At 37.4% G+C, this 144,179-nt stretch overlaps 3 protein-coding genes across 4 annotated transcripts; all 3 read left to right on the forward strand.

Moving 5' to 3' along the window:
- The first annotated feature begins 456 nt into the window (after positions 1–456).
- On the forward strand, positions 457–107,547 carry LOC121738385 (diacylglycerol kinase 1). 2 transcript variants are annotated; one of them, XM_042130398.1, is made up of 24 exons: positions 457–701; positions 57,621–57,705; positions 61,938–62,005; positions 93,084–93,157; positions 94,149–94,266; positions 95,281–95,395; positions 97,361–97,525; positions 97,819–97,941; positions 98,168–98,292; positions 98,916–98,992; positions 99,471–99,631; positions 100,344–100,457; positions 100,693–100,784; positions 101,028–101,168; positions 101,460–101,724; positions 101,949–102,035; positions 103,267–103,357; positions 103,846–103,948; positions 104,285–104,371; positions 104,794–104,949; positions 105,433–105,580; positions 105,931–105,999; positions 106,530–106,642; positions 107,332–107,547. In XM_042130398.1, exons 2-24 carry the CDS (start codon positions 57,624–57,626, stop codon positions 107,422–107,424), a joined length of 2,667 nt encoding a protein of 888 aa, XP_041986332.1. In that variant the 5' UTR covers positions 457–701; positions 57,621–57,623; the 3' UTR covers positions 107,425–107,547. The 2 variants fall into 2 exon arrangements, with proteins under 2 accessions (XP_041986332.1, XP_041986337.1); XM_042130403.1 differs by having other exon boundaries at positions 94,149–94,260.
- A 22,643-nt stretch (positions 107,548–130,190) lies between these two features.
- Positions 130,191–130,938, forward strand: LOC121739576. The gene is made up of 2 exons (XM_042132066.1): positions 130,191–130,404; positions 130,708–130,938. The coding sequence occupies exons 1-2, from the start codon at positions 130,245–130,247 to the stop codon at positions 130,884–130,886; spliced, it is 339 nt and encodes a 112-aa protein (XP_041988000.1). The 5' UTR covers positions 130,191–130,244; the 3' UTR covers positions 130,887–130,938.
- Positions 130,939–137,159: 6,221 nt separating this feature from the next.
- LOC121738998 (cuticle protein 1) lies at positions 137,160–143,593 on the forward strand. The gene is made up of 3 exons (XM_042131306.1): positions 137,160–137,200; positions 142,577–142,758; positions 143,250–143,593. Exons 1-3 carry the CDS (start codon positions 137,186–137,188, stop codon positions 143,320–143,322), a joined length of 270 nt encoding a protein of 89 aa, XP_041987240.1. The 5' UTR covers positions 137,160–137,185; the 3' UTR covers positions 143,323–143,593.
- The last annotated feature ends 586 nt before the right edge of the window (positions 143,594–144,179 follow it).

A 144,179-nucleotide genomic window follows, 5' to 3' on the forward strand; every position in this document is an offset into this window, starting at 1 on the left:
CGCCGGCCACAGAACATCGCAGAGAGGATCTGTTATTTCACGCTGAGGAAAAGCGGAAAATATATTTCGGTTTGTCGTGCGGTCAGCCTGCCTTATGCCTAGCATACGCCAACGAGATATCTCACTCTCGAGATATCATAATGTCAAAATCTCGACAAAACTCTATAAAATGTGTTATTTCGATTATAGATCTACGCGAGAAAAAATGTTTGTCATGCTAGGGTCAATAGAGATGAAGAGACAAACCATCAAACATCGAGAAAACATGTAGAGTGAGATATCTCGTTGGCGTATGCTAGGCAGGCCGGACAACAGGGTGAGGAGTCAAGAGATAATAATAATATTATCCTTGAGCCAGACAAGGACGGAGGGAGCGTGTACTTTCTCTTATGGATCTGCTGAAAGGCCGAGCGCTCACGGACGGTCCTTTATTTTTCAGTGTCGTTTGGACCGCGGCGCGCGCTACGCGTGTGTCCTGTGCCCGCGAATTTTCCGTGCGTTAAGAAAAATAAACGTCAACAATGATTTCCGGAAGAGGAAGGAATCGATAATTCGATTTGATCGGACCAAAATTAATTTCGTGATTTTTTTGTTTTCCTTTTGTGTTGTGACAGAGAGTAAAGTAGTGTATTATGTTGTGTTAAACTGTTTTTTTTATTATTATTTTGCCGCTGTTTATTATCAAGAAATTAAAAGACACGGTAAGTTTTTTATTTTAACGTTCTTATTTTAAACCAGTTGGGCCCAAATTTTGTGTTTTCTTTCCTCAACTGATTAAGTTTTTTATGGCCAGCAGCCTGCTGTCGTGCTGAAAAACATTAATTGAATTGAGCCTGGTACTTATATGTATAATAAATTAATAATATTCAAAAGTAAATATTTAATACTCGTAATATAAAACAATTTTGTGTAATTAAAATTGAAACAAAATATTTGGTTTTATGATGGGAGACGGCAATTCACATAGGTCAACAGAGATAAGAGAGTGCAAACATAAGCCCGTATCTGTTTTGTTTTCGTCTAGTAAACAAAATTACTATGTAATTAACACAGTTTTTTCTCGAATATCGCAACATTTTACGTGGTAGAGCCATGCTTCAACACGAACGGGCCGGCTCGACCGGAGAAATACCACGGGCTCACAGAAAACCGGCGTGAAACAGCGCTGGCGCTGTGTTTTGTGAGTCAGTGAGTTTACCGGAAGCCCGATCCCCTACGGCCTACCCTATTCCCTTACCTACCCTTCCCTATTCCCTTCCTTTCGCTCCCCTATTCCCTCTTAAAAGGCCGGTAACGCGCCTGCAGCTCTTCTGATGTTGCGAGTGTCCATGGGCGATGGAAGTTGCTTTTCATCCAGTGACCCGTTTGCTCGTTTGCCCCCTTATTTCATTTTAAAAAAAATATTATAAAGATAATTATTAGTTAGTTAGTTATGTAATCATCATATCAGCCTATAGTCGTCGACTGCTGGACATAGACCTCTCTCAATGAACGCCAAGATGACCGATCTCCTGCTACTCGCATCCAACATGGGCCTGCAACTAAGCGGAGATCGTCGTCCGTTGTACGTCGCCAGGTCCAGTTGGTGGTAGCGATCCGTAGCCCGAGATTCTTAGCACCCCTCGCAGTGCCGTTACCATGGCCGCTACCGTGGCCAGGAATAGTACCGCTACCGGGAACTAGGGGCCATCTTTTTCTGGTGCGTTTCATAAGAGGCAATTGCTCATAATTGCCACGCGGAGCACGCGGAAAGTTATGTAAATACCCCCTTTATTGAGATTTTGTGTACATCTGGGGGCACGGCCGCTTTTTAGCAAAGGCACGGCCGTACCATACTTTTCTCGAAGCGGTTCGCGGCCATTTCACACCCCCTTTATCTTCGATGTTAACAAAGCTAGAGATTTGGAATATCGGTCCCTAGGAGCAAGTATGAAAACTAGCTTAACCTCCAAATTACATGAAATTTCGATAAACAGTTTAATAGTTACGGATGGTCAAAGTTACTACATTTTGTCACTCACTGACTGACAGATCATCAAAATTCTAAGGTACTTCTAGCAGACTTAGAACCTTTAAAGGTACCCGGATAGGTCTTTATTCACAATGAAAGGAAAAATTATGAAACCCGCCAAGTGTGAGTCGGACTGGCGTACATAGGATTCTGTACCGTAAATTTGTATGGGAGCCCCCCTTAAATAATAAGTTTATTTAATTTTTATTAATATTTATTAAACTTAAAATATAATTAAGTATTTTCTCAAATTTTCATAAACCTTGCTGTTACCATTATGGATATAGAGCAAAAAAGGGAAAAAAATCGTGTTTGTTGTACGAGGCCAACCATTAATAATTTATTTTATTTTGATTGGACTATTAGCTTTTATAACGACACCAGAAATACATAATTTGTGAAAATTGCATCTATCTAGCTATTGCGGTTGTACGACGGACAGACAGCGAAGACTTATTAATAATAGGGTCCCGTTTTCATCCTTTGGGCAGGGAAACCTAAAAACTGAAATTGAAAAATAATATAATAATAATATAATACTTTATTATATTAAATAAAATAAAAGATTTTTATGTTTGTAACTTTGCAAGAACATTACTTATGAGTTTCGACTTTCGACCTGCATATTATTTGTTTCGCGTACAAAAGGCTTTAAGTTAGTTATGTACTTAAGTATTTAATGAAATGGTAATCTTAATTAAATAAAAAATAGTATTAACAACGTTAACAATGAAACAATAATTAAATTCGATTTAAATATAAATGTGATCCGTACTACGATATGCAACACTCCTTACTCGCTCGATATATTATATGGGAGTTTTAAGTTACCATAAGTATTGTGGTAAATGCTTGCAGTTATCTAAGCGATGCTGCAATTTAAAAACTTTTATCTTTAAAGGTTCAGGAGTTCTGTTCAGTGCCTTTGGACCAAGAGACACCTTCGTATGAACTTTCTCTTATTCGTAACATATGTTTAAGTTACTAGAAACAACATTTTAACCACTATGAGTCTTTTGACAAATTTCAAGGATTTCCCTCGATTGCTCATAGATCCCATCATCAGCTCACCACTTTCGTAATTATTATACAAAATCAAGATTATATCCTAAACAACACAAGAATTTTGAAAATCGGTCCACAAACAGCGAAATAATCACCAAAAACATCTGCTTCGATGCAAAATATCACGAAAAGCATCAATAATTGGGTCATAATGTGATGACCCATGGCATAATTATGATTTTGATGATGATGATCAAATAAATTGATGTGTTGGCTTATGCTTTCAGTACTTTAAACAACGCCGAAATCCCCGAACCCGTATCTATAAGGATTCAAAAGTTATGTTTGGTACCTTCGGATCCAGGATATAACCTGATGCGAAATCTTACTTTTTGGTAGCATTTACCTTGAATGCTTCAGAAAAAATTAAAATCACTATATGTTTCCATACAAATTTCAAGGAGTTCCCTCGATTCCTCCAGGATTCCATCATCAGTTCACCACTTTTGTGAACATGGTACCAAATTTGAGTGAAACCCTATACAACACTAAAATAATTTTGAAAATTAGATCACAAACGGCTGAGTTATCGTTGAACATACAAGTATAACCTCCTCCTTTTTGGAAGTCGGTAAAAAAAGCACGCTGACTTTTTTTATATTATTTTTTCCGTTGTGTTGTTTATTAGAAAACGAGATAAAAATGGGTTGGTTTTAAAGTTTCAAACTACCAAACTAGTTTAAAATTTAAACTTTGAGACGTAGATATCCGTAATGAGAGATCCGTAACGCTGAAGAAAAATTTCAGTCACTGAAAATATAAAATAGATCAAAATATATAGAGTAGTAATTTAATAGAGATGACAGTCGAAGTGTAGAGTTCGGAGATAGAAAGTTGAATATTAATTTATATAAATTTGCCTAGGTTCCGATATAAAACCCAGTATACAGTAGGCCGTGCTTCAATCAAGTTGTTATACAATATACGTCACTAACGTATATTCGGGAACGAATCAACAGTATTATAATATTAAATTATGTATTAATGATGACGATTCTTCATGAGCTTCTTTATGACGTCATGAGCCAGTATGCTGGGCTATTTTTCGGAACATATCCTTGCATTGCCATATAACTATTTTCGAAAGACTCGTTTATTTCGAGAACCGAAGATCAGAATACCTCCGTAATTAGTCCAATTATTCGAGTGCTGGTTAAAATTTAACTGCGCCTGTTAAATGTCAAATTATGAGTTAACTGGGGCACATCCTCAAAGCGCTCATTAGTGATGCCACAGTATAATTATCATACAGTATACTTAGCTGCGTCCTTAAAATTAAACTCGCTCGACTTAATCAAGAAATTAAAAACAAACGTGATACAACACTCTCACAAGTATAAGGAAACCACAATATTTTTCGCACTGAGCGCAGAACGGGCTCATGATTCATGAGCATCAACCAGAACGCCCTAGATTATGTCAGCTTTCGAACAAAGAAATTACTAGATCAAAATCGATCCATCCGTTTGGACTCGTCCTACACGTCCTGTGTAGGACGAGCTGCAGCTTGTTTGACAGTGAAAGTGGCAGGCAGCAGATGGGTGAGGGCTGCCCAATATTGGGATGGTTGACGCTCGTTGGGTGAAGCTTACGGTGATATCTGTATTAGACAGATCCGGCACACTCTCCGTTCAACGGCTGGTAGCAAACCGCAAGTGGTTTTAGTGGGTCGGCTAGCGCTTATCGTCGGCCAGTCCCACATACCCCCAAGGTGCTTCAGCTAACTGAGTCCTAACCAGGCAGGCCTAACCAGGGAAATCTTAATGGAATAACCAGGGAAACTAATATTATGTTTAGTTAGGTAAATGACATCCGTATTTCACTTAGCGGTTCAGTTGAAAACCGGTGTCATGTGTCCAACATAGGTACATGGCCTAAGCCGAACTGAACCCTTTTTTTGACACATCTAGGCACAATTAGTTAAATAATTATACTAGTTTGTTTGCACCTGTACTGCTTGTGTCTTGTGTGTACTAAAAATAAAATTTTTATTTCTTTCTTTTTTTCTTTAATGCGTTTCCCCTGTTAATGAAAAAAGGCTAACGTTCAACAGTTCATTCAATCCTTTTATTTGCTCTAAAAGTGGCAAATACAGTAGCCGGCTACAGGATGATGATGATTGCAGGTGCAAGTCTGAGGTTTAATTGGTCTTACTTTACGGGTTCACTGCTGACCCAACAAGATAATTTCCCCTCAAGTCTATTATCTGTTATCGATAATGAATAATGATAACATGCAATTATATTGCAATACTTGACTGCAAATCTGTGTAGAATAGATAAATGATTAATGCTTAGTTATTAAACACTAGTATGTCCCAATGAACTTCGTATCACTTATCTAACCTTTTTTTTTGTGCAGAGGAAACCCTTTATGGGTGCCCCGGGTTGGGGGTGTGCCTCAGTTAAGCTGAAGCACCCCGGGGATATGTGGGACTCCCGGCGAGAAGCGCCAGGCTTAGCCACTAAAACCACCTGCGGTTTGCCTTCAGCTGTATACGGAGGGATATCCTGGATCTGTCTAACACAGAACTTGCTCTACGACCGGCCGGTCTACCTCAAAAGGGACCGGATTTCCACCAAAATTAGGGAACGCTTCGGCAAACTGAAGCATTCCTCTTGGCGCCTGGACTAGGTAAGCCGGGCAGGTTCCCATCCTTGCCTGGAGCCCCGGATTAGACGGAAGTTTGGAGGTTCGCGTAACGACGCCTCCGCACACCCGTCCTACGCCGGCGGTGCGGGACGGAGGATGGGTCATCCTCTCTGTTCCGCTCTGCGGCCTCTTTCTGCGAAAGGACGGTTTCTTGCCCGCCAAGCCTCAACGTTCTCGAGCATGAAGCGAACCATGCTCGAGAGCCGAGGTCCCGCCTAAGCAGCGCTATGAGATGGCGCTGCACTGCCCAACGATCGCACACCTCGAGGGTGTGCTGGGCCGTGTCCTCCGCAGTGCCACAATCGTGGCAGGCTAGCGTAGGCTCCCTCTATCACTTATCTAACCTAACCTAAACATCTCTGGACTTCCAAGAACATTTCAAGACTAAATTTAGCCATATCAGTTTAGCCGCTCTCGAGTTTTAGCGAGAATTGAAAATTAGTAGCTGATTATTATTATTTATAAATTATAATAATATAAAGAATTCTTTGCGAAAATAAGCTCGCTCGATGTACTCTACTTAAGAGGGCTTATTACCGCTTATTCCCACTGTTTTCAGACGCTGTAATGACCATTTCTTTACAAACCTCCAACTTTCAGACAAACTTTGGAAGCGCAAGGATTGTGCGCTGTTTGGTGAGCTACAACTTATTTTGATAGTATGAAAAATAGATGTGTTGATTCTATTTTTCATACTGATGATGATGATGGCTAATTCACACAAAGAATTTCAACGAAATTGGTTTACCCATTTCCGAGTTTGGCGACAAACGACGCGACACGAGAATTTTATATATTACATCAGTCAAAGACCATAGTAGTGTAGAGAATACAAAGTAGAAATTAATTTCCATAATTAGTTCTGCGCCTAAGTCAAATATTATGGCTCATTCTGAGCTACAGTCCCGTACAAGTCAAGTGACATCTTTTCGACCCTATAATTACATGGCAATAAGGTTAAAAAACCGGCCAAGTGTGAGTTGGACTCGCCCATGAAGGGTTCCGCAGCAGCAATAAGGTTTATTTTTATGAAATTAAAAGGTTTTTGAATTATTTTTATATTTCAGTTGATTTAGTGAAAGTTAATTTAAGGTTTACCGTATTTTATGACGTATAGAAAAACTACTTGCTAGATCTCGTTCAAACCAATTTTCGTTGGTAGTTTTTATAGTTATGTACATCATATATTATTTTTCAGACTTATCATTATTATTATCATCCATCCTTAGAGGGGAGGGGACACACATTTTACCACTTTGGAAGAGTCTTAGAAAAAAAATGATATGAGAAACCTGAATATGATTTTTAAAGCGCTATCCATAGATACCCCACACGTATAGGTCAGATGAAAAACAATTTTTTCATCTGACCTATACGCGAATATGTCCCAGCCCATGCTGGATTCGGGATTTCTTAATGCGGTTTACAGAGCACATGTACTTACCAAGTATAGCTCTTATAGTTTCGGATAAAAGTGGCTGTGACATACGGACGGACAGACAGACAGACAGACAGACAGACAGACATGACGAATCTATAAGGGTTCCGTTTTTTGCTATTTAGCTACGGAACCCTAAAAAGCGCGTAGCTTGTTGCGTCAAGTTGATTAAAACGAAAGTCCTCATATTAAGGCTCCAGTGTTTCATAATTCGTTACAGCTCTCCGCCGCTGTAATGAATATCAATGTATTGACATCGGGGTGAATAAATTTGTGACACACGGGCGTCAGAAATGGGACACTGCCACAGTCACACTTTGGTACAATCAATAGGTAATTTGCTCTTCGAATAAAGACCTACCGTTATTTGACGTGATGAATCGTTAGGAAGGCATGTCAAGAGGTCACATAAAAATTACCTACTTTACTATTACTTTTTACCTTTTTTAAATGAAATATTATTCTTATTAACTTAATAATATTAGGCGACTAAAGTTATGTCAAATAACTTTGTACACCGGTGTGCGGTATTCGAATATTTCTAAAAACCTGGAAATCATAACTTCTCGCGTTCGGCACTTTTTTTTGGATTTGGATTTTGTCGTAGAGCATTATTTGTCTCTATATAGATACATATAATAAGAAAATACTCTAGAGTATTTTCTTATTATTCCTGAAGTTTTGGCTGCTTCTAGTGGTCACGGTCGGAAAAGAGCCGAAACGTTGGGATCACCAGGAATACGAAATCCCAGCTATATTTTCAAAGTTGTTGGTCAGAAAATATGATTAAAACTGCTGGCTCACTGTTGTGGTGCAGTGTAAAGTACTTACTGGGCTTAAAATTCCACACAAGTACAACCACACGAAAAATAAGTTAAATTCAATTTAGTGAGCACCGAGCTTCCGAAAAGGATCGTTTAAAAACAAATTAGTTTACTGTGTATATTTGCATCTCATTCGGATTCCGCGCGCGCTCTCAATAATAATGTTCCGCGGGTAGGGTTGCCAAGCGTCCGGGTAAGCTCGGACACATCTCGGACAGTATCAGGCTTCTTGAAGGCGTGTCCGGCCAAAATTGTATCCCTACAACTCCCGTCCGGCTTTTGTAAAGCTTTTCATTTACAATTTATATGAATATCCTAATGATATAATAATACCCCCCACCCCGGTTTCGGTGAAGGTGGCCGGTTTCATTAAAACCAGGCCAGGTACGCAGGAGTGATTTTATAGTGCCCAAGTGTGTGCGCAGTACACAAGAGCACTCTCTATTCCTTTACTCTCATAACCCAGTGGGACGGAAGACCGACACGACTAGCGAGAGATCAGGCGCAGGACCGACTTTTTACATGCCCATCCGACGCATGGATCCTCCGAGTCAAGAGCCGCGCTCTATACCACTAGACCACGGAGGCGTTAAACATCCTATAAAACAGAAAAAAAAATTACTTCCGTGAGAACCTATACAGCAGACCGGCTTATACAAGACGTGTCCGGCTAAGCTGGCTGGTTTCAGGTTTGTCCGGTTTTTCGGTTTGGTGACCTGCCAGCCCTATCCACGGGGAATTCAATTAGTACAGAGCAATGGATCGTTCGGAGATAATTTACCTCTAATGGGTCCTTTATGCGGACCACATAAGGTACACCGTACAGATAAGATCGCTGAAAAAAGTTTGACTTTTGGGTCTCTTTGGTGAAGCGAGGAGTGAGCGGGGCGGGTGCACGCAGCAATCACGCTATTGGTAGATCACGTATCAGTGATTAGAGCCTATAGCCGAGACACGCCGAGACGTTATCTTTATCGCTTCTTTATAGCATCGCCGATCAAAATGTACGGTATTGACATTAGACTAGTCGAACGTCAACGTCGCGTCATATTAATTTTGATTGGCGATTCTATAAAGAAGCAATAATGAAAAAGTGATATTTTCCCCTCCTGTTTCGCCGTACCATGTTAACGTTTTGCGACACATAATATTATGAACTCTCGTAAACAACAATCCCACCAAAAACATGAAATGTAAAAGGAGCCAAGCAAAATATTGCATAGCTATTCAATACTTCTGTCGTAAAAAAAGTACGACAGAAGTATTGAATAGCTATGCAATATTTTGCTTGACTCCTTTTACATTTCATGTTTTTGGTGGCATTTCATTTCTTTTTTGAAGATTTTTTTTCTTTGCTTTTCAGGTCACGTTATAACTTTTCTGTACTTAGCTTAGCACTCATTCTCTATCTCCTTTATATTTTTTCTTTGAGGCTTCGTTAATTCTAAAGGTGGACAACGTAACGTAAATACTTCTGAGTTCTGAGTCGATTATTATATTCATAATAAATAATTGACTCTTAAGCTTTAATTTTTTTTTTAAAGAAGGCAGGTCACTGTAGCCCTGACGTCACTGCGACCCATGAGGATCTATTGTGACTCCTTCGCACTAGAGTATTATCCCCTAAGCTTTAATACTTGAAGGTGGTCATTTTTAGCATTACCGTTGAACACATGGCAGCACTGATGTAAGCGTCTCGACGTTCCTCGCCGGAAAGGAGCACACCTTACTTCATGTGATAACTTAAAACTCCCATATTATTTCAAGCGAGTAAGGAATGTGTATCACAGTACTGATTACATTTATATTTTAATCGAATGTAATTATTGTTTCATTGTTAACGTTGTTATTAATACTATTTAATTAAGTACATAACTAACTTAAAGCCTTTTGTCAAACACGATTTTTTTCCCCTTTTTTGCTCTATATCCATAATGGTAACAGTAAGGTTTTTGAAAATTTCAGAAAATACTCAACTGTATTTTAACTTTAATAATTTATAATAAAAATTAAATAAAAATATTAGTTAAGGGGGGCTCCCATACAAATTTACGGTACGGAACCCTATGTACGCCAGTCCGACTCGCACTTGGCCGGTTTCATAATTTTTCTTTTCATTGTGAATAATATCCGGGTACCAAATTTCAAGGTCCTGAGTCTGCTAGAAGTACCTTAGAATTTTGATGATCTGTCAGTCAGTGAGTGACAAATTAATGTAGTAACTTTGACCATTCGTAACTATTAAACTATTTATCGAAATTTCATGTAATTTGAAGGTTAAGCTAGTATTAAAACTATTTAATACTCGCTCCTAGTGACCGAAATTCTAAATCCCTAGCTTTGTTAACATCGAAGATAAATGGGGTGTGAAATAGCCGCGAACCGCTTCGAGAAAAGTATGGTAGTGAATAAAGAGCTATCCGGGTACCAAATTTCAAGGTCCTGAGTCTGCTAGAAGTACCTTAGAATTTTGATGATCTGTCAGTCAGTGAGTGACAAAATGTAGTAACTTTGATCATTCGTAACTATTAAACTATTTATCGACATTTCATGTAATTTGAAGGTGAAGCTAGTTTTAATACTTGCTCCTAGTGACCGAAATTCTAAATCCCTAACTTTGTTAACATCGAAGATAAAGGGGGTGTGAACTGTGAAATAGCCGCTAACCGCTTCGAGAAAAGTATGGTATACGGCCGTGCCTTTTCTAAAAAGCTTGGCTGGGGTACTGCCGTGCCCCCAGATTAATGCCCAATCGATAACGTCATTGAAAACGTCAAAAAATCCAGAAACATGCCAGAAACCGACCAAGGTTGTCAGATGTTTTATTATTACAATCTTCGGACTTTAAGTGAGCACATAATAGTCAAAGTTTTCTCAACTCAGACCTCAGGGGACACGAACAAGAAAAGTTTATATTAAAATATGAAAGGCTGCATGTAATTTCCCTTATGCGTACAATTCTCGTATCTACGTTTGTACTTTGTAGAATGAAACCACAATTATTTAATCTAAGTTCCACGGTCACAGATTAAATCTGGAAGATTCTGCGATTGAGCATTAATATATTTTTGGTTCAGTCCTATCTATGAAACAGAAAATACTTTTCTCGTGTGACTGATTATAGGATCTGATCAAAACTCTTAAAGTTTTGACCAGATCCCGTATAACTTTGGTTTAACTTTTCATGGTTAACCAACCTGTTTGACCCTGCAACAAAAGACATGCTACAAACTCCAAGAAGCTGCAAATTATTATTATAGTTACTTATTTCAATTTTAAACAGACAACCAATTATTTTCATGTCTAGTCGTTAACAGCACCCTGTAGTTTGAGCTTCTGAAGACTTGCTTACCCGAGGGCAAAGCCAAAGTACAGAAGGGTATGTATGTAAATATAATCCTGGCAAAAATACCCCCTTAGAAAGATTCCATCATAGGGAATGCCAAAAATATTTAAAGAAAATTGAGAAACACGTGTACTCAAATTCCTTGCTTGAGGGGTTTTTAATCTTTTTATATACAGGGTGTAACAAAAATAAGTGATAATACTTTAGGGTGGGTACGTGTACCTTGTAGAGAGTTCACTGTGAAAGTAGCAGAGCTGAAAGACCAAAATTTTTTTCACTTTTGTATGGGGAAACTCGTGACGCTCGGGCCCTTGCCCATACAAAAGTGAAAAAAATGTTTTGTCTTTCAGCGCTGCTACTTTCACAATGAACTCTCTACAAGGAACACGTACCCACCCTAAAGTATTATAACTTATTTTTGTTACACCCTGTATAGAGTAAGAGCCAGCAGCAGCCTGACTTTCGTCATTTTATAAAAGCTGAGAGTTTACATGTTTATGATCCCTATAAAGGCAGGAACGGCCAGCGACTATGGACTTTCGATCGTGTTTTATTTTTTAAATTTTTTATTATGTAATTTAGGGCCGTCTATGGGCTATTCGCCCATATCCGCTTTTTGCTATATTTGCTTAACTAAAACTGAACTGCGGTCGCTTCGGTTACTTTCAGCTTTTATAAAATGTAATCTGGTTGTCGCTGGGAGGGTTATAAATGTACTCCAGCGTCATAATCACTCTGTATCATGGTTTCTGGTTACTGACGAGGAGCTGTAATAATCGTCATATCACTGTACAAATGTCGGCACCGATTTACCCGAGATGAGAGCGAAACAGGAGACCAAAGCGTTTTCCTTGTTGACGTTAAATTAAAGTACACGACATTTTCCTCCAACACAATTTATTCCATAAATAAGTAATGAGGAAATTCAACATGCGTACCGTATTAAACATTAATAAGTATTGTATAATGTATAGTCATGTTTTTGCTAAAAGGTGACTCCGGCTCTATGGAGTTTCTTACGTCGGTTCTTCTCTCGACTTTCGAACTCTGTTGATAGGAAAATACTCCCGAATCCTTCGGTGATAATATTAATGTGTATCCTCGGACGGCATATATAGAATAAGAATAAGAATAAGAAAAGTTTATTTTGCACATCACACAACACAATATTTACAAAGGACGAGAGAACCAGGACACAGTACAATACTTAATTTACATTATATTGTGTGATCTCACAAAATGGACCCCAGCTCAGCATAAGCAGCAAGTTGCTGCACTGATTTTCTGCTGGAATATACATTAAGGCCTAGGCCTAGGCCATCCCGGCCTATTCTTAAATACGGATTTTTTGACTACGTTGCGCCAAAATATTAGTATATCGCCCGGGAACCGGTTAACGGGACGGGATAAAAAGTATTCTAATATGTCCATTCCCTGAACTCAAATTATATCCATACCAAATTTGAGCAAAATCGGTTAAGCATTTTAGACGTGAAAAATGGTAACAGACAGACAGACTTTCGAATTTATAATATTAGTATGGATATGGATTACGTTACTATTTACTTAGTATTAATTGCAAAGGTCCAAACCACAATACCAGTCAATATTCATTACTAATCAATATGGAATTTTGTGAGTCTGGTTAGAGGTAAGTGAGGTTTTGATGATGTTTACCGGTGGATAAATCATACAGGGGCCTGGGGGTGACAGTAAACGTGCCTAACCTACTTCCCGCACTTGACATGTTCGTATCGATTGTGCATTACGAGTTATGAACGTGTATGATGCACCACATATAAGTAGATAGAGGTGACTTGGGAGCTGGGAGCTGCCGGCAGTTTTTTTTATTTGTTTTATTTATATAAAGGGAGCAGAGGGTCGAACAAAACTTTTTTTAACTGTATGTGCTGGTGGTGCCTCTAGCGTAAAACATTGCAGTTACTTATATAATAATTATCCTATTAGTTGAAATCAAAATACACTTAGCAATTATTGTTCATAATATTAGCATTCAGTTCGCTCACTGCGGGAAAATCAAAGCGCACGGAGTGCGCGGCCAAGTTCCAGCAGGCCGCGCGCATGCCGTGCACTATTTACACAAACCGTTTCGACGCACTTTTGAGCTCAGTGCCTATTGCGAGGGCAAAATAAAACTATACCTACGTAATTATGTGCTAATACTTAAGCAGTATACCAAATTTAATAGATATAGCTTCGGTAGAACCTGAAATATCTCCCTGTGAAAATAGCAAATTTTGGCACTCACTCACTCACTGACCGGTAATCAAAACCTCTCGGCCACTTCCAACTGTCCTAGCGTTATGAAATTTGGTACACAGGTCGCGTATTATATGTAGATTAAAAAAAATTGAGAAATTTAAGAAATTGGTCAAGCGTGAGTCGGTTCACCTACAAACCTTAGAGGCCACCTCCGATTGTCCTAGCGTTATGAAATTTGGCACGCAGGTCATGTGTTCTAAGTAGATTAAAGAAATTGAGATTTTTGAGAAATCGGTCAAGCGTGAGTCGGTTAATCTACGAACTTTAGATACCACTTCCAATTTTCCTAACGTAATGAAATTTGACACTCAGGTCGTGTGTTATAATATGTAGATTAATAAAAAAATTAAGAAGAAATCGGTCAAGCACGAGTCGGCTCCTCAAAAAATCCTCCTCAAATCCTTCGATCGCGGATTCTTGGAAATCTATTATTTACGCGGTCGAATTCGACTGCTTGGGAGTTGATATAGGTTAAATAAATACTGTTTACTTGAAAATTTCGCTTCTATTGATAGTTTAACAAATACAACTAGCACCATATATCGTAGGTATTGTTTAAGTCGGGTGTGGCACAAAAAGAAAAAAATAGGTATAATTTCTTGAAAAAAAGTATTTAAATCCCACCAAAAACATATCTGTTACAATGGAGCCAAGTTCCTATCGGCAAATTTTTCGTTTGGATTCCAACTCTTTTTTTAGACCAAAAATTTGCCGATAGGAACTTGGCCTTATTTTAACTGGTATGTTTTTGGTGGGATTTAGTTTAGTTCAGTACCATGGGAGTGATTACACCTACCGATTGGCGAGACCTCGGTGAGACATTGCAAGCAGACTCTCTGTAAGGTATTTGTATTATGGGGGTAAAAAAATTAAATTAAATTAAAAAAATATACGATTGTATATTATATTGTATGGTAGTTTGTGCGGCAACAAACAACAGCACTACGATTGTGACTACGATCGATCTACATTTATTATTCTATTCCGTTTGTACAGCGAACCGTCCCTGTGATTTGTCAAAACCTGTCATAACAGCATGCAGTGTTGTATTTATAGGGTTGCTAGATGTCCGGATGTAGCCGGATAGAGGCGTGCTGGTATAAAAGACGGACATAGAATTTTTGATTGCGTACATCTGGACTAAATTAGTGGCTGTCCGGCTTTTGTCGCACCGTTAATATAATATACTAGCTGTCCCGGTGAACTTCGTGTCACTTTAAAACCTTCCCTGGACTTCTACGAATATTTTGAGACTAAAAGCAGCCCAATCCGTTCAGCCGTTTTCGAGTTTTAGCGCGACTAACACATTTGAAAATCCATTTTTATATAATATAAGACTAGCTGTCCCGGTGAACTTCGTGTCACTTTAAAACCTTCCCTGGACTTCTACGAATATTTTAAGACTAAAATCAGCCCAATCCGTCCAGCCGTTTTCGAGTTTTAGCGCGACTAACACATTTGGAAATCCATTTTTATATATTATATAGATTATTATGTTCTCCAGGTACTAACCTGGAGAACCGAGCTTTGTTCGGTATAGCAAACACTCATTGACTTCGTGTTACTTAACAACGCCATCTGCTGGAATAGCTTTAGCTGTTGTTGTGTCGTTAAAGCACATAATAGATAATAGTGTTAAAGCAATTAGTTGCTCACAAAATAGTATTATTATTCGAAATTAGATGTCAGGAAGAGTCATATTTTTCAGTTTATCGATTATTATCGATAAAACACGAATTAAATGACATTTTCTAAAAATGATTCCTAGCTATATCGATTTATCGCCCCCGAAACCCCCTATATACCAAATTTCATGAAAATCGTTGGAGCCGATTCCGAGATTCCAATTATATATTATATAGTTATCTATATATTAATACGTGAGCCAAAAACTTTGGATCCCTTTTGACGAAAAATGGGGAAACGTAGGTGAATAAAATTTTGCACAGTTATAGTTTATATGCTGAAGGAGTGCATCGAGCTAATATTAGTTTGAAATTATGCTTTTATCATACATTTTTTTAACAAATAAAACATTACACACACTATAACACACACACTTGGAAAAATGACAGATTTTTGAGTGATAAGCCCATACACACGAATTATACTCTTTTATTTGTGGTTGAAGTCTATTGACAACAAGGTGACAAATTGGAAATGGATTATAGTTTTTTTTCTATTGAATCTTAGATACTATTAGACAATGCTTACACGGCCAGTCTGAGATCAGCTGAGTCCCAGAGACAAGAGTTGAAAAAAACTATGATAAAGTCAATATGTTTTTACAAAATATAGTGAGGTAGTTTATAATTCTGTCTACTCTGGTAGTAGTCCTAATGTCGTTGAAACTGAGGTCGAATTTCGACCATTGGGCGATCTCTAGTATACAAGAATTACTCGTTTAAAGATATAAGATATAGCTGATAGGAAAATCCGGCTAATGTTTAATGCATTTGACATTAATTAAGTATAATATATTATAATATCAGACAGAAAAACTACTCAATGACGGAAAAGTATTGTACAATACCGACACTATTGTGTAATTTAAACAGGTTACTGTTGTAAAATAATGTAAAGAGCTTACACTAAAATGGGCGTGTGCTAAATAATATTTGTCTTTGTCTAAAACTCACAGGCCGGACGTATACCACTGTGTCCGGCTCCAGCCTTTTTATACAAATGTCCGGCTAAATTGGCTGGTTTGGCAACCCTAGTTGTATTGTTGCTCTGGATTGTTCTATCTGCTGGAGATCATCATACATAAATAGAGCACCAGATGTCAATAATCCGAGTTTTATTTCAATTTTGTTTATTAAAATTTTTATCATTGTTTTTAACGGCAGTTTAAACATTTCCTCCTACAATTTTTTATGAAATGTTGTTTTTAATATTCGTCTTTCCACATTTTCCCTACCCTGAGCCTTTCTCTGTCCGGGCGGCGGAAACGTTTCATATTTCATTCTAATTTATTTCTTATCAGAAGCTCTATTATTTATAATATAGTAACTATTTAGAAATCTGTGCTTTAATCATGATTAAGCGAAAAGCTTACAATTGAAAACTTAGCTCTATACTCCACTCGGGCTAACTTGTCGCTAGCGGTCATTGACTCCCTGTCAAAAACTTGTCATTTTCCATATAAAACCACGATTGACAATATCTGACACTTCATTGTCAATAGCGGTTTATATGGAAAATGACAAGTTTTTGACAGGGAGTCAACGATCGCTAGCGACAAGTTAGCCCGAGTGGAGTATAGACAGAGATGATTCTTTAGCTTGTATCTAAATCTAAACCCAATCGTAACGTCATCAGATAAATTGATTCACGGGCAGATAGCGGATCTTCGTTATTTGGTCGGGTTGTTTAAATTAGCGTGAGTTGGATAACCCGACCAAATTACGCAGCAGCCTATGAATTGATATCTCTCGTATATACAATTCAGAAATGGTGTCACACGTATGAGGACTCTTATCAAATAAGGGACAAATCAAATTTCTCCATTACCACATTAATTGTCATTCACGCGCTCAAAGGGAAAGTCGGGAAGGTCACAATTCTCGGAATTCCTCGCCCTACAAGAGGGGGTGATTCAATAGAGATACATGACTGGCAATATTAGTTAATTTTTCATAAATGAGATAAAATTATGGGTTCGAAGGTTGATGAGGAAGTGTGGTGTCATGGTGTTTTAGTCGATAGGTGGATACAGTCCCTCTTAAAGTTATACGTTGCGTAAACATCTGCAGAAATCGTATCGTCATAAATGCTATTTTATAAATTTAATAAGTTGTTATTAAAACATCAACGCTTTGAATAGATAAACTCCTGATATAAAACTTCAAAATTCGGAGATAACATGGTTCAGCGGTTTAAGCATGGATACTGGATAGGTAACAGAAAGACCAGACACACCTTCGTACGTATTATCCTTTTTCTGGTCTCAAAGAATAACCACACTCATCTAAGGAGCATGAAGAGATAACCGACAGACACTTACATTTAAATAGGACGAAAACTGAAAAGGTGACTGACGGACAGACGTCTAGGACACTTTCAAATTCACAACATTATATTATGATCGAAATTATAGCCCGACCGAGTTGGCCCCCATTGCGACCCCATTGTGGCGATGAATAGATCGCTTATGATTTGGCGTCGATCAGACGTGATGTAACGTTAATGCGTTTAATACTCGTGATTCATAATACGAACCAGACTCCTTGATTCATCGCGTCATCAGCGCCATGTTGTCCAAGATGCATGTGGTAAAGATGATCCATTAGGCAGTGCCAGCCTCACCCATTGCGAGGCCCCGGGCGGAAGTTTTTTGTGAGGCCCTCGGCGGCAGGTCTATGCGAGGCCCTTTGTCTTACTAAAGAATACCTTGCGAAGCCCCTGCAAGAGCGAGGCCCCGGACGATTGCCCTGTTCGCCACCCTCTAGGGCCGCCACTGCCATTAGGTCTCTCATCTCTGACGCGACTGCCCCATTGGGATTTGGAAACGTCTATTGGGATAGTGTTGGCTTACATTCATAAAGATGTTTTAAGTTTAGTCCTTAGTCTTAGTGGATAAGAGCATGGCTCTTAACCTGGAGGGGGTTCGGGGCTTCAATTCTCGTGATAAAATGGTGTATTTTAGGCTGATTAACCGTGTATCTGATAAGGAAGGGGATTCATGATGCATCGGATAAGAATATTATAATAGTCGGTACTGCAATGGATCTCTCGCCAGTTGTGTCGTTCAGCCGTCCTAATAGCTGGCTAATAACGAAAAGGAAGAGTGATAGTTTTCATGTATTGCGCACACACTCGAGCTCTATTTTATAGTGCTCAAATACGCCTGGGTAGCTGGCCTGTTTTTTATAAAACCAGCCACCGTCACCAAAACAAGGATTATAAACAAGATCCATACCATATAGGACAATAATTCTGAATGCATTATCATGCTTATTTCTTCAAATATTTCCCTTCGAGTGAACCGTCAACACATTTTATGTCTATTTTAGTGTTTGAATAAGTATTTACGGAAGAAGCAAATGTGCTATCTAAAAACGATAATACAGTTCTATTCCTGGCAAGATCTGTTTTGCCGGCATCGTGATCCCGGATTTGCGTCCATCAATTGTTGCCGGGAACGCTCCACGGGACTATAATCCTTGCCCACAAAGGAATAAAGCCGGTTGTTGCTTCCCGCTGGCTGTTTTACGACCACTCCCAGCGAAATTTGTTGCACCGTTATGGCCAGAAAAATAATTATTTTATTTTTTGATTTATTTACGACATTATCCTTCCTGCTTCCGCTGGAGCTTTGATTACCTCAGATTGCTTATTAAATAAATTATGCTTATCATCCTTTGAAAACATGACGGCAGTTTATTTTTCCTAATTTGGTTGTTAGTATAGGATTATTATAATATACTAGATGATGACGGCCGCGACTCCGTTGTGGCACAATTTGTTTATCGCGCGGGAACCGTACAATTTTCGGGGATAAATGTAACCTATGGTCCTTTCCCACGACTTAAAGTATATCCATACTAAATTACATCAATATCGGTTCACCAGTATGGGCGTGAAGAGGTAACAGACAGACATACACATTTTACTTCGCATTCATAATAGTACAAGTTGATGTCCGCAACTCCATTGCGCTAAAATTAGTTTATCGCGTGGGAACCATACATTTTTACAGGTTAAAAAGTATCATATGTCCTTTCCCGGGACTCAAAGTATCTCCATGCCAAATTTCAGCAAAATCGGTCCACCGGTTTGGGCGTGAAGAGGTAACAGACAGACAGATACACTTTCGATTAGATAAAATTATACATTTCTGCCATATCGTAAAAGCCCTTGTAACCCTTACTCTTTGCTTTCTGAGCTTTTTATCAGGAGCTTATCTTTTAAATAACGTTGCTAATTGGTTATATCCGGTGCTAAATCCTCTCAAAGGCCTTCAGAAGCGTAGGTATACTTACTTACTACGATGGCTCAGCGACCCAAAGTGGATCTTGGCCTCCGACACGAGTTTGCGCCACTTGTCGCGGTCTTGCGCAGTTTCTTGCCACTCTGTGACTTGAAGATCGCGCAGGTCCGGCTCTGCGACATCTAGCCACCGGTACCGTGGACGGCCGACGGGTCGTCGCCCGATCGGACGCCCACGAAACGCCATTTTAGTGGCACGATCCTCTCCCATTCTTGCAACATGACCGAGCCATCGGAGTCGCTGGGCTTTTTTTACGCCAATAATATTGGGCTCAGCCATGAGGTCTTCAACTTCGGCGCTGGTTCGGTTTCTAGTTCCTCCGTCTTCTGTCTTCACCGGGCCCAATATCTTGCGGAGGATTTTTCTTTCGGCTACCAATAATTTATTCTCTTCATCGAGTGTGAGCGTCCAGGTCTCGCATCCGTACATAATTATTGGCCTACGAATAATAAAAACTAAGGAAAAGTAACTTCGTCAAAAAACATGCTCCACAATACTTGTCAAAAAAGTGTACCTTAGGTACACATTTCAATACATTTGCAATATTTAGGTGACCTTGAGCGGTACTAGGCTGACGTTACATGACAGATCAAAAGGAACCTTTAAAACGGTAATAGTATGGGAGTTACAATTCCTTAGTTTTTATTATTCGTAGGTATTGGCCTTATTACAGACTTGTAAATTGCGATCTTACTTTTTCTACTTCGGAGCGCCAGAAGCGTAGGTATACGATGTATAATATTTTTTTAAGAAGGCAGGTCGCTGTAGCCTTGACGTTACTGCGACCCATGAGGATCTATTGTGACTCCCGATATCTACACTACTATTATAAAGAGGAAAGATTTGATTTTTTGTTTGTTTGTTTGTTTGTTTGTTTGTTTGTTTGAGTCGAATAGGCTCTGAAACTACTGGACCGATTTGAAAAATTCTTTTACCATTGGAATCCTGCATTATTTCTGCTGAACATAGGCTAATTTTTATTTTGGAAAAATATAAGGTTCCGTAAGATATTTGGGATTTTCGGACGCAAGGTTTAAAAAATCAACCAGAAAAGTTACTTATTTTGCGTACGCTGCCTAAACTATAAAAGATAGAGGCATAAAATGTTCTAAGTAATTATAGATCTTTTAAATATCTACAAAAAAGTCCGCGACACACTATACCTATCTATGTTGAGTGAGGCACAATAACCATTTTTTTATTAAAAAATCTAGAATTTTTTTTGGACTATATTTAAATGCGTTTATTTTACTCATGGCATTAATTCTTATCAAAATAAATTATTTCATCACTAAGTACAGTTAATGTAGATAATATTTGGTCTTTGAATGATTAAAATTGGACGTTTGGTTTTAATGTTATGGCGAAATTAAAATATTACGATTTCTGCTGCACGTTGCGAATTGGGCGTCAAGGCGCGATGCGCGGGTGTGCGTGCGGTAGGGGAGAGATTTAATTATCAGTGCCACAGACTCGCCCGGAGAGTCCACGTAAATATTACCTCGATCGTGGGAATCGCAGACACAATAGATTTTCAATAGTTATGCGACAGCCGGGTGCTGCTTTATTGATTTGATATAGACTATCGTGCTTCATTATTATAATCCTAATTTCAAAAAAGCTTTAAAAGTTATGACTACGAAAGTGATATTTTTAGAACTTTTTAAAATAAGTTTTGAATGACTATTATTTTTGATTGCTATTATAATTAATTAATTTCTTTAACTATAAATCTCCAATAGCGGCAGCCGGCTGCCAGCATAACAATTGAAGATCTATTGTGTCTGCGATACCCACGATGCCGATGCACGATGGAAGTATTAATGCATATTTTTTAATCCACACTATTTCTGCTGAATATAGGCTATATTTAATGAGAGAAAAAAGGGAACCGTATTAAGTGTTAATAATTGTGTGAAAAATCTACCAAAATATTCCTTCTTGCTTATCCATACTAATATTATAAATGCGAAAGTATCTCTGTCTGTCTGTCTGTCTGTCTTGCTTTCACGCCAAAACTACTGAACCGATTGCAATGAAAATGAATTCGCATTGTGCGTGGCCAGCGCTCATCCCGGGGGTCCTGGGTTCGAGTCCCGCAGGCGGAACAAAAAGTTTTCAATGTTCCTGGTTCTTGGATGTGTATTAAAATAAAATTTCAAAAATCTTAAACATATTTTATGTATAATATTATAAAAAATCCAGAAATATATCGATGCAATGAACATTTTAGTTCTAATACGATTCAGCAGATGGCGTTTTAATTTTTACTTTATTGTAACATAGAACTAATCATACTTATTAGTTAGTATGTTTTTGTTTATCTATACTATAATATTATAAATGCGAAAGTATCTCTGTCTGTCTGTCTGTCTCGCTTTCACGCCAAAACTACTGAACCGATTGTAATGAAATTTTGTACACAGATAGTCTAAAGCCTGAGAAAGGACATAGGCTACTTTTTAACTGGAAAAAGGGGTTGTAAGGGGGTGAAAATTCGTAAATTTGGTCAAATTAAGTTAGTTCCAAAAACTCAAAATAGATGGCGCCAAGAGTCCCCTAGATCGCGCTATCGCTTGCTCATGCGTATTTCTATAAGAGGTGGTACCATGTTGAAATGCGTTTTTCGATTCTTTCGATTGTTATAAGTACACGTTATTAACTAATAACTCACCTACCAACTTAGATATCAAATTCAAAAACAACAGCGCCAAAACTACTGAACCGATTGTAATGAAATTTTGTACACAGATAGTCTAAAGCCTGAGAAAGGACATAGGCTACTTCTTACTGGAAAAAGGGGTTGTAAGGGGGTGTTTATGCGTAAATTTGTTCAAATTAAGTTAGTTCCAAAAACTGGAACAGATGGCGCCAAGAGTCGCCTAGATCGCGCTATCGCTTGCTCATATATATTTCTATAAGAGGTGGTACCATGTTGAGTTAATATTTGCGATTCTTTCGATTGTTGTACATGTTATTAAATAACTCACCTACCAACATAGATATCAGAAACAGTCTACCAATAATAAATAGTTTATGGGCATTGGGCAAAGCTAAGGTTGTGTAATGCATTATGCAGCTAAGTTGTGTAACGCTAAATAAGCTTTAAAATTTGGTATAAAAAAGTTTAATTAAGTAAAAAAAAATCATATTATGTGCACACTACACGGCTGTTTTGGGTATTTTGATTTAAGGGGTACCAGGGTTTTAAAAAGCTTTTGACACCAATTTTGTTGACACCGCGCGCTATAAACTGAAGTCCACGCGGACGAAGTCGCGGGCAACAGCTAGTATAATACTAAAACTGAAATGTTTTCCAGCTAGAATGCAGCACGAGCACAGACACGTCAGACAGTAAACTAAAAGTTTTGTCTGACGTTTGACAACGTTTCTGTCAATATCCTGATTATGACATATTCAACATGTTGGATTCTGGTCGGATTATTAACTGTATGTGCTATTAGTCAGGGCCCCCGCTACCATATGTGCAATGTGTGCAATGCACACGGGCGCATCCTCTAGGGGCGCCAAATCGCCATCTTTAGGGGCGCCCAAACTAAGGACCCAAAAAATTTGCCTAAAGGGGCGCCAAAATCTTTTTTCTGCACACAGGCGCCAGTAGCCCTTACGGGGGCCCTGCTATTAGTGCCCTCTGCTCAGGGCTCCCGCTACCATATGTGCAATGTGTGCAATGCACACGGGCGCCATCCTCTAGGGGCGCCAAATCGCCATCTTTAGGGGCGCCAAAACCAAGGACCCAAAAAATTTGCCTAAAGGGGTGCCAAAATCCTTTTTTTTGCACACAGGCGCCAATAGCCCTTACGCCCCTGCCTCTGCTTCGAACTTTGCGTAATATTCCCTATTGGGCTACTTAAATATTCCATTGCGGTTTTCTCCGGCTTAATTAATAAATGATTATTACATCACGACGAAAACTCCGATAAAGTTTTAGCAAGTTCCTCGTTAAAGTTGTAACTTGTAAGTAGTTTTAAATCTCAACTAGGCAAGTTGGGCTTAAGTTAACTGAGAATGCGCCTTTCTTTGCCGTTAGCGAGGAGTGTGGCTAAGAAACAACCTGCTAGCTACGATAAAGTCTATATTGTTTATTTCTTGATAGTGGATAATATGGAAAATGGGTATATTATGAGACTTATTATGTAAAAAGGTCACTGTTTTCTATGCTTTGGATGACCATTAGAATCCATACTTTCAATCATTATCAGTTATCACAAATCTTTTGACAATATTATGATTTAAGTACGAATAACACATTGTGTAACAAAAATAAGTGATAATACTTTAAGGTGTGGACGTATTCCTTGTAGAGAGTTCACTGTGAAAGTAGCAGCTCTGAAAGACGAGTTTTTTTTTATCACTTTTGCATGGGCAAGGGCCAGAGCGTCACGAGTTTCCCCATACAAAAGTTAAAAAATATTTTAGTCTTGCAGCGCTGCTCCTTTCACAGTGAACTCTCTACAAGGGACACGTACACACCCTTAAGTATTATCACTTATTTTTGTTACACCCTGTATAATTAAAGTTCGTCTGCATGTTTCGCCGAAACTAATAGAGGCACCGTAAATTTCTCATGATAAAAACTATTGTAGGTAACTATTGCGTCTCCTTCCCGGATCCAAAGTCATCCTCGGCCATCTAAATCAGTTTAACGGTTGAAGAATAAAGAGGCTACAAATCGGCATAGTTTAGAATTTTATAATGTAGATATGGATAAGATATTAGTCTCAAATCAAATGAAACTACAAAGTTCGTCGAATAATGTCTAAGCTGAGGCCAGAGAACATCAAAACAAGCCGAAAGTGACGAAAGGTTTATAACAAACATTGGGGCGATTGGGGCTTTGTTTTCGCTCGTTACCCGATGGCCTGGTTACATCCGTCTGAGGCCTGAAACAAAACACTGAAAGCCTGATTACAAAACAGATTAATAATTCAATGAGGTTCTATTATATTCCCATCCTGTATGTTGATGTGAAAACAACACGCGCACGTTGAAATTTAAGCTCTACGTAGAGATTGTAGAGTTTAAATTTCTTTGATGGTAGCACTAGACTAGTCGGTCGATTGGTCGAGCAATTAATCTTCGAATTAGACGCCAAGCTGACCGCGTAATTAAATACAAGTTGTAATCTATTGTCCGCAATAACGGAGCCCGGGGACTTCCCCGCGGTTAGTGTTGCCATTTGTTAAACTAATAAACTTTAACTTTTTCGTCTCTGTCAACACTCCATTATGGTCAGGGTTCCCTAGAACTTTTTTTTTTAATTACTATCAAGCAAATTTTTTGTGTAGCTTCATTTTATAAAACGAACAACATTTTTATCTGCAAAAAATCTCGAAAGTGGTAGCTAACAGAGATAGAAAGGAATTCATACTTTGATTTGTTGGTCCTAAAATATGGATTGTTCTATTTGTAGGACAATGTTACTTTGAAGCTATATAACTGTAACTGTAATCAACAAAATTTAGTTGACTATGGAACCCTAAAACGGAACCCTCTTACGTGGGAGAGCCATGCTTCGGCACGAATGGGCCGGCTCGACCGGAGAAATACCACGTTCTCACAGAAAACCGGCGTGAAACAGCGCTTGCGCTGTGTTTCGTCGAGTGAGTGAGTTTACCGGAGGCCCAATCCCCTACCCTATTCCCTTCCCTACCCTCCCCTATTCCCTTCCCTTCCCATCCTTACCCTCCCCTATTACCCTGTTCCCTCTTAAAAGGCCGGCAACGCACTTGCAGCTCTTCTGATGCTGCGAGTGTCCATGGGCGACGGAAGTTGCTTTCCATCAGATGACCCGTTTGCTCGTTTGCCCCCTTATTTCATAAAAAAAAACCCCTAACCAGCTGATTTTTTGTATATTGATAGGTTAATTGTTATATAGCTTCAAAGTAACATTGTCCTACAAATAGAACAATCCATATTTTGGGACCATCAAATCAAAGTATGAAATCCTTTCTATCTCTGTTAGCTACCAGTTACCACTTTCAAGATTTTCGCAGATAAAAATGTTGTTCGTCTTATCAAAATGAAAAATGTTCTAGGGAACCCCGACTATTAGTTTTGCGACCAGAAAACTAATTTTAAAATTTAAATTTAATTTTATTGGAAAGCTTTTTGTTTTTTACTGGGCTTCCATAGTTTTTTCAAATGGATCAATTATTGTTTTTGTATTCAATATTACCCCCTCATTTATAAAAAATGTCCTCTGTTTTTAAAATATACGTATTTTACACAACGTTTTGTTCTTCTCTGATACGTTGGTTGACAGACATGAAGGAAAGACCTTGTGAAACTTTAGTTACGTTATAACGTCTATAATCTGTTATAGGCCTACTACGAAGGATGCGGCATTCTCGTTCGATTGTTTGTTGTTGAGTCTCAAAACGGTTTCGTGGTACAAGCCCTGTATACGCGGTGATGGTTTTATTAATTTGTGAAGGTTTAAAAGTAGAATGGAATAATTCCTCCAATTTACCCCGCAAAGTATGTGCTAGGTATATGAATATCATTTTGGGGTTACGTACGGTCGTACCCAAAGGGTAAAAACCTGTCTGTCTCCAGACTGTAACTCAAGAACCGCCATAGCTAGGCTTCTGTCACAGTTTGTGTATATCTGTTGCCGCTGTAACAACAAATACTAAAAACAAAATAAATTACATTTTTAAGGGGGCTTTCATATAACAAACGTGATTTTTTTGCTTTTTTTTGCTTTAAATCAATAATGGCAACAGGTAAGCACTTGAAATATTCACAAAATACTTAATTCTATTTAAGCTTTATTAATTGACTAGCTGTTGCCCGCGACTTCGTCCGCGTGGAATTTAGTTTATAGTTGTTCCCGTATATCCATACATTTTTCCGGGACAAAATGTATCCTATGTTCTTTTTCGGGACTCAAAGTATCTTTATACCAAATTTCAGCAAAATGGGTCCAGCCGTTTACGCGTGATGTCGTGACCACGCGAAATATAAGGTTCAGCGCAGCTTCGCCCGCGTAAATTAGATATTTCACTGACAAATTAGTCCACAAAAAATAGCCTACGATCCTTCACGTGATATACTTCTTATCTGTGCCAAATAACAGAAAAATTGCTCCAGTAGTTCGTGAGATAAGCCCTTTCAAATAATTTACCCCGTTTTTTTCCACATTTTCCTCTATTTTTTCGCTCCTATTAGTTTGAGCGCAATAAAATATAGCTTATAACCTTTCTCGATAAATGGGCTATCTAACGCTGAAAGAATTTTTCAAATCGGACCAGTAGTTTCTGAGATTAGCGCGTTCAAATAAGCCCTTTCAAATAATTTCCGCCCGTTTTTTCCACACTTTCCTCTATTTCTTCGCTTCTATTAGTATTAGCGTGATAAAATATAGCCTATAGCCTTTCTCGATAAATGGGCTATCTAACACTGAAAGAATTTTTCAAATCGGACCAGTAGTTCCTGAGATTAGCGCGTTCAAACAAACAAAAAAACAAACAAACTCTTCCCAATCATAATATTAGTATAGATAGTAAAAATAAAATAAATAATTAAAGGGGGCTCCCATACAAAAAACACAACTTTTGGTTATTTTCACTCCGTAATGGTACGGAACCTTTCGTGCGTGAGTCCAACGCGTACTAGGCCGATTTTTTATTTTTGATCTAATATACCCGTCGTAAAATTAGACAGACAGATAGACTCCCGAAATACCCGCGCTACGTGCGCGCGTAAAATATTTTATTGTTAATCCGTTTGATTGCTAACGCCGTTTATATCGCCGATGAAAAACGAGTAGCTCAGTCTTTCGTTCTATTCATGTTTATCCCGGTGGGACGAAACCCTTAAAAGCGATTTTTTTCAACTGGCGCGGCGATTCATCCCTTTTTAATATTCTATTCTTTTCTGACAAAAAATAAGTTAAAAATTGTATCATACTTAAAATAGTGTTGACGCGGAAAAAGTAGCGGGAAACAGCTAGTGTTTTATACGTTATTTGGGGTAAGTATAATAGATTTCAGAAAAAATCCGTCTGATTTTAACCGCGAAAAATATAACGAGCTCCGTAACAAATGCAGTAGAATGTGTAGGGACGCACAGCGTCGCCACATTCACTCGTCTGTTAGCAATGGCGATCCAGCTAAGGTGTGGTCATTTCTTAACAGACTAGGTATTGGCAAAACGAAGTCCTCCGTTTCTCCTAATTTTTAACTTGACTCCCTCAACCAACACCTCACCACAACATACACCATCCCAGCCTCTATCAAAAAGCAGACCTTACAAGATCTTTTGCAGTCTACTTCATCCGATTCCTTAATATCTCCTTTTGCCTTCAGATCCATCTCTGTGCAGGAAGTAGAGAAAACAATTGCGTCTATTAAGTCCAATGCCGAGGGTGTTGATGGCATAAATCGTAGAATGATTACTCTAAGCTCACCAGTAGTTCTTACTGTCATTTGTCATATCTTCAATTTTTCCCTTAACTCGGTACCTTTCCCAGCTGTTGGCGCAAAGCTGCGGTTATCCCTTTACCCAAAGTGAAATATCCTACACTGCCTTCTCACTTCCGACCTATCTCCATTCTCCCATTCCTATCAAAAGTCCTTGAGTGCATTGTATACCATCAACTTAATTCATTCATTAACACAAACAATTTTCTTAGTCGTTACCAATCAGGTTTTCGCCCCGGCCATAGTACTGTTACAGCCTTAACCAAAGTTGCTGATGATGTGCGCCTGGCTATGTCCTGTCAACAACTTACAGTGTTAGCCTTATTAGATTTTAGCAATGCATTCAACACCGTAGACTATGATATCCTGATTGCTATGCTGGGCACCCTACACATCTCAGATCCTGTGCTTAAATGGTTTCGGAACTATCTTTTTGGGAGGCAACAATGCATTAGGGCCAATGATCGCACATCTAAATTCTGTAATTTATCTGCCGGTGTACCACAGGGTGGTGTTTTGTCCCCTCTCCTCTTCTCCATTTTCATTAACTTCCTTATCCCGCTCCTATCCTGTTTGTTCCATCTATATGCTGATGATCTTCAGATCTACACCCATGCCCCTGCTAATGACATCGATGACGCAATTCTAGCAATTAATAAAGATCTTGTGACTATTCTTCTGAAAAGTCGCAAATCATAGTTATCGGTGGGACTAAACAAGTTAACCGGCTGAACTACGATGTTATGCCGGGTGTAAAATTTAACAATGTCACTTTGCCTTTCAGTAATGTGGTTAAAAATCTTGGAGTGTATTTTGATTCTACATTTAAGTGGTCTCACCACATTACTGAAACCAGTCGTAAGATTTTTGCTGCATTGGGATCGCTCAGGCGCTGGAAGAACCTACTTCCCGTAAAAACCAAAGTCGAGCTTGCGCGGTCTTTACTCCTACCTATATTAGACTACGCTGATATCTGCATGACCGATCTTAATGAGGAATATCTCAATAAGTTGGAGAGGCTACAAAATGTTTGTATTAGGTACGTATATGGACTGCGCAAGTTCGATCACGTCTCAGAATATCGTGAACGACTTGGTTGGCTGCCCATCAGACTCCGTCGGGATGAGCATGTCCTCGGATTACTGTACAATGTTCTGTGCGATCCTCGCTGTCCTCCCTATTTGAAAGAGTGCTTCCAATTTCGGGACGATGATCAAAGTCGTTCACTGCGTTCTGGATATAGTAGGAAACTCCATGTGCCCTTCACTAAAACTGACTATTTCAGGGGTTCTTTCATTGTGAGAGCTGCACACTTGTGGAACGATTTATCATGTGACATTCGAGAGTCAAGTTCACTAGCTATTTTCAAATCAAAGCTGCATAACCATCTTTTGAATAGAGTTGCTCACCAAATATAATCTGTAGCATGTAAATATATTATATAGTTTAGATATTAAGTTTATCTCTAGCATCTGCTAACTGTTTTTACTGTTTGTCGACTTTTTGTATTACCCTGCTTATTCAATTATGCAATATCTCCATAACCGCAGGGTTGCCTGGAAGAGATCGCTTATAGCGATAATGCCGCCCTTGCCCACATTTTACTGTAAAAATGTTAAGTTAGTCAAACTAGTTATAGTACCAATTTGTGAGCAATAAAGAGTTATCTATCTATCTATTTCAGAACTACCTAACACCACACAAAATTTTATCAAATATTTTGATGATTCATCATGATTAGTCTTGATTAATATTTTCTTTTTTTTTTGCACACCCTACTGATTTTAACTTTAAAGTCATAAAAACTAATTATATGTACCGAAACGCTGGATGAGAAATAACACTACTCAACACTAAAAAAATCTGATTTGGTACATATGATTTCATAATTATCGAGGTTGACTACTAATAAATAAATGTAGGCATTTTATTTTGATATCACATCTGGAAACTGAGAAATATAAATTCAAACTTTCTGTAACGTAGACGTAAGTTTGATGTTTATGTAGCTGGTATTTCGAAAATAAGATTATTTTACAAACAAAACTTACTTTATACGTTAGTTTAATTAATGAACTTTTATTTGACATGCGTGAATGTTAGCAGTCCTAACTTATTTTGTTACATTTTTGGCGAATTTATGCCAAAATCTGGCCATCACGAGAGTCACTCGTACTGGGACACAAAATTGTTAAATTTGGTTCACTGGTTGAGCCCGATTAAATTATTTTGCTGCCGTAACACATAAAATTAGGCTTTTTAAATATTTTCGTAAAACACTTGAACAAAGATAGTCCTGCATTACAATAGACTTGATGACTATTTTTTTTCTTATTGGTAATTGAACGACCCTTAAAAAATAGAAACGTCGCTGAAAGAATGACTCTGATAGCTTAAAAATTCACCCAGATATGACAATTCAAACATCTTTTAAAATAGACCTGCCCGAAACGCTCCATACAAAGTGCTACGAAAGACTGACGTCACTCTTTCATAGTTTGTACGCATCGGGAGAGAACTTTGTTCGATAGGTATATTAAATATTGCGTTTATGAAAGTGGTTTTACTACAAAAGTTGCTTTTAATTGTATAAGTTATCGAATGGTATACAAATATTAAGAAATATAATTGAAAAGAATCGACTTGATTATCCAACTTTGAAGGCGCATAACAAAAAAAATACAAATGCTATCAAGCTGAAATTTTGGTAACACTCATGTTTTACCGTGATTTCTTTATTTTATTAACAAAATTTGCTAATCTTTGACCTTGTCATCATCCCTATTTCCCTAGCAAGTTTCCAAATCTTAGTTAGGCAAAAATCGAAGTGAAATCAAATCTTATTCGTAGGTAGGGCATAAGAAAGCTGATCGAAAATTCATCTTTTACATCAACTTATTCTTAATCATTCTGAAAAACAAGCTTTTATTGATGTGACAATGAATTTTCTCAACAAATCCGCTGATTTTCGCCAAAAAAAAAATTGATGTTGGACTGTGCCCTTAAAAAGGAATGTTATATGTAATTTACTTAATCCGCACTTGGACTTTTTGCCCGAAAATATGGGATCAGTTAGCCATAAACATGGGAACCGCTTTCATGAAGATACGGCTGAAATTTTTTCCAAGATGGGGGCCTGTTATGCTAGCAGATTACTGTTGGAGCCTTATTAGTGAATCTCCAGGATCTTAATACAAGCGTAAAGCCAGCTGCACCAAGAAATCTTCCCCTTTTTATATAAAAAAAAATCAAAAAAACCTAATGAATGAGCTTGATTTTGCTTGAAAATCATATGTTTGAATAATTTCATTTATCTCGGAAATGAGATGTGATCCAAAAATTTTATTTACACATTTATATTAGGGCAATAACAAGGAATTATAATTACATAGTAGGAACTCAGATAAAAAAAAAAGGTGAAAATTTGTTGAGTAGTGTAATTAAAAATTCTCTTCTAGTACCTAATTCGTTTCACTGGGACGAAGATTTATGAGACGAAAGACTCAAACTACTCATGAAAACGCCGTAAAGTCTTTACGATCAATGAATTAATCAAATAAAGGTAATTAAAACCCCTTTCATCTTTACACTATTGACTGGATGTCGATTCTGTGATCACTGGGTGTATTTGGTTAGGATAGTTTATTAACTAGGGCTATTGTTGATTTTCCAGGTAATGTTTGGTATAAATCATGATTTATATTAGCTTCAGCCAATGGCTGTTCTAAAACTATACATTAAAATATACTCTGACGTATCCTAATGTACTGCCTTATAATTTATATTTATAAAGATGAATTTGTAACTTAACTACTTAAGTACATTAATACGTTTACTTAATATGTTTTAGCTTCCTTATGAGTCCTGGCCATTTAGCCGAAACTTTTTCGTATTCGCTTCGTTATAGAATCGCCGATCAAAATGTATGGAATTGACATAAGACGAGACGAACGTCAACGTCATATAAACGAACGCTTATGTCAATTCCATACATTTTCATCGGCGATTCTATAACGAAGCGAAAACGAAAAGATTTTGGCTCACCCCCCTGGCCATTTAGCCGAAACTTTTTCGTTTTCTCTTCGTTATGGAATCGCCGATCAAAATGTATGGAATTGACATAAGACGAGTCGAGCGTCAACGTCATATTAACGAACGCTTATGTCAATTCCATATATTTTCATCGGCGATTCTATAACGAAGTGAAAACGAAAAGATTTTGGCTCACCCCCCTGAGCCTTTAAGTTTGACCCATAAAGTTAATATAACTTTATGGTTTGACCAGACGTTTGACTTACTGCCACACTCAGAGACGAATATAAATTTTTAACTGTAATTAAATGAAAAGTTTGACAGATAATGTATGTGGCGTATGTCAAAATTTTCATTTATGTTAATTATACGGCGTATAAATTAATATTCGTCTCTGACTTCTGAGTGCAGCAGTTAAAGCTTCTTTTGTTCTTGAATCATCTCGTGCATTCAGAATTTGGCTTGATATGGTAGGTTATAAATTATAATGTCACATTTGGTTTTTCTTACTGCCACGCTTGCGCGTGCACTTTGATGCGTATACGAATGAGTCAGTTTATTGACCGAGATATTGAAAGAGTTTCAGTATCTAAGGATATAATATAACTGTAATGTTTTCACGCTAGACGGCAGCATCAGCACATACAGCCTCGCGGACCGCAGACTTTCTATCGGCCGATAGTTTGGTCGGGTTGGGCTGTTAGCGCGCACATTACGGTCTACGCCAACCAAACAGTTGGGTTGGTGGTGAATGCGCAGACTAGACAACAGTCGGCAGATTGTTCTCGCACGATTCCATTCATAGCGATAGATTTTTGAATTTGCGGCCGAGTCTTCCGACCAAAACAATCGGCGTCGTGTGCGCGCGTGGAAGAACGTCGTACTGATTACGGACGGACGGGCGAACGGCCGACAGTTTGCCGATGGTTAAGGTTAAGGTAATCGTCGTTATCGGCCGACTCGGTATCGTTGTAATATGCGCACTTCCATACAGCTTCATACAGATCAAGAGTCAAACTAAACTATCGAGTATCGGCTGATAGAAAGTGCGTAGTCTGCGAAGACTCTTAACCAAAAGTTTTATTCCACCTCCACGTTTAACAACGTTTGTGTCAATATTCTGATATGACATGTAATTGTGTGATCTGATTTTGGTCGGATTATTTTCTGTGTGTGCTAGCAGCGCCCTCTGTTCCGGCCATTGCATATTATTCTCTACTGAATCCGGGTTGAGACAGTCAGAATGGAGACGGTTGCCCTCCAAAATCAATAGTTTTATGATAATCAACGTAATTGGGCCGGTGCCAGCTCTCTTTGTTTGTTCTGGGCCAGATGGCTGATAACTCGTATTCATCATCATCGCCATCATCGTGCTTCCGTATATCCGTCTTATATTATGTCAGAAAAGTTGGGATAAATAACGTTGGCATTGTATGGGCAGTTTTAATTTAAACGTTACGAATACTTTTGCGGCTTCATTTTAAAGTAGAATTTTAAAGATTTGATAAAGCAACAGATTTAATTGAACTTATTATAATATTATGGTCTACTGCTTAGGGATGTTGTGGAACGTCCCGAGATGTGGCACCAATATTTTTGTAGCTTATAGCGTAGCCAACGTCCAAGAAAATAATACAAGGACCCCATACTAGCAAAATGTGAAAAGGAGGGAACCAGTTACCATCTACCAGTACCAGCCTACTGTAGGCTGGTCATAATATTACAATTAACTAATTAATCACTACGTAACGTAGTGTTTTCGTCCTGTAAAAATATTTTGTAGCAGATGTATTGTTGTTTTCAATAAATTATTATTATTATTATATTATTAGTTGTTATTAAAAGTTAAAACATGAATATTTCAGATGGGTCACTAAAAGTATGCCTGAAAAGAAACTCAATAAAACCAAATACTGGGTAGTAGTTAAAATAATATTCTTCAAAGATATGTCAGAATTAAAATGTTTCATAACTGAGAGGAAACTCGTAAATATGATTGGGTAGTCGTAACTTGGGTCTCATATTGCTTTCATTAGATAAGTTACGACTTCTTCAACTTTTACGCTGATATATTTGATTCCCAGTTAGTGGTGGTTTTAGTACTTCGCTCTTTGACCACAGATTACTTAATAGTCACTATGTAACTTTAACAGCGGCACTACTGTAGAATTTGTTATTGTGACCTCGTAGTTTAAAACTTACACTCCGGGAGTGCCGCCATAGCTACATTTTCCATACCACGTTCTCACAGAAAACCGGCGTGAAACAGCGCTTACGCTGTGTTTCGCCGAGTGAGTGAGTTTACCGGAGGCCCAATCCCCTACCCTATTCCTTTCCCTACCCTCCCCTATTCCCTTCCCTTCTTATCCCTACCCTCCCCTATTACCCTTATTCCCTCTTAAAAGGCCGGCAACGCACCTGCAGCTCTTCTGATGCTGCGAGTGTCCATGGGCGACGGAAGTTGCTTTCCATCAGGTGACCCGTTTGCTCGTTTGCCCCCTTATTTCATAAAAAATAAAAAAAAATAAAAAAAATTCGTGTTAAATGAGTGGGTACTTTTCTGCGCTGTCGGTCTACTCTGCCTTTATCTTAAGTCGGCACTACATATAGGCGAAAGCGTGTGCCGCAAAACAGGCGAAATACCTACCGCCATCGCGCGAACGCCCGTTCTACACATTGGGCCAGCGCGCCGGCCAACGCGTTCGTATATGTAGTGCCGACATTATGAAATTTTCGGTATCAGTCGCGTATCCTGACTCCTGGTACGAGTTCTTTTTGTGTATTTCTTTTTTTAGAAGTCTTACCTAAATAACCGGCCAAGTGTGTGTCGGGATACGCGCAATATAGGGTTCCGTAGCATACCACTAGTTTTTGATAATAATTTTTGTATAGTTATAATGAATGTACATTTATAAAGTGTTTTAATCTATTAACAACATCAGCTCAGCTTCCTTCAAAGGAATTTGAACGAAAATTTCCTTTTACTTACTTCCTTCTACTATATACTTCCTTATACTTCTCCAAATACAATTTTTTTTAGCTGATCGACTATTACTCAATAACTTATGAAGTCTTATTAGCCGTGATAGTTTTCCTTTTAAATTCAGCATATTTCCTACCTCCGTGATTTTTTTTATCACATTTCCCGAGCCGGTGGCAGGCCTCATGTAGACGTTCTAAAAGTGTTAACTTTCAACCAATTTGGAAATAAAAATAATCGGCCAAGTGCGAGTCAGACTCGCGGAAGAAGGATTCCGTACCATTATAGAGCAAAATTTGGCTCAAGTTGTATGGGAACCCCCTTTAATTTTTTATTTTAATGTTATTATTAAATATTATAGTACACATATAACTAAGGACTTTGACTGTTGCCATTACTGATATCGGGCAAAAAATTGCAAAAAAAAATACGTTTGTTGTTAAATCGTCGTACGAAATCAGACTCATCAGAATGCTATAGCCAGTTATTCCTCTGGGAGAAACCAGCGGGCAATCTTGGGAAAGTCATTATTTTACTGCTTAATGGAGTCACGACTCACGACCATAAGGGAACACACCTACATTACGTGCGCATTTCACCCAAAGAATTCTATTTTTAATTAAATAGAAGTCTTTGATTTCACCCGACTACAGCGAATTCAAAAGGAAAGGAAATGGAAATATTTATTCTACTTCCCAAAATACTATATGGGTTCTTCGCTTTCAACTTTCCAAGCTTTGGAGAAAGAAAAATCGCAGTTTTTATTAAAATTATCATCAGAATTCAGATCAAAATATAAATAATAATAATCTAAAATTCCTTCAGAGAAAAGGTATCCCCCCTCTAATGTAACTGCAACTGAAATTTGCTAGTTGCTTGTAGTTTTTTGACCGACTTCCAAAAAGGAGGAGGTAATACGTTCGGTCTACGTTCGGTACTGGCTAAGTTCTATGTCAAGTATCTCAGTTCTGGGCTGGTACCGACTTCAAACGAATGAAAATTGATAACAGAATTGGTTGAGGTTTAGTCGAATTTCGAAAAAGGCGCTAATGAAGAATAATAATTATTTTATACTTTTTAGATCATATTTTTAAGAATATTGTTTTTATCTTGGAAGTCGGTTTAAATTTTTTGTTAAAAAATTATAATTACTTTTGACTGGGGTCATATACAGGGAAACTGTCAGCTTTTATAAAATGACGAAAGTCTGGCTGTCGCGGGTTACATTGTTTAGGCGTTTCATACATCATATATTGATTTGAATCAATCAATCAAACTAATGGCGATTAAATCGATTGTCTATAACGCGCGGTAAATAGACCTATATATTTTGAATCAATTATTCCAATTTCGAAATCGCGTGTTCTAAATTTAACGACCCAATTAATTTGCCGAATGGCGAATAAAATCCAGGGCTGCCAACCGCCACTCTTTTAAATTGGCTGAATTGAATTCCAGTAAGGAGAATAAAAATTTAGCAATTTTATTAATTTATTTATTCAGTAAAGATCGCCAGCAGTAAAAAGAATGAAAAAAGCTTGCAAGATTTGAGAAAGATTAGAGAATAAATGAATAAATATTTTGTAAAGTTACGCAAGAAAATTGTAAGTATTATTCTCCACATACAATATTTTTAAAGCTCATAAATATAATAACTATAATGATGAGCTTTAAAAAATATTGTACCATATAAAAATACCATATATAATATAAAATATTGTACCATATTATCATAGCTGGGCACCGTTAATCAAATAATTAACTTCGTTAATCGTTAATCTGTTAAAAAAAAATGTTAGCTTCGTTAAACGTTAAAGCGTTACATTTCGGACGAATTAACGCAAGTTAACGTTAATCGTTAATCCTTTAATATGTAATATGGCCTTTTTGTAACTTATATGATAATATCATATAAGTTACAAAAAGGCTTTTTTTCGCGGGTAGGTGTTCAAAAAGTAAACAGTGCAATTGTGATCTCCGATTTTAAAAAATATCTTAAATATACTTTACGTTTATAAAATTATCAAGTAATGAATAATTAGATTGCCCACCTTACCAGCTTATCTCCCACATAATAAGAGTCAAACACAACACTCTCAATAAATCATAATTTCGCAAATAAAATTTGTTCTCACAAGATGGAGTCCATAAAAGAAACTTTAAATGATATGTCCGAAATGTTTTATAAAAAAATGTCGCAATTTGAGAAAAGTCTGCAGGAGAGCACAGCAGTAACACAAACAAAAGATCCGGCCAAGATCCAGGAGGAATTTCTTGAGTTCAAAAAGCTTGTTATATTTGCTTTGAATTCGCTCCAAAAACAAATAGATTCCTTGTCTATGCAGTGTGATAAAATGGAAATGCATGCCAGGAAAAAGATGCTGTTGGTCCATGGTGTGCCTGAAGAGGAAAAGGAAAACATTCCAGGTATAATGTCCAAATTTTTTAATGACCACATTCCAGGACAAGTTCTCTCCTCCGATTCTTTCACAAAATGCATTCGGCTAGGCCGCTTCAAAAAGGACAAACCTAGGCCCATTCTCATAAAATTCAAGAATACTGAGCTAAGAAACAATATTTGGTTCTCGAAGACAAGTCTTAAGGGCACTGGTGTAAGCATATCTGAGTTCTTGACAAAATATAGATACAGAACATTCCTTGAAGCTCGGCAGCGTTTTGTCATGACAAAGTGCTGGACCAAGGATGGTAATATTCATGTCTTAGCCTCTAATGGCTCCCGCCACCGGGTAGTCGGTGTAAAAGATTTGGATGGCATTGCGGGCCCTAAAGCTCATGATGGCCAGGGAAACAGCGACACGGCTTCAGCACCAGCAATTCTCACGCGCTCAAAGAAGCAGATTATTAAGAAGTAAGACTGCATGAGCTAATTTTTTTTTTTTTGTATATAGAATAGTACCTAATCACTATGAATCTTTTGTGTAGTGTTGTGTAGTTTCACACTTAGTTTTAAGCTTATTTTGCTTTCTTATATTAGGCTTTGTAGCTAAAATAAATGGATGCCAATTGTTAATTACTTTCGAAACTAAATTTCGCAGGTAGACCAATTATTTTATTTAAAAACTGTTTCACGAATTTCTTAAAAATCACCATCAACTTCTGACATCTGACAATTGACATTTGACATCCCAGCAAATCTGTCAGATGCACTGCAGTCTTGACAGTTTTTTTTTTTTCTGTTTTGTTTTCTTTTGGCTACAAAGGCAAAATTCCTGGCTGACATCATAATATGTACTATATTTATCTGCTTCTTCTACTTCTTTTTGTTAAATTAAAAAAAAACCACTGCTTTAAATGCTTAATATAATTATTTATTATAGTTTATTATATTTGTGTGCTGCTTATATTGGTGATTCTGCTGTGCTCTGATTTATCCTTGCTTAATAATTAGTTATGAATAGTTGTGGCTTATGCTTTATATTAGTAAAAATAGCTGGTAAGATTATGCTTTTGGTATTAAAGTAGTGCTACTGCTTTAAATATTTTAAAACTGTAATTATCTTTTTACTGCTTATATTCACAATACTAGTTTATTTTTAAGTTATTATTTTAAAATTTATAATTAAGTAAATTAATCATAATATTGTTGGTTAATGAGTGAACCGGAAAGTGATGAGTTTGTCTCATGCTCCTCTTCAGATGAATATTTGAGTGATGATACTCTAAACCTATCAGTTAGATCCGCATTAAGTACATGTTTAGATACCTCCTTGAAATGTTTCAATGCCATTCACATAAATGCATAAAGTATTCCTGCGCATTACCCTGAACTTCTCACTTCCTTTGAATCAACAAACGCGCATGCCATTCTGGTCTCTGAGTCATGGTTAAAGCCTTGTTTACAATCTACAAGCTACTCTTTACCAGGTTTTACACTTATCAGAAATGATCGTGTTGGTAGGGGCGGCGGTGGCGTTGCTATTTATCTCAAATCTAATATTCCTTTTCATGTAGTAAGTGCCTCGCCACAGCCTGCCCCAGTCGACACGGCTGAACATTTATTTATAAAAGTTGAACTACGTCATGCTAAATTAATTCTTGGTGTTTTTTATAGCCCATCACTTCTTATTAATTATTTTTCGTCTTTTGAATCTCTCTTGGAAAATTTCGCTTCGCTTTATGATCACACTATAATAATGGGCGACTTTAATACGTGTTTGATAAAAAATGATATCAGAGCTAAAAAGCTACGTTCAATTGTTGAATCGTGTAATCTTAACATGTTACCTCTCAATGCAACACATAATATGCCTCGATGCAGCCCTTCTTTACTAGATTTAATTATTGTTTCCTCTGAAAATCTTGTTACAAATCATGGTCAACTTTCATCTCACACTTTTTCTTACCATGATCTCTTATACTTGTCGTACAATTTAAAGCCACCAAAATTGAAACCTAAGGTTATTATGCAGCGTAATTTTAAAAGTATGGACGCAGAAGCTTTAAAGGCTGACGCGAAAGACATTGACTGGTCTGATTTGTGCATGGCGTCTTCAGTTGACGCTAAAGTTGAAATACTGACGCGAAATCTTGTTGCTATCTATGACAAACATGCACCTATTAGACCCATTAAACTGAAACACCTTCCTAATCCCTGGCTAACCGATGACATAAAGGCTATGATAAAAAAGAAGACTCGTGCAAAACTTAGGCTAAAATTCAATCCATCCGCTGCAAACATTGAAAGATATAAGAGTTTACGTAACCAGTGTAACAGACTATGTAGAGACGCACAAAGACGACATATTCATTCATCTGTCGAGAATGGAGACGCCAATAAAGTTTGGAAATTTTTGAATTCGATGGGAGTTGGTAAAAGACGAGAGAATAGTTCCTTAAAAGCTGACGATGTAAATAATCTAATCAGTCACTTTTCCACTAATATTGGCTATTATGATAATGCCGTCAAGCTTAAAACTTTACAGAGCCTATCTATAAACCCAACTACACTCGTAAACGAACAGTTTGTTTTCAATGAATTTAAAATCCGTGATGTAAAGACCTCTGTGTTGTCCATCGCCTCAAATGCTGTTGGTGATGATTCTGTTAGCTGAAATATGATTCTTCCCATCCTTGAAATTATTCTTCCTATTATAACACATATCTTCAATTATTCTATATCTAGCGGAGTTTTTCCCTCTAAATGGAAGGATGCGTTAATAATACCAATCCCCAAAAAATCCAATCCTTGCAATTATTCAGACTACCGCCCAATATCTATTTTACCTTTTCTCTCGAAAGTTTTTGAAAAATTAGTTTACCGCCAACTTAATGCATATATTAATGACAATTGCCTACTTAATAAGTATCAATCTGGGTTTAGGAGAAGTCATAGCACGGTAACGGCACTAACAAAAATAACTGACGACATAAGACTGGCGATGGACAACAAGAAAGTTACTATTTTAGTTTTACTAGATTTTTCAAATGCATTTAACTGTGTAGATTTTGATGTCTTACTTCAGTTACTGGCCATGTTTCTAAATTTATCCCCGTCTGCTATAAATTGGTTATCCAGTTACCTTAAAGGACGTCGGCAAAGAATCAAAGTTGACGAACTACTTTCTAACTGGACTTACACTTCTGCTGGCGTCCCCCAAGGCGGTGTGCTGTCCCCTCTACTTTTCTGTTTATTCATTAACACGATCAGCAAAAAAATATTATCTTTTTATCACATGTACGCTGATGATTTTCAAATTTATGTTCACTCCAGCATTGAAAATCTGGCAGCTGCGATTGCACAATTAAATGAAGACCTGTCACACATTTGGGATTGGGCAAGGAATCACGGTCTACAGCTGAATCTTAATAAAACTCAAGCCATTTTGATTGGTAGCCAGGGCATGTTGCGCAGACTTGATCAGTCTGATATTCCTAATGTCGTGATGAATAACACAAAGATAAATTACTCTAATTCGGTTAAGAATCTGGGTGTGCTTTTCGATACAACGTTGTCCTGGTCATGTCAGATTGATTCGGTTTGTAAAAAAGTTTTTGCGGCTTCTGCGTCCCTGAAACGTCTTAAGAATCTACTGCCTATACCAACTAAAGTTATGCTTGCTCAGACTTTACTGCTATCAATTTTGGATTATGCTGACGTAAGTTACATAAATCTAACCGAAGACCAGCTAAACAGACTGGAACGTGTTCAAAACTTTTGCATACGTTTCATTTTTGGACTACGCAAATACGACCATGTCTCGGAGTTCAGGACTAAATTGAAGTGGCTCCCGATCCGTTTCCGTAGGAATACTCATGTGCTGCATCTATTGTACAATGTGCTTTTTGACCCTATGGCTCCACCCTATCTCAAGGAGATATTTACATTCTCGTCTGAGGATGAGAATGCTCGTCTAGCTTACAAACTAAATGTACCAACTCAAAAGACTAAATACTATGGTAATTCTTTTGCGTCCGTTGCGGTTAAACTTTGGAATTCATTACCCAATAGTGTAAGGAAAGCGCCATCTCTGAGCATTTTCAAACGACAACTCAAAGAGTTCTATCTGACCAACAATATGAATCAACAATCTATGTAAATGTGTTTTATGCTAATGTTTACTTGTTTGTCCACCCTAATTATCATTCTTTTCTTGATGTGATACTCTCTTAAACGTTTTGATGGTTGCCTGGAAGACATCGCTTTCAGCGATAAGGCCGCCAAAATTGTACTTTTAATTTACTGTTGTATGTTTTAAAACTGTATAAGTTTGTGGTGTACAATAAAGATTATTATTATTATTATTATTATTATTATCATTGCGTTAGTGTACGTACAAAACCTGTTGGTTTAAGATTTTGGAAGGTAAAATGTTAGGGACAAAACAAAATAATAATTATTGTATTTTACCTAACTAAATTATACCTACTGCACTCTTTTTTATCAACATGCAAATGATATGCAACAATAAACAAATCACTCTCTATAAGCACCGGCGCTGAGTCATAAAATGATATTATAACGAAACAAATCTCTTCTCACTCGCTCGCGCCTGAAAATGTATCTAGTATTGTTTTTGTTTCACTCGCTGCTGCCGTACCGCGGCACCGCGCTGCTCGCCCGCCCGGCACTTGTCGTTTCATACTAACTGTCTGAACCTGTTTTCGCGCCGAGCCGCGGTGCCGTGCGGAAAATAGTAGGCATTGGATTAACGATTAACGGACTTCTGCATGTTAACGGAAGTTCACGAGTCCGTTAATATTTTTAAAAGTTAACTTAAAAGTTAATTCGTTAATCAAAATGTTAACTTCGTTAATTAACGATTAACGGATTAACGAGTTAATGCCCAGCTATGCATATTATATGGTACATGAAATCTATTAATTTTGTGCAGTTGCTAGTAATTGGTAGCCCTATTTTATATTTCAGAAATTGGACGAAATGTGAAAAAATTCGTGGGAAAGGTTTTCAATGCAGGAAAACAACGACAATAATGAACAAAATATAACAGGAGAAATTTCATGAATCTATGATTTTTTCCCTCAATCTTATATTTTTAATTAAGGTAATATTGAGTTTCAAAACCTTCCTTACACAAAGTATTCAGTCATTCATATTGTCCCTTCTCTAACAGATGTGAACTATTAAATAGCACTTCCGATAGCTGAAGCCGCCAACTTATCCTCAAGCCGCCAACTCTCAAGCTGCCAACTTATCAAAACCGCCAACTTCTCACAATGGCGGCTTTTTCCCGTATTGTATTGATACATGATTAACTGGCGGAAAGTTTCGTAGAGTCAATTTAGACGAGATCAGAAAAGTTTAGTGAAGTCAATTTGGTAAGTATTACTTATTCCTTTTGGGATGTAACGTTGAGAATGGAGAAAGAGAAAAAAAGATACTTACACCGATTTTTTAAGATATTCATATAGTGAAACTTATATTTTATAAAGTTTTAAAATAAAATATAAAATTATGATTTTGTTACCACACAAATCTTTTTAAGCACAACAATTAGGCATTGATTTCCTCAAACTATTTAACTATAATCTTATTTCCCTGTTCTAAGAACTATGATCCAGTGGTAGTTAAATATTTTGATGGAATCAATATACTACCACGAACACTTCAATACTAAAACTAGCCAAATCGGTTTAGCCGTTCTCGAGTTTTAGCGAGACGCGCGAGAGCGAGTTTTAATAAAATTTTAATTTCATTTTTACATAAATAGATTCTCTATTACTAATATTGACAACAGATGAACGGATAACGGATATGGAGACTGGAGAGGTAGAGATTTCGTTATAATTAAGTCGTTGAAATATTTCTAACGCACAACGGAAATGTAAAGAAGTCTCTTTACATTCTTTACATTTCCGTTGTGCGTTAGAATCACTGACCTCCATTATTGTATAATGGAGGTCACTTAGAATGTATAATTTTCCTACACCTGTAAAATCATAAACATTAAAATTGACTAGATACCTCGAATCCACGGAGCTAAAAGCATGATCGACCATAATATTATGTGCCCCTTCACGTAGGCAAGGCCCAACCATAAAGTTAATATAACTAGCGGAATAAAGAAACAAAGGCCTGAGCAAGAGAGATGTCACTATCAGTAACACTGCGTGGTAAAAAGAGACGTGTGCTACATGACAGCAGCACTCTTTTTTTCACGTCCAGTCGGCACGTGCCGCACGTTGACAATTTAATCTCATAGAAATCATGTTCAATCATATTTGTGTAAGTGTATACGTACACATATTTTTACACACAGGTGAAACCAATTTCGGTTTCGTTTGACAGCTCGAGATTGTTGCTCTATTCCGCTAGGTATATTAACTTTATGGGGCCAACAAAGTCTCCATTTATACAACAAAACGAAAATCTTCAAAAATGTTTATCTACTTAATATGTCTTTAGTTATGGTTTGGCAAACACAGACGAATGTGCCCCTACACTTTGGTATTTGCTATTTGTCCATCGTGTGCCAGCGTTTAGAGGCCCCCTACAGCCGAAGTCCAAACACAATTCCGACATTGACTGAACGCGTGTCTTAGACGTTCGCGGTAATTTACCGTCCGGAATTTGACCTAATTACTTTTTCAATTTTAATTTTCGATAATTTATATTTATAGGAAAATTTGTTTTTACACGTGCTGCCGCGCGTGTAAATAATATTTTCATTTTTATTTTAAGGCGACGCCTTGATAATTTGGCTTTAGCGATATCGATTTTTCTCAGCAATGACTTAAAATAAGCTTCCAAAATATTTACATAAATTGGTTCAAGCACACACTTTAATTTGCCCATAGCTTATATGAAATGTTTTTATGGTTTTAAAATTACGCGACAAAATCCATTTTGTCGCTTACGCCCTTTCCATTTTTTGCTGTTCCATTGCTTGTTTTCTATGAGAGGCTGGGCCGGCTTCTCATAGAAAACAAGCAATCTAAAAACATATCCAACACGGTTTATTACTTTAACGCGGCGTCACCTTAAAACTAGTGCTGCAGTTCGAACTTTGAAGCATGGGAGTTGTCAAAAACTTTTTGACAGCCCCCATACATTTGACATTGTCTTCAAGATCGTAACGATAACGTAGAGTCAACAGAGGCCGGACGCGTTTAAATTTTCCGTACCCTTGTTTCTTCCTAAAACCAGCACTCAAGCAGTTTTGTATCAAGTAACAACGCACTCTGATATTGGTGACGCCCAGAACCATTAAAAAAAGAAGATTATATTATGGAGCTTTAAGCCCGGCCGCACATTGTCCGAATTCTGATCAGAAACAGTTGAATTTCGCCGGACCGCCACCCCGCACACTATCCGAAATATCCTTCCGGCGAGTTCGAGCGCGCTCGGCTCAGTACAAAATGTAAGAGACAGCGCGGACGTTTAACTGTTTCTGATCAGAAATTTCAGACAATGTGCGGCCGGGCTTAATGCTCACACTACAGCATTTTCGATGTTTTTTTCCACCTCAATAAAGCCCAATACGCCTCTTACACGCAATAATTTTAACGCGCTATTTTTAACGAAACAATCAAAGCGAAACACCGTAGCTGTAGGTGTGTGTACGTCGTCAGTGTTTTTCAACATTTTTTATGACGCGACCCCCTATGGTATGAAAAAATATTTCGCAACCTTTCTGTTAAAATTCTCCTATAAATATATCACATCACTTCAATCTTTTTAATCTTTATACTTAGTCTTTTTACTAAAATATCAAATAGTTTTCTCGACTTCTGGCGACCCTACTGAAGCTTTGCGACATGCGATGGCTTTTTTTTGGGGTCGCGACTCGCGAGCCACAGGTTGAAAAATACTGGTGCACGTCATAACACGGCCGTAACTTGCGCTCAATGCTACGAATATAATATCTCTGATGAAAAAATATTTGTTCAGGAAACAAATGTTCGTACAGTCTACCAAGTAATCTGGTTTTGCTGTGTGAATTGATGAGTTTTTATTCAAACAAATAGAAGTTAAAGTCTTAAACTTCTTAAGAGTATAAAACGTATTTTGCTAGAAGTTTTAACTTCGAACAAATACATACACATTTCTAAAGCTAAGTTTATGAAATGGCATTTTTTAAATTTGTAATTATTTATTAGATTATGTTTGGTTGATATTTTTCCATTCAGTCTGTTTGTATGACATCACTGCGCTGTATTTTTCCTCTAGCCTGCCTAGCATACGCCAACGAGATAATATCTCGCTCTACATGTTTTCTCGATGTTTGATGGTTTGTCTCTTTATCATATGGTCAGATTATTAATGTATAGTGTATGTGCTAACTGTAGAGCTCTCTGCTCCAACCTTTGCATAAAATAAGCCTTTTTATTGTGTTGTACATAAAATTAAAGGTACCCTAGATTAATAATATACTTAACATATTCAGGTACGGTTATACGCAAGCGGTGTAATTTAGTTAATCTTTATTATTGGCCGGGTGTGCACATTTTCCCTCGCGGCATAAAATATAAAAGCTTATGAAGCATAAAAGTTACGACTTTTATGTTCCTGTGATATTAATGATCTTATGCTGCCTGTACCTGGTATTTCAGGTTTCAGTATATTATAATAATTATATTCATACAAAGCACACAAAAAAGGGTTAAAGAAAGACGGTAAAAACTATTATTTTGAAGAAAATTTTAGAGATTATTTTTCCGACCCAAATATCGACCAATAGAATTGCACCATTCGACGTCACGTGGTACAACCTACATGGTATTATACTGATAATTTTTTGAAAATTTTCTCTGGTAGTTGCTATATATAAAAAACAAATTCTAATTCTATTGGCCGACATTTGGGACGGAAAAATAATCCCCCGAATACCACACGAGCTTCAAAATTATCTGGCATTTCCCGATAGGTTCGTTGCAAACAAATGAAGGAGTCAAGTTTTTCAGGTTAAAAAATCACGAGCGCGAAGCTCTTGTGGTATTATAAGTGATAATCCTACACGTCTTCTAAAAGTAGAGTTCGACTATTTTCAGTATATTATTATCACGTCATGTTTGTCAGTTTAATAGATTAACCCACTGTCATAGATTCCATGTTGTAACATTTTTCAAAGGTTCAACTTTTGCTGCATTGGAGGTATTTTAATATTTAATGCCTCAGGAAGTACGCCAAAGTTGACAGAATGTATAAAATATTATCCTTATCCAGGAACGGGATACTTCAGAGGGTTTCAATTATGTATTGCGACATTTGCAAGATTTTATCGTAAAAGAATAACGAAATTAAAGTTCTTCCGCATTTTCAATAACGGCGTAAAAATTTAAATAAAAAATAAGGTTATATAAAAATATTACCGATATGTATTCATTTGTGGAATATTTTAGAATAACTAGTTTTGTTTTGACATACTGACTGTTAAAAAATTAAAGCTTTATATCTATAGATATAAAGCTTTAATTTTTATCATTGTTCTATAGATTGATCTATAGATCTATTACATGCTTGTAGAATGTAATAGATCTATAGATCTAGTAAGTTCATAGATACTAATCCTTTACACATTATAAAAGTATTTATTTGTCCGAGTGTACGTTTAGATCAATAACCGGTGTCCAAAATAGCTGTCTATATTTACACCAACATATTATAGTACAGAGATCACCGTGCGCCGTGCGCGCGCGCCGATAGTTCCGCCTTACGCACAAACACACAAACACACAACGGTAATAAAGAACAGAAAAAGAATGGTCAGTACCTACTCAAAGTATTTGGAGAAAAAATATGAGAATAGAATTTATTTGGAAGGAATAGGAGGCTAACAGGTTATAAAATACCTTTCGGTCTGTGTGCGGTGTCTCTGTCTATCTATGTGACTTCAATTTTAATTTTCGACAGTAGAGTTGGAGAATCAACAAGAAATTGAGCAATTTAAAAATTGCTCAAAATTACGAGAAAGCTACGTCTCTCTTCTAGGGGTAAAATATGATGTTTTTTACAAATATGTTCTATATAATTGGCTCTACGGTCATCGTTACATTTATACTTCAGATACTTGATAAAACGTTGTATTGATTCCAGTATATTATGTGTATTATAATATGAACCTTGTACTGGGGGTTCCAAACCTGAGAACAATTATTATACTCGAGGATACTACGCACGTATGAACAATAAAGTATATTTAATACTTTTATAGAGCTAAATTGAGAACATGCTCTTATTATAAAACCAAGGGCTTTGTAAGCTAAAACAATATATCATTAGATTCCTCTGTATACCTGTAGGTCTAGTCCTAATTCTAACATAATAAAATCAGTTGAATTTATTGTTATTGATATATTTGCCATATCAGAAAACAAAATTTTCCACCTAACATAAGCAATATCTCAGGCGTGTGAGGAATTTCATCAGATCGTTTCGGTCATCAGTTGGCGAGGCGGGAATATCTCGAATAAGAGCATAACCACATGTTATATTGGTTTCTTCCTCTTTTAATTATGATCATATTAATATATTTTTTCTGCAATTCTATGGAATGGAAGGAGGAATTAAAAAACCTAGAGATCGCCCAATGCAATGGTCGAAACTCGACCTCATATATAAAAAATAAAATCATAAGTTTAAAATTTCAACGCTTTTCTATTGATATATTCTATTGTCAAGATATTGACTTTATTATTTTGTAGACATAATTCCTGCGACAGTCTCAGATTAATAAAGTCAAATGATGTCAGACTGGCCGTTTATTAATTATTGTCTAACCCCCTTACTAATAAACGCTGTTTAAGCTTTGAATAGTTATACAGTGTTTTGTCTTCTTCAATCCAATTAAAAATGTCACTTGTGTGACAGGAACAAAACACTGTATAACTATTCAAAGCTTATACACCGTTTATTAGTAAGGGGGCTATCAGTATAATATATTATTATTATTTATTTATTTATTATTTATTTATTTGGCACATCAACAGCTTGTAGGAATTTACGTTTACTTTACAATATATGTTTAAGATTCCAAAAAAAACTAAATCTATTTTCAATTTGACAACAGACTTCAACCATAAACAAAAGAGTACAATTTGGCTTGTCAATCAAAATCTCCTAGTGTATGTGTTGTAGTGTGTGTAAACTGTGAAGTTTTATTTGTTAAAAATGTATGATAAAAGCATTTTTTCAAAATAATATTAGCTCGATTTACTCTTTCACCATATAAACTATAACTGTGCAAAATTTCAATCACCTACGTTTCCGCATTTTTCGTCAAAAGGGATCCCAAAGTTTTTTTTTTAAATATTTAATATAAAAATAAATGAACCGTACATTTTCTAAGTCATTCAAATTCATTCATTCATTCAATCAAATTCTTTATTAAGCATACAATAATATACAATAGTATAAAAGCTAGGTAGCGTACATCACGTCGTCTAATCCCATGCTAAGTAAAAACTTGTGTCATGTCAATCAGACAACGGATGCACGCCGAACAATTTTATCCTAATATATATTATTTACACATTCACACACACAATCACACTACACTTTATCACGTAAAGTCTCTTTCGGCGACGTGATGCGCGCTTCGTTCGGGAGCCTCCCCCGGAACCTCCGGTAAACTACACCGGCGGGCCAGAACTCCTCCACCTCGAAGATGGATAAAACTTGAGTCGGCACTCTCACCACAAAGGAACTGAAATTCACTTTGTGGCGAGAGTGCAGACGCTCCACCCTCAAGGTGTAGGTGGTCTTCTCGCGGATGTAGTTTACGACGTCTTCGACCGTCATGGACCAGTGCAGGCGCGACACGTAGAGCGGCGTCGCGGGCACCTCGCTCCGCAGGCGCAGCTCGGACACCTAAGGTGCGGTGCCGCGGTGGTTGCGGACGGTGGGCTTCCTCTTCTTCCTCCTCTCCACCAGAACGAAGCCCTCCTCATCGCACCTCCTGTTCTCGTCCCTGTCGAGTCGAAGATGTTCAGCCTTGCGGCCCACAGGAGTGCACCCCTCGCCTTTGGCCGCGGGGGTGGTGCGGGGCAAGCAGCGACGCTTGCATAATTTTTCACTTGATTCGATGGCCTCAATTTCTTGTCGACGTCATGCGGTGACGCGGACGGCGAGCTGACGGCGGCGGCTGTTTGCTGACTCACTCGATTTCGCTGACGTGCAAAACGGCGAGCCGCGCTGAGCTCCGCGACGCATATTTATCGAGTCTATTGGATGCTCGGATGACCTACATAATGAATTATTACTTTTTAATTGTAATAATTCACTACGTAACTCACTGATGGTGGATTCCGACGCATCCAATCTACCTCGCATCTCGTCCAGCTCTGCCCTCATTATGTTGAACTTCAGGAGCAGGCTGGAGACGTTGACGTGGTGCGTCGATACCGCCGGCAGTTTGTGGAGCTGCTTGGCCACAAACACCGGCAATTCCGCAGGATTAGTCTGCTTGAGCAGGGAGATGATGTCCTGCAAGCTTCGTTCGCTTCCGTCTCTCCTCCGGGACGTCATCTGCGCTGTCTTCCCGAGCGCATCGTACAGCACGAGCCTGCCCTTGCAGATCTCCTCGTTGGTGTAGGTGGACCTGCACAGCTGCACGATGCCATCTTCGTCCATGGTGTTGACGACGTGTTGTACGAACGCCAGCAGCTCGTTGGATACGAGCGCCATGGTGTCGGTGCAGCGGCTGTGAGCCGCGCGACTCGCGAAATATTAATTAATTTTATTAATATTTGCTATGTGTGTTGCTGAGCGGTGCGCGACCGTTCGCTACCGCGAATGATAGTCAGTATGGTAAAAGACCATCTGGTAGACCAAAAAGAAAATGGATTGATGATATAAAAAAACGGACCAGATGTAGCTACCCAAAATTAAAAAAAATTGTCCCTGGACCGTAAGAAATTCACCCTGCTGAGCGCCGAACTTCGATATCATGATGATATTTTCTTGCGATTATATTCACGGAAAAGCCCGTGGTCTTCATAAATTTATATTTTCTACATTTCATCAAAATCGGTCCATTTGGATGGATGAGGATTTGTGTCTGACGGCCGCACACGGAGACATAATAATTATTTTCATGCATACTCTAAAATGAAGAGATTTGACAGAAAATATATGGAGCTCATGTTCAACAAAGTCTTCATTGAATAATTTAACACAGATTTTGTCTCCTCAGCTATACTAAGGATTACTTAAGTAAAGTTAAATAATAGTTAAAAATCCTGAATGCAGCAGTAACATTTATTTAAATTCTACGTCCTCTAATAAATGCAAAGCTCATGTAACATTTCAATGGACTAAAGCCTTTGAGTACTCATTAGTATAGATTTACCGCCACCCTCCAGAATATACAGGGATCATTGCCTGCCGATACATCCGATATTGATGGGTAATTGACTCTGATTGATTATCCCGTTACCCGATATAATCGTGCCCGGATATAATGATCACCGGATAACGTGATCCGGGTATAATTGTAATCCGGTCGGATCCTTATCGAGTCAACGCTTGACTCGCGCCCGTGTAAGCGAATTAAAATGGCCGTCTTTCACACCGAAGTGATGGAGGTTTTTTTTATTTCTTTTTATTTTTTAACTTTTTGCCAAATATTTGTTATTGGTGAATGGAATCGCTAAGTAGAGCTATCTAACTCATTGTTGGCAGTCGTCGTTTTATTGGCACGTTGCATTTTGGCTTGAAAATGTTAACAATTTAGTATATACTAGACGTTCCGCGCGGCTTCGAACGCGTAAGTTAAGAATTTTACAGACGCACACGAAAATAGCCTTTAATCCTTCACGTGGTCTAATTTTTTATTTGTGACTGTGAATAACATAAAAATTGATCCAGTGATTCGTGAGATAAGCCATTTCAAATAATTTTCCCCGTTTTTTCCACATTTTCCTCTGTTTCTTCGCTATTATTAGTCTTGGCGTCATAAAATATTGCCAATAGCCTTCCTCGATAAATGAGCTATCTAAAACTAAAATAATTTTTCAAATCGGACTAGTAGTTCCTGAGATTAGCGCGTTCAAACAAATAAACAAACAAACTCTTCCGCTATATAATATTAGTATAGATATTAAGTATAGAGTATTGCCAATAATTGGACGTTTTACCTTATGTTTTAACGTCATCAGTCATCGTCAACATAATTCATATTTTAATTATTACTAGAGATCGCCCAATGGTCAAAATTCGACCTTACTTGCAACGACATAAGGACTACTACCTAGTTTTTTTCAATTCTTGTCTCTGGGACTCAGCTGATCTCAGACTGGCCGTTTAAGCATTGTCTAATAGTATCTAAAATTAAATAAAAAAAAACAATAATCCATTTTCAATTTGTCAACTTGTTGTCAACAGACTTCAAGTTTCAACCATAAATAAAAGAGTATAATTCGTATGTATAGGCTTGTCACTCAAAAATCTGTCATTTTTCCTAGTAGTAGTGTCGTAGTGTGTGTAACGTTTTATTTGTTAAAAAAAATATATATGATAAAAGCACAATCATTTTAAAATAATGTTAGCTCGATGCACTCCTTCACCATATAAACTATAACTGTGCGAAATTTCATGCACCTACGTTTCCCATTTTTCGGAAAAAGGGTTACAAAGTTTTTCTCTCACATATTAATATATAGTTTTTTTTTTTTTATTATAAAATTGGGGCCGTCTATAGACTGTTCGTCCATATCCTTTTTTTGTTATTTTATTATTAAGATTTTTCGCACCAAGGATAATTGAAATAATATTATGAATTTTAATTAATTGTGGTCCATTTATATATATATATATATATATATATATATATATATATATATATATATATATATATATATATATATATATATATATATATATATACATATATATATATATATTCTATTAAATATATATATATATATATATATATATATATATATATATATATATATATATATATATATATATATATATATTTATTTATTTAATAGAATAGAGTATAATATGCATATAATAAATAAATATATACATTTATTGTTTTATAAATTGCATAATAATAATATTAATGTTTTGAACGGTGAAGTCCCAGTCGGTGTGGCGGCCAGTAGATCCGACATTTTCCGATTTCCTTAGATCTTCCTTAGAATAAGTTTTTTAAATCTATAGATAATATATAGATTTAAAAAACTTATTATTATTAGGATATGTATTAAAATTTAAAAGTATTAGCACTATTATCTATTCTGTAGTATTAGTAGTTATTACACCTAGTATAAACACAAGAGGGAAGTTGTTACGTTACAGTGTAAGTTTTCCGGAGCTTTCAGGCGCGGCTTGTGTAAACTGTTGGGGTTTACGAGCTACCTAAATATGAAGCGCTTAACTCCTTATTAATATTAATAAGTTACAGTTATTAGGAAAGCTGATTAAACATATCTTTAGTTATTATTTTTTAAGAAACAAATCGCCTTGTCCAAATTATTTATTGATTAATTGCTAGTAATCTCCTCGTTGGGTTAAAATGGAGCGATAATAGTGAATTTTGTCTATGATTTGAGATTTCACATGATAGAGCATAGACGTTGAGTGCTCGCGCTATAGACATCTTGGCCACCTTGGCTAATTGCGATCATGGTTATTTACCATTTACAAACGTACATAGTGGCCTAAGCTACGATGTCTTGTGGTTTTTAACCGGAATATCTCGTCTTTTATTCACGCAAAAAAACTTCTCACGAGAGAAATGATACAGCCACACGCATTGATTAATCTAATGATTACTTAACTTTAATTTAATTAGCAGTTCGACAAAAACAAATATGGGTTTTATGTCAGAATTATTCCATTAAAATAATAAACTTAGGAGCTGTTTCATCACTTCCTGATAAGTGCCGGATTTCCACAACTCACCTAACAGATAGAGTATGGAGTATCTGTCAGATAAGTTGTGGATAGTATATGCGGTACTTATCAGTAAGTAGAGAAATGAGGCCCAGGGCCCTCAATGTCTCTGAGTGCGGCGACGTTGGAGTCTACATGCTAAGAAATATAATCAAAGATGAAGACAGCTGCCGAAATATTTTTACGAGCCGATATAATGTTTGGTAATAAAATCTCGGATGATACCTCGCCTTATGGCATGGTTGTGAATCGAAGTACGGTGCCATTTCGTTTCCAATGATGCAGTTTGGCGAATTTATGTGAGTAGTAGAATTTCAGAATAATTCAGAATAATAAAGAGAGAAAAATGGGTGCCAAAATATAATAATTAAAAATATGATATTACTTAGTATTAATATAAAACAATTACCTCTATTTATTATTACATAGTACACCTTAAAATGATTAAGAGGGAACGCGGGTGCAGAAGAAAAATTATACGAAGAAACTATTGCCATCACTCTTCATCCTGCGCCGGCACGTGTATTGTGATAGAGACAGATACAATAAAACGAGGTAACGTAGTCCTCTTATTCCTTCTTCAAAAAAGAGCCTATCTAATTGTTAGTTTTATAAAATATATCTTCAGGAAGAGTGAGCCTATGCCTCTACGTTTTTATTTTATCATTCATTTTTTGCGATTTTTGAAGGGTCATATTTTTTATTTATTAGTAAAAAAAACCGAACGTTGAGGTATATATATCAGATCCCAATATTGTATAAAAAATCATTTGTCTAGACGTTTGTATGGAAAAACAGTGTTAGCGTTTCCTCTTAAAGACGTATGTGGATAAAGTGGCTTACTATAGTTTATGCAAAAAAAACGAAAATTTTCAAATGTTAGAAACTTCGTCCACTTGCGTCTGCAATAATTGGTATAAAACATTATCTATTAGTAAAAGAAACATCTCTGTTAAAAAAAGCAAAGATTGTAAATTGTAATATTATAAAATTCCCTGATATTTGAATTTAGTGTTTTCACTTGCGCGCAGCCAACGCTGCATATTGAAAATTTTCCTACCGACCATATTACATAAATTAATTTTACGACGAAGCATTACTATTAATGAATATTACAAAAGTAATAAAAGTGGTCTTTTACACACTTTTAATTCTTTTTTATTCGCCATCCGACACAGGAATGCGATGGCAACCGCTCGAAATATTTGCGAACGTAGATGAAAATTCTTTGCGCGTCGCGGGAATTTGCATTTGACTATAGCAGTGTCTTTCAACCTGTGGGTCACAACCCCCCGGGAGGGTCGTGAAGCTTCTGTAGGGGTCGCCAGAGGTCCATAGAACTGTTTCATTAAAAAACAATAAAGATTATCTGTATTGTTAATAATAAGTAGGACAATTTTAACAAAAAATATTATACACTGTATACATGATTCACGTATATAAAGGCAAAGGGTGGTCGCGAAATATATTTTCATACTAGGAGGACGCATCATAAAAAAGGTTGAAAAACACTGGTCTATATTATTAAATTCATCGTGGATCTTGTCTCATATTGGATGACTACTGTCAGTGTATCTCATGAACTCGTGGATCTAATAAGCGGATTCTTTTCGAATGAGACGTGCGGCGTGCCAATTTCTTCCACTGTAAAAGTTATTCGCATTCATTGTATCTCTTTTCTTTTTGCATTAATAAAAGCGGAGTGGAGGCCTACTGACACTTAATAGAAATATTACGCAAAAGGTCGGAGCAGAGGGCACTGCTAGCGCATACAGTACATAATCCGACCAACATACTTAAGGCGACGCCTTGATAATTTGGCTTTTTTTATGAAATAAGGAGGCAAACGAGCAAACGGGTCACCTGATGGAGAGCAACTTCCGTCGCCCATGGGCACTCGCAGCATCAGAAGAGCTGCAGGTGGAATTGGGCCTCCGGTAAACTCACTCACTCAGCGAAACACAGCGCAAGTGCTGTTTCACGCCGGTTTTCTGTGAGAACGTGGTATTTCTCCGGTCGAGCCGGCCCATTCGTGCCGAAGCATGGCTCTCCCATGTGTAACACATTGTACAGTAATATGCGGCATAATTCTGTATAACAGCGTAGGGTAGGTATGCCTCGGTAATGTGTGTGCCCGCTACATCACTGTCGCGCCTCCAGTTCCGCTGTTGACGAACCCTCCAGTGGCGTACCTACTAAGTGGGCGGACCCCGGGGCGGGGGGCCACAACTTAGGGGGCCCTAATCGGGAATATTAGGCCTCTGCCTAATATTCCCGATTATGTGCTAGTAGGGCTCTACTAGCACATACAGCAAATAATCCGACCAAAATTCGACATGTTGCATGTACGTCATATTAGAATATTGACAGAAATTTTGTCAAACAAACCTTTTTGTTTACTACCTATGTTGGTGTTGCCTCTGGTGTAAAAATTATTGCAATAGTACAAAGACCTATAAATGCAATAGTATGTCCTATTCACAAATAGATTATAGGTTGCAAGTTCTATGTAGCTGTTATTTTTTTCGATTATATCTTCAAGATAAGACATTGAAGTAATTTAGCACGAGATGCCGGTTGGTCACCCACGCGCGTAACGTCCTGCCAGTTACATCGCCACTATTTGGGGTCCTACCTTATTTTTTCCCCGGGGTCCTTCGTTACCTAGCTACGCCACTTGAGCCCTCCCGTTATTTGACCATCGAGAGAAGCTTTTGATGTGTTGACCGAAATGGACGCCATATAAATCGTCTTATAAATCAAAGAATTCTTATCTAGTTTTTTATATTTACCCTTGAAATTGTGTTATGTAATATAATATCCTACTTTACCATCGACAACCGCGGTAATGAGAATCCGAAATCGGATAATAAATCATATTATTATATTATAGTAGTATCCGACCGAAATTGAGTTTCCAACAAAACTGAAACCGTAACCGAATTGTCAGCGTTGTTTTCTGTTTCCACTAAAATTGAAACCAAAGTTTTGGTAATCTTTAGATATTATAAATTATTATTATAAATTATATTATAAATTCAGGGAAGGTTTTACGGTAAGAAAATTCAGGAGTTAAGTGATACGAAGTTCACGGACGCGTTATCGTAATCTTATAATACTCTTCTCATTTTGTCAACTAGTTATTTACTATTTTGGTCCTCCGTCTTGCTCTTCCATCAAAACACAACTATATTCTCTGCAAAAATAGTAGCTTATAGAGTTATGTTCTCGGTAATACTTGCAGCATATACTATATAGTATATAGTGTTATAATAGTACCTGCAAAACTTGCAGCTTATAGTGTTATATTCTCTGCAAAACTAGTAGCTTACAGTATTATGTTGTCTGTAAAAGTTATACAACTGAATGAGCTATTACGTCCCAGAATTAACGGTCCCAGTAGTAAGTTGGTGTAATTAAATTTCCCCGACGAGCAACACCGTGACATGCTTGTTTAATAGGGTCGGCGCGGATGTGCGACCGACCAGATCTTAACTCCGAAAGATAAATAAAAAAATTAAATACATATTTTTTTGTTTTTACAACAGTTTAGTTATTTCGCACATTTAATCTTAGTACAGATTTTTTCAATAACTTTTTTATTTATTTACAAAATGTAATAATAAATTATTCTTTAATGATATGTACTAAGATTAATTACTTAATCGAAATAGTTCAAGTTTATTGTCAGTAACAATAATAATAATAATATTATAATAGTTTGTAAATAACTGTTACGTAAACCTTTTTAAATAGAACTGAGCACAATTATGCTAGTGGTGTAAAAGCATGCACAGTAAAATGTGTTGGCCGTAAGTCGTATCGCGTAAATCGCCCGTATGCGCTGCGTCTTATTGTGTCGGAACACTTAAAACTCACTTTTAAGGCACATTTTACGCTACATTCGGGGTAATTTATCTGGGTTGCCAGAGTTTTATCTTCAAATTATTCAGTTGTACCGAGGTTTTTATAAAATTCGTAGAATAACATTTCAAAAGTTTGAAGTACAAAGTTTTTGTTTTAGAAATGTGTCTAAAGTAAAACGGGGTTTTCAGTTCGCCTACCTTACTGTACTTCTTTGTTTTAATTAAACAATGGCCTGCGTAAGTTTCGCAGTGGGGAATAGGAAAAGATACATTAAAATATAACAATATTATGGATGTTTCCTTTGTTCAACAACTATTATGTTACGGAGAAATGTAAAATTTATAATTTCATTTATTTCCAGACAATGCCGAACCAGACAAGTGGCGGGTTCCAGTGGGACAAGATGTCCCCCGCTGAGTTCCAGCAGCTGCAGGAGCTCACCTCGTGTAAGTTACCTATTAACTTACCTACTTGTTGTTACTAAGATGAATTTAAGATGACGAGTGTCAAATCTAAACCCAAAATCCCCATCTTGGCCAACCATCCCCTCCCTAAAGCCCCCCAGTACACAATGGTCAATGCCCTATGATCGTCAACTGTAGACCACGATCGCTTTGTGTTTACAAAACATACGTTTCCCGGACAAATTTTCGATGCAACGGAGTTGCAGGCGTCATTTAGTGAATTCATATTCTTCATTCCGCCACGACACGATACTGAAATTTTGGGAAATGGAAAATTCTAATTCTAGGCTACTAGTGTCACGCCTGGCCAATGGCCATCGTCATGGGCCAGCATGGACCATTGTGTAGACCTTTACATTTTTAGATCGCGACTTTTCTTCCAAGCTTCTCGGAAACGGTGGGTTGTGTTAAATTTCTGTGTGCATATCCTGGGCGTCTGAAAATCGTCCTACATCTACTCATTTCACACCCGAAATAACGTTGTAGTATACCGTAGAGTATACCAAACAAAGCTCCTTTTTTTTCATGGGGAAATTCGCCGATCGCCCCAATCCGCATCCCCGCCGGATTGGGGCGATCGATCGGGGTATGTGGTATTCCCAGCAGGATCTACCCACTAAAACCCCATGCTGATCTACTCACCGCTAAGGCATATAAGGCTATAGTTCCAGGCACGATCAATCTATCACAACTCTATCAACAGTTGTCCACGTCTCACAGACTCAACACAGCAGGCTTTTCTAGACCGTCCGCTAGATGGCCTAGAAAAGCCCACTCATCGCAATGTGCAGGAGCATCAAAATAGAACTCAGTCCTGAATCACACTATTAATGAAGTTGGAAGTCCTGAAGTATTCGCATTAGACCATCAGAAATACCAACGCCTCGCTCGATCTGAAGATCTTCCTTTGAGGCTCTTAAGCATATTCCCACAATGTATATGACAAAACAACGTTTGCCGGATCAGCATTATACTATACTAGATGACACCCGCAACTTTGTTGCGCCAGAATTCGTCTATCGCGCGGGAACCGTACATTTTTGCGGGATAAAAACTATCCTATGTCCTTTCTCGGGACTCAAAGTATCTCCATGCCAAATTTCAGCAAATTTGGTTCACCGGTTCGAGCGCGAAGAGGTAACAGACAGACAGACAGACACACTTTCGCATTTATAATATTAGTATGGATACTTGGATAGCTTTGTGTACATTGGCCAATTCGGTTGGCTTTGTTACTGTGACGTCATCGGCGATTAGTTTCCCAGTCAGTCGGGCTATTCATCAAAATATCAATTATCTGAGTCGATTGCTCAGTATCGGATGAAGGTGATGGCTCAGGCGACTACTATAATAATTGTCATGTAATGTTATTAATTCTAAAGTAATTATGTAATGTTGTATGTTACAGTCAACCCTAGAGGAACTGAATATAGGGAATTATATGATAGGGAAAACACTTTAAATAAGCTTTTAATTTGCTTCATCGGAATTGTTTCCGCTGTAAATATGAAAATGTTAATAGTTCAATCACCTTTAAACGCGACACCGCACTCATTTTTGAGCCTACCAACAACTAAGCTACCAACTCATATTCGACGAAACCCATAGCAATCTTTTTGGTTCTCCCATGGCTAACTTTTACTGTTAATTTTGTTTATAACATGAGTATAAAAGAGACCTATAGTTTGATGTGGATATAATATACAGATGTACTATCACAGAAGTTGATTCCTAGGCAGATTGAGACCTATGTAGTTTGGTCGCGTCACGTCAAACCCAGGCGACAGATCACAATAATTAATATAGAATTGACATGATCCGACCCAATGACGTTGGTCTGTCAACTGCCTAGGAATCAATTGCCTCGATGGTACCTAAAATTAAGTATATTTTAGTACAATTGAGTACAATATTACAAATTAGAAAAAACTACAAATTGGACTGGGATAAGCCCCAAGCCGAAGCCCTAGGGCTCCCGAGGCAATCTCGTATATTAATATCAGGAGTCAGGTCCCGTGCACGAGCCAATTATGGGCAATCCTTTTAGCGGATTAAATCTAAGGTAGATAGTCTAATGGCTCACCCTAAGTGATTGCTTCCCGGCCATTCTGTATGGCTCTATCGTGTTACACTCTAGTTACATGTTAACCTCTTAATCCTTGATGGAACTGATATTATAATATGCTAAAATATTGGGAAACTATTTACGTAATTCGTACTAATATTCGTATTTGAATAATAAGTAACGTAATATCGTAATAACGTAATAAGTAACGTAATAACGTAATAAGTAACGTAATAAGTCATAAACTCGTACAAAGTATAAGTTACGTAGCAACTATTTAGTGAATATGGAATACAAGTTTCAATTTGTATGAATCACTAGACATCCCGATTTCCATGCGACTCCGCCCACATAAATAAGGAATTTCGAGTAAGCCATTTTCCCACAAATAAGAAGCTATAATGCCTCCCACGTTGTGTTTCTTCACGGGGACGTGAACAAACATAAAATCGGTTGAGTACTGAGTAGTTCGCATGATTAGCGCTTTTAAACAAACTCTTCAGCTTTATATCTATGCTATCTATACTAATATTATAAAGAGGTAAACTTTGTTTGTTTGTTTGTTTAATTGTAACGAATAGGCTCAAAAACTACTGGACCGATTTTAAAAATTATTTCACTAATCGAAAGCTACATTATTTACGAGTAACATAGGCTACTCTGCTTTTTATTTTGGAAAATATAGGGTTCCGTAAGATATTTCAGTTTTTCGTAAACAACCAGAAAATTTACTTATTTTGCGTACGCTGCCTAAATTATAAAAGATAGAACCATACAATGTTCTCAGTAAATGTAGATCTTATAAATATCTACAAAAATGTCCGCGACACACTATACCTATCTATGTTAAGTGAGGCACAACAACCATTTTTTTATTTAAAAATCTTGATTTTTTTTGGACTACATTTAAATGCATTTATTTTACTCATGCTAATAATCCTTATCAAAATAAATTATTTCATCTCTAAGTACAGTTTATGTAGACAATATTTGGTCTTTGAATGATTAAAATTGGACGTTTGGTTTAGAAGTTATGGCGAAATTAAAATATTGCGATTTACGCCCGTTTCGAAGTGGGCGCTACCAAGGCGGGGGTGCGCTCGCGGGAGGGGAGTTTAGATCTGTGGATCTATGAGTATTGACTATTGAATAGTAATGTATCTATCAGTAGTATCGACGGAGATCTGACGACCAAATCAGTCAAATATGTTACATGTAGCTTCAGCTGTGTTAAAACTCCGTTAGCTACTTCCCTGAACAACCCTTTCTGATAATCTGCGTGCTGGCAGGCCGTAGGCAGTGGGTGTGGGAGTAGTGGGGTGGGGAAAAAAAGAAAAAATGTAGGTTCAGCTGTATTAAAACTCCGTTAGCTACTTCCCTGAACAACCCTTTCTGATATTCTGCTTTACTGATTTTAACCAAATTTTATATGCATATTCAGTGGGTCTGAGAATCGGCTACTGGGTACTTTTTATATTGAAAAGTGCATTTGTTAAATAAATAATAGTAAATTATTACAACTCGAGACTGACGGCGATCATTGTTTGTGGGACGGGATAGCGATGGACGTTGTCATGGTAACATACTTATTTAGTCACTTCAATAAAAAAATATGGGTGAAATACTTAATTTATATTATGGCAAAGCAACGTTTGCCGAGACAGTTTGTTAATATAGATTATTTTAATTTAAGAATTTTACTACAATTTTTGTTAGAATTTTAACGTAGCCGGCTACGACGGACCGTGGCTACGGTCTACGAGAAATCGGGTTTTGTTAAAATGAATCAAAAATTATATTACTAAGTTTGTATTGTATCACATATTCTCAGAGGATTTGCGAACATTTTAAAGTGCAAATATATGTTTGTATATTTATTTTATAGCCTAAAGCAAAAAATAAGCTTGAGGGCCTGCATCGCACTTGCGACTCCATCGTTTTCATTAAGGTCATCCTTTTGATTGTTTTCTCCTAGATATTTAAACTTTATATGACACCAGTCAAAACGTAATCGGTTAGCTATTTTTGTTTTAATAATAAACGGTAGTAGGTTGTTCTTATTTCAAATTATTGCGTAGTTTGCGGCGTCTGCAGACAGTTTAGATAGAGCTGAAAAGTATATTGAAAACTCACAATTGTTTTGTTTCAGATTCAACGAGAAAACTGCAGGACGTCTTGAAAGAGTTCTGCGAAGTTAAAAAGCAAAGTTCCGACGGGGTGAGTGTCTTTCAAATTGTTAAGTCAAACGAATGCCCGCTTTCGAACGTTTTATGTCCAGAGTTTATCTATTGAACACAGTTTTTGATTGGTTTACGTTTTGATGTTAGTCTTGTTAGTGAACTACTAAGAAATTAATTTGAAATTTGTTAGTCTCGCTAAAACACGAGAATAGCTGAACCGATTTGGCTAATTTTAGCGTTGAAATATTCGTGGATGTCAAAGGAAAGTCATTCGTTCACCGGGTCATTTACTAAAAAACTGTTTCAGTTATATTTGAAACGAGCTTTTGCCCGCGGCTTCGCTCGCGTTAAGAAGTATTATTATATACAAATTTTCATTTTTATCAAAATCCTTTCTCAACAATTTATCAAAATCCTTTCTTAGCGGATGCCTGCGTCATAACATCTACCTGTATGCCAAATTTCAGCTCGATCCGTCCAGTGGTTTGGGCTGTGCGTTCATAGATCACTATGTCAATCAGCCGGTCACCTTTGAGTTTTATATATATATAGACTATAACTAGCTATTATTATCTTATATATAAAATTTTCGTGTCACAATGTTAGTCACCGTACTCCTCCGAAACGGCTTTACTGCTTTTTACCAAATTTTATAAGCATATTCAGTGGGTCTGAGAATCGGCTACTGGCTACTTTTTAGATTGATAAGTGCATTAATTAAATAAATAATAGTAAATTATTACAACTCGAGACTGCGACGGCGACCATTGTTTGTGCGACGGGATAGCGATGGACCTTGCAATGGTGCCGTACTTATTTAGTCACTTTAAGAAAATAATATTATGGGCGAAATACTTTATATAGCAAAACAACGTTTGCCGGAACAGCTATTAATAAAATAAAGCTATTTCTTTAAATCGGAAACGTCAGAGACTAACACACGTTTAACCACTGCAATAATTCCGCTACTATACCGCAACAAAACCAATATCATAAACTAAAAATGTAAATATATGTATTTAACTAGATTTGAACTTTACTCATACGGGAATTAGTTCTACAACAATATTCTCACACGACCGGCCAGTTGGCAATGAGTTTGTATTATTTTCCTGTTATTTATTAACTAGTAATATTTGCTCTGATATGTTTTGAACTAAAACACGTTGGCAATTATATTTGTACAAAAAGTGTTCGTGTAAATCACTGTAAATGTAAGGTGACTTCATGATGGCTTGTGATGTATACAGGGTGTAACAAAAATAAGTGATAATAATTTAGGGTGTGTACCTGTTCCTTGTAGAGAGTTCACTGTGAAAGTAGCAGCGCTGAAAGACCAAATTAATATATTTTAAATTTAATTTTTTTTCACTTTTGTATGGGGAAACTCGTGACGCTCGGGCCCTTGCCTATACAAAAGTGAAAAAAAATATTCGTCTTTCAGAGCTGCTACTTTCACAGTGAACTCTCTACAAGGAACACGTACACACCCTAAAGTATTATCACTTATTTTTGTTACACACTGTATAGGTGAACATAAACCTGTATTGATATTCGTCTATAATTGCCCAATTGTCAAGGTGAACTATGTAATGTTCACGTCGATCAATATAATCATGGAAATCCATGATGGTATGACCTAAAGTGAATTATCTATTAAATTACGAACACCAGTGTTCAATGGCTATACCTACTAGTATTACGAGGAAAAGTTTTGTTTGTTTGATACACCCGAAAACGTGCTCCGACTTTGATCTTTGCCAAGGATATGGAGTGGACCGTCCACGAGGAACTTAATAGCTTGTACCGGGGCCGGGGGTAATATGTAAGGCTTCAGATACCCCTCTCAGGCAGCATAACATTGATGCTAACTTTACTATAGAGTAGTAGATACAGCTGACTATGATGAAGCTCAGCGAACTCGTAGAGTACCCATAGTCCATACATACCCTAAAGTATTTTGATCATGTTTTGTTACACCTTGTAGAATATTAGACATAGCTAGACTTATAATGGATCTAACTCCACTATAACCTATCCAGCCCCGTAAGGACACCGGTGACCGCGACAACAATAGAATAACAATAGATTTCCAAGAATCTGCGATCGACGGAATAATATAGTTTATTAAGCACACCTCTGAACTATAATCAAGCTAACTCCAGCATAATGGCGGTATAGACAGCTAAATGACTTTCTCCGTGATCTCCCCCGAGGGAGCCACTCCATGTGGCATCCTAATGAGGAATCGGTTCCGATTTCACATTAGATAGCGCTTCCGATGTCACTATAAATTTAATGGGTTTACGTAGGTAGTGACTATAGTTCCTGATCTGGTTTTAAATTGAGATATAGGAAAATACACTGACATTCAAGCGTACGTACATTTTAGTTGTGTCATAAAAAATTAGAGTGACCCTCCATTGAAATGAAATATGAGAGTTGAGACGATCTAATTGAGAAAGCGCATTTTTATTCGCGTAATATAGTAAGTGCGAGTTGTGGTCTAATGCCTGTTTTCACCAACTACTCACTAGTGTTGAATGTTGTTCAGAGGACGAAATTTTTTTTTTTATGAAATAAGGGGGCAAACGAGCAAACGGGTCACCTGATGGAAAGCAACTTCCATCGCCCATGGACACTCGCAGCATCAGAAGAGCTGCCAGTGCGTTGCCGACCTTTTAAGATAGGGTAATAGGGGAGGGTAGGGAAGGGAAGGGAAGGGAATAGTTGAGGGTAGGGAAGGGAATAGGGTAGGGGTTAGGGGATTGGGCCTCCGGTAAACTCACTCACTCGGCGAAACACAGCGCAAGCGCTGTTTCACGCCCGGTTTTTTGTGAGAACGTGGTATTTATCCGGTCGAGCCAGCCCATTCGTGCCGAAGCATGGCTCTCCCACGTATAAAAGCGACTTATTATAATGTGATAGAAAAAGGAAAGAACACCTGCAGCATTAAAATATTTTAACTAAAACACTAGCTGCAAACATTTACAAGTTTCAGGAAAAGCCTGCATATTATGATAGTGAAATGTTTCCAACATTTTCTTTTACAGGCGCACTTTATGTAAATGACCGCCTGAACTATTCAGGAGAGTTGTCCTGAATAGTTCAGGCGGTCTTTACATTGTTACATGACGTCATGTGTATGACGTCACCGATAATGTGCTAGTTGTAAACAAGGTGATAACAATAGTTATTGGTTATTACTTCCTATGATGATAAGATACCAGTTTGGATAGGCTCATCGGCTGAGGCATGTTATATTAGGATTAGCGATTATCCGAATCAGCAAGAAAAGAATGTGTATCTGCGATCCTTGATCTTTCTCCCCTTCTTCTTTATTCTCTTATGAACTCTATTAATTTTAGTCATCACACAGTTTATTACTATAAAGTATGTAATATCTTGTACTAAACATAATAATTAATATTTATATTACTAAGTTTTTCAACTATCGGCGGAAGTCGGAATCCAAGAGAGAGTAATTATAACTCATAAGTTTGATGGCTGTCTCTGGCATATTATGTAACTTGTATATGGGTCATTATTCATATTATTATGTGTGAGGTTATGACACCGTAGCTAATTCATAACCATTGTCCATTTCTTAAAATTCCCTATTGCACCAGTTGAAAATTTGAAGTCGGGCCTTTAGTATTATAATATTACTTTGTATTTGTTTCCAAGAGAGAATTTAGCTTTTCATAAAGATTGGACTCACCATAATTCATTTCCCATATAATATTTTTATGGAACTAGATTGGCCCTCTTTTGGCCAGGATAATAAAAATGGGTCGATTCTGACGTCATAGGCTCTTCGCTTAGGACTGTCGCGAGCTCCGCAATCCCTACTCTATCCCAACGCACTAGGGGCGATATTCCAATGGAATACCGCAATCGATAGCGCATTGATGATGTCACGAGGGAGAGGGACGGGAGATGTGACGTCATATAGTGCCGTCTCAGCTTAAATATAATGTAGGTCATTAAGCGGTTGACGAGTTGAAAATTGGCGGTGATAGATGAGAAGGAAGCGAGGAGAAGGGCACGAAAGACAATGTCATGCTCGCTAATGGCGGGGACCCGTACCCTTGTGATTCTGTTTAGCTTTGTAAGGGTTGCACGAAGACATTGTAAGGTAATTTATTAAAGCCGCTTATTTATACAAGGTGTAACAATACATAGTGATAATACCTTAAGGTGTGTAGGTACGAGTTCCTTATGTCGAGTTCACTGTGAAAGTAGCAGCGCTGAAAAAGCAAAAAATTTTTGCTATTTGTAAGGGCAAGCGCAGAGCGCTCCAGTGTCATGAAATTTTCCATACAAAAGTAAAAAAGTTGGTCTTTCAGCGTTGCTACTTTTACAGTAAACGTTAATCTTCACACAAGGAAAATATACACACCCTAAAGTATTATCACTTAGTTTTGTTGTATAAGTATAATATTGCTATGTCATATACTGTATACATATAATATATATGTCACCGTAAGATTGTAAACATCGCGAGATTGTAATATGACGAAGTGATGGATTGTAAACAAACAGTTTTCCGGTGATTTTAAATCAATTATTTCGTATTTAAAATAACTTCAATGGCCTGAATATTTGATGTATAACATTGAATTAAATTTAGATATATTGAAAGTGCAGTTTGAATTATAAATGAGGTTAATTTCAATAACCGAACATACAAACAGCACTTTAAATATATCTAAATTTTATTTTATGTTATACATCACTATATGATATTTTATGTCAGAGATCACATATACATGGTAGATACCTAGATATTACAATAAAAATGTCAAAAAGGATAAACAGGCACCAGTTTTGAACTTCTGAAAATCTAATTGTTAAGAGGATACACCAGGGGCTAGAGAAATGAAAAAAAAGTACGTGTAATATATATAGCTGTCTCCCTTACCTCAAGCCTATACCGCAGAACGCGATAGAGACAACTGCAGAAAATCCAGAAAATCAACGATTCGTTGTCCCCTGATTCCTTCTCCAAAACTTAACCGATTTAAGTACTTTTTTCATTAAAGATTTAAAAAAGGCTTGAGCTATGTTCTTATGTTTTGCTTTTTTTGTATAATCTAGCCAAATCTGTTTTCTGGACGTTTGAACACAGCGGAAAATCTGGCCATTTTTTTGGGTTTTTGAACGTTCATATCTTATTTAATAATTAAATTATGAAAAAAAGAAAACATAGGGACATTGTATTAGTGGCCGTAGATATTCAGGAAAAAAATTAAACCTCTACTAGCATTATCCAGGGAGGAAACAGGGGACAACAAATTTTGTATGGAAAAAAGGGCGGTGTCCTCTTAAAAGTAAGTATAATATATTTTTTAATTTCTACGTGCCCTATTTTTAAAAATAGGGCACGTAGATAATACCATAGCATCAAATACGCCTTTATACATGGTATAATAATATTAGTTATGTGGATTTGTTTTCATCTATTCTTAGAATAACGGGATGAGTAAAAGTCAGAAGTCAATGTCGCTCTGAATGATTCAAAGTTTGAAGCGAAATTGCCAAGCCAAATATAGGTATCTGGAGGACAGGAGTTTGTTCTCGATGTCTATTTTTGGAATAATACGACGTTATGGGCGTATTTTGTATTGACATCCCATATAAGTAGGCTTCGTTCCGTGGAGATAAATATTTTGTACAGAAAATATAAAACTCACCCTGTACGTACTATAATAATATACATAATACAAGTGTACCTACCTTTTAAGGGTTTCGTACCCAAAAGGGTAAAAAAGGGACCCCATTACGAAAACTTCGTTTTCTGTCTGTCTGTCTTCAGGCTGTATCTCAAAAACCGCTATAGCTAGATTTTTAAAATTACCACAGATTGTGTATTTCTGGTGCCTCTACAAAAAAACTAAAAACCATCCCCCTTCATCAGGTCCTCACTTTTACGTTTTGTTTTACCTTAAAAATCTTTCAAATTTCTTTTATGGTTTGTCGATTGGTGAGGTACGGAACTTTTTGCGATTTTTGAAGGGTCATATGTTTTTATTTATAAGTAAATTAAAAAAAATCGAACGTAAAGGCATAGTTTTTACAGACCCCAATATTGTATAAAAAAATAATTTGCCTAGGCGCATTATCCAAGAAGTAAATTGGTTAATACGTTTATAATTATGGAAAAACATTTACTGCTCTACTGATTTAAAAAACTATTAAATTATTTCATCTTGTGCTTTGTTAAAAAAGCATTAAATGATGATACTGTGTTTATATTAATATTGTGTATTTAAATGAGTCATTCATTATAATTACTATCTTAAAGTGCAGTACAGCATCGTACTAGTAAAATTCATTTGGTACTTACTTTGGTGAATACTAAAGTAAAGAGCAGTATGTCAGAAATTTACTGCTCTTTTGTTAAGAAATATGTGAATACTAATGAAAAGGGCAGTATATCAATGAAATACTGCTCTTTTACCTTGTCAACTAAATTATTTTACCGTTCTCACTGCTATTCATCAAATAAGAAAATGCATTTCTAATGTACACGTAGACGTATGAAACCTAGATAGGAAGAAAGCTCGTTTGATGTACCATCGAGGAAGTTGATTCCTATGCAATTGACAGACCAACGTTATTTGGTCGAATATTTCAATTCAATGTTAATTGTGATCTGTCGGCTGGGTTTGACGTAACGCAACCAAACTACTTAGGTCCCCGATTTGCATAGGAATCAACTTCTCTGATAGTACCTACATTCCAAATCAGTAATAAAAAAATTGGCCACCTTTGACTTACCGCCCTTTCGATTACCAGGGCAGTATTGTATCTGCGATTCCCATGATCGAGTGTATATTTTGTAATAATAAAATAATTTGTCGAAAATATTCGGAATGGGTAATATTTGTATAACACAAAGAATTTAATACCATTGAATACCTTTATGTATGAGAATATTCTTTGAGGGATCTGCGGTACAAAGAATACCGGGAAAACATGTAGTTGATATAAATATAGGGAAATAAATCCGCTTAAAAGTTTATGGAACACCGAACAGCTTAGAAGCACAGTATACTTAGGTGGTACCTAATACCAAGAGTACGAGTATGACACAGTATGAATATCGTACAGTAAAATTAACTTGTCTTTCTGAGTGTATTTAAAAGGAAACAAAATAGACGAGTTTTACGCACATGGAGATGATATTTTTTTACACTGAAGTAGCTCTAATAATATGTGCCTACATTACTGTCTATATCAAGTTTCGTTTTTCATTTAAAAATTTTTTTAGAACCCCTTTAAGCCTCCGTCATGGCTAACCTAAAAGAGAATAGGAAGCGGTATACTTTCCCTTCGTCGGGATGCCGACACTTAATTTTTACAGCCCATACCTTCATCACAATTCACAGTTTATTTATCTCGCTCCAAAATACGCGCCGTATTAAAGAAAAACATGGAGGGTGAATGTTGCGAAATTCCGGAACCAATAAACGAAATTAAAAAATTCTGGGCCTCTAATCGTAAGTGGGTGTGCTGATGATGATTAATGATTATATTATAGCTAAATAAAAAGATTAAGCTGTAGATAGATTTATTTAAAAAATCTAGACAACAATCACTTTATCAATTTGAAAACCATAGCTAGGATGCTATAAACACGGTTGACTAGAAATACAGACATTAAACTCTTACGCCAGAAATATAGGATAATTATTCGCCATTTGGCTACGGAACCCTAAAAAGGGTAAATATTTAGTAAGTTTTGCGAACTTTCATGATAAATAATAATTGTGCTCCTGAGCAAAATATACAGCATTTTTATGGCAACTAGCTGTTTCATACAAATGTTCTAAGGCGCTTTAGCATAAAGCGACTGGTAATTTTTTCTTTACGAAAGTTGATGCCATAGAAATAGAATATTCACGCATCACGCAACCACGCATACACGCATGTAGTATGAATTCTAAATAAGGTACTTGCCAAAAGGTATAAGGACCTGTATAGTACGTGCAAGGCGTATCAATAGCATAAAATCATGTCACCTAATGTTCTTTTGTTATATTGTATTCTGTCTTATTTGTCTAGTCATATCAATCATAATGGTCAAGAATATAATATTTTAGGGCCTGATAAAGTGCAGAATAGGCTATTCACAACTTTTTTGACAGATTCTCTATACTTGATCTGTCAAGATCAGGTGGATAGCCTATTATACAGCCGGTGGTAGGCATCAGGTAGACATTCTGAAAAAAATTGATTCAAAGGTGAATGACCAAAAATGTATGGACCAAAAACCCGGAATCGATTGAAACCATTTATATGTAGCATAGTAGACTACTTATACTGTATCCCAAATACAATGTCCTTTTTGGATTAAACAATCACCGAGTACTTTAAAAGCGATCGTAACTAATTGACTTATCTTATAGGAATCTATATGATATTCAGGACGACGCGATGCTACAAACGATAGTGCGGCGATTAGTACGTAGTAAAAACATTTTTAATACAGATGTACAGTGTTGTAATTATGTATTCATGAATTTAATGTTTAAATATTTATCACTTTTTTATCTGACAGTAATAGAATGTTAGTTTGGTATAGAAAATAATCTGTATACAATATGTACTGTTTTTTTAGGATTATTAAGTACACGATATCGGTTATATGATCGTTTTTTTTATAAAATAAGGGGGCAAACGAGCAAACGGGTCACGTGATGGAAAGCAACTTTACTGTCGCCCATGGATACTCGCAACATTAGAAGAGCTGCAAGTACGTTGCCACTTGCCGGCCTTTGAAGGTTTGCAGGTCGTATTGAAAATATAGTGACAGTTTATTTCAGAGTTTTACAGTGCGCAGCAGAAAGTTACGCAAAAAACGCACGGTGAAAGGCTGCCACTCATCAAAGTGATGAGGATGGTATATTTTTTGCGTGGAGCGATGGCGAAAAGTTGCAGGTGGTATGATTCCGAACAATTCCTCAGAGCACTCCCCGTGATACAACCGATAGAGGATGTAGAGTGAAGCCACTTGTGATTTAGTTTATTCTTAAAATATATTATATTTGACATACTTTTTTAGGGTTCCGTACCCAAAGGGTAAAAACGGGACACTATTACTGAGACTTCGATGTCTGTCCGTCTGTCCGTCTCCAGGCTCTTACTCAAGAACCGCTATAGCTAGACTTCTGAAATCTTCACAGATTGTGTATATCTGATGCCACTATAACAGCAGATACTAAAAACTAAATAAAATTAAGATTCAAGGGAGGCTCCCATACAAAAAACGTGATTTTTTGCCTTTTTAGGCTCCTAATCTATAATGGCTATATTATAAAGACACATGATTTTTTTACGAAATCCTCAATTACGTGTGTACTTTAATATTTAATCGCAAAATTTAAAATAAAATAAATAATTAAGGGGGGATCCCATACAAATAAACAATTTTACCCTACTTTCACTCTATAACGGTTTCACGAGAAAGATCACAAAAACAAAGGAAATAACTAGTTGATTCGAAGTAAATACCACACTGTGTATCTCAGATTTATTTTTTCAAATTATCGGTTTCGGTTATGGTTTAGAAAAAAAATGAATTATACTATTTATGCTCTACTTTGCTGTACATAAATTATTTTAATCGACTATGGGTTTTTTTAGGCATTGCCCTTTACTCAGAAATAAAAAAAAAATTATACGTCACTTATCAGTTACTAGGAAGTAGTGAAACAGGCCCTCAGAGTTATTTTGCGTTTTTAAATTGGCCAGTTATTATCCTTGCCTGTTGTCACACGTAAAGAGCTGGTAATTCCAGCTAATTCTGTAACGCAATGTTTTCCAACTTGTGGGTCAAAATGTCTTCGGGTCGCCAGAGGTCGAGAGAACTTTTCAGTTGAAAAACAATAAATTTTAAAATATTAATTAAGTATATATTATGTAGGGCAATTTCAACCTTCATTTTTTTTATTTGTATATATATATAATATATTTTATAACTCGCAGAACCTTTGATTCTGCGAGTCTCTTACGCCGGTTCTTCTCGCCGGGCTAGTTCCCGAACCGGTGGTAGGCATCATGTAGACGTTCAGAGAATATTTGCAAAAATTTATTCTGAATAAAAAAGTTTGAGTTTATTATACAGTATAATTAATAATAATATGGCTATGGATATTACGTACATCTCTTTAGATATAATATTCTCCTTTAGATAAAATATTCATAGACATTTTATACTGTATGCTTCACTGTATGACAAAAAACCAAAGGGGATAAATAAATCGCGAAATATTTTTTCATACCATAAAACATCGTCACATCATAAAATATAATAGGTTGAAAAAAAACTGCTGGAACAAAAATATCCTTTAAGTCAGGGAAATCTTTTTTTTACAGTAGAGTAACCAGACCTTTTAACCTTCATATATTACCACAAGCTTTTCTTCATACAAATCGAGGACAAACTAGTAGATTGCCTGATGGAAATCGTATCCATGGCTATTCGTATCATCGGAGGAATCGCAAGTGCGTTTTATTTTAAGAAGCACTCGTCCTCACGTCCCGCCAATAAATTGAGGCTCGCGAATGGGTCTATAAAGCACTTTGACATACCGAAACCAATTTCTCGGTTATGTGTCTTTTACGACCCACCCGGGTCGCGCAGTTTAGGGTTGTAGTGAAAAAAAAAACAAATTCGTATTACTCATGTGCTAGGGACGTCTCGTTTATCTGTAGGACTTGTAAACAAAACTAGCGCGGTTTAAGTATACCATGTAACTACATAGGTTACCCGTGGGCTAGCCCGCGGGGCTAAAATGGTCACATTTAGCAATTCCTTACGAATAATAAAAATATCCTCTCAATCAATTCAGCAAATGAATTGTCAGAACTGTCAAACTGACGAATGTCAAATAAGTAGAATACTTGACATGATTTGCAAGCAGAGTGATAGTACGGGAGCTTTAGATTTTTTTGTGAGTAGCTTCATTTTGATAAGACAAACAACATTTTTGTCTGCGAAAAATCTCGATCATCAACAATTAAGACTAAAGCCGCGAACAGACGTACCCATTTTCTAAAATATTTACACAGTGAATAATCCAGCGTATGTGAAGCTAGCATGACAAAGTTAGCAAAATAACTCGGGATTGCGTTATTAATTAGGTGCTAATTGAGTGCTATTTTGGTGCAAAAACCGCGAATTTAGTGCTCCTCAAAATTTGCCATAAATACGAATACCTTCACGTGAAGCTAGCAGTGTACATAGCCAAAAACCTTTAAAATGATGATATAGCTTCGTAATAATTACGAAAAAACTTAGCTAATTAGTGCTCATTAAGTGCTCTTTCAGTGCACAAACTGCGAATTTAGTGCTCCTCAAAATTCGGAATAAATGCTAATACTGCTACCTTCACGTGAAGCTAGCAGTGTACATAGCCAAAAACCTTTAAAATGATGATATAGCTTCGTAATAAATACTTAGCTAATAAGTGCTCATTAAGTGCTGGCGATATACGTAGAATTTTATTTTTTTATTTTTATACCATATACTGCTCACTTCACGGTACCAGCAAGATGCTTCTCTTGATTTAAATATAAATTTAAAGATAAAAAGTACTTTACTTTAAATAGTACTTTAAATATAAAGATAAAAAGTAAAAAAATGCATATTTTATTGTGTTTTCGCCGCCTATCGCTAGCACTTAATGAGCACTTAATCCTATGTATCAATTACGAGTGTGGAATTCGTCAAAGTACTCAAATCAAGAGAAGCATCTCGCTGGTACCGTGAAGTGAGCAGTGTACGGTATAAAAAGTAAAAAATGCATATTTTTATTTTGTTTTCGCCGCCTATTGCTAGCACTTAATGAGCACTTAATTCCTATGTATCGTTTATGAGTGTGGAATTCGTCAAAGTACTCAAATCAAGAGAAGCATCTTGCTGGTACCGTGAAGTGAGCAGTATATGGTAGAAAAATAAAAAATAAATCATTTTTTAAATTTTTTTCTACGTATATCGCCAGCACTTAATGAGCACTTATTAGTAAAGTACTTATCAAGAAGCCAGTTAATCATTATTAAGGTTTTTGGTTTTGTACACTGCTAGCTTCACGTGAAGGTAGCAGTATTAGCATTTATTCCGAATTTTGAGGAGCACTAAATTCGCGGTTTTTGCACCAAAATAGCACTCAATTAGCACCTAATTAATAACGCAATCCCGAGTTATTTTGCTAACTTTGTCATGCTAGCTTCACATACGTAATAATCCATACTTCCATACTTACTAATATTATAAATGCGAAAGTGTGTCTGTCTGTCTGTCTGTCTGTTACCTCTTCACGCCGGAACCACTGAACCGATTTTGCTGAAATTTGGCGTGGAGATACTTTGAGTCCCGGGTAAGGACATAGGATAATTTTTATCCCGGAAAAATGTACGGTTACAGCGCGATAAACGAGTTTTGGCGCAACGGAGTTGCGGGCGTCATCTAGTAAAATATAATATACAATGTCTTCTTGTCTTTGTTTGGAATATTGGAAAAGTTACAAGACAGACCAAAACATTAAAGTCATTTTTGAATATTTATACGCCGTGTCATGTGTAAAATATATGTTTATTATAGGGAATTAAAGCATGTTTCACATAAAGCATGATATCATTGCACAAAACTCAGTCACTAAGGAATACTGAACCTATTGATGTTTTTAAAATCCATAATATCTCTGTTTGTACCATAAAGTTAATATACCTAGCGGAATAGAGAAACAAAGGCCTGAGCAAGAGAGATGTCACTATCAGTAACACTGCGTGGTAAAAAGAGACGTGTGATACATAACAGCAGCACTCTTTTTTTGACGTCCAGTCGACACGTGCCGCACGCTGACAATTTAATCTCATAGAAATCATGTTCAATCATGCTTGTGTAAGTGTATACGTACACATATTTTACACACAGATGAAACCAATTTCGGTTTCGTTTGACAGCTCGAGATTGTTACTCTATTCCGCTAGGTATATTAACTTTATGGTTTCTACCTAATTATTATACGGCCGATACAACGATACCATTTATATTAGTGTCTTGATTTAAACTTTATATTACACTAGATGTCGCCCGCAACTCCGTTGCGCCAAAACTCGTTTATCGCGCTGTAACCGTACATTTTTCCGGGATAAAAATTATCCTATGTCCTTTCCCGGGACTCAAAGTATCTCCACGCCAAATTTCAGAAAAATCGGTTCAGCGGTTTGAGCGTGAAGAGGTAACAGACAGACAAACAGACACACTTTCGCATTTATAATATTAGTATGGATTCTGTATGTGTTCTATCCAATGCATTATTAAATTAATTCATTAATCATTAAACAACGCTAAGAGCGGCCGTTAGTGTGCTAAAATCATTATCTCCGTAGTCAGATAATCCGCGTCCATTACATCAGACCTTCGCGTTCACCCCTGCCCTTTCCCGATATAGCCAAGGACTGGATCTGCTGGCTGGTCAAGGCTGGGGACGCGGATGTGCTATTTTTAACCATCTGTTTGTCGTAAACTATTGTTGTTGATTCAGATCAAAAGATTGTTGTGATGTTAGGTGTATTGACGTATGGTGTTACATGTTTAGCTGAAACTTTGTTTCTTCAGAAACGTGTAGGATTGTTCCTACAAAGTTTTGTTATGTGGCTTCACTGCTATTCAAGAGAAAAGTTTTCCATGAGACTGGATTTTGGATTTAAATAGGGGTGTGACCGCGCCACTTTTAAAATAAATCGTGACATTCATTAATTGCTTGTGATTTCGCGGTGTAGCGGCCAAACCGCTCGTTCGCGCGGACGCATAATACGAGTATAAAATGAGCCTGAGACAGGTTTTTCTCAGGCTCAATTTATATTATGCGTCCGCGCCCGATTCAAAATCTTCCTTGCATCCTGTGAAAATCATCCAAGAATAAAAAATCTAAACTTATTAATACATATTATAAAGCGGAAGAGCTTGTTAGTTTGTTTGTTTGAACGCGCTAATCTCAGGAACTAATGGTCCGATTTAAAAAAATATGTCAGTGTTAGATAGCTCATTTATCAAGGAAGGAACTATATCTTATCACGCTAAGACTAATAGGAGCGAAGAAATAGAGGAAAATGTGGAAAAAAACGGGAGGAAATATATTTGAAAGGGCTTATTTGAACGCGCTAATCTTAGGAACTACTGGTCCGATTTAAAAAATTATTTCTGTGTTAGATAGTCCATTTATCGAGAAAGGCGATAGGATATTTTTTTTTATGAAATGACGGCAACGGGGGCAAACGAGCAAACGGGTCACCTGATGGAAAGCAACTTCCGTCGCCCATGGACATTCGCAGCATCAGAAGAGCTGCAAGTGCGTTGCCGGCCTTTTAAGAGGGAATAGGGGAGGGTAGGGAAGGGAAGGGAATAGTTGAGGGTAGGGAAGGGAATAGGGTAGGGGTTAGGGGATTGGGCCTCCGGTAAACTCACTCACTCGGCGAAACACAGCGCAAGCGCTGTTTCACGCCGGTTTTCTGTGAGAACGTGGTATTTATCCGGTCGAGCCGGCCCATTCGTGCCGAAGCATGGCTCTCCCACGTATAAATATATATTTTATCACGCTACGACTAATATGAGCGAAGAAATAGAGAAAAATGTGGAAAAAACGGGAGAAAATTATTGTCCTGACATTGCAAAGCGTTGAAGAACTAACAGAAGATCCCGAAGCCTGCTCGGGATAGTCTAATTAAAGGACGTGTTCTTCATCAATGATGTTTATTGACTGACTTATGAACTACTTAAGCTATTCAGTATTCATATATCGACACGCGCTATAGCTTCACGAGCTTAAAACTATAATATTAAAAATCATATATATACGAGTAGATCTTTCTTAAAGTCAACATTTCCGAGACCCTAATACTCGATAATAGTCGACGTTCCGAAGCTTTTACGCTTCATATTAAAAGCATTTTAATGGTGATTCGAGAGCCGATCGGCCTCTCTCGCGGGGACAGTAAACAGACAGGGGACTGACAGCCGAGAATTCCGTCCTCTGTTCACTGGGTGCGAGAATGTACGAGAATGTGCAAACTCCTGAACCCTTTATTGAATAAATGAATAAACATTTTATGAATTATTGTTATTTTATTAAAATGTGAGGATAACGATTACGGGCTACGGGTTACAAGCTACGTGTTTGTAGGCTACGCGTCTATGGACTACGGTCTACGGCTACAGGTTACGGGTTACGGGCTACGGGCTACGGGCTATGGGCTACGGGCTACGAACTACGGTTAAGGGCTACGGACTACGGGCTACTAGAAAATAGATTCCGGTTATTTTTGGAATCAAATAATATTATTATGTGGTCGTCTGCTCTGATGCTTTTAGAGAAACACTTATAAAATTTCAAACCGCATAACTATAACTATTTGAGGTAGTGTGCATCTTGGTGACATGTACCAGCTCCCGCGTACCCGGATTCCGCGAACCGAAGGGCAGCGGTTGCGGAACCTAAAACGCACTACCTGACACCGCACCACTCAGTGAGATTTAATGATTACTTCAATTTAATGATTACTTCAATTTAATGATTACTTCAACTTAATGAATACTTCAATTTAATGAATACTTCAATTTAATAATTACTTCAATGTAATGATTACTTCAATTACTGATTACTTCAATTTAATGATTACTTCAATTTAATGATTACTTCAATTTGATTCAATGAAGTTTTGGCTTAAACTCCATTCATTATCTGTGGATCTCCATTCATTATTTTTTTCTCTTCGTTAAAGTTCGTCTTCTTTACTTACGAACGAACGAACGTTAAACTTCGTTAAATCGGGAGGGCCAGCTGGGCCTTACTTCATTTCGTAAAGCTAAAAGTTTACCTGTTTCTAGTTGCTTTCCACTACTAGACACCCTCAAAGTCTAATACTTTAAGAAAGTTTAAGGGTGGGAATCAACTGTCAAAAATATCCGGCACTGGAAGACGAGATTCCTCCATTTACAGCGAAGAATAAAAGCTATGAAATTGAGCTTTACTCCTTCTCGAAGATCAGGTAGACCTTCAGAACTGGATACCTCCTAAAGTAACCGCGACCGAAACTCCATAATTGCTGGTCGTTCATACCTCTGTAAAGGTCACAAACAGATGAACCTTTAGCTTTACGAAACGAAGAAAGGTCTGGCTTCTTCTTCTTCCTCGTTTCGTATTGGTCCATAATATTTTATTTCAATTGAAAATTATTATGAATTAAGACATAGTTAATATGTTTTTTTTTTAAATAAGGGGGCAAATGAGCAAACGAGTCACCTGATGAAAAGCAACTTCCGTCGCCCATGGACACTCGCAGCATCAGAAGAGCTGCAGGTGCGTTGCCGGCCTTTTAAGAGGGAATAGGGTGGTAATAGGGGAGGGTATGGAAGGGTAAAGGGTAGGGGATTGGGCCTCCGGTAAACTCACTTACTCGGCGAAACACAGCGCAAGCGCTGTTTCACGACGGTTTTCTGTGAGCCCGTGGTATTTCTCCGGTCGAGCCGGCCCACTCGTGCCAAATCATGGCTCTCCCACGTCAACAATGTAGTTATATAGGGTTCTATTAAGTAATTATAGACGTTTGTGTAAGTAAATAGAGTGCGGTACCTACGTTATTACTTACTTTTGAGTTTGACTGAAAAAGTAGATTTATTATAATTCTCTATAATAATTAATTAATATCTACATCATTTAGAGGCCTGTTCGTGAAGGAGCTCAAGAATCTTAATGTTCCACCGATCGAAAACAACGTCAACAGTAATTCCACTATTGAATTTTTACCAATGCGTATTTTTTACGTGTGAAGTTGGTGCCGGCTGTAACAACAAATATAATGAGAGCCCAATGTAAATCTCCCGTCCAATATAATTTATCGATTGCTTACGCTATAATGTCTGGGCAAATACGATATATTTCGTCGGGTACTATACGTGTTTGTTTTGGAATTATCTTTTAGGGTTCCGCGGCGATAAAAATGTACTTAAACCACTTTTATACACTTTTATTCAGTGCACTAGAATAAAGTGTGAACCTCGCTTTAGCTATCTAGAACCGTCAATTATATTATGTTACTTGTTTATATTTCAAAATAGAGATAATAAAAGAGCTGATATGAAATTAACATCCTCTAATCTAATAAAAATATTTAGGTACTCAGCGAACAACTAGCGGAACTTAAATATTATAATATACATAATATAATAGAAACAGCGTAAATAATATATTTTTATACTTAGGGGTTTACTTGCCTCTTGTGCTAGTAGTATTAGTAGTATGTCCATGGGCGTACCCAGGTTCTGGGCCAGGGGGGGGGGGGGGGGGGGCAAATCAGATTTTTCATAAGCTAGGTGTTTGTAAAGAATAAAAAATTAATAATTTTTAGTTGTAAAAATAATGTATTGCAAACAAATGGCAAGATTCATTTTCTTAATTTTTATAGAAAAAAGTACTAGATAATATACTTAGTAGGGACGTCAACATGATCCAGGGGGGGGCAGCATGAGTATGTCCGTTTATAAGTTAAGACACGCAAGTAGTAGCGATTTTTAGTTTATGCTACACTAACATAATAAAGTATTAACTTGAGCCAAATAACAGATTATTTTGCTCGAGTTAAAGAGCGAGGCTACGTAAATCTAATTTTATTGTCGTCTGTCGCACCAGAAAAACGCACTGTCCACATCTATGTTGGTTAGTTGTTTGCTGAAATATTTGTTAGATTTTTGTTTAGGTTCGTTTTCGCTGCGCGGCTACAACAACCACACTGTGCCTTTTTCTGTTTATCAAAGGCATGCGTTATAGCGCAGTCAACAGCGAACGTGAGGCATGCCCGCGACGCATGCCCTCTGACCGTATCCAAACCTTTCGCTTTGTTATTAAAATTAGAGTTTGCGTTGCGTTCGTTGACGGATTCAATTATTGAATGCGTCAAAACGAAAGTTGAATGAAAGAAGATGACGAAAATTGAAGACGAAACCGCATAGTGTGGACATAGCTAATGAGAGCTTTTAATAGCTTATCCATCTTTTGTTTCGTATTCTCTCCGTCAAATACAATAATATGCAAAACAACGTAGCTTTAACGCTGCGACCACACATCGCTACGGAACGATGTAAGTCCGCCCAAACTCGTGCCTGGCCGTTGTAACTCAATAATGGGACTCGATACTTCGTGGAATCCGACTTTTATCATTATAAATCTGTACAAGATGGCGTGGTCGTCGTGGCAACGGTTGCCTAGCGACCGGGGAGTCTCGTATTTACCGTGAAGCCGGTGATCGATAGGCGAGTCAACAGCAGTGACCTCTCGCCCGTGCGTGAAATTATAATAAGACTATTTTTAGACCTCCATTGCCCATGGGGACTGGTTACAATGGCGCTGCGTGGGCGCGGACACGAGGACATAATTAGGTACTATAGTGACTGAAGGAAAGTTCAACAAACAACTCCAAGTCGAGTCTTGAGATTTCTGACAAGGCTTTAATTACGGGGGAACTGTAATTATGGCTTTTGTTACAGTAACACCACTTCGCAATAAAACTTACACCGTTTCGAAACAAAAAAGCTAATGTATTAATCCATAACCTAAACTACAGTAACATCATAATTTTATCAAAATCCGTTTAGTACCTTTTACATGAAGAAATAGCGAACACACTCGCAAACTTTGGGAGTAAACCCACTCAGATTTTTAAGAGCCTATGTCCGGCTGCTGGCCAAAAAAGTTTCTTTCTTCACGCTCTAGAGCAATTTTCTTTATATTTTACACTTGGTGTCAGTTTTTTTAACCTAATTATTTGCTATCTACCTATACTTCTAGGCAAAGGCTTCCTAGGCTCTTCCACTTGTCTCGTTCTAGTTTAACTTTCTTTTTATGTAAGATAAAATAATATTATTGTTGGGATTGTGCGAAATAACAACGATTACCCAAGTAAACTGAGATTTATTCGGACACACTATAACAAGATAATATTACAAGATGCAGCTCAGATGACAAAGAGACCATAGATCAGTGATCACGCATAGACAACAGAAATATACTTTTAAAAACATAAAGCACTGACACACAGCATAGACTATGGACATTGGCTCCAACTAGCGAGCTATTTAGACAACTATGGCAAATTACATTGTTTAGTTTATACTAACTGTTCTAACACCTGCCCTTAAACTAAACAATCTGTAAACCAAGATTTGCTACACACTTAAAATGTTTATCTTTACTTAAACATTTAGTTAAGACATCTGCTGGCATATTTTCAGTAGATAAATATTTTAGCATTACAATTTTATCTTCTACAATCTGTCGTACAAAATGGTGCTTTATATCAATGTGTTTACTACGACTATGGTTAACATGACTTTTACAAATGCTTTGTGCCGACTGACTATCATTAAACAAAGTTACAGATAAATGTTTACCCAAACATTCATAAAGAAAATTTTTAAGGAATTTAGCCTCCTTTGCTCCCTCACACAATGCCATATATTCTGCCTCGGTGCTTGATAGAGCTACAGTTTTTTGTTTTCGACTTTCCCATGACACTACTGAATTTCCTAATTTAAATACATAACCAGTATATGAGCGACGGTCTAGCTGATTAGATGCCCAATCCGCATCTACATATCCTGTAATACTTAATGAAGATTTTTCATACACTAAGTTATAATTAATAGTCCCTTTTAAATATCGCATTACACGTTTGGCTACTTTCCAGTGTGTATCAGAATGACAATTATTAAATTGGCTGAGCAAGCTTGCCGCATGCATAATATCTGGTCTAGTACAAATGGCTATGTACATAATACATCCCACTAAACTTCTATACTTGGAATCCATATCAGTTTGGTCACCTTTCTCAAGCTTTAGGCCACATTCAAGAGGTGTACTCATAGGCTTGCAATCAGTCATATTAAATTGATCTAATACCTTTTGTATATAGTTTTTCTGATCTAATGTAATTTTATTTTGTTTTTGATTTAATCTCATTCCTAATATATGTGTAGCTCGACCAAGATCTTTTGTTTCAAATCTATTCATCAATTTCTCCTTGAGTAATTTCTTTTCTAGTGTATCTTTACTTATAATTAAAATGTCATCGACATACAATGCTAATATAATAAAATTTTCTGAATTATCTGATTTGATGTAAACACAAGGCTCACTAAGTGTTTTTCTAAACTGAAGATCTGTCAAGACACTATCTATCTTATCATACCACGCCTTTGAGGCTTGCTTAAGCCCATAAATAGCTTTATGAAGTTTAAATACATGGTTTTCCTTACCCTTTATCTTGTATCCATTTGGCTGCTCCATGTAAACGGTCTCCTGTAAGTCACCGTTTAAGAACGCTGTCTTCACATCCATATGATCAATGTGCAAGTCTAGGTTTACCGCCAGAGCAATCAACGTACGTATAGTAGAATATCGTACCACAGGCGAATAGGTTTCCTTGTAATCAATCCCATATTCCTGGGTATATCCTTTAGCTACAAGGCGTGCCTTATACCGAAGTAACTGACCTTCTGGTCCTAGCTTCTTCTTGAAAACCCACTTACAGCGAACAGCCTTCTTTCCTTCAGGTAGTAATGTCAAACTCCAAGCCTTATTTTTCTCAAATGACTTGTATTCATCTTCGATAGCTTCCCTCCAGTGTTCCTTTTCAGGTCCGGATAATGCTTCCTCAATTGTCTGTGGTTCTCCATCATGACTTGTTGCTGTCATTGCAATTACAGCATTCACACTTTCATCAACATCTTCATAATAGCTAGAATGTTGATCTTCAGTCATGTCTGGATTCCATGACACGTCATTAGGGTCATCTGAGCTGGAGACAGAAACAGGGGAATTAGTTGCGATTGAGTCAGACAATTCTATAGTGGGCAAGAGATTGACATCACTATCATCATTTGTTCTCTCAACATTTTCCATTTCATTGCTAAAATTTATTTGACAATCAGTAGTGGAGTTATTCTGATTTATTTTTAATTTTAAGTCTTTGTACATAATTTCTTCTAAGAAGCACACATCTCTAGATTTAATACATTTGGAAGGATTTTGGGGATCAATTAGCCTGTATCCTTTTGACTCATTACAATATCCAACAAAAATATATTGTTTACTCTTTGCATCTAATTTTTTACGCTTCTCATCGGGTATCATTACATAAGCAACACAGCCAAAAATTTTCAGAATTGATAAATCAACTTTACAACCAGACCATTTCTCTTCCGGTGTGGTTCCTCTAACTGCTTTACTTGGCGATTTATTTTTAATAAAAATTGCTGTATTCAAAGCCTCAGCCCAAAATCTTTGGTTCATACCTGCATCTTGTAGCATACATCGTCCGGCCTCCATAATAGTGCGATTTGCCCTCTCAGCAACTCCATTCTGTTGCGGAGAGTAGGGCACAGTCGTTTGGTGCACAATGCCATGCTCTTGCAGGAATTTCTGAAAATGTTTATTCACATACTCACGACCATTGTCTGTTCTTATCATCTTAATTTTTAAGTTAGTTTGATTTTCTACAAAACTTTTAAAGATTTTGAATACAGTCAGAACTTCATCTTTGCTTTTAATAAAATAACCAAATGTCATCCTTGTATAGTCATCTATAAATGTTAATAAATACTTGGCACCACTAAATGAGGAAACTGGCATTGGCCCACATAAATCAGAATGTATGAGCCCTAATTTCTCAGTGGCTCGACTAAAGGATTGTTTTGGAAATGGTATTCTGCTCTGCTTCCCTTCAATACATGCTGCACAGGGATTATTTTTAATAGTAGTGTAATTAATTCCAAGCGCCATACCTTTTTTTAATAAATGCATGCTTCGTCTATTCAGGTGTCCGAGTCTCCTGTGCCAAATCTCCTGTGATTGATTTGCTGCACACAAATTCACAGCCTCTGCGCATTCTTCATCCATGGACTGGATCTGTGACCCCACCAAAGCCACCGTTTGACATGTCGCAGCCTGCTCGTGACCATTTGTTGATAGTTGACTCACTGTGTCTAGTTCATAAACACCATTCACCTTTGTAGCACTTGCAACTGGCATTTTTCCGCAGTAAACATAACATTTTTCAGTGTCAAAATGAACTTCGAGCCCCTTAGAAGTTATTTTGTTTACAGATATAAGGTTTGTTGACAGTCCTGGCACAAAAATAACCTCATTTAATTTTGTAACTTGAGTTTGGCCTTTCAACAATAATTCCACCTCACCATAACCTTCGCTATGCATTTTCTGATTATTAGCAACTGTAACTAACCGCGGAGTGTCCACAACATAATTTTTCAATATATCTTTATTGTTTGTCATGTGACAAGTAGCACCGGAGTCGACATACCAAGCATTGGAGTCTATGTTGACAGCTAGCGCTGTCAATAATGTTCCGTTCCACGCTTTCTCACACTTATCACTTTCACCCCGTTTAGTATTATTTCTATTGTTCGATTTGGTCGGACAGTTCTTTGCGAAGTGGTTAGGTTTCTTGCAAATGAAACACTTTGGATGTTTGTTTACACCTTTTGAAGAAAACTTGTTTGCAAGCATCGCACCTTCACTCTTGTCAAAGTCTCTACGTAAATTCTCTTGTAATAATTTACTTTTTACGGTTTCACTGCACAATTTAATATTAGAGTTTTCTAATGCCATGATAAGCGGATCATAGTCTGGGGGTAAGCCGCTTAGCATTAATACTGACAGAAAATCATCATCCAATGGAGCGTTTATGTCTCGTAGTTGTTGATCTAAGTCCGTGATCTTCAAGATATACGCTTCCATATTATTAAATTGTTCCAACTTTAATCCGAATAACGTGCGTAAAAGTCCAAGACGACGACATAAACCCCTGTCTTCATAGGCTGTTTTTAGGTTGTTCCATGCCTCGTACCCAGTGGCAGCGTTTCTAACATGGGAAAAAAACGAGGGTTGAACCATCAAACATATCTTTGCGAGTGCCCGTAGTTGTTTGCGGCTGTCATTGACCTTGGGAACACCCGGTTCAGATTCGTCGATGCAATCCCATAGATCTTCGTGCACTAAATACATACGCATCATAAATTTCCAATTTCCGTAGTTAGATATGCCACTCAGCTTCTCGAAATTGATTGTAATTCCAGAGCTTGTTGTTGAGGACGGTGGTCCCGGCGCCGGCATCATGTCGTCAGATGACATCGCGTATTTCTCGAACTTTACCAGTTTTAGTTTAGACGAAAACTTTTTTCGCACACACATTAATCGCGTATTCTGGGCTTCATAACCTGTTGGGATTGTGCGAAATAACAACGATTACCCAAGTAAACTGAGATTTATTCGGACACACTATAACAAGATAATATTACAAGATGCAGCTCAGATGACAAAGAGACCATAGATCAGTGATCACGCATAGACAACAGAAATATACTTTTAAAAACATAAAGCACTGACACACAGCATAGACTATGGACATTGGCTCCAACTAGCGAGCTATTTAGACAACTATGGCAAATTACATTGTTTAGTTTATACTAACTGTTCTAACAATTATGACTTAACGTTCGCAGAATTCTATCTGTTGTTAAAAGACTTGCAGGCGCCCCTTGTCGCGGGGCAATCATAGCATTTTATTTAAGTACCAATTGAAAACGCACATTTTTGCTTGGAGGGCGGCAAATTGGGATTCTGCTCCCCCCTTTTTAAAACGTAGATCCGGGCCTGAACGTTGGGGTCACGAAGAATTATTGAACATATCATCACGTTCATCGCAAACCGCGATCGACATCAAAGCTCCGACTTTCAATAGATTTGAATTAAAACCGTGACTTTTTGAAGCCATTCGTTGTGAACCCGTCACGTTTAGATGAGTTCGTTGAGTTCATTCCGATGAAATATATAATTGTGTAGGTAAATATCAAAACCCGGCAAGTCACACCCATACTCGAAACTGAACTCTTGTCGATTTTATTGAATTTTGTGAGAGAAATGGAACAACGCAGTATATACAAATTAATGTGGTGAATCCTGAAAGAGCAAAGATGTCTGTGTCAAAATTTAAAAAGAATAATGCCGAGAATAAAGTTAAAAAAAAAACATACTTTTCTCATTTGCCAAGTTTCGCTTATGGTGGACATACCGGGATTTGATATTTGCCTTTTGCCCACAATTATAGTCCGAATAAAGACAAGAACATATCAATATTTTTCTTCTTATTGTAATTTGTAAAAATTATAAATCAGCGACGCCCAGTTTTTGAGATTTTCCAGTTCGATATCACTTTTATTGCCGCACTCAAAGACGAACAATAATTACGTAACTGTAATTAACTAGAGATTTTGACTTATGCCTCATACATTATTTGTCAAGCTCTTCATTAAATTGTAGTCATCATTAAATGTCCCTGAGTGCGCTAATTGGATAACGTCAAACAAACAAACAAACAAACCAACCAACCCTTTTGAAAGATCACCTGTCGGCTGTCAAAAAAAAAACCTAGAAGAAAACCTAAACATTTAAGAGCATCACTAAACCGGAACATTTTTAAAGAAGATTGTAAAAGAAACAATTCGGAGAGCTAAGTACCTAATTATGACCATTAAATATTGGCTATTGAAATCCAAGTTTGTTCCGGTAAACTCACCCACTCGGCGAAACACAGTGCAAGCGCTGTTTCACGCCGGTTTTCTGTGAGCCCGTGGTATTTCTCCGGTGGAGCCGGCCCATTTGTGCCGAAGCATGGCTATACCACGTAAAATTAAACCTTAATATGTAAAGTTAAACCTTAAGTTCATAATGCTTCCTACGGCCACACTTACTGCCGTACTCAGAGTGGAACATTAATGACTTAAAAGCTATGTCCACACTATGCAATTTCATCTTCAATTTTCGTCATCATCTTTTTTTTGTTCAACTTTCGTTTGGCATATTCAATAATTGAACGCGTCAAAATCCACCCTCGTTGAAAAGAAAAGTGTCATAGCGTCGCGGGCATGCCTCACGTGCGATGTTGACTGCGCTATAACGCCTGCCCTTGATGAACAAAAAAAGGCACAGTGTGGACAAAGCTAAATATAATTAATTTAAAAATTTGACATAATCCCATACATTATCTGTCAAACTCTTCATTAAATTGAAGGTTAATCATAGTTAAATGTCTCTTATTGCGGCAGTTAGAGACATTTAATGATTATTAAACTTTAACATTTAATTTAATGAAGATTTTGATGAATGATGTACGGGGTTTCTGTTAAGATCTACAAAGTATTTAATATCCGTCTCTGAAAGAAAACCTCTGGTAGCCGTACATTTTGCTGGTATGAAAAGTCTAGTAAGCTTTCACCATGAAAGCTTATAAATCACAATCATTATAATATTAAACTGAGTATGTCCCAAGTCTCAATGTCACGATAAGCAAAGGCTTAATTTAAGTTATTTAACTTGGATTAAATAACTTTAACTCGGCGTCTTGAAAGGTATCAAAAAACTTTATGATTTCATTTGCTCGAGTTTGTTGTCTAAAACGTTTTATTCGATATTAAATTACACTTAGCCTGCTTTTAATATAATCACTATCAAAAGTGTTTAGAAGTTTCAGTAGAAAAGACCTAGACGAGATACAAAGTTTTAGGCTAATGGTACATTAGTTAGTGTCTGGCTAAAACTGAAACTTAGTTTATACTAGTGTTTTAGTTGTAAAGCACTTATAGTCTTGTATATTTTAGATACTAGTATCTTAATTTACATTAGCTTGGACTTTAATTATTTAAAGTGACGACCTCTGTGGCTCAGTGGTGAGCGCGTTGGTAGCTCAAGCCGGGGGTCGCGGGTTCGAATCCCGCCGACGGAACAAAAAGTTTTCAATGTTCCCGGGTCTGGATGTGTATTAAATATGTGTATGATATAATAAAAATCTTAAATATATGTATAGTATAAAAGTATTAAATATATTTCCGTTGTCTGGTACCTGTAACACAAGTCCTTTAGGTATTTAGCACGGGGCCAGACTGACGTGGTGTGAATCGTCCATAGATAAAAAAAATAGATAAAAAAAAATTAAAGTCCAAGTAAATAATTAATTAATTAATAATTCACTAATGTAAATTAATGAATTGATAAATTAATCTTGTAAAATTCTTTTCTATGAGTATGTACTATCAGAGAAGTTGATTCCTAGGCAAATGCCGGACCTAAATAATTTGGTCGCGTTATGGTGACGCCTTGATAATTTGGCTGTAGCGATATCGATTTTTCTTAGCAATGACTAAAGCTAAGAAATTAATGTTCATTGTCAGTATTCATCATGTCTTTATATTTGAATTACCCAAAGCATAACACGATTGGTCAACTTTTATAACACAGAATAATTAATCAAAAAGAATTCTATAAAAACAGTGATTATAATTTTGCCAACAGAGCAGAGAAAAGTACATAGATTAGTTCAAACATACACTATAATTTTCCCATAGCTTATATATGAAATATTTTTATAGTTTTTAAATTACGCGAAAAAACCATTTTGTCGCTTACGCCCTTTCCATTTCTTGCTGTTCCATTTATTGTTTTCTAAGCGATCTAAAACATATCCAAAACGATTTTTTACTTTAACGCGGCGCCACCTTGAGTCAAACCCATCAGACCGATCACAGCTAACATTGAATTGACATAAGCCGACCAAACGACGTAGGTCTGTCAACTGCCTAGGAATCAATTTCCTCGGGCTAGTAGCAAGTTGGATCTGAGTAACAAAAAACGATTTAGCCTGAAAATAAAATATTAATTTATATAATTTGATATAATAAAGTTTAAATAATAGACATTATTTAAGTTATCTGAAAATTTGCTGTTGCCGAGAGGCAATCAGGGAAACATGCGTATGCCATATTTATTTTCTTTTAAAACAGTAGTTTTTCCCGCGCACTTTTTAAATATTGACGTAGTATCGAATACCATTAAGAGGATACACCAGGGGCTAGAGAAATGAAAAAAAAGTACGTGTAATATCTATAGCTGTCTCCCTTACCTCAAGCCTATACCGCAGAACGCGATAGAGACAACTGCAGAAAATCCAGAAAATCAACGATTCGTTGTCCCCTGATTCCTTCTCCAAAACTTAACCGATTTAAGTACTTTTTTCATTAAAGATTTAATCTTTAATGAAAAAAGTAAAGTGAAAAAAGGCTTGAGCTGTGTTCCTATGTTTTGCTTTTTTTGTATAATCTATCCAAATCTGTTTTCTGGACGTTTGAACACAGTGGAAAATCTGGCCATTTTTTTGGGTTTTTGAACGTTCATATCTTATTTAATAATTAAATTATGAAAAAAAAGAAAACATAGGGACATTGTATTAGTGGCCGTAGATATTCAGGAAAAAAATTATAACTCTACTAGCATTATCCAGGGAGGAAACAGGGGACAACGTTTGTATGGAAAAAATGGCGGTGTGGAATCCTCTTAAATCTCGAGCACTAAAAATGGCAGCAAACATCAAACATTTTCGTATCAAAGAGGGAAAAACTCTCGTAAATTCATATCGAGCACGAATAAACATGAATATGAATATTTATGTACTATCGATTCTACTGTTGTCTCGTGTTTCATTAAAACTATTGTATTTTTAACCGACTTCAAAACAAGGAGGTTATCTGTTTAACTCGTATGTGTCTAATATTTCTAGAACTGTTCAGTTTTCGTATAATATTATGTTAGTCTTTAACAGTGTCTGAACAAATGTATTAAATTTCAAAAGTGTATGTTATATGTATGTTCGCATATCTCCGAAACTGCAAGTCCGATTTAAGTAACTCTTTTTTCGTCGTTTAGTTTTATCAAAATCGGTTCAGTAGTTTTTGAGACAGGGAATTTAAAGTACCTACCTATAATTTTGGGGTGAGGTGGCGTTTTATAATTTTGAGGTGAGGTGGTGGATTGAAATAAACTCGCGTCAGGACCCGAGTCAATAAGGGCCCTTCCACACGTCGTTTTTTATGCTCGTTTGTATCGATACAAACGCAAGTTGAACGCTCAACAAATGGAAGGAAACCGACACGTTTTAAACGCCAAAATGCGATGAAAACTCGCAGAAGACGAGCGCATCAGAAACGCGCGTCGTCATGGTGAGCAAAAAATATGTCGTGTGGCCCTTACGAGTACACTGAAATAGGGAATAATGCAAAAAAAATAATTCCATCTCAAATATATTTTTCTGTAATCTTTATCATCCTCACATTATAATCAAAAGGTATTTTTTTTAATTAGTTATCATTTAAACCCATAAAATGTTGTTTAAAAAATGAAAATTAATGGAGGGAAATTCAAATCTACTAAACGCGCCACCATTGGTCGAAACGAAATGTGACGTCAGATGTTACATATCGGCGTCGATATTCATACTGTGTTTATAGTATTTGTTAGAAAAATAGTTTTAAACTGATGATTTCTAGTGAATCTATATTTATAGTGAATCTATATTTATAGTGAATCTATATGAGTATATTAGGTTTTATCATAGCACAATCGGACTACCGAAAATAAATGCATTTATGATGTTAGATTTTTTTTTAATGAAATAAGGGGGCAAACGAGCAAACGGGCCACCTGATGGAAAGCAACTTCCGTCGCCCATGGACACTCGCAGCATCAGAAGAGCTGCAAGTGCGTTGCCGGCCTTTTAAGAGGGAATAGGGGAGGGTAGGGAAGGGAAGGGAATAGTTAAGGGTAGGGAAGGGAATAGGGTAGGGGTTAGGGGATTGGGCCTCCGGTAAACTCACTCGGCGAAACACAGCGCTGTTTCACATCGGTTTTCTGTGAGAACGTGGTATTTATCCGGTCGAGCCGGCCCATTCGTGCCGAAGCATGGCTCTCCCACGTATAATTTTTTTTTATTTTGCATCAAATCTTGATTTTACGATTTTATTTAATTAGACTAGCTGACCCGGCAAACGTTGTTTTGCCATATAAATTTCCAATATAAATTAAAAAAGTGAATAAAACCTATTCTCAGACCTAACAAATGTATAAGTACCTATACAAAATTTCAACAAAATCGGCTAAGCCGTTTTGGATGAGTTCGCGCACAAACAGTGACACGAGATTTTTTTTATATTAGATATTCCATTTATTATGAACAATTTACGTTGAGTACCGACGTAAGTAGCTACTTGTTTGTTTCAGATCTTCTATTGCAAAATTAATTTACTTTTGACTAAATCGCATGAAGATGTATAACAGAACATAAGTATGCTATATACGTAGCATACTTAAGTTGCAATGATCATCACAATAGTAATGAACACGATAGTGGAGAATTTATACGTGGGAGAGCCATGCTTCGGCATAAACCGGAGAAATACCACGTGCCCCGTGCGAGTTTTTTACGCCGGTTCTTCTCGCTGGGTTAGTTCCCGAACCGGTGGTAGGCATCTGTGTAGCCCCGACGTTCAGAGAATATTTGAAAAAAATTATTCTGAATAAAAAATTTTGAGTTTGAGTTTGAGTTTCAAAGAAAACCGGCGTGAAACAGCGCTTGCGCTGTGTTTCGCCGAGTGAGTGAGTTTACCGGAGGCGCAATCCCCTACCCTATTCCCTTCCCTACCCTCCCCTATTGCCCTATTCCCTCTTAGAAGGCCGGCAACGCACCTGCAGTTCTTCTGATGCTGCGAGTGTCCATGGGCGACGGAAGTTGTTTTCCATCAGGTGACCCGTTTGCTCGTTTGCCCCCTTATTTCATAAAAAAAACATCGCTTTTCATCATCTTACACCACGGTTCTCGTATTTTTACATCGTTTGGAATAAGAAAAATACTTTGTCAGGTGTGTTTCTAGTAATGCTTTTGCACTTCAGTATCACACAATACTTGTAAGAAGGTTTTTTAGCCTCTTCCATGATCTCAATAGCAAATAAACCCGAAAATAAGTACGAAGTAACTGAATCACTAAAGGCAACAAACACGGGACATAACATCTGACGTCATCAACATGGCGCGCTAAATGCCGGCGTTTGAACGCTACAAATTTAATCAATGTTTTAAATTTCAGTTTAAAAAATAATTTAAATATTTTGAAGCCTATTTATGTTTTGTTCTCATTTATAAAGATATAAAGTATTAATTAAAGTCATAAAAAAAATCATGCATATTCCCTAATAAGTTGTCCATGATTAGTTTCTGAGGTATTTTAACGAGTTCATTCAACATCTTTGTTGATTGGTCAATATGTTAATTGTTGACGTAGCCAATCAATTAGACGGTAGTGGCTAGATAAACTTTAGTCAAACATCTCAGAAACCAGGTTTTAATCGACTTTGTCCACTATTTTATTGTAAAGTAGAATACTAACGAATCTGCATTAAAATTCTCTCAGGCGCTATAGTTAAGTGTTGACTTTGCTTCGCTATGAATTATTGATGGGGAATACCTGATGCGGGACAGACTGTAAACTGATTGTCTATTCCCAAAGAGAATAGTTAATCATTAAAATGAATCCCAAACTACTGTGTCTTATCTGATGAAAATATGCACGCACTATCAAAGAAGTTAATTCCTAGGCAGATGGGGGACCTACGTAGTTTGGTCGCGTTACTTCAAACCCGACGAACCTCTGTGGCTCAGTGGTGAGCGCGTCGGTAGCTCAAGCCGGGGGTCGCGGGTTTGAATCCCGCCGACGGAACAAAAAGTTTTCAATGTTCCCGGGTCTGGATGTGTATTAAATATATGTATGATATAATAAAAATCTTAAATATATGTATAGTATAAAGTATTAAATATATTTTCGTTGTCTGGTACCTGTAACACAAGTCCTTTAGGTACTTAGCACGGGGCCAGACTGACGTGGTGTGAAGCGTCCATAGATATTATTATATTATATTATAAACCCGATCACAATTAACAATTTCCTCGATGGTACTTTTTCACATACAAGTCGCTGTCATCATGTAAATTAAATCAAATCTGAAAACCTTCTTTGTGCCTCTAGTCGTGGTACCCTATAATAATTAGTCAAAGCCCCAAAAAGAGGCATGACGAAGGCAAATTATCATTTAATACTTCATATAAACAGGGTATAGGTATCTCTACGTAGGTATTCATTACATTTATTGTTGCAGGACATCGACTATGAGGGTTTCCGTTGGTTCCTCGACACCTTCCTCGAGGTCTCCACGCCGGATGAGCTCTCTAGGTAAAGCTGTTTTTATTGTCTTACAATCTACAAAATAGGTTTTTTTTTAATCTTTCAGTAAAATATTGTAAAGCATAAACTATAATATGAAACCTTCCTGTCAGCTTGAAATTTTGTGCAGAATATAGCTGCACCAAAACTTGCAAGGCGAAACTAGAGTAGATAATCATAATTACTCCCACACCGGTTTCGATGACGGTGGCCGGTTTAATTAAAGCCAGGCCAGTTACGCAGGAGTAATTTTATAGTGCCCAAGTGTGTGCGCAGTACACAAGAGCACTCTCTATTCCTCTACTCTCATAATCCAGTGGGACGGAAGACCGACACCAGGCGCAGGACTGACTTTTCACGTGCCCATCCGAATTCCGACGCATGGATCATCTTAATTGTCAGAAAATCAGCGGGACTAAAATGGTCGCTTTGAAGAATCATGACATGAATCATAATATGATTCATTTTTCTAAAATCGAAAAATGCAACTCTGCCTGCAATTCATTTCTGTATTTTTGTACTGATGTGACATTTGTCAGTTTGACAGTTTTGACAATTCATTTGCTGAATTGATTGAGAGGAATTGCTAAATGTGACCATTTTAGCCCCGCTGGTGATCAGCCTGCATACATACATAACAAACTTGGAATCGAACCCACGACCTCCGAATCAAGTCGAGCCACGCTCTAAACGACTAGACCACGGAGGCGTTCAAGTAGATGTGCATGATGAATGTGTCTGAATGTGTCATCTACCAATAAAGTGTCATCATCTGTTCGGGACCTACTAATAACAACCTGTCTGATCTACCAATAACTTCTTCCGCGCTCGCACCCGCCGCTGTTCACTCATCGCCCCAGCAAAGAGATCTAAAAATCTACCACTGCGCCTTACATTTTTGCCGAGCCATCTTCAAATTGTGCGTAGACTGACAATATTTTAAAATATAATTTAGAAGTATTTTCTATTCAATCTTATTTAATTCAGCAATGGTTTCCAGACATCTGTTCCTGTCGTTCGTCCGGCGGGACAAGCGACCAGCGCTGCGGGAGATGGCAGCCGCCAGCTCCACCGCAGCCTGCGCTCCCGTCACCGCACATGGGGACCATCAGGTAAAGGTATTATTATATCTGCAATGATACTCACTTAGACAGTTTTAGCATGTCCCTCGGACTCCCTGAGATCATATCAAAGGGTTTTCGTGGTAGGATACCACTGTCGATCCTGGTGACATAGGAGATACAGTGATGGGAATGTGTGGTGGGCCAAAGCTCATAAAAAATGATACTCAGTAGAGGGAGAGACAGTGTCCGCCGCGCTGAGCTACCACCAATAAACGCGCCATATGTTTCCAAATCCGAGCCGAAAGGCTTTGGTGAGCCACCACACTATAATATGACCAAAGCTTTAGTTGTAAGTCTGCCTAATGCCTATATTGACCACCCGAGATAGAATTTCTTGGTGCAAAAGTACTACAAGTAACGAGAGTCGTTCCAAAGAAATGTGGGAAAGAGCTGGTTCCGCAGCTAATGGTGAAATTCATAGGATGTGGCCTAACATGAGAAGACACGATGCTCTCAGGGGGCCTTTTTCCAGTTTAATGCTGGGAGGTGAGGAGTTATGCCGGGAGCCCATCGCTAAAAATTAAAAGGTTATCTATTCTATTAGGGGGCTGGTAAGGCTGGAGTGATAGTCGTACCTACAAATCCTTTATAAGTTAGTATTACTAAACTGTTCAAGATAAAGAGAAGAACGCTAAACGAGTGCTAGATTGTTTGATTTTTTGATCTAGCGCCAAAAATAATATTCCGAAATTGAGCTGCTGATAGTTCCTTTATACACAGCTGTTGCCAGCCGTTGTAAGAACAATAATAAAGTTTTTTATCGTTTTTTTGGCCTGAATCTTTCATTCATACATAAAATATACATTATGTGCGATGCGGATACTTTATAAGTTCAATGCGCCTTATAAACATGTTTTGGTAGATGAATCTGTAGGCACCTGCATTGGGGTGATTTTGAAATTTATTGTTCGTTATAAGTCTAGTCACAGGACAGAGATACATTCATCCATTCTCTTCCTTTCTCCTCTTTATCCAGCGACCGGACGTAACAGGCAATGACCTTTTCAGGGGAAGTTAAGTCTCGCTTCCAAAATTCATGGCTTGGCAGAGAGGTTACAGCAACTGGGCAAGAGTTCGAGCGACTCCGTGGACGGCAGTGACAAAGGGTCAAGAAGTAGAACTGGTAAGTTCTTACAGTTACCAGTTACAACCATAGATAAGTCTTAATTAAAGAAATTTTATATTTTATTTATTTATTTATTTTTTATATTTATTTAGGAAAACTTATATCCTAATATCCGACCGTAAAATTCTGCATGAATCGTTTTTTTCGATCAAATATATTTTAAAATAATCTTTAAAACGTATAGAATGGATTAATGTTGGGTTGCCTTGTTAAAAGTAGCCGCAAGTACCTCTAATTGAGCAAAATGAAAGCCCGTAATATAAACTTGCGTGTATTCAATAGAAAAGTAGAGAATTAAGAAGGAATGACATTGAGGAATGACAGGACAATACACATAAAAATAAAAACGCCTGTTAAATAAAAATAGCATTCTTGCGAGTTCTCGACGTCCTCAAATAATGCCAGGCATAATAATTGTAGGCCTGAACATTTGTCATATACAAAAGTGATGGCAACCCCAGTTTGCGGCTATCGTGCAACTGGCAACCATGGATATTCATGTACAAAATGCATAAAACTTTAATTTGGTATCAAAATTATTAAAAAAATCGATGCTTCAATTTTGATGAAGAACTATGTCTGTTTACGGGCTGGCAACCCTAGGTTGCGGCCGACTTAGAGCTGGCAACCATTTATACCTTATTTTCTCACGTCATTTTCTTTCAAATGATGTAAAATTTACTGAAAAAAAATATACATGCAAATTATGCATTTGTCTCATGAACATTCAACTTAATAAGAGGTACTTGCGGCTACTTTTGACAAGGCAACCCAACATTAATCCATTCTATACGTTCTAAAGATTATTTTAAAATATATTTGATCAAAAAAACGATTCCTGCAGGATTTTACGGTCGGATCCAATACTATTACAGCTAGAATAACAAGTAGTTTTAAAATAACACAGGAAGGCCAATTACAAGTTTTCACACATAAAATACGCTAGAGAAGTTAAACAAAGAAAGAAACAAACAGCAAACAAAGAATAGAATACGTACATAATAATATTGTATATGATATTAATTTATTTAAAAAAGGGGTCGCTAAGGTTCTTTTTTACTCTACCAGTATTGACTGGTACAGAATAAGTCAAGTTCTGTGCTCCGAGTCACCTCATTGTACGCTCTACTAGATCTAATAACATAGGAGTTTCGACGATAGTTTGTTGATACTGGGGGAATGTACAGAAGTTGATGACGTCTAAGTGATGCTGATGGGACACTGATACTAAATTTTTCAACGAGTTCGGGACAATCTATGATGCCGTTGAGAAGTTTAAATAGAAAAACTATGTCTATAATAAAATAGTAACATACTAAAATAGTGGAAGAATATGAAATTTTTTACAACGCGATAAGTAGTTCGATACATAAGTTCTGGATTTAAATTGGACAAGTCTTAAGATTTTTTTCTGGATTTTTCTATTCTTTCGATGTACGTATGATAATTGGGGTTCCAAATTTGAGAACAATATATCTGTAATATTATCTTTGATCAAGACTTTCCTACGATGAAGATAACTACAGCATATTATTACTCTTGAGGAGAGATCCTTGCAACCGTAATGGGGATGTGGGAATTCATTTTCTATTATTAAAACCGTTTTTAATAATAGAAAATAAAATTCATAAAAGATGAGACGTGCTATGCACAGCTCAAGGAAGGTCATTGGCTTTTGTAAAATTATTGAGATAACATGAAAAGCTAAGCAATATTAATCCTCTTTTTACTTGCATATCACACCACCGCTATGACATACCACTAGAATCTAGATCATTAAAATAAAAGATGCACACTGTTGCACTATAAATACAGAGGTTATACTTTATTTTGTCTGTCAAGCCTCTTTTCTCAAAGTTTAATACTAAAAGCAATAAGGGGGTTAGAGAATTTACTACTTTGCTTGCAACTTTAACAACAATCCTCGTTTACGCCATTTTACCAATGTTTACACAACCCCAGGAAGCGTCCACCCGATGTTCGCGGTGACGACGCACCCGTCGTACTCGTCGCACGAGCTGTGCATCGGCCGCAACGAGACCAGCCCCAGCCACAGTCAGATGTCCAGGAACAGCAGCCGCAAGAGCAGCAACTCGCTCCGGGTCAACCAGCTCAACAAGATCGAAGGTCAGTCTTGCCTCAGCAAGCAACGGTCCTTTAAGTTTGTAGTGGACCAAATAGCACTGAATCTTAAATCGCGCCATCGGAGGTTTGATAACCGACAAGACATAATATTCAACGTCCGAAATGACGCCAGTGCTTCGGCCTGACCGAGTATACAACCTCGCTCGGTCAGAAGATTTTCCTTTGTAGCCAGTGGCCACCAAGCATATATCTCCACAATTAATGATACGCAAAGAAACAAAGAGGTTATTGGCAGTTTTACCAACCACCTGTAGCCAAAAAGTTTTTTTTTTCAGACTTCAAGCACCTTATACGCAGATCATCTACGTTAGAAGTTCACACTGCCAGAGTATCGCTCAAGGATATCGTCTGCTACCTTTCACTGCTGGAGGCAGGGAGACCAGAAGATAAGTTAGAATGTAAGTAACCAACAAAAGATTAATCGGCCTTAGAATACTAGATCTTGTTTTGGCTTGCAGATGCAGTTGTCGCAAGGCGAAGTAAGCTACTCAAGAAAACTCATATACTTTCCTTTCTCGAAATCTTCAAAACGTAAGCGTGAAGATGTAACAGACAGACAGACACAGTTTCTCGTGTTAATATTAGTATTTATCTCCCGTTCAGTCGCAATGTTGACTATTGCAGTTATGTTTCGTCTATACGACACTGACGGCAACGGCGTACTGGACACCAACGAGATGGACTGCATCATCAACCAGATGATGGCCGTCGCCGAGTACCTGGGCTGGGAGACGTCCGAGCTGAGGCCGGTAAGACCCTTCAGCATCCTAACGAAATGAATGAAATATATTGCAATTTGCATTGCATGTATCGCATAACATAGGTCTTTAAAATCTAAAATACTGTTCTAAACGTTCTGCCATCCAAAAGTGCGTGCAAAAGTCAAAGTAAACATAAAATAATATATTGAAAATTAAAAAGTTACAGTCACGTGTATTATATTTCTCTATGGTTACAGTAATAAATTCAATAATAATAATTAATTAATAATAAACCTATTATATTCTTGGATACTATAAAACTTTTTTCTGCTAACCTTTGTAATTTCTCTTTTGAAGACTAGGTTATTATAAGGTCTTTACAACGGTTTGGCAATTAATTACGTTATATTATAAGTATTTTGGGTACCGTAATTTTGTTTGATCGGTGACGTATGTCATGACTAGCTTTTCCAACGGCTCCGCTCGTGAAAACGCAATTTCCCATGAGAAGATACTTGTTCGTGATAAATGTGTCAATCCAGATTTTATCTCCTATAAATCAGTTCAGTAGTTTTAGCATCCAATCCATCAATCCTCACAAATTGTATAGTGTTACTAACAAACATTCTTGAATAAGCACTTTTAATGCAGCAGCATGTTGTGATTTCCAGATCCTCCAAGACATGATGGTGGAGATCGACTATGACGCAGACGGTACAGTGTCATTAGATGAATGGAAGAGAGGAGGGTAAGTTCGCACTTGTAAACCTTAGTTGAACTAGTAACTACAAAATATCCTATTTTCAAGCTGGGCTAGTAGATCCATTAAGCCGCTACAACAATGCAGCCTGACAACAAGAATCTTTATTATTTTAGTGAAAGAGGACACAGAGGATTTGAATTCGCCGAAAGGTAGTTCGGCAGGGTGATTACGAATTTTGTGACAGCATGAAATATTCCACAATCATCATCATATCAGCCTATAGTCGTCCACTGCTGGACATAGGCCTCTCTCAATGAACGCCAAGATGACCGATCTCCTGCTACTCGCATCCAACATGGGCCTGCAACTAAGCGGAGATCGTCGTCCCACCTAGTTGGAGGTCGACCCACACAATATTTACCTACTATTTGTCAAAAAAATCGTAAAAGTGTGGCCTGGTTACAAAGAATCCCGCCACCAAAATCAAAATTTTCTGAGAGTCCTTTTGATACGTCCTTTCCAGGATGACCACGATCCCGCTGCTGGTGCTGCTGGGTCTGGACACGAACGTGAAGGAGGACGGCGAGCACGCGTGGCGGCTGAAGCATTTCAACCGCCCCGCCTACTGCAACCTCTGCCTCAACATGCTGGTGGGGCTGGGGAAGAAGGGCCTGTGCTGTATATGTGAGTTGTGATATAATACACCATGAATCAGTGTTTGGGGCTTTGTGATTCTTAATGTATTTGGCATGACCTTGTCCTTTTACTTGTGCAGTGACGAGGTAGTTCCGTGTTCTCTTTTTAACAATGGATGTTTAATTTGGCTACTGCAATTTCAATAGACAGGACGCTACTGAGTTTGATTTCGATTTTCGGCTATCCAGCTTCCACGTGCGCAATTTTGGTACCGATATAGGTTGTGGTCTTCGAGGTGTAAGAGTTTATCCCCAGAAGCAACGTAACTTTGTAATTTTTTGACGTGGGAGAGCCATGTCTGCACGAATGGGCCGGCTCGACCGAAGAAATACCACGCGCTCACAGAAAACCGGCGTGAAACAGTGCTTGCGCTGTGTTTCGCCGAGTGAGTGAGTTTACCGGAGGCCCAATCCCCTACCTTTTTCCCTTCCCTACCCTCCCCTGTTCCCTTCCCTACCCTCCCCTATTACCCTATTCTCTCTAAGAAGGCTGGCAACGCACCTGCAGCTCTTTTGATGCTGCGAGCGTCCATGGGCGACGGAAGTTGCTTTCCATCAGGTGACCCGTTTGCTCGTTTGCCCCCTTATTTCATAAAAAAAAAACACTTTCTGTTTCTTTGATATTTTTACTCACTACAAAGTCTACGCCTGCTATTTTATGACTGGAAGACCGCGTTGCAACGATTGCTGTTACATTCCAGTCTGCAAGTTCACTGTGCACGAGCGGTGCGTGCAGCGCGCGCCGGCCTCCTGCATCGCCACATACTGCAAGTCCCGGAGGGCGCCCACCACGCTAGCTCATCATTGGGTTGAAGGTAGAGGATACTATCACCAATGACTGAAGCCAAAGTGCTGCCACTAAGCAAAGTTCTAAAACGAAAAACGTACGAGTTTTAAGGCGTCAAACTCTGTGATTATAATACTTTTAACACCTGTAGAAACTTCGTTCGCTTATCTGGCTAAAGGTTCTGGTTCTATCAATATGTAAGTAACTGTAACAAAACCATGGACGTGTAGGTACTAAGCCCAACAACATTTTTCTCCCTTCAGGAAACTGTCATGGCAAATGCGCACGGTGTCGGAAAAAGATCAAGGGGTACAACGGCATCACCGGCCTGCACTGTCGCTGGTGCCACATCACTGTAAGTACCCTCCTGATGTCCTGGCTTTATACGTTGCAAGTAGTGTCTTCCAAGTTAAGCAAACCGCCAGCGGAACGAACGGATTAACTATGGGTCAATGAGGTGTAGATGAATTCTTAATGACGCCTTATTTTTAAGTCAAGGCTAAAAGAACCCATAATTGTAGGAAGCGCAACCTATTTTGACAACTATCCTCATGTACAGTCCATTTTAAAAAGTAACTATCCTAGTATTTATCCTCAGCTGCACAACCGGTGCGTGGGCAGCGCGGGCGGGTGGTGCTCGCTGGGGCGGCACGCGCGCCACATCCTGCCGCCCACCGCCATCCGCCCGCTCGTCCTCGACCGCCAGCGCTCGCTGCCGCACCGCCCGCCCCACGATCAGGTATATCTATAATTGCTGTAGCAAAGGGCCTATAAGGTAACCAACAACAAAAAAGTCTTGGGACTCACAACGTGTTTCCTTCGCCAATAGTGTCAGTTTCGCCCATCTATCTACTCTCTGATGCACAAAAATTTTCAAAAAAGCCAAATCTGGTTTGCTGGGCTGTTGTCGTCGAGCTGATTGGTAAGTTCGACTCTGATTCAAAAACTTATTGCGCATTTACTGGTCAACACTTAGCGGAACAAGCGTTGTCACTTGAAGTAGTTTTGAATAAGTTTTCATTATTTTCAGCAATCCATTCCCGTATCGATATCCCTGCCGATATCGATATCGGCGAACTCGGAGGACAAGACAATTTCAGACAAGAAGGAGAAGAAGGAACACCGCGCTCCCCCCATCTCGTTCCAGATCACTCCCCCTGAGGGGACCTGCCCCCTGCTGGTGTTCATCAACCCCAAGTCCGGGGGCAGACAGGGGTCCAGGGTGCTAAGGAAACTCCAGTACATCCTCAACCCGAGACAGGTCCATGATATCGCTAAAGGAGGACCCATGCAAGGTTGGTTTCTGAGACATTTTATGACGTTGATATTAAGATGTTTGAAGTCATAGCTGCTAGAAGAGCTTAATTTACTATTATACAAAGAACTACGTTTTTTAGTTGGTTAATGTCAAGTTGTGGCAGACTACCCAGCGTACCTAACTAACATAACCAGACCAAATTACGGACTGCATCTACTAACAGACTAAAACATAATGTTCTTAATGTTTTATTGCTTTAAGGTCTGCAAATGTTCAAGGACGTGAGGAACTACCGAGTGATCTGTTGCGGCGGAGACGGCACTGTTGGTTGGGTTTTGGAAACCATGGGTGAGTAAATAGTCAATACAGTTTCTAATATCTACTACCGCCTTTTTGTACGAGTACTTCTCAGACACCTTTCAATAGCAATATTTTATACAGTACAGTTAAAAATGGCTAACTGGCTGAGTTCAGTAAAATATTAAAAATGGCAATGATGCCAGTTCATCGTGCCCGTGACCAAATGTGCTGTGTCGACGTTAACATTGTTTCTCATAATTAATATACTCTTACAGACTTAGGGAATGCAATCTTGATCTTGCAAGATCAAGATTCCACCAAGATTTTGAGTGATTTTCCAAGATTCAATCTTGAAAGCCATCAATCCTGAATTTCTAAATCCTGTTCGCGATCTTGACCAAAGTCCAAGATTTCGAGATTTTCAGATTGTTCATACCTGCGCGGCAAAGCGCGAACCACAGTTTAGGGTATATATTATAGTAGACAGATAAGCGTCTTAGAAGAGTTCGACGGCTCACGAAACGAACATTTGATCTAGATCCTGTGGTTTGATCTAGCGCCATCTGTAGTTAAAACAAGTAAACTTCACAGGTGCTTACTGCGTATGTGTGTGTGTTAGCGTTTGTATGTGTGTATATTGCGTGTATAGGATAGGATAAGGCGCAGGCCGCAGCGCAGACGACAGACTATCCGTGACGCACTTTTTAGTCCGTGGAAGTAGGACCTATGCAATTGCCAAATTATATGCAGTACGTCTGCGCTGCGCATCGTGTGCGTTGCTGTGCATATAATTGCATAGGTTCTATTTCCACGGACTATAAAGTGCATCACGGATAGATAGTCTGTCGTCTGCGCTGGGCCTTAATTTGTCAGATTTTTATGTTTCAAAAAACTAGAATTTGTAAAAACTGAGTTTGTTATGTTTAGTTTATATAACAATACCCAATTTTCTCAAAAACAAATTCTTTGAAACATTACATAATTTATTACTTAATATTAAAATACTGGTTACTATCAATTTGCAGCAAAAAAACGCATTTTTTTTTTCAATTATTCTGCTCAATCTCGAAAATCCCGAAAATCTTGATTCGCGACCAAGATCTCGACCCGAATCGCAACAGGATCTCGAACTGACCAATCTAGATTCAGAAAAAAGACGCCAAGATCTTGAATAGTCAATCTTGGTCCAAGATTGCATTCCCAGTCTTACTATATCAAACAAATATTTTATGGCAATAAGACTATAACTAGCGTTGCTCTTAACAAGACGATGTTTCAGACAAAATCAGCATGGAGACTCAACCAGCCGTGGGCGTAATTCCACTGGGCACCGGCAACGACCTGGCGCGCTGTCTACGGTGGGGAGGGGGGTACGTAGCATATACGTGGTAAACAAAAAGATGACCAAAGAAGAAATAAACAAAAGCTTTAAAGGTTTACTTGTGGTTTGCTCCACCACCATCGTGAAAAGGAATACGAATCTTCATATAGATACAAAAATGAAATGACCCAAGAGCCAGCGACAGTGAGACTATAGTCATTTTATAAAAGCTGAAAGTTTGCATGTATATGTATGTATACCTATACCTAGAGGTAAGAAGGACCAGCAACTATGGAGTTTCGGTCGCAGTTATTTTAAGAGCTATCCAGTTCTGAAACTCTACCTAACCTTCGTTAAAATACAAAACTCAATTTATTTTATCTAATATGCTCGGGATAACTGTAGGAATCTCGTCTCCCACTGTCAGACATGAGACACTTATGACAGCTGCTTCACACTGCCAGACCACCTCAAATACTAATACTTTAAGGGTTTTTGTAGGTTATTTGATACTTTAATTTTATGCACATATTTCAGATACGAGGGCGAGTCTATCCATAAGATCCTGGACAAGATCGCGCGCGCCAGCACCGTCATGATGGACCGCTGGCAGATACAGGTCGAGAACACGCAGGGGGAGGTGAGCGCACAGGTTATTGGTCAGGAATTACTGACCAATAACAAAAGTAATTGGTAAAATTGGACTTGAGTGAGGCGGCGTTAGATAATAGAGCACTACGAAGGGTACTTCGTGTGCGTTGGATCTATAAGGCTATCAGGTTAAAGGATATAACGCAATAACAGACTACTTAAGTAGTACTTGCTATCAGTACCGGTTTTAGCACTACCAGCGCCCAGGGCGAAATTTCTTCGGCACCCGTTCCACGTTGACGACGTCGTGACGTGGACATGTGGACAGGTCCTTACGCCGCTACTGCTTGCTATTGTAGTAATATCTCAATGTTTTGTTTTCCAGTGCGAGCAGGTGGTGATGCCGGAGTCGGCGCCGCACCCGACCAGCGTGCCGTACAACATCATCAACAACTATTTCTCCATCGGCGTCGTAAGTATCTCCACTGTTAAGTATTACTTCCGCAACTCTATTGTTATTTATTCCTTTACCAAATCGTCGTATTTCTAGTTGATATATGCCTTAAAGATGACGAGTTTTGACTACGTCCGTCGTCCACCATAAAAATAATATGCGAATAGCGATAACAGATTGGAAGAATAGTCTCATCAGATCACCTTTGTTCACACTGTGTCACAGAATAGATAATAGTACAAGTATGCTTAGAGAAAGGGTATATTTTTTCGGCTTTTTATGGGAGATTAGTCTACCACACGTTCTCACCACTCACTTCATATGCCGCAATCAGCAAGTCTTACACCTCGGAATATCTGTCTTGGGACCCGTGGCTTGGGACCCGTGGCTTGATTTTACGGTTAATCGTACTTTCTACATGACGTAACTCGTACCTGCAGGACGCGGCGATCTGCGTGAAGTTCCACACGGAGCGCGAGCGCAACCCGGACAAGTTCAGCTCGCGCATGAAGAACAAGCTGTGGTACTTCGAGTTCGCCACCTCCGAGCAGTTCGCCGCCAGCTGCAAGAACCTGCACGAGAACATCGACCTCGTGGTCAGTGATAATACAAAATATGCCTGTTTACCACAGCCCCACTAGCCCAAGTAACCATGTAGCTGTTAAGACCGAGACGTTTTCACCCATAGGTACTTATGTGTCAGATTGTATATCACTTAAATAAGGACGTTAGCAAAATATTTTATATATGATAGGTACGCTTAATGATCTCTAGAGGAAATATTTGAACGTGCGAGAGTGATTGGTGAAAAAAGGAACATTAATTCATTGAAGCTAATTCGCGAAACTGGATTACTGTTAGGCCAGAGTTCATAATAATTATTATTATTATATAGGTGTACCTTAATAGCGCGTTATCCCTTTCGTGTAATTGGTTCTGGCTGCCAAGCCAGCTTACACAAGCATGCCACAAAACCGAATTCTCGAAAAAGGTCTTACTTATTGATAATTTTATTTGGCACTATTTGTTCAGAACACTTGGTCTAATATCATAATAATATTTATTCGTTTCTGTTTCAGTGTGACGGCAGTTCCCTCGAGCTGGGTAAGGGCGGCGCGCTGCAGGGCGTGGCCCTACTCAACATCCCGTACGCGCACGGCGGCTCCAACCTGTGGGGCGCCGGTGCTGCCCGGCCGCGCCGCGGACCCTTCCCTGATAAACAGCAAGGTCTAGTGATAGTTATTGCCCTTAAAAGAAGGAGAGCGATCCTTATGTTGTTGCCATACGTCATGTCATAAAGAAACTCTAAGTGGACTGTAAGGCTATTAACACATATACAAGTGTCTTAAACTCTAGTGCATCTGCACTCTCTAGTGTTCGATAGTAGCGCAGAGTTTAGCTCGCATCTCAGAAATTCCCATATGCTTAGTGCCAGCTTAAGTGCAGTAACTTAAAGAAAATCAAGTTACTTTAGTCAATTTATTTTGTTTCTTTTCTTATTAAGAATGTGTTTTAATGACTGATGAGTTAATGACTAATGTTATGACTTATGAGTAATAAAAAATATCACATTACAGATATTGGTGACAAGCTAATAGAAGTGATCGGCTTGGAGAACTGTCTGCACATGGGACAAGTTAGAACAGGTAATTTTTTCCTTACTTTTATGGAATTTCTTTATGTTATTCATTCTTGCGTAGATTTTCTTTTCCATCTTCTGTTATTGAGTAAATAAAGACTGGCAACTGGCAAGACTGGAAATGTTGATAAGCGAAAGTTGCACACTTATTAAGTCAACATGTTGGCTACAAGTTGTGCTCCAAATGTTGCCTTGTAGATACGTGTCTTAAGATATCTTGTGTACTTTTTAAACCCCGACGAAAAAGAGGGATGTGTCTGTCCGTGGCATCGTAGCGTCTAAACTGGTGGCCGATTTTGATTTCGTTTTTTCTTTTAGCAATAGTTCATCATCATCAGCCCGCTCGGTGCTGGAAAATTTGGGTTTATGTTGAGAATTTTTTTTATCAGAATACTTTTCAAAAGGGGTACTTACAAAAAAGTCCAAAAGTGGTACAAAAAAATATCCCGCCTCAATATAGTTCTTTTTTTTATTAAATATTATTTTGATAAAAGGGTAAGATTATATTATCTTATACTTATCCCGTTACTGTGTCAGGTCTGCGCGCGTCAGGCCGACGTTTGGCGCAGTGCAGCTCCATCACCATTACCACGCGCCGCACCTTCCCCATGCAGATCGACGGCGAGCCCTGGATGCAGCCGCCCTGCAAGGTATGTACCATCGTCATCGTTATCTACACCATCGTCATCATCGCCATCGTTATCTTTACCATCAGCATTAATCTCATCATCATTATCGTCATCATCATCATAGGCACGTTACATTATTCTGTAAATGTGGGTATATTTTTTTAAATCTATTCTTTGAAGGGCATCAGGCAATTTCCATACAATGTTGGTCTAAAAAAAAGATGCGCGGCCAGACCTAGGATTATTTTAAATAGCTAGGCCATATTAAGAAACTCAAAAAAATATATGGACTTGACCCTGTAACTGCATTTTTTATATTAGGTAAGTATTATTTATTATTTATTATTATTATTAGTACAAAAAATTAAATAACTACTAAAATACGTATAGTAACAATGTTAAATTCATAGAATTAGTTTTAGGTATAAATAACCTAGCTATTGGAAATATTCTTAATTCTGGCCACGAATTCATTTATTTTTAGATGAGAATGCCTGATGTCCTTTGTCATCAATCATCATCAATAAGAAGAAATAAATAAATAAGATCTTGATTCAGTTACTATATATACTATATAATAGGCATAACAAAAAAATATTGTTTGAAGACACGAGTCTTTTTCTCGTGACCGTACACACACCTATAGTGATGTGCCGTTGCGCCGCGATATCGATAAATGTGTATTTTTTATTTGCGACATTTTTTTCCAGATAACTATAACACACAAAAACCAAGTTCCGATGCTGATGGGTCCAGCGCCGGAGAAAGGACGGGGATTTTTCAAACTTTTCTCTCACTGTTAGCCTCTCTTTCATTCCAAATATTTTTCGTTGTAAGATAGAAAGAGATAGAGTTTTATTTATTTCAACTTTTATTGTTAATAGCGAGTATTTGTAAATATTGTTTGAATTAGTTGATGCTTTGTTACAATTTTAGATAGCATAAAAAGATTTGAAATTAATTTTATTATTATACCAATAATTATTGACACTTTTCGTAGAGTATATTACACTATCTCGTTGTTTTATCTTTAAGACAATTACACTGTTTAAATGCATTTAGAGGTTCGTGTTTCTTGTTGGCTATTGTTTTAGTATTTGTTGTAGGTGTTCTAGGCTAACTACGTTGTGTGGTAGTCGATGTCACGAAAAAAATTACTGTTGTAGTGTATAACTACTATTAGCTCCGAACTTAGGTCTCATTCTATTAAGTACGATGAAAATGCTTGCCTCTGATTGAATAATTTTTAAACATCTTTATTTTTTATATTTTCCTATTACTGTGTTAAAGCTTTTTTGTATTATTACAAGTTTGAGATTAGCGATTTATTGATAAATCTCTTTTCAATTTGAATATTCTTCTTAAGCGTCTATGTTTCATTAATAATGAGATGTCATTTATTTTAATGGACTGCAACGAATCGTAATACCAGTGTACGTCTAGTCTTTTCCAAAGAAAATATAGTCAGAGACTATAATATTTTCTTTGCAAAAAAACTACTAGTCACATATTTTCACTTCATATTAATTAGAAGAATATGTTTGTAAAATATTTTATGTTAATCATAGTTAATAGTCATTGGTAAATTTTAAATAAAATTACAAGTGTTTTGAATGCAGAATTTCAGCACTTTGAAAGGCGAGCAAATGTCTGAAGAAAATAAAATCAATATAGTGTTCCTTTTCAGCCGACTTAAAAAAGTAGGAGGTTCTATGTTCGGCTGGGGATATTTTTTCTTGTCGTCGCCTTTATTGCGTTACTGAAATCGCAAGAGTAAAACCGCCCACTAAATATTTGCCAAAATGTAAATTAGCTTTAAAATTCATTTTATATGGATATTTGTAGTTTTATTATACGCTTTTAATAATACTGCATTTCTCATAGACTAATTAACAGATAAAGATAATATTTTATTAAATAATACATGAGAGTAAAGCAGTCGATTCTTGAACTAACATAGCACGAAAGATATGAAGTTGAACTTCTTTTTTATCCGTCATCAAATTATTTTGGCTTTAAAGCTCAGCTTCTTATCACCCCTTTCTATTAAATTATGCATGTTCTATCCATCTAGCTCAGATATACTCAACCTGCGGCCCGCCCGGACTTTATCAGTGGCCCACGTCAATCGATAATAATTTTGAACAACGTTAATTTTTTACCCCTAAATAATGTGTGTTGTGGCCAGCGACACCAAGACTAAAACATGTTTGTGGCTCGTGTGAAAAAAGGTTGAGTACCGCTGATCCAGCGTATAGAAAATAATAATATGTAAGCTCTTTACAAGCAGTGGCTCTGTGTAACACATAAACACACCCAATGGTCATACTCTCTTGTTTCCATTCACTCAAATGGAGTCAAATTATAAAAAAATATATAATTGAATGAATGTAGGGAACAAGTAAAGAGAAAGAACAAGATCGAAATATTATTAAAAAGACGTATTTTACTAGCAAAAATATTATGCATATAAGTATTTTATCTTTTGCATTAAAACCGTCCTGAAAATCGAAAGTACATTTAAATATTTTATCTAGATAGGATGGAGGCTGACAGTATTTACTTGGATTCGAACTTTATAAATTGAAATTAAGCGTATTTTATTACAATTCTCCTTTTAGCGCTATAGATCTGATACCTCCAAATACGTATATTTTGAGGTTTTTACCAAAAATACTCCCACTAGAGTGTAGACAATTTAATATTATGGAAAAAAGTTTTAAACCAAAAGAATACAAAAATAATTGCAACATTTTTTTATCGATATAACTCGTGGACAACACTTATAGCCAACTTGTACATTTGGAAAGAAAAATGGTATGTAATCGTTGACACAGTATTAAAATATTTGTTTGGTGTGAATTTTAAGCTGTAACGTATGACCCCATTACTAATAAGAAGAATGTCATGTGACTTTTTTAATAAACCATAAAGGCAAGCGAACCTTTTAAATAATTTTATCAGTAAGATACCTTGGCCGTGGTTATAGTTTGACGCGCGGGCTTTGTTAAGCATCAGACAAGGACAATTTTTAATGACAAGGAGATTTTTTATTAGTAAGGGGGTTAGTAGATAGGCAGTAGGTACTCGTCTTAAAAATTTAACTGTTGTTATGACGTACACTTCATTACGTATTGACTGTTGACGTAGCTAGACGACTTCCGAATAAAGGTGATCGCACATATTTTATCAGCTCGCACGCGCCGAACGCGCCGCATTTTAGAATTCGTTGCATGGGCGTACCCAGGGGGGGGGGGGGGGCAGGGGGGCAGCCCAAGGATCATGTTGACGTCCCTATTAAGTATCTTATCTAGTAATTTTATCTACAAAAATTAAAAATTAAGAAAACGAATTTTTGCCATTTGATTGCAATGCAATATTTTTACAACTAAAAAATATTAATTGTTTATGGTTTATAAACACCTAGCTTATAAAAATAGCGACAATAGTTTTTTGGAAGACTTGGAATTTAAGGTCTCTGAATGCGGCCGTTTGCTCTTAATTGTTAATTATGTATTTGCATTAAATTTTGTCTCATTATTGAGATTGATATGGCTAAAATAACTGCCACATACATTAGTATTACATTGATTTAAATAAGTAATAATAAATAATTATAGCACCTAGAACCAGAAGGAAAATTCTCGAAATTTAAATTAAAAAATGTTAATTGGCAGTGTGGATTCAATCCATAAAAAGTATCGCGAGAGAACCAAAATTACTAATGCCAGTTTTCACCAACCACCGCTTTTAGGTGCACCCCTAGCGACCAAACCGTACCCATTATCAGTCAAGTTTTTACCAACGCTTATAGCAAAGTCCCTAGGATCTTAGATATAAAAAATGTTTTGAGAGACTTGCCCCATAGGTAAAGACAGCTACTACGGGACAATAAGCGTTATTCGTTAAATAGCGGTTGGTGAGAACGACCATATTAGTCTAATTATTGACAATTTACAAGAATAGCCATCAGAAGGTGTTACGGTTCCTCGATAGATGTCTAAAGAATTAAGATTTAATATTGTAATTAATTATATTATTATTTATTAATTAATAAATTGTTGTTATTTGTGAGAGACAACTTTAATACAACCAAGCATGAATCTGAGTATTAAAATTGTCGTTTTAAAATAGTAACAGAACATGCTAGGAAAATGCTATTAAAGTTGTCTAATCGTTTGGTTACACTCATCCGATTTACATGATGAACATTAAAATGTCATTTTAAAATAATTAAACATCTCATAATATTCAAACACTAAATACATTGTTATTCTTAAGGCGAGGATAAACCCCAATTTGTTATTCCGCGACTTCCGGTTTACCTAGTTCCAATGTAATAACGAAGTTTTAAAAAATATGAGATATAAAGCACAATATTTAAAATACCTTAAACCATAAACATTTTAATAAAACTTAACACTTTGGCTGTAATTAATTTACAAACTCACCTCCGATAAAAATCTATTTCATCGAAATATAAGTATTAACTAGGATAATTATACATTTTATTTCAATAAATTGTTAGTAAATCTATATTAAAAATTCTTTAACCGAACAATTTTGTTTCTTAATGTTTATTTCCAAAGATATTTTAAAAAAACATGAAAAATAGAGAAAATCCGCTGGAGTGACTTCAGTTTTATGCTAAGCTAAAATGAATCTTATTGCGATGCGTATACGCTTGGTCTTTGGTTGTGTGCAAAGTTATCGTTTTGGATTGAGATTAATCCCCGCCTTAATAATTATTATTATAGTTCTAGTATATAAACAGTATACTAATGTCTAAAAAATATTGTTTTCAAAAATCGTTCCCTAACGCCGATAAGTGTGATGGGTCCGACTTAGGGTCTTTTAGGATCATAATATTACGAGTATATCTCATATGACTTAAAAAATTTCATCAACATGTGTCTCTGAAGTACTCAGTTCCTATTTGTGAATTTCTTAAGCCCGTTGCGTCGTCACCAAACGGCAATTATAGGATTTCGAATGGCCGTTTGGTGAAAAAGTATTGTAATATCGAATGAGTGTAACTGACCCGTATTATGTTAGTGTAATTAGCGTCGCGGTGAAACCAATAAAAAATCTACCAGCTTTAATAGTGATAAGTGATATTTGTTATTATTAATATTATATTATTTAACAATATAAAAATATATTATTGTAATGAATATATTGTGCATTTGAAAGTTGGTTTTACTTAGCCTGCAGGACAGAGAGGAACCTTGCTTCGCGTTTTTACGTCCTTAACTAACCAATCCGTTTTGCTGTCTTTGTCTTTTATTATGTTTGAATTAAAAAAAAATGTTAAATATAATATTTACAGCTTTAGTTAATTATAATATTTACAGCTTTATTTATTTTGATTTATATTTTTATAGTAACACTTTACCACTAATTTTTTTGTTCATTACTGTAAGTGCAACTAATATTACAAAACAAAAAAACTATTAAAACTTCATAATTTAACATAATTAAAAGTTAAAGACAATATCTTACCATCTTAACTTTTAACTATCTTATCATTTTACATTTTAAAACACTTTGACTAAAAGCAGATCAACTAGAAATAATAATAAAAAATAAATATACATAGTAACGACCACAGCCTCATTTCTCTATCCACGAGAGGTAGGTACCTACTTTGAGCTAACAAAAGTAATGTTTACTTCTATCACTTAATTTAAGAATAATGAGTTAAACCTATTGGCATATTAATAATATTTTTTGTTTATAATTTAAAAAATGTAACACTCTAGAGATAAACCTTATTGGATTAATCTCTAAAAAAAAAGGCAAACTGTGACTATACAAACTGTTACATTCCATCCAATGAAATTTAATTATAAATTGCGTTATTTCATAACACGAAAAATGTGTCTAAACAAATTGAAACACTTTACCTATTCAAAAAAGAAAATATTTTGTGACTTAAAGCCGTGTTATATGTTCTTATTGGTATAGACACAATATTGTATTTATCGACCCGAACATAACTCGACTTAGTAACGCTTTGATTTACCGCTAAATGACGCAAAACACAACATTTTGCAATAAAAAACCAAGTTTATCTTGTATTATACCTCAATTTATGAAAAATTTCGTTTAGTAACGGTATTACTTTAAAGGTGCGAAGTAGGTACGTAAATATTTGATTGGTAATTGTAAACAAATTGAATTGCAACGTAACGTGGAATCGACGCAAGATCCTGTCGATTGAGGAAGACGTTACACACCCTCGGAATTGGATCCTTATTTGGTGAAACACGGTAAAGAACAATCGGTCATCGACCTATCAGCTGAGTTATACGCCTCAGTGGTACAGTGGCTTAGAGCGTGGCTCTTGACTCGGAGGCCATGGGTTCTATTCCCGCGTTGGAAACGTGTTACTTCCAGGTTTGGTACGAACAATGCTGGCTGATCACCTGATTGTCTGACAAGTAAGATGATCCATGCGTCGGATGGATGTAAAAAGTCGTCCTTTGCTTGATCTTTCGCCAGTCGTTTCGGTCGAACGTCCCACTGGGTTATGCGACTTACAGGAATAGAACTGAGTACTGCGCACACACTTGAGCACTATGAAATTGCTGCTGCGTAACTGGCTTGGTTTCAATAAAAACGGCTACCGTCACTAAAACCGGTGTGAGGGTTTATTATTGAAGTAATAGTGCTTACTTCTCAGCAAGATTGTGCCTACACATTTCCTATCTTAGTAATTGTATTAATATTTAATGTATATCTACTTAAAGAAGAAAATAAGGACTTGGTCAAGCCCTGATATGTGTTTGATGCCGCAAAATCTATGCAGCAATCTTCGGCAGCCATAACTTTAACAATTTGGATTTAAGTCAGAGATTACTAAATAGGTAGTTCCTATTACCATACCAATATTAAAAATGTCAAAGTGTGTCGATATTCAATAGCAGACTTAGCAGCTGTAGAAGGATTCGAGAAAGGACAATTGACAAAGGAGAGTTTATTACGACGTGGGCAAAGCCTATCGTTTGCAAAGAAATGTTTTTGAAAGTGCATGAACCTTGCACTGCTACTTTCAATTATTAAAGTAACTAACCCAACTTCCTTTTTTTAAAGACGGTTAAAAATTGCACGAATTTAGTTAGCAAACCCGGAGAAATCTGTTATCTCACAAGTAATTAATCAATTATTAGCAAAGAACTAGTCTTTTGGAACTAAACGGCTGAATTACTAAATATACTTTGGGAAACACCTTATTATGTTATTTGTGAATTTCCGACAATGCAAAAAATAGTAGAATACATTTTTGCTATGTAAGTATTTTGCTTCACTGGTGACGCCTGCCTGGCGGGTATGATTGTACTAAAGTCAGCGAAAACCCGACCAAGTTGTGTTTGTTGCGGAAGTTATATTTCACCGCCAGGTCCATAATCTTCTTCATAAATATAAAATTCTCGTGTCACAATGTTAGTTACCGTACTCCTCCGAAACGGCTTTACTGATTTTTACCAAATTTTTATATGCAGATTCAGTAAGGTCTGAGAATCGGCTACTGGCTACTTTTTATATTGAGAAGTGCATTTTGTTGAATAAGTAATAGTAAATTATTACAACTCGAGACCGACGGCGACCGTTGTTTGTGCGACGGGATAGCGGTGGACGTTGCCATGGTGACATACTTATTTAGTCACTTCATTAAATAATACGGGCGAAATACTTTATATAGCAAAACAGCGTTTGCCGGGACAGCTAGTAAGATATAATAATACTGAAAAATTTCACGCTAGAATCTAGATACAGCACCAGCGTAGACTGCAGTAAACAAAAATTTTTTCTACGTTTGACAACGTTTTTGTCAAATAAATAAATAAAAATAAAATATATTTTTATTCAAAATGGGTATCATGATACACTTTTTGAAAGTCGAACGAAGAAACTACGTTGCCTACCACCGGTTCGGGAACTACCCCGCCGAGAAGAACCGGCGTAAGAAACTCGCACGGGGCCATCTTTTACTAAAAAAATGGAATATTACAATGTTATGGCTTACAGCTATGTTACAAAATTAAAAGAAAAGTAACCTGCATGGAGCCACCCTAGTCCCGAGGTGTGCTGTCCTCGAAGAAATCATTGACTTTATAATACGCTTTAGCACACAAACGTTCTTTAACTGCTTTTTTTAAATTTGTTTAAAGATAGATTTTGAACATTTTCTGGGATTTTATTGTATAGGCGTATATATTGGCCTTTAAAGGATTTGCTTATTTTGGCTAGTCTGAACATTGATATTGCTAACTTGTTCTTATTTCTAGTATTTACATTATGATTATCACTTTTCTTTTTGAAAATATTTATGTTCTTTCTAACATATAAGAGATTTTCCAAAATGTATTGAGATGCGACGGTCAGAATTCTTTTTTTTTTAATTTTTCTCTTAGAGATTCCAAAGACGACATCTTATAAATAGAACGAATAGCTCGCTTCTGCAGCACAAATATTGTATTAATGTCCGCCGCGTTTCCCCACAAGAGGATGCCGTAAGACATTATGCTATGAAAGTAGGGTTGCCATCCGTCCGGATTTCCCCGGATTTGTCCTAGTTTGAAGGGCGTCCGGGGTGCGTCCGGCCGGGTTTTTGAAAAGTGTCCGGTTGAAATCCGGACACTTTTGCTGAGAGAAATCCAACTTTTTAACCAGGCATTCCAGGAACACACGATTTCTAGCACGGGCTTTAGTTAGTCAGATTTTTACAAATTCTTGTTGGAAAAGCAAAAATTGGGAAGAATTATCGTAAATACTGTTTAAGAGGTGTCCGGGGAAATAACCACATTTCGGCCAAATGTCCGGGAATTTTGTCGTGCCTGACCGGCGAAGGGAATTTGGGTGATGGCAATCCTATATGAAAGTAGCTAAAGTAAACTAATCGCGCGGTCTCTACATCAGTGATTTCACGAATTTTTTTAACAGCATATGCTGCAGAACTAAGCTTATCTGCCAGTTTCGCAATATGTGGACCCCATTGTAACTTACAATCCAGCGTTATGCCTAGGAATACGATCATATTCTGTCATGATACGTCAATATTCTGATATCTGATATGACGTGTGCAACATGTCGGATTTTGGTCGGTTTATTTACTGCATATGCTAGTAGCGCCCTCTGCTCCGAGCTTTGCGTTATATTTCCTATAACCCGAATTTCACTTCGATCTTGTACTGTCTTCCTCGACCACTCGAAACAACATTCGAAAGTTGAGAATTGAGATCTTATCGTTTACTGATCTCGTTCCATTTTAATTAGTACTCAAGATTTTCATCATGTCCTTTTGATTACTTTGTGCCCGTGTGTCTTCCGTTTTCGCCAAGGTTTCTTCTGATTAATTGTTATAAACGACTCATCCATACATCATGAATACGCGATAAAATCCCCCATTGTAGTACAAGACGGACCGATAAAGAAATAATGATGTTATGGAGAGACCACCGAACGATATAATTACATTTTTTACGAGCCGCTCCTTTGCGTATAATGCGAAAATAGCTCTTAAAGCCTTGTACTTAAAAACGGTATTTAGTGATACAAATTTTATTCATGAAGCCTCCTTATTTGGAAAGACATTGATGTGTAAGTAAATACATAATCTTTGTCTGGTAATATCTACTTCGATATTCGATAGATAACAGACAAATAAATGAAGTATGTAATACCTAGATAACGGGATAATGCCCAGCTACATACGTCTCAACGAATTTATTATCTAGGAGGCATTAATTTTTGATTATAATTGCTTGTAACGTCGCGCTAAGGGAGTCACACAATAGTGACCACCTGCGACAAAGGGGGATCTAAAAATAACGAAATTCGTGTGAACTTGCATCTTATAAAATCATTATCTGAAAAAATCAGAAAAAATATATAAATCCAGGGCTGATTTATGTAGTAAATCTATAGTATAAAGGATATCGTGGGCACAGCGCTTCCTTTTCAACAGTCGTCAGTGGAGATAGGTCTCCTTGACATTACGAGATCGCCACGATCACGTGGGGCACCGGCGCAGGCGCAGGTTCGGCGGACGATATTATGCTGAGAGAAACAATCTTTATAATATTCTCAAACTTTTACGTCGTAAAGGCAGCTGTCCACATGTCCACGTTACGACGTCGTCAACGTGGAACGGTGCGGTAACGTGGCACGGTACCAATATCTAGATATGGACCATACAATACCTATTCTGCTTCTGCTATTATTCTCTGCGTAGACAAAAACAATCAGACCTTATTCGCTGTGTACTTAAATATTTTTATAAGTTAGGTAGTTTGGATATAATGAACCTTAAACAATCACCTTTCCTTTTATGGGATCCCATCATTAATATTAAGCCACAGTTTCAGCACTCCCATCTTCACAGTAAACTCTACCATAAAGTATTATCACTGATATTCTATACACCTTGTTAATACAATACAAAAAATTTAATACCTATATGACAATATTATAAAGATGAAGTATCTCATATCCAGGTATTAAAGTTAATTCATAAATGCGAAGGTGTATTTGTCTGTCTGTCTGTTAACTCTTCACACCCAAAACGCTGAACCGATTTTCAAAATCGGTTCAGCGTTCAAGCTACTTGGAATCCCGAGATAGGACATAGGACACATTATTATCTCGAAAAAATGCACCGTTCTGTCGCGATAAGTCATATGTAACACTATTTAAATAAGGCCCTGGTTCCGTCCCACATAACCACCCTTTCTCAAGGGTGAGCTCGTTCGTAATTCCTTACGAATAAATCTCACGATAATTGTCTTATGAGTACCGCGTACCGAGGAGAACCGGGTAATATCGCTAGGTAATGGCCAGTTAGCATACATAACAATGTACTAATATGTACCACTTAACTGTGATTTAATTAATCTGTGACAGTTATTACATCTATGCCATAATCATTATGAATATGTAAGGCTTTATACAAAGATTGGCATAAAATGTTTGTGTAGGCAAGTGATGTAGCATAAAAGTAACCGTTTATAAGTTATAACATAATATAAGTACCCCGCGTTCCATTTGATGTTAAAAATGATCAAAACTCTCAAAATAGGAGCAAATTTGAGCGTTTTTAACATCAAATGGAACGCGGGGATTATGTAACATATATAGAGGTAAAAATAAAAATACTGCCAAAATCATTCACATTCACATAGTTGGTACAATAATCAATCTGCCAGTGTTTTGCTGCTATTATAAAACAAAAAATAATCGTCTTGAGTCTTGACACTTTACTTAAATGAGTAAGGAAATGTGAACATAATTTTTACTGAACATAGCTGTTTTGTTTACTTTTACCTGGGTGTAAATTGTGATGACGAATGTCTGAACTCTGATCATTCGTAATCACAAGTCTGCTTTATGCATAGCTCACATTTTTAAAGTTTATTACGTGACATTACAGCATACTTCCAAGTTCCAATTATAATAATTAATAACGTAAGGAGTTTTTATTTAAAAAAATATAATATGTTTGCACAAAAAAGGCTGTAAGTAAAAAAGTTTTCAAAAATTATTTTAAGGAAATAAGTAAAAAAAAATATCATGTCACATTTTAGGAGCACACTGCCATCGCGTCGCTATACCACAGCTAGGGTCTCTAACTCTCTACAGTCTATATAGCAGGGGTCGACAAGTAGTTTTAGCCTTTAGGTGGGGTCCGGATACTGTGAGAAAATTTTAACGAGGTCCAGAAAAAACACACTTGTTCTATGTAGCTTAATTACAATATATCGCGGTCCGAGATTTGACCTTTCCCGGTCCGCAAACGGACCGCGGTCCGCCTGTTGCCTACCGCTGCTCTATAGTCTTAACTATAGTTCTTAACCTTTTAGTCATGAGGGACCATTTGGATTGCCTTCAGGAACCACCAGTGGTCCGCAGACCACGTGTTAAGAACCACTGCTCTAGATATACTCTAACCATTCCAAAGACAGCAGAAAAGTAAAATAATTCTATAATTTGTTGTATGAAGTTAAATGTTAAAAAAAGTAAAATGCTAATGGGATCAAGTGTTGTAAATTATTATAATTAATTGTAGCAATACCAGAAATCAATAGAACATAATATATTATCTTAGATATCACCTATATCACACGTATGTATGTATGTAAATATGTAGTAATTAAGGTCGCTAATGAAGGCGGCCCGCCCCCCGCCGGCATGCGGAAGGAGCCTACACACTACACAGCGTCAAGTGCATACGGAGACCTACTACATGTGGATATGGTGTTTGGTGGTACATTCATGTTTTTAAAATAATAATAATTATTATGTAATAACATACATTTACGATAATTCTTGAGAATCAGACTCACCTTTCCATATTTTATAATATTATGATAAATAATAGGATTATAGTTTTCACAAAATGTTTAATTGCCCACAATCTAAAAGTGTTAATTTTTAACGGATTTAGAAATGAAACATTTTCAATCATTCATTCGTTAACTGCGTGGGTAATCCTTTTCCAGAAATTAAAGTATCATGTATCTTAATAAAACATTTTTAGGTTAAAAAATACAGACAATCAGTTTAAATTGATTTGCGAATTCAAAATATTAATAAAGTATGGATTCATAGCACCTATTAGAATTTAGAGTATATCGCTGATTTCATGTTGAATGAAAACTGCCACAACAGTTGCAGTAGTATATTACGTTGTATCTAATAAAAAAAATATTCTTGATATACTTTTCGAAGGAAACTTTCAGAAAGAATCGTAACTTCGCAGTTGAATCGACTTATATTATTATGATATTAATAAATTTATTAAAGTACCGCATCCATATCCAGTTTCGTAGCGCCAACAATGTTTTTTATTGAAGAACCACAGTTTCAAGCCTCTTATCTAAATGTCACTTGAACGAGAGCAGTTTTTTAACCGACTGCGACTGGAGGCAGGGGCGTAGCTACCGCCGTATCTGCCGTATTAATTATTATACGGGGCCCCCGGGCCACGATGGCCCCCAAAGTTTTAACCGACTGCGACAGGCTACAGGGTCGTAGCGACCGCCTTATCTGCCGTATTAATTATACGAGGCCCCCGGGCCATGATGACCCCCAAAGTGCGCAAGCAGACATTATTTAAAACTTCCCAAATTTATTTATTTCAAAAATGGCAAAAGTAAAAAATATATTTCTTTGATATATAAATTATTATTTCCTTTAATTTGACGCATTTTTCGTGAGAAATCTTTATCCTAATACTATTGTTATATACAAACATAATTAAGGGGCCCCGGCAAGCCACGCTACGCTTCTGGTCGGAGCTGGTACTTAGATGTACTCGCTACTCGCCCACGCTTTTGTATAAAATAAAATCAATTTCGTAAATAAATGTATGTTTTGATTGTATGTGAATTGTTTAAGGACTGGTTTGTAAAGAATCCCGGATGATTGGTATTTCGATACAACATTATTTAAGTATGTCTTATTGAGTCTTTTTAACGATGATACGAGTATTGTATCAGATTGTTGCTTTTCCTTTTTAGTGTATACTTAATTTATACACAGCTTTTTTGCACAATGATGAATAAGATTTATTTCGGAAAATTTTGGAAAAGCTTAAGTAATCCATACAATATATTATTATATTATATTATCTATAAATACGAAAGTCTGTCTGTCTCTCTGTCTGCTATCTCTACACGCCCAAACCGCTAAAACGATTTTGCTGGGTATGGAGATACTTTGAGTATCTCCATGAAAATGAATATTTGAGTATCAAAACTCGTAAATCCTTGAAAAAAACCTCGTGGATCCCAGGCCCCTTAGTCCACGAGGCCGTGGGCGGTCGCCCACGTCGCCTACGCCTTACGCCGCCTCTGGATTTTGCCTCGCGAGACGACCGGACCATCACTACTACATGAAAAAGAGAAGTCTAGTTCTAGGCACATACTTCTGCTGATCATTTTGAGGGCAGGCCGCCGATAGGTTTGGTTGTCATAATATTAAGATATCAGACTTCCGAACCTAGAGCTATGCTAATCTCTAAGGGCCTGATAAACTCTCCGAGTAGAGCGGCAACACAGTGCCCTGAGCCCATCACTCGGTAAGTTGTGGACATGCTCGGCCGAGAAACGAGTCTTGCCAATGTAATCGGTAGCTTTAATCAAGAATAACGCCTCCGTGGTCCAGTAGTTTAGAGCGTGGCTCTTGACTCGGAGGTCGTGGGTTCGATTCCCGCGTTGGAAACATATTATTTCCAAGTTTGGTTACGACAATGCAGGCTGATCACCTGATTGTCTGACAAGTGAAATGATCCATGAGTCTGATGGGCATGTAAAAAGTTGGTCCTGCGCCTGATCTCTCGCCAGTTGTGTCGGTCGTCCGTCCCACTGGGTTATGAGAGTAAAGGAATTGAGAGTGTAGTTGTGTACTGCGCACACACTTGGGCACTACAAAATTGCCGTTTTCATTGAAACCAGGCCAGTTAAGCAGGAGCGTAACTGGCCTGGTTTCAATGAAAACGGCCACCGTCACCAAAACCGGTGTGGGGAGCTATTTTGTAATCAAGGGTACCACATAGTTTTAGGGCGCCGTAGAGGGCATGATATCTTACACGAGGTGCAGCAAGGCGCCAGTTCTGTCCACATTTTTGGTGTACCAACCTCGAGCCGGTTTCCAGAACTATCTATTATAATATCCGTTGTATAATTCATGACGATTTGAATATAATTTGTCACGCGACATGACAGAACTGCATAGCTAACGTTAACAGTTTAATTATACTGAGTCATTGTTGTTTACGGCCTACTAAGCAAGTTATCAGACCTACGGTTGCTACGCCAAACATTCTACTACTAATCACTCCAGAGTTATACATAGTTTGACAATTAGAAATAGCCAAATAGTAAGGTGACTCCCTTCGTCTCTTTAGAAAAATTCTTTCTTAATAGCATACACGCTATTAAGAATCATTTTTATGCTCTCCTACTATAACTGCTCCAATAACACTCAAACTGACTTCACTCCCACTACAGGGCAATATACCCGATCTAAGGTGTTCTTCTGCTCTCCTACCCGTATATACCCCTTACATATTGGCAAATGGTAAGCGTGCTTGATATGCACTGTGCAGTGTGCACTCTTCCTAGACCACGTCGCGTCGGCGTTACATCGTGCTTCCACCTTCTAATAATGAACAGTTATCCTCTGAGCCATATTTTCAAATTAAAAACTTAGTAAATAAGTACTAACATAATAAATGCAGTACCAAAAAAGAACTTTTTATTTCGTCAGAAAATATTTGGTACTTAATCCATACTTCCATACTAATATTATAAATGTGAAAGTGTGTCTGTCCGTCTGTCTGTCTGTCTGTCTGTTACCTTTTCACGCTCGAACCGCTGAAACGATTTTGCTGGGCATGGACAAAGGATACTTTTTATCTCAGAAAAATGTACGGTTCCCGCGCGATAAACGATTTTGGCGCAACGGAGTTGCGGGCGTCATCTAGACTCTAGTAGTAGCATAAGATTCAAATTGAATCCGAATGCCAGCTATTTCACTAAGTGAGTAGACAATATATAGTTCAGGAGGGCCTAGACAAGCGGCAAGCGATTATTGTAAACGCCAACGCCAACAATTCTGTCTACTCTGGTCAACGCCACAAAATGTATGGGATTTGACATTAGTATTCGCTAGCGAAGCGATGACTTATGTCAAATCGTATACATTTTGTTAGCGTTTACGATAATCGCTTGCCACTTGTCTACTAGGGCAGGAAGCTCTCCTCTCATTAACACAGCGCCATACATTTGGTCACAAGTACAGAATTAGCATTCGCTAATTGATAATTAACCAGCAATCTCTCTAACACCGTTAAATTGTACACACAGACGTATATGGCAATTGTTTGATTAATTTATTTTATTTCGATCTATATATCATTTGTAGATCACCGTTTATGGTATATTTATGTTAATCGATTCGTAAGAAATTAATGAAAGAATTCAGAATTTTTGCTAGCTTTTGCCTGCGGCTTCGTTCCAGCATACTGATCTCTTGCTAAATTTCGCGTTAGAGTATCTTTTTTTTAAAGTTTTATAACAATTATAATTTAATGACGCTCGCAGATAACATCAGATGATGTTGCTTAGCATATGTGAAATAATGTTTAAAACATGTTTATTAGATAATTTCTTGAGTACATTAAGAGAATATGATACTCTACATTCTACAACGTCACAAACTCTCATACTTATACCCTTCATATTGATTTTATTTTGTTGTCAGGTAGTACCTATGTCGAGAGTAGATTTAGCAATTAGTAAATGAGAGGTCGAGTTTACTGAGACGGAAGCTCAGAAGGATACTAACGAGGAATCAATATATTAAGTCAATTATTCGTAATTAATTTGTAATTAAGAAAAAAATATCTTATACGTTTTAAAGTAAATATGTAATAGGACCTGTAGAGTCGCTTTTGCAATACAATTTACCCTTATAGATAAGTCTTATACTAGCAAGTAACTGAAAGGAAAAAAAAACCACAACAAAAAAAAACAACCTTTTTGGCAGCTGGTTAAAAAATGAGAGAAACTAAATATTTTATTCAAGACTGAAAGACGAAAGGGGAATGAAAGTAAGTATATGGAAGCTTTGAAAATTCTTGATTTTATCACCTTTACTTTTTAGCCAGATTTTGAAGGGTTCTTCAATACGGAACCCTTATCCAGTTCATCTCGTCGACACCGCATGGCAACATTTTGGGACGATGAGGTCACCCACCTGGTCCCTGCTATCCTAAACAAGACTAATGGGACAACATATTTAATTTATTTACTGACTTTATCTCATCTTTTTGTTTAATTTTTTAATCTGGTTTATTTTGCTGATTTGTTTACTGATCACCCGTTAGTTTGGTCTAGTTTTAAATTGTGATGTGATGTTTTTCCTTATTTAATTTGTTTTTAATCTAGTTTAAGAATTGATGAGTAGCAAACTAATTCTTGAAACCGTTATGTCGTCCATCTGGCTTATTGCCCTCAATGTCCTCAAATTTAGTGGTTTGCGTCGATTGTAACGTGATAGTTTATTTTTAAGCTATGGCCATATCTACAGTAGATTTTGATTGTGCATACACTTACTCACATAAAGAACGAATTAATATGAATTAATATTGTCTAGTTCTTCAGAACCTGGATTCCTAACCTGAGACAAACATTGAAAAGTTAAGGAAGTAATGCTCAAGATTTTAGATCAAAAACTTCAAAAATTTTATTTGTTTTTGTTTATGAAGTATTTCAATTGCCCATTTGGCATATTTTTGGTAAAGGCTGTTTTGCCATAATATTATGCCCGTTTACATGTCTGACAGTTGTTACTAGTCAAATCCACGAACCATTCGACAGGACCTCTCCACGTTGGCATAATATGATGTACAATGGACATACAATACAAAAGGCAACGAACTTGACTAGTGAGGTATATAATAATATAATAATAGCTCCCACACCGGTTTCGGTGACGGTGGCCGGTTTCATTGAAACCAGGCCAGCTACGCAGGAGTAATTTTATAGTGCCCAAGTATGTGCGCAGTACACAAGAGCACTCTCTATTCCTTTACTCTCATAACCCAGTGAGACGGACGAACGACACGACTGGCGAGAGATCAGGGCGCAGGACCGACTTTTTACATGCCCATCCGACGCATGGATCATCTTACTTGTCAGACTATCAGGTGATCAGCCTGCATTGTCCTAACCAAACTTGGAAATAACATGTTTCCAACTCGGGAATCGAACCCACGACCTCCGAGTCAAGAGCCGCGCTCTATACCACTAGACCACGAAGGCGTCCAAATTTTTTGTCTATAACCAACGTCCATCATGGGGGCAATCGCCAATCATGATTATTCATCTCCCCCATAAGAGAAGCAAATTTAGAGATAATAATATCAAAGATATAAATCAAATAACTTTACATAGATGCTTCATAATAATTATTAACAAGTAGGTACAGCCTAACTGTATAAATCATGGAAAAATTAAGTATCACCAACCTACTTTATATTATGATCGATTAATAAGCAGATCACATATTTATAACGTAGGTATTATATCAGAATTATTGAATGAACAAACACTATTGATTATGCAGTAATAATTTAAGGTGTTGTGGTAATTTTATGATGTGCTAAGTTGAGAACGCGGTCGTAAAAATATTCGCATTATTATTTTCATATTAACAAAATACATAATAATATTGTAATATTAAGTAATAAAAATTATAATATTTAAAAGTATTTTTCATGCTCTTTTCTTAGCACCGTATTTTTTTTTAATGTAATAAGGGGGCAAACGGGACACCTGATGGAAAGCAACTTCCGTCGCCCATGGACACACGCAGCATCAGAAGAGCTGCAGGTGCGTTGCCGGCCTTTTAAGATGGAATAGGGTAATAGGGGCGGGTAGGGAAGGGAATAGGAGAGGGTAGGGAAGGAAATAGGAGAGGGTAGGGAAAGAAATAGGAGAGGGTAGGGAAGGGAAAAGGGTAGGGGATTGGGCCTCCGGTAAACTCACTCACTCGGCGAAACACAGCGCAAGCGATGTTTCACGCCAGTTTTCTGTGAGCCCGTGGTATTTCTCCGGTCGAGCCGGCCCATTCGTGCCGAAGCATGACTCTGCCACGTCAAAATCTAAATAAGTACTACTATACTAGGTACTACTAAATAGTTAAATAATTAATGGCTATGGCTTGGCTATGGCTTCGTAGCATCCAAACGGGTGGACTGATTTCGATTGTTTTTGTTTTTACCGACTTCCAAAAAGGAGGAGGTTATACGTTCGGCTGTATGTATCTTTTTTTTTGTATGTTCAACGATAACTCAGCCGTTTGTGCTCCGATTTTCAAAATTCTTTTTGTGTTGTATAGAGTTTAACTCGAATTTGGTACCATGTTCACAAAAGTGGTGATCTGATGATGGGATCCTGGAGGAATTGAGGGGACTCCTTGAAATTTCCATACAAATTACATTCCATACAAATACATTATACAACATATAGTGATTTTATTTTTTTCTGAAACATTCGAGGTATATGCTATTAAAAAGTAAGATTTCGCACCAGGTTATACCCTGGAACCGAAGGTACCCAACAGAACTTTTGAATCCTTATAGATACAGGTTCGGGGATTTCGGCGTTGTTTAAACAACTGAAAGCATAAGCCAACACATCAATTTATTTAATCATCATCATCAAAATCATAATTATGCCATGGGTCATCACATTATGACCCAATTATTGATGCTTTTCGTGATATTTTGCATCGAAGCAGATGTTTTTGATGATTATTTCGCTGTTTGTTGACCGATTTTCAAAATTCTTGTGTTGTTGTATAGGGTATAATTTTGATTTTGTATTGTTAGCGGCAACACCAGAAGCTGATTCACCTAGCCACCCCCCTACCTCTCAGAGTGTATAAAAACTGCCTCGCCACGTGACTCGTTCTCTTTTTCCCTTGAGAATTCGTGCGAGATAGACGTGCCATTGCTTGTGTCCGTTATTTTGTAATTAATTATTAGTTTTGTTATTTTCTTTTGTTTAATTTTGTAATTAATTAGTTTGTTAGCAATTTAGTGATTTAGTTTTGTTATTTAATTTTTATTTAAAGTGTTAAATTAGATTTATAGAATTGGTGTTGATTTTTTTTATATTAATTAAGGTTTCCCTACCTAAAATCAGGCGTGGGATAAAGAAAACACTCCCACAATTATTATTTTCCAACAAGGTTGCTAATTTAGAATAGTCATGGGTAGATCGAATCGTTCACGGTCAAAAACACGGGGGAAGCGCGTTGCACGCTCGCGTAGTAGAATCTCGCACGGCAGGCTGTCTCGTAGCACGTCTCGGGGACGCACAAAGGAGCGGCGGCGATCTCGCCGTGACCGTTCGGGCTCGGAACGATGGAGCCGTGATCGCTCGCGTGAACAGCACGAGCGGTGTCGTCGTCGGCGTTCACGATCGAGGTGTTCTGGCCGGGAGCGTTCGAGTCCAGGTCGATCATACTTGGAACCGAGGGACGAGACGCTGCATCGAGACTACGCACAATCGCTCGAGGCGATAGCCTCGCGGTTGAGTGCATTGGAAGGTAAATCGGGGTGGTCGAATACGCCCGGCGCTGCTAACGGAGACTCCATGGGCTGCTCTACGGAAAGAATTGTGGACGCAAGGACGGAGTACGCGCGTAGATCGTTATTACGATTACGAATTGTTAAGGGGTTGTCCGAGGAACTTATGATCGCAATCGTAATTCGTGGCATTAGAGACCCACATATCAAGGCGTGTGCCACTAATGCGAAACATATATTATGTCTATGTGCGAAACTCACTATCGACAATATGGTCGACTTTTTGTCGACGTTTACTAAGCCTACTTCTAAATCTTTACCTATGTCTTCATTTTCTCAACAATCTCGACACAAGTCGACTTTTAAACGTATATTGAAGTGTTTTATTTGCGGCGACACTCAACACAAACAGGTTAATTGTCCAAAGAAACCTAAACAAAAAACTAACTCTCTAATACTCGCATTACCTTGTTCGAGTGATAATAGTTCTAAGTCCAATTTGTCGTGCGCTTATTGCAAGAAGGGTGGGCACGATATTACTTCGTGTTTTGCTAAACAACGTTCGGATGCACAACGTAATAAAAACAAAGTTAATTTTTGTTCTACCCCCGACTTTAGTAAAAATAATGACGTTATGGTTGGTATCATTCAGGGGATTCCGGTTGATATACTTATTGACAGTGGTGCATTAGATGTGTCATTAATATCCTCGGATGTTGTAAATCATTTTTCGTGTTGTAAGAAACCTATTAACAGTCAGTTAAAGGGTATTAGTGACACAACTATTTTTGTTGAATTTTACGTGACACTGACAATCGAGTTCCCGGAAATAACTTTGGAAGTTGATTTGCTAATTGTGCCTAGAGAGTGTATGAATGCGCCTATAATTATCGGTACAGATGTACTGAATAGAGACGGGGTCACGTACGTCCGTACACGAAGTTTGCAACGTTTGACTCGCGGGCTTTCAGTTAATCGTGTGTGCAATGTTCAAGCGAATATCGAGTGTAATGAAATTAAAACAACATTAGTGGGCGATGATTTGAAAGTTTTATTGTCTATTCTTGATAAATTTTCTAAGTTTATGATTTCGGGTACCGCCATGACTACCGTTACCACCGGTAAAATGCAAATTCGCTTGAATAATGACACTCCGATATACTATCGACCTTACAAAATGTCTTTTAACGAAAAACTAAAGGTGCGGGATATCATTAAAGACCTTCTGTCCAAAAATATTATTCGTGAGTCGGAGTCGCCTTATTCTAGCCCGGTCTTGTTAGTCAAAAAGAAGGATGGCTCAGATAGGATGTGCGTGGATTTTCGTGCACTAAATAAGATAACCGTAAAAGATCGATACCCACTTCCTTTAATAGATGACCACCTTGACAGACTAGGGAAAGCGAAATTGTTCACAACTTTGGATATGGCTACCGGCTTCCACCAAATCATGTTACAGGACGATTCTATTCCCCTTACTGGTTTTGTTACGCCCGAAGGGCATTACGAATATATTAAAATGCCATACGGTCTCGCGAATGCTCCCATAGTTTATCAGCGAATTATATCAAAAACGTTGCGTGAGTTTATCGAATCTGGCTTAGTTTTGGTATATATTGATGACTGTTTAATACTGCATTCCTCAATTGAGGAAGGTTTGCAAACACTCGATCGTGTGTTGACAACGTTAACAAATTCAGGTTTTTCGATAAACTTACGCAAATGTTCCTTCCTATGTACCAAGATAGAATACTTGGGTAGGATAATATCGGACGGATGCATACGACCGGCTGAAGCTAAAGTTCAGACTCTGATAAATTCAAGTGTACCTCAAAACGTGCGGCAAGTGAGACAGTTTCTGGGCCTGGCGGGCTATTTCAGGAAATACATATCTGGTTACTCATTAAAAACGTCTTGTATAGCACGGTTAACAAAGAAAGGCGTCGATTTTGTATGGGGTGAGGAACAGGAAATGGCTCGCCAGGAACTCATTAAGTGTCTTACCAGTAAGCCGGTACTTTGTATTTTTGATCCTGAACTACCCACGCAGGTTCATACAGATGCGAGTAGCGCGGGCTACGGTGCGGTCCTACTCCAGATTCATAGGGATGGTAGTAAACGGGTAGTGGCGTATTACAGCCAGGCCACTAAGGGGGCCGAGTCTAAATACCATTCCTATGAACTGGAGACTCTTGCGGTGGTAAAAGCCCTTAAACATTTTAGGCATCATCTCATTGGTAGGCATTTTACTGTCGTAACCGATTGTAACGCTCTCAAATCTACTCAGACAAAAAGGGACCTGTTACCACGGGTAGCTAGATGGTGGGTTTACTTGCAGGATTTCGACTTTGATATTCAGTACCGAAAGGGGGTCTTATTGCCGCATGCTGACTATTTTAGTCGAAACCCTGTTGCAACTGTAAACAACATAACCAAACCACGCAATTGGGCACAAATCGCACAATCGGGTGATGAGGAAACGCAACAATTGTTGCGATCCCTAGACGAGGGACAGTTGGACGCCTCGAGATACGTCAAAAAGGGTGATCTTTTGTACTATCGCTATACACCTACGGGCGAAGAGGGGCGCCTCCTCTGTTTTATTCCTAAGGGGTATCGCCTTGTCTGCTTCGTATTTTTCACGACGAACATGCCCATATTGATGTCGAAAAGACTGCCGATCTCATATTACGATATTTTTGGTTTCCTGGTCTAAGGACCTTTATTTCCAAATATGTTAAGCATTGTTTAACCTGCATAGCTCATAAACGTGTGCCACGATCCTCATTACAGCCAATTACTTCATGGGCCAAGCCTAATATTCCATTTGACACTCTACACCTTGACGTTTTGGGACCGTTACCAGAATCACAAGGTTTTAAGCACATATTAGTTGCAGTTGATTCTTTTTCCAAATTTTGTCACTTAATTCCTATTCACCGACAAGATTTAACTGAGCTGAAGCGAGCCATGCAATTAATTATTTCCTTGTTCGGTACTCCCAACACTTTAATTTGTGATAGAGGTAGAATGTTTGAGGCTTCGAGTTTTTTATCTTTTCTTAATGAGTTAGGATGCCGAGTGCATCACATCACTCCTGAGATGCATCAAGCTAATGGCCAGGCCGAACGCTATATCCGCACGATTCTCAATATGCTTCGTATCGAGTCAAATCAAAAGAAAAGTGAATGGGCTGAGGAGTTGTGGCGACTGCAATTAATTTTAAATATCACAAAACAAAAGACAACGCAGTATTCTCCCTTAAACTTGTTGATCGGGTCCGAAAATGCATTACCGGTAGTCCGCTCGTTAATACGCGATGTGGCTTTAGAAAATTCTACTGACAATCGTGAGTCATTACGCGAATTACGAAGACAGAGGACGACCGAACGGTTGACACGAAATCAAGCCGAACAAGATCGACGGGTGAACGAAGATCGTGAGCCTCCCCGCATCTATATATTGAATGATCTCGTATTTGTGATCAAGTACTCCCAGTCACAGGGCAAGTTGGATCCAGGAATGCGTGGACCTTACCGAATTACCCGAGTGCTCGATCATGGGCGCTACGAGCTGAAGCTGGTCAGCGGAGCATACGGCAAGGTTACTTATGCGGCCGCGCAGTACCTGGTGCCCTGGAGAGGAGAGTGGACCCCGGAGACCTGCGCAGCATTCTTTGAGGGTGAGTTTACAAGTCTGTTTGGTACGCTTAATAGTGGAGCCTATGCCAGAACAGCCGTCGGAGGTACGCTTAATAGTGGAGCCTATGCCTTGACGTGAAGTCCGAGCAATATGATTATTGACGGCAGTTCTGACGGGTATGCTTAATAGTGGAGCCTATGCCTGAAAGCTAGCTAGCTAAATAATGTAGTTGACTATATAATGCGCACTTCGGTACCATTTTTGCTTGTTACTCATTTATAAAAATCGGACCAGTTTTTGATGTTGTTACAACTGTATTAGAGCTATTTTTATGTAATTCCAGGAGAGGAGAATGATGACGTCTCAGCAGATGCCGTAACTGCTCAGTCCGATCCTACTCAAGAACAACCCGGTCCATCATCGAAGCCTGACGAGGACGTCAGACTGTCAGGAGAGGCCGTGTTAGCGGCAACACCAGAAGCTGATTCACCTAGCCACCCCCCTACCTCTCAGAGTGTATAAAAACTGCCTCGCCACGTGACTCGTTCTCTTTTTCCCTTGAGAATTCGTGCGAGATAGACGTGCCATTGCTTGTGTCCGTTATTTTGTAATTAATTATTAGTTTTGTTATTTTCTTTTGTTTAATTTTGTAATTAATTAGTTTGTTAGCAATTTAGTGATTTAGTTTTGTTATTTAATTTTTATTTAAAGTGTTAAATTAGATTTATAGAATTGGTGTTGATTTTTTTTATATTAATTAAGGTTTCCCTACCTAAAAGTATAATAATTACGAAAGTGGTGAGCTGATGATGGGATCTATGAGCAATCGAGGGAAATCCTCGAAATTTATCAAAAGACTTATAGTGGTTAAAATGTTGTTTCTAGTAACTTAAACATATGTTACGAATAAGAAAAAGTTCATACGAAGGTGTCTCTTGGTCCAAAGAAACTGAACAGAACTCCTAAACCTTTAAAGATAAAAATTTTAAAATAGCAGCATCGCTTAGATAGCTGCAAGCATTTACCACAATTTCGCTTACAGTAACATAATGTGAATATTTAACATTTGTAGTGGTTATTTAAGCATAAATCCTTATCTTGTAGATAACTAAAAAGAGTGAAATTATTATTTTTAACAAAAAATTAAAACCGACTTCCAAGGTAAAAACAATAATAATATGAATAACAAATATTAGTGCCTTTTTCAGAATTCGTCTAAATCTCAACTATTTCTGTACATACTACATTCTTCATTACTTTGAAGTCGATACCAGTCCCAAAAGCTTCAGATATTCTGACATTGATTGAACTCACGATAAAATTAGCTTGTAGATAATAATGAAGACTGTAGTATGTACAGAAGTAGTTGAGATTTAGACGACTTCTGAAAAAGGCACTAATATAGAGTTAGAGTTATTTAATACTTTTTGTTCAAATTATTATTGTTTTTACCTTGGAAGTCGGTTTTAATTTTTTGTTAAAAATAGTAATGTTTAAAAGCTGACGTGATCAAGAGTGTTCTTAGCTATAGTTCATCATTATCAGCCCGCTCAACAAGTCAGCACTGGAAAATTTCGGTTTATCCCTATTAGAATGTTGAATGTATGGTGGGAATTCTTACTTTCAATTGTAGTTTCCACCTAGGCTAAAAGCGCCATTAAAATTGATAAATCACGATACCGGGCTCTCAGAAAATTAGAATATTCCAGCAAAAGTAAAAAACCTTCACTTTGTTTTGCTATCTAATATCTATTGTTAATTAAAACCAATTATTGTGTGACAATCTAAAGCAATACGATACCACACTTGACCGACATACAGAGTTACCACACGGTGTTATTGCTGTTCACACTTATATTACACCTGATATCACCCTTATTTTAAGCACATAAGAGTCAATATCATAGATAATTAAAACGAAAATATATCTGAATAGTTTTCACTTTTATTACGCCTGGTATCACCCATATTTTAACCACATAACGGTCATAATTATAGACATACACAAGCAAAATAAGTCTGAATGTATTCGCCTTGACCATCGCGTGCACTTTCGTCGCGGTTGGTTACGTATTCTAGATGTCTAGCTTGGAATTTATAGCTATCATTAGGCAACCTAGGCATAACTTTCTTATCGAGCCCTTTCGCGACCACCTGAGCTATAGACCTGTTTATTGATCCTGAGCTATGATAATAAAAGCAAAGCCACAGAATAGATAATACAGCAAAGCACAGATTACTAAAGGTTTAGCAAAAGTAGTGCAGTAGGTTTATCAGTCAGCGTCTATTATTACTTAACACAAAATCAGTAAAGTTAGTTTTTGGGTTATGATTATTTTAAATAGGAGTAAAATGCACAAGACATCGAGCCTTCCGCTATTTTGCTGAGCTTACATCTAAGTTATGCATTTTCCGCTGTCTCCTTTAGTTTTTATCTCTTTTAACAAAGGTTACTTAATATTGGCATATTTTTATTATCTAGGGTGCAGGTATATTATTATACGAGCTTTTGCCCGCGACTTCGCTCGCGTTAAGAAGTATTATTATATAAAAACTTTCATCCCCTTTTTTAACCCCTTGGAGGTAGAATTGATCAAAATCCTTTCTTAGCGGATGCCTACGTCGTAATATCTACCTGCATGCCAAATTTCAGCCTGATCCGTCCAGTGGTTTGGGCTGTGCGTTGATAGATCACCATGTCAGTCAATCACCTTTGAGTTTTGTATATATAGATAATATATTGGCATATTATTAGCAACTAAACTGTGACGTTACTACATGACTAGAAAGCGTAAATTTTTCCGGGCTAAAACTATATAATATATTCTATGTTGGAATTTATTCGGGAGTCGGGATTCTAATGTTTTTCCATATTATGTATATGGAAATAACAATTAATTAATTGGTCTAAATCGTTAGGAGGTAACAATGAACGAATAGTCACTCTTTGCCATTTATAAAATCAGTACGGATACTTAAAGGAACCATAGCGCTATAAGTATAGAGCTCTCATCCTTTTAACGAGGTAGGTAAAGGTACTTTGCTGCGGTCGTGTATCATGCATTTCCCGTAGTCCCACCTTCAGGAGCAGGAGCACCGTTGGGGTTTTAGTGGGTAGTCTCGGGTGCGTCTTCCGTCCGCCCCGGGGAGTCCCACATACCTCGGTGGTCCTCCCCAGGCCCCGGGGATGCGTAAACGCATTCCCCCAACGAAAAAAAAAGTAAAGATACTTTTTTCATACGCAAGGGTAAAACTACTTTCTACTGCGAAGATCAGGTGTTCCGTGTTCGGAATGTGCTGAACGTAAGATGGCCGTGACATTCGGCGTTTATCTGTGTACGCCACATTAGGTTTTTCTCTACATCCTGTGACAACGGTAATTGCTAATTTATTTTGTACGGTAGCGAGGATATTGCTCTAGTTTATTTATATTTAAAGTTCCACAGTTAATTGTTTTTCGTTTTGCTTTATTTATGCACAAAGTATAATTCTGCATGAACATAGTAATAATATTTAAATTTTGTAGGTATTTTTTCTTCAACATTTTCCGGAAAGTTATACGGTATACGCAAATATCTATTCTAAATACTCTATTACGAAAATAATATTCGAAGCGAGCTGAAAGTTCGTGATGTCACTAGGATCACCAGCCAAGTCTGCAGTTCCATGTTCACGACCTATGGGCAGTAATAATATCAAATTCAACAATTAATATCGATAATATGCTTTGTGATATTTATTGTCTCTATACGGAACTCTATACGTCGCTACATCCGACTAGCTCTTGGGCAATTTTTATTACACTTACATTATTGAATATTTACTATAATACTTACATTATAAGGAAGTTCATTTATTGACATTTTTGTCCGCAAGTAAGGTTAGCACTGTCCTGGACTTCTAGATGCTTCTATAGTCCAGAGGAAGAAGATGCATATAACGTATTATGTACATTGGTAATGGACGTAGCACGACAGCACTGAGTGATGCAAAGCTAGGAAACGAAAGCAGAGAGAAAAAGAGCAGGAATGTAGGCTGTAGCAGAGGGAAGGTATTTGGAACTCTATTTCTATTTTGTTAGCTAGACTCTTACACTTTGAAGATATTTATTTTAATTCTTTAGGGTGAAGCCAAACGAGCGTAATTTTGTGAGTCGTGAGTCGCAGAATTTCTGCCGCGTAATTAATATCTTTTCATACAAACTATGACTCACAAATTTACGCTCGTGTGAATCAAACAGGACTTTTGTATGAAATTGAATGCAGCAGAATTTCTGCTAGCCGAAATTCTGCGACTTACAACTCACAAATTACGCTCATTTGGCTTCACCCTTAGAGAGCTAGAGCTTTTGTCTTAAATAATCGCCACTCGTCCGTAGGTAACTATTAATAAAAATTGTTGATCCAAGTGTGTTCAATTTTCTCTTCTTCGTTTAAATGAATAAAAACTAATTATAAATTTTGTTAGATGTGCTTAAACTCGACAACTGCTAAACCGATTTGACTGATTTTAGTCTTGAGATGTTCAGGGAAAGTTTATATTGCGAGAAATCTTGGAAATAAAATAAAATAAAAATAAAAAATGTTTTATTTCTGAGTAAATTTGAATCAATTTTTTTCAGAATGTCTACCTGATGCCTACCGGCTACCACAAGTGTGATAAGATTAAGTTCACCGGGTCATCTAGATAAAAATAAAAATAATCGCATTAATCAAATTAAATAACATAGCCCATAGACATTGGAAATGTCCTACCTTTCATCAAATAGTTTTGTAGCGGTTCTCAATACAGCTCAGCATGTCCCTCGGATTAAAATATTATTCTATGAGTTTTTCGTGGTTGGCAACACAGTCCAACCTGATTAGCAGTGTTTGTGCCAAAAAATACACTAAAAATCGGGATGGAATTAAATATAGCATTAAGGAAGGCCCGGCCAGGAACGAGTTTGAGGCTAACGACTGTAATTTGATAACAAATATAACTCCTTTACATCCTTTATTTAATTTACAGCGAGCAGGACTCAATAAATTGCATCGCGTAATCTTTACATAAAAATAAGCTTAAAAACTTAAAACTATTAATTGTATGGTAATTATGTTTTTTGTACTAGATAGATATCAAGAAGATCCAAGCTGTCAATATTGCAATTGCCGAAATAAATAATATGTTACTTTTTCACGATTAAACCGTTAAACTTTAACAAATCTTTATAAAATAACTAGATAAACCATAATTTTTTCCCGGACAAAAAGTATCCTATATCCTTTCCTGGAACTCAAAGTATCTTCAAACCGAATTTCAGAAATATTGGTTCAGTGGTTTGGGCGTGAAGTAACAGACAGACACACTTTCACATTTATAATAATACTAGCTGTCCCGGCATACGTTGTTTTGCCATATAAAGTATTTCGCCCATATTATTTTATTGAAGTGACAAAATAAGTATGTTACCAGGGCAACGTCCATCGCTATCCCGTCGCACAAACAATGGTCGCCGTCAGTCTCGAGTTGTAATCGTTTACTATTATTTATTCAACAAATGCACTTATCAATTTAAAAAGTAGCCAGGAGCCGATTCTCAGACCTTACTGAATATGCATATAAAATTTGGTAAAAATCAATAAAGCCGTTTCGGAGGAGTACGGTAACTAACATTGTGACACGAGAATTTTATATATATTAAGATTAAGTAGGGATGTAGATTGTAGAGACTAGAGTTAAGCACGATTCAAAAGTGAGTTTAGATTCATAAGGAATAATATTATATTTTGGAGACAGGTGATGGAAATTTTCTTTGAATTTCATATTATAAAATATTTTATTGATATTCAAAGTTAATATTTCTCAGTTTATTAAATACTAGTTATGCAATAATTTTACTATCAATTATGACCGCAGTTAACACATTCAACTACATTAACAAGTTAGTAAACTTGAATGTTCATTACCTACTTATAAACGTTTGAGAACTTTAACAATTAAAAAAGTATATCGTAACACTATTACAATACAGCTATGATGTTTCTCGGTATTTAGGATTCTATGGCTATTAGTAAACGATATTAAATGTTACACAAAGTTGATAATATTTTAAGAACAAATTTTACTGAACATAAAATGCACACTTCATTGTAATCGACCGCTTAAAAAGTTTGCAGTATCCAACATTTCTAATGAGTATGATGTATTCCAATACTAGCTATAATATTATATTAATATCTATGGACGCTTCACACCACGTCAGTCTGGCCCCGTGGTAAGTACCTGAAGGACTTGTGTTACGGGTACGGGGTACCAGACAACGGAAATATAATATTTAATACTTTTATATTATAAATTTTTATTATATCATACATATATTTAATGCATATCCAAGACACAGGAACATTGAAAATTTGTTCCGTCGGCGAGATTTGAACCCGCAACCCCCGGCTTGCGCCACCAACGCGCCACCAACTGAGCCACAGAGGTCGTCAAATATATAACTATATATTTAAGAAAATTATACACTACAAATCGCTTCTTAAGACCATTTTTTTCTATGAGAAAGCTTTATAAAAAACTATGACACCCCAAAAGCCACTTATAAGTGAACATAATATTATGTCCAGTTAGGGATGAGGTAGCTAAAGGTATAGTGAAGAGTCACTAGCTATTTTTTAATCATTGACATTGGAAATGGAATCAAATATGTCATTAATTGTTAAGCCAAGTGCCAAGATCAGGAGCAAAGGAAGAGCGGCAAGGCGGCATCGGTAGTATATAAGGCCAGCACCGCCAGCAACTGTTGTCAGTCTCACATTGTCGAGAGGATATACAACATGTACGCCAAACTGGTAAGTACTGTGTAGGGTGGGGTGGTAGGGGGTGACATGTAAAGTTTTAGTAGCCTGTGTTATTCACTGCTAGGAAAAGCCCAAAGCCTTTTCACTCAGATCTCGCTCCAATATGGATTTGGACGATTTTTTTTAAATAAATGTAATTGATTGTACTGTCGGTTCTTGGTGGAAATTCATATTGAACACTAATACAACACACAAGTGGAAAAAGTGCAAGAAAAGTGTGTTTTATTAGTGTTTTTTTAATAAATCAGAAAACAATCAGACACTAGACAAAAACAAAGGCATTTCGCTAGTCACTCTTCTAGTGTTTCCATGGTTCTTAAAATCCCTGTGTCCCTTAGATCGCGCGTTACCTAGGTCATTGTTTCACCAGTGCTTCTGTGTGGCCGTGGTATCATTTAGCCGACCCATTCGTCGTAATGGATAGTTCTCTCACATTTATGGAAAATATAGAGTTACAGTTAAGATTACAAGCGTTTTTCTCGCCGGTTTTCTATGAGGCCATACTCTTGAGCTGGCCCATTCATGCCGTCGCGTCGCTTGTATATAATGTAGAGACTATACAGGAGAGCCGTGAGGCCAAGCAACGATCGAAGATTCGAAGTGATTGTTATTTATGTAGAGTCCAAAAGTGTTAAGCCTTGACTAGCCGTTATGCTACGTGTTCGTAACATTAAAGAACGTATTTTTTAGGCTTTGTCTTTTGGAATGCGTGTAGGTAGCTGTAATTTTTTTTTTCTGCTAAGCCTAGACTGATAGATGATCGAAGTAGGGATTTAGCCCACTTGTTATGCACTGGAATAAGTGGCTAAATATTTACGACTCTTAGGTCTACCGCGCTATCACCTAGGCCAGGGATGGCGAACCTAGATATCACCGTGCCCTTTTTTCTGAAAATGTCATAAACGTGCCATTCAATATTTTTTGTAATCCGATGATTTCAAAATTTCTCTAATTCGGTGCCCACTATGCAGAGGTAGATCTATAGTCTTTATTATTGGTAAAATAATTTCGAAACTAGTTTTGTGACCAGTAGCGTGCTCCAAATGTTATGTATCGTGCCACTGGTAGCACGCGTGATAATTGGTTCTTGATCCATCCCTGCCTGCCTAGCATACGCCAACGAGATATCTCACTCTCGAGGTAATTACTCGTCTCATAATGTCAAAATCTCGACATTATCTCGACAAAACTATATAAAAATGTGTTATTTTGATGATAGATCTACGCGAGAAAAAATGATTGTCATGCTAGGGTCAATAGAGATGAAGAGACAAACCATTAAATATCGAAAAAACATGAAGAGTGAGATATCTCGTTGGCGTATGCTAGGCAGGCTGGCCTAGGCATTAGGGTGGGTGATCAGGAAATGCAAGGTGGTTATGTAGAGCTCAGGAATAGATAGCAGTTAAGATATAATAGTTGCTAGCTGATCTCACAAACCAGTCAGCTACGCAGGAGTGTAGTGCCCAAGTTTGTCCGCAAGTCACAAGAGAGTTATCTTCTTATCCGTAAAATTTTTGGACTGACACGTAAGCAAGCCGCGAGTTATATATTATGTAAAGTTTCTATCGAGATTCAAATGCGTTTTTCTACTACTTTCTTAGTTCAAACTTAAAAGTTAAAAGCTATGAGCTTTCTGAGATATTTTAAACGAGACTGTTTTGAACGAGAGAGTTTGACGCCGACCGATTTTTCCACAATAAAACTATCCACACTGTGCACTTTCATCTTCAATTTTCGTCATCAACTTTAATATTGGCGCATTCAATTATTGAATGCGTCAAGGAACGCAACGCCACTATTGTCATTTTTGAATTTTTGGATACGGTCAGAGGGCATGCGTCGCGGACATGCCTCACGTGCGCTGTTGACTGCGCTATAACGCATGCCCTTGAAAAAAAGGCACAGTGTGGGCATAGCTATTGCTATTTTCCGGGACGTCAAGTATCTGCATACTAAATTTCAACAAAATCGGCTCAGCGATTTAAGCGTGAAGAGGTAACAGACAGACGCACAGACAGACACACTATAATCTTAGTTATGTATTATCTGTATAATCTATACTTACTCTGTTCTAATTCATTTTAGTCTAAATGTAAACAAAAATTTTAATATTGACATTTTGATTAATAGTAAACTGTACCGTTCATACTGAGTTTTGTTTACGTTTAGAATAAAATTAATAAAAACGGAATATTATATAGGTAATATATTAATATGTATATTATGGTCAAATTATCGTCTCAATCTGTATGTAAGTCATAATGTATTTATAAGCTCATAATAATGTTTTATTCATAAATACTTGTGTTATCGCGTGGGCAGATTTTACTATGATTATGATAATATTGTGACTAATATGATTTATTATTATCCAAGACATACTGCTTTTGATATAGGTATTCAGAACAGTTATATTGTGTATCAAACAACAATAAACTTAAATAAAATCTCGCGCACGAAGGGTTCCGTACCGTTATAGAGCAAATTTTTTTGTATGGGAGCCCCCCTTAAATTTTTATTTTATTTAAATATTATTATTAATTATCAAAGTACACATATATTTCAGGCCTCTGTGAAAATTTAAAGTGCCTACCTGTTGCCATTATTAACATCGAGCAAAAAAGGCAAAAAAATCACGTTTGTTGTATGGCAGCCCACCTTAAATATTAATATTATTTTGTTTTTAGTATTTGTTGTTATAGCGGCAACAGATATACATAATCTGTGAAAATTTCAGTCTAGCTGTAGCGGTTCTTGAGATACAGCCTGGCGACAGACAGACAGACAAACGGACAGACAACGAAGTCTTAGTAATAGGGTTTTTACGCTTTGGGTACGGAACCATAAAAGTAAATCCAATGATAGGTAGTGCTCAGTATAGCTATAATATTATAGCGGCAAGAGAAACAGTAGATAATATTATGTAATTATATATATGGCGACTGAATACCTACTGTTAATTTAAATATTGACCTTAGGAATTTAATATTAAATATTTTTAATTATTTAATTTGAAAAGTAAAGTCTTATTTAAAAATTAAAAAATACTAAAATATGTCACTGTTTTAATTTTTAACTTTACAATAAAAAACATTGCGATTAGGAACTCTATTCTAAAACTCTACCAAAATTTCATCACCATCGATTTTCATTCAAAGATATTGAGTAATTTATTGTTTTGATTAAACTTTCTAGTAATTAAATTAACAAGCTTGATATTGTTATACACGCATTTGAACCATAACAATAATTTATTCAATGTCGTTAACTTGATAGAGTTAAACTTGAAAAAAGCATGACAATATCTAAAACTGCAGAATATCTCGAATTTTCTCGTGATTTTTTCTACTAGATAATAATATAATAATTATTGTAGATTTTTTTTGGCTATTTAATGATAATATTAATATCTATGGACGCTTCACACCACGTCTGTCTGGACTCTGGCCCCGTGGTGGGTACCGAAAGCACTTGTGCTACGGGTACCAGACAACGGAATATATTTAATACTTTCAAACCGACTTCCAAAAAACGAGGAGGTTATATATTCGGCTGTGGATATTTTTTTAAACTATTCATACATTTAAGATTTTTATCATATTATACATATATTTAATACACATCCAAGAGTCCAAGACCCTCGGCTTGAGCTACCAACTCGCTCACCAACTGAGTCACAGAGGTCAACAAACTCGTCGTCGTCGTCGACTACCTCACAAGACGTACCTATATACCCTCTAACTTGACTAATTTGAATTCGCACTTAACAATTTCTCAAATACTTGGGCAAGCATTAAAACGCGACTCGGCGGTCGGCTCATATTTTGTTGCTTTCTACCTCGTATGTTTCGGCTTGCACAGCCACGAAAAGCGCTGTTCACCGGACCAATGTGCCGTAAATCGTCTGAAACAGACTGTATGCTTAGACTGTTCCTCTCGATTTCTAGGAAAAAAGGTTGTCACTTTTCATTATAACAATAACCCATACACATTTATAACGCCTCCGTGGTCTAGTGGTATAGAGCGCGGCTCTTGACTCGTGAGGTCGTGGGTTCGATTCCCGCGTTCGAAACATGTTTTTTCCAAGTTTGGTTAGGACAATGCAGGCTGATCACCTAATTGTCTGACAAGTAAGATGATCCATGCATCGGATGGACATGTAAAAAGTCGGTCCTGCGCCTGATCTCTCGCCAGTCGTGTCGGTCGTCCGTCCCACTGGGTTATGAGAGTAAAGGAGTAGAGAGTGCTCTTGTGTACCGCGCACACACTTGGGCACTATAAAATTACTCCTGCGTAGCTGGCCTGTTTTCAATTAAACCGGCCACCGTCACCGAAACCGGTGTGGGAGCTATTATTATTATTATTAACCCATACACCAAACTTTGTATGTATGTAACTACTATAACGATTAACGTTGTATCATATGCGTTGTACAATGTAATCAATGTAACCACTATAACCACCTTAACCACTCGATGACAACCTGCGCGTAGAATTTGACGAACGATCGCGAGCCGCGCGGCGTGGGCTGGGCATGCCTATTGTAGTTAAATTTATTGTAATGCCGCCACAAAATCTTGTTCCTTGACTGTTTGATGGCTATTTGATCTATGGGCCACGAGGTATACTGAGATACTAGCAAGATATTGTGTAAAGTCTTAAGATATAAAGATGATAACATGGTCCTGTCTGTATAAGACATTATCAAGAACTTAATGCGACGCCTTGATAATTTGAAGAAATTAAAGTTCATTATCAGTATTCATCATGTCTTTGTCATTACCCATAGCATAACACGATTGGTCAAATTTTATAACACAGAATAATCAATCAAAAAGACCTCTTTAAAGAAAGGCATACCTATTTTGCCAACAGAGGAGAGTGATTTAAGCTTCCAAAATTTGTACATAAATTGGTTGAATCATACACTTTAATTTGCCCATAGCTTGTATGAAATGTATTTATGGTTTTTAAATTACGCGACAAAAACCATTTTGTCCCTTACGCCCTTTCCATTTTTTGCTGTTCCATTATTATAACTGTGCGTCGAAAAGAGGAGAACTTCCTCTCCTAAGCCGCGCCGGCGCGGTAGTCGACTCTCATGCTCTCTGTATTACGAAAATTCGATCAGATCATGTACGCAAAAAAGTAAGTAAGTACATAACGCGTCTGAAGAAGTTTTCGATCAGGTCACGTGGCCAAGAAAGTACAAAACGCGTCTAAGATTCATAATTAATTTATCTTAATTAAAACAATACTATATGCCCAAGCCTCTATCTTCTTCTTTACTTAGATCATCTGTTGGATTCTTTGGACGCAGTAGAGTATGCACTATGCACTTCACTTACATCATCTATTCCCCAGTTCTGCCTGCTGGTCCTGGCCGCGGTGGCCCTCGCGCGGGAGTACCCCGCCGGCCTGCACCCCGCCGTCTGCCCCAACTACCCCTACTGCGACCAGAACGCCTGGACCAAGTTCACGCCCGACGGCCAGCCTATCCCCGAGTGGGTCTACAACCCCTCCATCCTACCCGTCGCGCCCGCTGAGTGAGTCCATACTTCATCTTCTTCTTTTTGTAAATGGCTCCCTGGTAAGCCGCCAATGTCAGAGTGAGTGGCGAAGACTGTTGTTGAAGAAGGTCTTATGACAAAACCATCGAAGAAATTGATAATAATATTTTGTTTGTTGTCTTGAGGTCTTAGTATTTTTTATGTGCACACTGCAGAGAAATAATTTATAAATTAAGTAAATAATATAGCAAATGTATCACACCGAAGTTAACTATTTGGAAGCGGGTGCTAATAGTTATTTACTGATGGTTGTGACTTGTGAACAAAAAAATCTTACCCGTGGGGCCCGATTCTCAAACCCCGAATGTCGTTTCGAAAACATGCTGTCTCAAATACTAAGTGTGCCTTGAAGAATAGACAGCCTGCAACAAAGAGAATATGAGCCTGCAATTCGAAAATCGAACATTATAAAAATATTGTCCCACGGTCGTTGTTCTATTTTTTTATTAACTTATTTTATTTTTCAGCCCCTACGGCCCAACGAAATACCCCGCCGGAGTGAACCCCGCTCTGTGCCCCAACTACCCCTTCTGCCGCTGAAGATCTCTAGATTACGGACTTTAGATTAACTTAATACCAGATTTTCGTACGACTTAGGATAATGATTTCTTTGCTCCTTAAAGGCATAGCTGAGCTATACGACCGACGACAAATTCGAAAAACTATTCAAAGGAAAGAAATCATTGCCTAACAAATCCGCCTCGTAGAAAATTTGCCTATTGACACTGCCATATTTGTAATTTTTACAAACTGAATAAGAGTTTTTTACTGAAAATTTGTAAAAAATGTAAATAAAAGAAATGTGATTTTATAAGTTTCATTTTATTTTTCTGTTTCCCTAATAATTAATTTGCTATTGATAAGTAGATTAATAATAATAAATAAGGAACCTACCTATTCCAAAACCTAAGGCTAAGTAGATATAGGTACCTACTATGATGGAGGCTATGTTTATTTAGAAAACGAAATGCGAATAAAATGTAGAGCGCTGAAAATGGACTCTATGGTACTTATTAGAACAAAGTAAAGAGAGTCTAAAAGGGCCCATTCACTGCAGGACTGCCGTGCAGTCCTGCCGTGAATGGGCCTTTTGAGGGATTCCGGAAGTCCGGAACCTCTCACAGTCCAACCTAAGAATCTGTCAAATTCAAATTTCATCTCCGAATTCTCGAAGGTTCTCAAATTACGCGCCAATAATTTCGGTAGTAATTTATCGGCGTTTAAACTACTTTTTTACGTGAAACAAATAGCGCCGCTGGCAATTACCCGCATGATAATGAATGCCGCTCACGACACAGACGAATCGACGACAAGTTTCATCACATGTTATAAATATTGTTTACGAGTTTCGGTAATGCAAGGACGACGCTTGAAGGTGATCAAAGTGAAATAATGAT

This window comes from Aricia agestis, chromosome 2 (assembly GCF_905147365.1).
Source record: "Aricia agestis chromosome 2, ilAriAges1.1, whole genome shotgun sequence".
NCBI lineage: Eukaryota > Metazoa > Arthropoda > Insecta > Lepidoptera > Lycaenidae > Aricia > Aricia agestis.

Excerpts from the sequence above, each read along its gene's own strand:
- LOC121738385 (XM_042130398.1), top strand. The coding sequence starts at position 57,624 with ATGCCGAACCAGACAAGTGGCGGGTTCCAGTGGGACAAGATGTCCCCC. Across the intron at positions 93,158-94,148 it reads ACGCCGGATGAGCTCTCTAG|ACATCTGTTCCTGTCGTTCG; the intron begins GTAAAGCTGTTT and ends AATGGTTTCCAG. Across the intron at positions 103,358-103,845 it reads TGTCTACGGTGGGGAGGGGG|ATACGAGGGCGAGTCTATCC; the intron begins GTACGTAGCATA and ends CACATATTTCAG.
- LOC121739576 (XM_042132066.1), top strand. The coding sequence starts at position 130,245 with ATGCGTGGACCTTACCGAATTACCCGAGTGCTCGATCATGGGCGCTAC. Across the intron at positions 130,405-130,707 it reads CTGCGCAGCATTCTTTGAGG|GAGAGGAGAATGATGACGTC; the intron begins GTGAGTTTACAA and ends ATGTAATTCCAG.
- LOC121738998 (XM_042131306.1), top strand. Across the intron at positions 142,759-143,249 it reads CTACCCGTCGCGCCCGCTGA|CCCCTACGGCCCAACGAAAT; the intron begins GTGAGTCCATAC and ends TTTATTTTTCAG.